We start from the raw sequence: 144,179 nt of genomic DNA, 5'->3' as shown, positions 1-144,179 counted from the left end.
AGCAGAAAGGTAAATGGTGTTTCTGTGCACTTCTCTGGTTTCGGTGTTCCGTTGCCCCAGAAGTGGCTTAGTCATGCTGGCCACATGACCCAGAAAAACTGTCTGCAGACAAACACTGGCTCCCTCGGCCTGTAAAGCGAGATGAGTGCTGCAACCCCAGAGTCGTCTGTGACTGGACTTAACTGTCAGGGGTCCTTTACCTTTACCTTACAGTTCACATCTGTGTCCCCCACCCTCCAAAAAACAGGTGCTCATCTCCTGAAATTTACATCCTGGAGAAAAGCTCTATATTTGCCTTTTTCACAACTTACCCACAATTATATACTCTAGCATCACTTGCTTCTTGAAAAAGGTCTCCATGCAGTTAAAGTAGTTATGCATGTGCCTCGTCCGAGCTAAAAATAGCTGTCATTGTCTTGTAAGTGCCGGTTTCTCATTGCTGCTAAACACAGGTCAGAACCTGAGCTATTCAGATGGTATCTCCTGTAGAAAGTCAGTGATATCTCATTGATTTTTATTTGGTGGCTGGACTGAATGCACAGCAGTTTTCCTATAACCATCCCAAAATGATTGATTCAGGCAACATTTTTTGCCAGATCACTATGTGCTAATTCAATTTGATGTGCACGTCAGGGAATGGAACATACCACGGGGAGCTCTCTTTCAACAGTATACAAAGTACAGCCTTTTTCATTCAATCATGTTTGTGATACAGATCAAATGTGTTCTTCTATGAAGGCTCTCCTGTTGCCTCTCTCTCTAAATGCACTTCAGAGCAAAATGATGGCTTTCCTGGGGCTCCTTTTGTTGTTTCCTGAAAAGTCAGGAAAACAAGTGTCAACACATCCATTGACTTCCAATTCAGTTCCACAAAGCAGCATGAAGGATAAGTTATCAAAGGGGGAGAAATGTTTTATCCACCAACACAAGTCAGCAGTGATAATGATGTTTGCAAAAGCCTCTGGGGCTGCTGGTTTATGTTATCATACCTTTGAATACGATACATATAGAAGGTGCTAGAATTTAGAGTGAGAAACTAACTACAGTATTCAAATAACTTTGGCTGGGGGTTCAACCAGAATTTCTTGTGTGACGCATCTTGTAATTTGTAAGTCAAAATTGACCCTGCAGCAAGATATTTTAATTTAGCAACTGAAATTGCCCTAAAAGCTCTTTTCTTTGGCACAGTAAGGCAGGATCTCTGGGGTTTTTTTAGGGGGCAGGAACTGCCTTTGCCTAAGTTTCCTACCCACTCTACACTTTAAGGAAACAAGACATGGTTTCGAGTTATTAAAAATGGTTACTTTTCAGGATCTCTTGGAGTTGCTGAAACACTTTCCGGTCCAGTGAGAACAAAATATAATTGGCTTTCAAAAACATTCATTTCTGATGATACACTTACCTGTACATCATGTTACTTTCTACCATATCATGGGTTAGCCACTAAAACTGCATTCAGACAGCACTTTATTCTGTTTTCCTGACATCTCTGATGATTTCTTTGTTTTATGTTTACTTTCACACTATGTAAAAGCCACTTTTGGAAATCTAGTGGAAGTTTAGCACCAATTGTTTTGTTAATCGTTCCCAGAAAAAAATCCATTTCCCATCCCGTTAATTTGGAAAATCATGCGAGTTTGTGTTGTGATGTCACGTGATGAAATTTTGGGTGGTATCCTGGCACAGTCCCCCCCCCCCCGTTTAATATTTAGTACAACATGGAGGACTTTCAGTCAAAAAGCCACATTCCATATTCTCCTTTTCTCTGGATCAGCTACCTGCACCACTGCTCTTTATTATATGGTTCCTGCCCCTCCCTTCTTCAATGCTGATCTTCATAGGCCATTTGGACTTGAAGTGATCAACATATGGACTATCATACTGGCTTGCCAGACACACAAAAGCTGTACAACTGCTGGGGAAAGCCAACATCTTTATGTGTCCTAAAACATATTGAGAGATCAAACTATTCCAATCTTAAAGTGTGGGGAAACTGTGCATTTGGAGCACATCCAAGTGGAAATTCTTTTGTGACAAATGCAATAGCAGATGGCAAACAATGACAAAATTTAATTTAAAATAATCAGTCTTGACTGAATCATGAGCACAGTCCAGTGGAAATATATGTAGAACATGATGGGTGATGCTTTAGGATTTGGGATAGAACTGTTTCCAGGCAGAACAACGAAACTCCACAGAACATCTCTAAGTGGTTCTGTGAATGGCTCAAATTTCCCTTTAAGGCAAGTGTAGACAAACTGGCTCTTCAGAGGTTGATAAACAACTCCCACCAGCCCTAGCAAACATGGCCAGTGATCAGGGATGATGGGAGTTGCAGTTCAGCAACTTCTGGGGGGCCAAAGTCCTTTGCATGGAGTGGATCTCACTCCATATTTATTACATAAGCCTCCCCTAACCTGGTGGTCTCCAGACATTTTGGACTACAGCTTCCATGACCATTAGCTAAGATGCTCAGGGCTGATGGGAATGGTAGTCCAAAAGTAATCAGACTAGGGAGAGCAGCCTTACAGAAAGGCAGTGAAGAATGATGCAGTTCTCTGTCTGTACACAGACTTTTGTGCTGTGTACTTTGTCAATCCTTTGAGTTCTTTACTTTTTAAATTTTCTAGTTCAGTGGCAGGGAGAATCCTTTTCATGCACATTTTCCCCGATTCAATCCCTGACATCTTCAGTTAAAACTGGAAAAGACTACAAACTCAAAACCTTGGCAAGTTGCTGCTAGCCAATGAGCAGACAATACTGAGCCAGGTGATCCGGTGGTCAGATGCAGTTTCCTAGATTCCAAATTCCGCACATGGCTGGAGCACACATCTAACCCATTTTTGAAAAGGCTGAACAGCAGCACAGGTTTCCTTTCCCGCAGTCATTATGCACAGATTGGGTTTTAATAAAATGGGCTTCACCCTTAAAGCCAACCCTCACATTGCCCTGGTTGTTAGAATGTCTGGATTACTGTGTTGCAAGACACATACATCCCTAGGTAGCTGGAATTTTGGCCTTGACAATAACACACTGACATGCCCCAATAAAAATACTGTTGAACAAGCTACTCTGTGGAAGAAGTAATATGTAATCATTAGGGAGATGTAAATGTGTTTATTTCTTTGGAGAGCCTTAAATTATTCCCTGAGCAGAGTTGAGTCCTCTTTTAAGATATGCTAATTTGGTCTCTTGAAATAGGAGACAATAAAAAAGTTATAGCATTCCATAAACTTTTTTTTAGCCTTCATTCCACCCCCCCCCCTTATATATACAAGAGACCTGCCCTCTCTTCCTCCCTCCTTATCTTTGGATGAAGGGTGGTATACAAATTTTAATAAGAATAAGAATAGGCTTGAAATGTATGGTGAGATGTGTTAAAATCCAAGCTTTCTTTTCTTTTGATCTAAACATATTTCAGCCACTTTTAGTGACTGATAAAGAGGATTGTGACATTCCATCATGACAATATTCTGTATCCCAAAGTCTATTGAATCATTGTTTGTTACACATCATTAAGAAACTAGTAAGCACTCTATGTAACGATGATGCTAAGTGTAAATTGTCTATGACAGCAGCTGGTGGTATCCTGCTGACAAATGATAATGCCATTTCAACATGTCCTCAGAGCATGGTAATTACTGTTGTATTCGAGAATGTATATAGGCTGACGTTCACCTGATTTGAATACAAAAAAACCCACTTTGGAAAGTTCATGCGAGCTCAGCACAAGGCACATGTGCTGCATAAATGTATTAAAACAAACTGTTTGCAGATATAATTAATTCAGCTCCATCTGACCTCAGGCATTCTCCTGCAACACCAGTGGAAGGACTTTCATGGAATGCTAAATGAGAAATATTTAAAACATTGCACTGAGTCCCTTCATCTTGATGTAATGAAAATACGCAGTGCAACAGATTAGATGGGGCAGAGCTGGAGAGTAGAACAGATTAAGTCTCAGAGTCATATCTTCACTCTTTCTTCACTAATGCCTTGAAATTGAGAGCAAATGGGACTGCATTCTTACACATACAGTGGTACCTCAGGTTACATACGCTTCAGGTTACATACGTTTCAGGTTACAGACTCCTCTAACCCAGAAATAGTACCTCGGGTTAAGAACTTTGCTTCAGGATGAGAACAGAAATTGTGCTCCAGAGGCGTGGCAGCAGCAGGAGGCCCCATTAGCTAAAGTGGTGCTTCAGGTTAAGAACAGTTTCAGGTTAAGAACGGACCTCCGGAACGAATTAAGTACTTAATCTGAGGTACCACTGTACTCTATTATTGGAGGTAATGACTCAAGAAATATAATTGCTAAGGGAAGCCTGGGCATGGGGGTTGTTCTTCCCCTTCAAGGAGCTCCAGGCCTGAAGGTTCCCTGAATATTCAACTACAAAGTAAAATCCAGGCAACAGTGAACCAAACTGCAAGCTTTTTTGGGGTGGGATATAGGGCTCACCTTGCCCACCCTTTTGAACAAATTGCATTGGGTGCTGATTCATTTCTAAGCACAATTCAAAGTGCTAGTGTTGGCCATACATCCCTAAACAGCTGGGTCAGAGCTTTCCAAACTTTTCATGTTGGTGACAAACTTTGTAGACATGTATCATTTCATGACACAGTAATTCAGTTTTACTAGCAAACCGGAGGTTAAACTAACCCATTATAAGAGCGTTCACACGGCACATCTACACACTGGAGACAACCCATTAACACGTCGTGACGCACAGTTTGAGTTAGGTTCTGTTTCTGTTGGGGAAAATCGAGGCACAACGAAAACTAGTGACTTTAAGAAACATGGTTTATTGCACACATATTTACACCTGGTGTCTTCAATGGAGGTGGTGCAGAACATTATAAATGACTGTTTTCATGCTGTTTTTAATGTCATTTTAGCATTTTCAGGATAGGAGTGTATTTTTCATTAGATATTCTGTATTGTTTTCTGGTTACCACTCATGAAGAGTCTCCTGACTCAAGACATTGGGCTCTAATGAAAGTTCTTGTGCACTTTTAAAGTCTGCTTTTCATGTTTTGGCATCTTCTTTCAGTCAGGATGCAAATGCTGTGCATTAAATGCTCTTGAATCACAATAGATGCAGATAGGAAATAGTTGATATTACCCCACAATGATTTTCTAAAGCTGGCAGAAGGAGGACATTCAAACATATTCCTGAGCAACTGTCAGGAAGATTCTTGCTAATTTATTTAATTATTCAGCCATCTATAGTGCTGATCAAATAATGGGCACTTGCATTTGTAATAATTATTCAATGGAGAGCTGCCAAAATTGGCAATGAATGCTGTTGGTAACAAATGGTTTGACCACCTCTAATCATCTGAGATATTTCAGATTGTCATTACAATCTGACAAGGCGTCTGATTGCATCCTGATTCTCATCTTCCCTGTATGATTACCTTACTCTTTTGCTTTTATTATTCCTACGTTTAACCTGTTACACGTTTGGAACTCTACTTCCTTTTCCCTTGCCTGGATGACTTCTGTTACTGAAGCCACCTTAGGGTGTTGATCCATCATTCAGCTTTGAAGGTAGAGTGTGCACATGGGCTCAGGAGGTTTCTGAGTAAATTTATGCACAAACATACATTATTGGTCAGAAACAGAACAGCATGAGGGCATGCCTTATTTCTGAGGAGAGGCCTTTTCGAATAGTGGGTGCTACTATTGTGACGGCCTCCCCTCCAGGTGGCCGCAAGATGGATTTCAAAAGGCCGATCTAGATGTCATCATGATCCCTCTACAAAGGGAAGGCTGAATCACTTGGGATTAAGTCATTAATAGTTTGATTCAGATTATTTAACCACATTTATGAGTTTAAATATCCAGCTCAGATCTTCCGTGTCTAAACATTCACCACCACAATGCATTACAAATAATTCTAATATATTACTTAAATATTATTTTTAAAAGTCAACAATTCATTGACAGACTATATTAACAGCTAAAAATGTCTTAGAAAATACCCCTCTGAATCCATTATATGTATATTAATCTCACTGACTTATAGAGAGAGATTCTTAGTGGCTCCCCCATTTGTGGAAGACTGTTTCCCAGGAGACTCATGAAAGTAGGACTCTTATATACAAGATATTCTTTGGTCTGCTGCTGTGTAAAGCTAAATTGATAGGGTTTGTTTTTTTTTGCAATGCTTATGTTTATTATTATTATACATATTTGTTTTAAATGCATGTAAGTTCTTCCTTCAGGCTTTGGTATTATATATGCCTATACTTATTTACTCTTGAGTAAGCCACACAGAAATCAATAGGGCCAACTCACAGGAAAGTGCGCCAAGGATAGCAGGCTGCTGCAATTACATTTTTATGGTGTTCTGCCATTGCATTGTTGGAAATTCATGTGGAACATCCGCAGCGGAAATAAACTAGATAGATTTGTCATAAAGTGGCTGCAGTGATTACATTAGAGACATTAAAATGGCTTTATGTTCTATCCCCCATATTAATGTTGCACTTGTAAAAATACTTTGATGACCTAGAAGCAGGCAAGTGACATTTTAATATCCAGCATCCTTGTCAAATGCAATTTATAACAATGCCTAGTAAATCCACACTACTCTTCATTGCACAAATCTGATTAACTTGGAAAGAATCAGCAAAATCTTAATATGAATTTTCAAAGCATAATCCTCTCCCCCTCCTTATTGCTGGCAGATACAATCATCTTTTTCATAAGCAGAACAACATCAAAGGTGAGACCCAATATTAATGAATATTGCTACTTGTTCTATGGGATTCTTTTAAAGAAATGAACATTATATTCATTTGGTTATTACATATGCTGCCCATGGTGTCTAGCTGGTGTTAAAAGGCTGTGAAAGTTTTAAAATATGTCTTTGCAAGAGATGCTTCACATGCATATTATGCCTTCTTTGCAAATCAAACCCCATTTGTATATTAACAGGACCATTATGTGCACGTCTACTCTGAAGAAAGCTCCACTCAGGTCAAGTGTCTCCACAAGTGTAACCTAAATGTTTATGGGGAGGCGATGTAACAATCCAAAACTAAAAAAAAGTAAGTTTCATGAGTTTGATTAAAGATAAAAAATATGCTTAATTATGGATCTAAACATGTCCTTATCCCAGGGCAGTTACACTATTGAATTTATACTGCGTGTAATAACGGCTCTGCTTTGGCCTGTCTTCAGAACCCATTAATAGCATCCCCCCCAGTGCAGTTATTACAAGCTTCGTTGCTTCTCCAGGCCTTGCAGGGCTCCAGCCATTTAGTGGGGAAAGACACTGGGCTGGCATGGTGATTGTGCACATGGGCATGCCAGCACTAAGGGAGACCTTGGGGCTATTTAAGCCTTTGATAGTGCCTCTCCAGTTTCTTCCGGCTAGCCCAAGGCATTGATTTAGATGTACAATACTGCCTGCACTGTTGACTTCTTCCTGCAGAAATTAATGTTAATAAATGTGGTCCTAGTTCAACCCGTTCTCTGTCTCTTGAGTCTTATTTTCTGGTTCCAGGTGCAATGCTTATTATGATTGTATTTTGCAGGATTGGTATACCACTTAGCTTTAATGGGACCTCAAACCAGTTTACAAAGAGAATCAAACAATAAAATAATCAGTAAAAGTAGTTAAAATCAACTATTTAAACAATAATTAATATCAGCAAGAAGCAAAAGATGAAAACCAGATTAAAACACAGGTCAGCATCCTACATGCCTTGCTAAGCTTGGCCAAACAGAAGTGTTTTTAGTAGGCAGCATTAAGAATGCAGTGCAGGTGTCTGCTGGATGTCAATAGCCAGGGAGTTTCAAAGTGTGGATGATCCATTTCCTACAAAATCAAAATGAGTGTAATGTGGCACTTATTATAGTACCAGTTCAGCAGGTCGAAACAGTCAAGTGAGCATACAGGGAAGGGCAATCTTGCAACTAAACTTGTCCCAAGCTGCCGAGGGCTTTAAATACTACTAGGAACACCTTGAACTTGGTGTGGTAGCAAATTAGCAACCCATGTAGATCTCCAAGCACCGGTGTTCTAACGCTGCTGGGGTTTCATTCCTTTCCGTAATTGTGCCACAGTATTCTGCACTAACTCAGTCCTGTCTTTAGCATATGCGCCGCCGGGGTACAAAGATCCGCTCAGGGCCCCCAAATTTAGTTTAGCCCCCAAACTAACTTTTATTATGCTATGTCAGACACCACACTTACACCATATCTCTTGTTGTGAATGACAAGCGCTGCCATTGAGTCTGACAAGCGCTGTTGTTGTGAATGACAAGGGCGGCCCTTCTTTGGTAAATGAGCGCACAAAGTCAAAAATCCTTTAGTGAAACAGTAGGTATACATTTTCGTAATACCTAGGTATATATGTATTTTGTTTTTCTAGCTGGATCAAAGTTGTTTATTATTTCATAACAGGTAGATAGTTAAGAGCTTAGGCGGCTTCAGCGGTGGGCGCCTGGTGCCCCATAAAATTCGGTGCCAGGGTGCCCCACACCCCTTGCACCCCCGGGTAAAGATGGCCCTGCACTAACTGCATTTTCTGGACCAAATGCAGCAATACCCTACATAGAGCTCATTGCATGAACTACTGTGACCAAGGCATTCCCAGTCTAAGAATTCCCAGTCATAGCTGTCATACCAGTTGCAGCAGTTTGCAACTTTGCCTTTTGAAATCAACAGTTTAATGTCTAGATGGCCATCTCTCAGGGATGCTGTAGTTGCACCCAGCATCACAGATTCTACACTGAGTAGAAGGTTAGGAGAATTTCAACTCTATGGTTCTATAATCTCTCCTTCCAATCTTTGAGAAAGAGAGAGTGATTGTAGAGGAAGATCTGGAGTGCTTAAGCTCTTACTTATGCTGATTTACTAATAAAAGCACAGACCACTTAAGCAGTGCCTCTACATCCTTATGTATACCATTGCTAGCTTAAAATGTGTATAATGCATCACTGCTTCCTAGTTTCTCATTGCACAGGCCATCCCTTCAGCAGTGCTCATCTCATTAAACAGGAACACAAGGAACAAGTAGTGTCGGCCACTTCAGCATTAGCTAGACACCCTTACTTCAGGCTCAAGGTTAATACCAATAAGTTTCCATTACTGTACCACTTATGAAACAAATCCCAAAGATGTGCTATTGTTGCTCACAATTTGGAAAGCAATTTTAGTGCTGGTATAGTCCAATGGATATATTTGATATTACACAGATAAACACACACAAACAAATATATTTTAAAAATAGCCCTACTGAAGACTAGATGTAAAATAACTACTAACAAAAAACTTTTTTTGTTTTGGAAGAAATATATATTGCAAAGAAACCAATCTTTGCCATTAATAAACCCTATATGCCATTTTCAGGAGCATATATACACAGCTACAGGGAGTTGCCAAGGCAATTTAGATTCTTATCTGCAGCCTGGACCAGAGCTAATTTCATTCAGAGGATAAATGAGAAAGTCTTCTTTTGCCAAATGACAAATTGGAATGATTCATGATTAATGAAGGCTTTTTCCAGTAGAGACCTCCCCTTTAGACATGCTTTATTATCTGTGGAATGGAAGAAAATTTCCTTGAAATACAAAGAGGGCAGAATAACCAGGACACACTTCTACCAAGGAGTCCAGTTCCCCATTTAAGGAAAAGAGGAATAAGCTGAGAAAGCATTATTTGGTTTTGTGGAACTTTACAGCCACGTAAGTGTTATACAAGATCAACTCATGCTAATTGCTTTTCACTAAACACTTACTGCTATGTACCGAAGATGTGCCATTTGAAGACGCTATTCCCTAGTCAACACAAAGCAAATGCTCGCCGGCCCCTGGGAAGTCTCAGTCTGGGAAAATGTGGAGACACAGCTGCCCTAGGCTACTCAAACAGGAATTTTATTATATTTGGTAGAAAATGCTTTCAGACATCATTGGCATGTACCAGTTCCTTGTTTGGTGAGGGGATGGCATAGATTTCATGATGCAGGGAGGAATTAAAAGAAAATCATTGACTTAGTAGGTTGTGAAGTGGTAGAATCATGTTCATGCACATCATTTCTGGCCTCACCTTCTGCACATTGATGAGCATCTTTAGGCGACATAGTGCATTCATTCCAATGCACATACCCTGAATTCAAATGGCCTTTAGCCATCTCCTGATTTTGCCTGCTTCTGCTTTTGCCTGCTTTGGAACTGGACAATTACTGTGGAATAGTGACACTTTGTCCACTCACTTTTTATTGCGAATTAGATGGATGGTGTTGTGAGCACAACATTCTCCCTTCATGTTTTCCTTGCTCAGCCTTTGCCCCCCTCCCCCAGAGCTCAGAAAACCTTAACTTTTCTTTAAAAAACCACACGTAATGGCTTATATTCAACAGTATGTAAGCAGAGTTCCACTTATACAACAAGTCTTCCATTTCCTCTCCTCCCCCCCCCCAACTTGCTCTGGAGGGTCCCCTATTTCCCCAGAGCTTATTTCGAGGGTGTATGCGGAACTGGAGAGGAAGTTCCACTGCACACACAGAAGGTGGTTATGTGAACAGAGCCACAGCAATGGATATAGCCCAATGGAAGAAGCTGGGCGATATCCCAAATGTAGATAAGTCATCACACAGTTGTTCAATTGGTTGTTGGGCAGGCTATGGCCTGTATAGATTGCTCTAGCCCAGGCTTCTCGAACCTGGTGCCATCCAGATACTGTTGGGCTACAACTTCTATCATGTAGACTGTGATAGTTAGCTGCATTCCAAAACATCTGGAAGGCACAAGGTTAAAGGAGGTTGCTCTAACTCTTCCCTTCACTATGGCCGCTCTGTCTCTCTCTTCTCTAGGAATCATCTCTATGCATTTTAATTACTGCATTTGCTTTGTGAGCCAGATAACTTATCTGATTGGGCAGCTATATAAATTCAATTAACAAATGCATAATAATTGAAATCAAATCCTTTTCTTTCCTCTCCTGTATCCCAACTGTAGTGGGGAAGTGATCAGAAGCATAGCAAGGGAGGAGAGTGTATTTAGCCCTGATGCTTACGTGCCATAGTCCCAATGAAAACCACACACCCACGCCAACACACACACACACACACACACACACACACACACACACACACACACACATGTTTCAGGATGTGGAAAGGGGAAAGCCACAGAGCTACAGTCTAGGGGCTACAGTCTAGGGGCCTTGAGGCAGAGCTGCTGTTACACTTGTAGCTTAAAGCAAAACAGCAGTGTTTGAGTGCTGCTAAATGGTCCTCATCTGGAATATTCCTTTGGGGCATAAGAGATCATTGCCGGTGTATCCTTATTGGAATTAATACACATATATTGCCTTTAGATACATAACTATATGGTGATAAGGTGAAACTGGGATAAGGGGCCAATGAAATTATATTCCCCACTGTGCACCAGCATTATCCATTTAGCTGAATGTATGGATAGGGTTTTACCCAACCAACCTTGGCAAATCATCTACAAGAAATAAGCTTTTATTACAGATCCTGACGAAGAACATGGGAGCAGCCATCTTGTCCAAAAAGATACTGTGTAATTGACAATTGCTGTGATACTACAGTGGAATATGCAGCAACTATAGTTCCTTTTTTGTTTTCTATTCATTTACAATGTGATGGAAAATGCCATTTCAAAGATCATAATATCTGATAATGGAATGAAAATAAATGTGCTTGCAACAAAATGATGATTGCCTAGCACTAAGTTATAGATATTAATAATCCCGGAGAGTATGATTAAAAGAAGGAGCAATATTTGCAAGAGCCCAGATAGAAAGATCTATAAAGGTATGTGCAAACATATTCCTGATAAATCAGTCTGCGTTAATGTACTTTATGGTGATATGTGCTGTGTGAATACAGATGAGCTTGGGATGAATAATTAGGATCTAGATTTCAAATATATTGAAGATGGAACACCATTTATTCCATCCTTTGCTGTCTTGTGCACTCTAACTTGGGCGCAAAGCAATGTCTGAGCAAACAACGGTTGTTTTTGTTTACAGTTCACTCATTGGTACTCTGGCCACATTAACTGTGTTATGAATATGGTTGGTTGGAATAGCTGAGCATGAGGATTGTACGTGGAAGAGTGTTGCCCCCATAGTATGAGCACAGCATCTCATACAATTGGATACTGGACTCTACTTTGGGCAACTTTGTATAGAAAGGTGTGATATGAATGAACTAAAATAAGATACATAAAAGAAGCATTTTAGATGTCAGCTATGGCGCTGTGGTTTAAACCACAGAGCCTAGGGCTTGCCAAACAGAAGGTCAGCAGTTCAAATCCCCATGACAGGGTGAGCTCCCGTTGCTCGGTCCCAGCTCCTGCCCACCTAGCAGTTCGAAAGCACGTCAAATTGCAAGTAGATAAATAGGTACCACTCCGGCAGGAAGGTAAACGGCATTTCCGTGCGCTGCTCTGGTTCACCAGAAGCAGCTTAGTCATGCTGGCCATATGACCTGGAAGCTGTCTGTGGACAAATGCCAGCTCTCTCGGCCCATAGAGCAAGATGAGCACCGCAACCCCAGAGTCGTCCAGAAGTAGACCTAATGGTCAGGGGTACCTTTACCTTTACCTTTACCTTTTATCCCTAAGGGGATTTGTGGCTGAATATTGGCAACCAGCTAACAAAGACACTGTAAACATTTGAGCACACTATACATTTGACCACAGTATTAAAAAGATAAAAAGCATCAATTTGTATTCAATTGTATCAGTTTGTATTTGTAGAATATATTCAGACTGTCTCAATTTCAGGAGTGGTTCTTTTGCCTATCTAACAGAAGGGATGGTTGATTATTTCACTGATCACTTACTTAAAGAACAGCAAATTTAAATGAGTGATAATTACATATAAGTATATTTTAAAAGAGACTGAAAGATATATGCATAAGACGAATTTTTCATGCATACCTTTGCATAATGTTATGTCAATTACTTGCTCACACAAGCCTAGACAATCAAAATTACATTTTCAGATAGAAATTGCTCTGAAGGAGAATGGGCTTGGAAGATTTTTGGCTGCCAAGCTATCATCTTTACTCACTTTTCATCTGGAGGCTGAAATTATAGTACATTTATAACCTAGAATGGCCCAAGCCTATATGCAGCTTTAGAACAGTATTTTTGAGGAAACAGAGAGGTATAAAAGCTACTGGGACTGTTTGCATTTCAGGTATGCACTTTGAAGTGTACAATTCCAGAGACATTGGAGATCTCCTGCATAAGTTCAAAATGCCAATATTTCAGTAGGAATGGAATCAAGCTGTACAGAATAATTTGCTTTGTGTTTCTGAAATATTTCAGATGAACAGGGAGGCAGCTATAGTTGCTGGTGACACACAACTATTCAAGATGGTAAATGCAAAATCCAATGCAAATGAGAGTTGCAAGAGGATCTCTTCAAAATGAGTGACTATCAAACAGGGCAATGGGCTTCAGTGTCAAATTGCACAAATTGACGCATTTTGGAACACAAGCACAACATTCCTGATTCTCAACTGGTGACATTAACCCAAGAATTACCTAAATGACCAGGGAGCTGGTATATCTTCCTTAAGAAGCTGTAGACCCTTTCTTTCTTTCTTTCTTTCTTTCTTTCTTTCTTTCTTTCTTTCTTTCTTTCTTTCTTTCTTTTAGTTTTGGGGTAAAAGAAGAGTAAGGAGGTGGAAGAAAGACATTATAGCAATTTACAGTATTGTGAATGGAAATAATTTATACTCCCTTCTCACATATTTCTTCCTGCAATGTGGAGTTATTATTAGGCTATGTCTACTCCACCTATCACTGTCCTTCAGTTGCAGGAGGACTCATAAATCTATATATCTGAAAGCTGAAATTTTCTGTCTCAGGAGGAGCAACCACAGATATAGTTTGTATTCCACAGCACCCCAAATCCATTTTCTGACTCTAGTGCTAATTAATACAGCAGCAAATTTGTTGTTGGCTGTCTTAAGAGACAATGGAGTGTGCCTCTGGAGGTGAAGTCAAACTGCTGCATTAGCAACACAGAAGTGACTTCCCCGGGGTGCAGGCTTGGGCAGTGTGTATGGAAGTCTTGGGCTGCCTCGAAGACAAGGTCCCCCTCTTGGCCTTGCTGATGTGGTCCAAAGGAAACAAGAACACTATGAGTTACTCAACCCTATTTTTGCTGAACAAGAGGACACCACATTCCTGATATAACCATACTCCAACCTCCCATTAGCAGTTTGTCCCATAGAGAGGACAAATGATTGAGCAAATGGTAAAAAGTGAAACTAGAACATGAATCTATATTTATATCCAGTTCTTCCAAATATCTTGGTATATGCTTACTTCAAATGACATCTGACACTGTTCAAGGGTACTTACTCTCAGTTAAGCAATTTGATTTTTTACCATTTCCGTCCATGGTAAAAACAACAACAACAGTTTGTGTGGTTAAAATCAATGTTTCATTGATAGCAAACAAATCATGGTAAAACAGTTTGAGACAGCAGTATCTAAAAATAATGCAACTATTCTGTACCTAAAGCTACCTTTGGTGATGGTCAAGCGCATTCTAGTTTGATACAACCAAAGGACTTGCTAGAACACTGACTTCTCAGTTAGAAGAACTGATTCTGAATTGACAATCTGTCCGCCCCAAAAAGAAGCCAGCATCATCCATGTTTTTAAGTTACAATACCAGTGTTATTTTTCTAGAAAAAGAGGTGCCGGAACTCACCATGAATGTCTCCCTTGTTCTCATAATGGCAATGGCACCCACCTGAGAAATGCTGGAACTAAATTCCAGCTGAAAAAAGCCCTGCATGTTACACTCCTATGACCAACATTAATCACATCCGGAGTAGCTGCCACCACCTTGAGATGGTTCTGTACTTGCAACCATTCATGCAGATCAGAAACCTCACCACATTCACCAGCACCTATTGATGTGTGTTTACATCAGTGTAAATGGGCCATCTTTATATATTTTTACAAACACTTTTGAGAGATTCCTTTGTTTTGCCTACAAAGCTAAGTTGGAAGCACATAAAATAATATGCTTTTATACAATGTCTTAAAATAGGAAGTATATATAATAATAGCTTTATGCAATAGCTTTATGCAGTAATAGCTTTATGCAATAGCTTTATGCAATAGGAAAACGAGGCAAGGTTCTGCAAAACCCTAAAAGGGACCATCTTCTTCTGCTGCGATTTGACTCCAACCCCACTCCCACATTTATGGAAAGAGACCTTTTGATATTAGTCTAGTCACATTCCTGTGCAGATGTTCTTTTGGAATAGAGATAGAGATGTAAAAAGCTAAAAAAAAAAAAAAAAAGGTAAAGGACCCCTGGATGGTTAAGTCCAGTCAAAGCGACTATAGGGTGTGGCGCTCATCTCGCTTTTCAGGCTGAGGGAGCTGATGCTTGTCCACAATAAACATACAAGACGTAACCAGCTGTACTTTTGAATAAATAAGGTATGCCATTCATTGTATCAAATTGTAGATTTAAACATAAGTCTCATAAAGTTCAATGAAAAAAGCTGAAGACCCAGTGGATCAGTTCATTCTCTAGTCAGTTCATGCATAAGGTCCACAGACAGCTTTCTGGGTCATGTGGTCAGCATGGCTAAACCGCTTCTGGTGCAACAGAACACTCTGATGAGTGCCAGAGCGCATGGAAACGCCATTTACCTTCCTGCCACAACGGTACCTATTTATCTACTTGCACTGGTATGCTTTAAAACTGCTAGGTTGGCAAAAGCTGGGACAGAGCAATGGAAGCACACCCCATCATGCAGATTTGAACTGCTGACCCTCTGATTGGCAAGCTCAAGAGGCTCGGTAGTTTGGACTACAGCGCCACCCACCACTCACTCCCTTAGATAGATACCTTTTAGATAGATGTACAGGGTGGGTGGAAGGAGTGGCCTTAGATCACCACACAGACAAGGTATAATCTCCAGAGAGCCTACAGAGCTTTGTTGACATCAGCACCAAGAGCAAGTAATGAAGCAAACTGGATTTGGACTGTGTACTTTCAAAAGGATGGTTCAAAAAAATAACCAAATGCAGACTTGTCAAGAAGAAAGCCACATCAGTCAAAGGTACCAGGAATAACTTTTGAGAAGACATGTCTAGGATTATCTTGCATGTTTGATAAGCGCAGAATGATATTAGGCTATCCGATGGGGTCCTCCCCCTAATTTTCAATTTAAGTTCATGCAGTAGTCTGTTTTTATAAGGTAGAAACTTCAGGAGCAATCAAGTGAAGCAAACTCATAAAATAATACTACCTGGAAACAAACTGAAATAGCAGAGAAACCTTAGGAAGATTTTTGTGCAACTGTTTAATCTTATAACAGCTGCTTCCTAAAGTACCCATTTGAGTTAATGATAACAATGTACTCTTGTGCTTTCAAAAACAAAAAGCCAAAGCCTTCTGGAACAATTGCATACTTTGCCATATTTAAGCAGCACCTACTGGAACCATTATATTTAACTATCTGAAAGTCATTTCAGTCAATACATAATTTTCCTTTCCAAAGAAATGTTCCTTTTTTTAATCTGCCATATGTAAAGTACCGTACAAGGTTTTCAGGTGAATGTTTGCGTCAAAGCATCTATCTCATTCTCAATCCAAAAAGTCAAAAGTTGCAGAAAAAAGCACCAGACCTTTAACTGACGTTCATGCTGACTTGGGTGGAATTTTGCTTTTGCATTATGTTGCTGCTGCAAGAATTGCACTGGCTACCAATTAGCTGCCCAGTTAGGTTCAAGATGCTCATTTTGGTATATAAACCCTATACAGCTTGGAACCAGAACAGCTTAAAAAAAAGTCTCATTGGCTACATTCATAACAGACCAGTACATTCTGTAGGAGAGGGCCTCCTGCAGGTCCCATCCTATCAGGAGGCTCATTCTGCATGATTTCAGGATCAGACCTTCAGTGTGGCAGCACCTACTCTTGAAACTTTCTCTACTAGAATCATAGAATCATAGAATCATAGGATCATAGAGTTGGAAGAGACCACAAGGGCCATCGAGTCCAACCCCCTGCCAAGCAGGAAACACCATCAGAGCACTCCTGACATATGGTTGTCAAGCCCCTGCTTAAAGACCTCCAAAGAAGGAGACTCCACCACACTCCTTGGCAGCAAATTCCACTGTCAAACAGCTCTTACTGTCAGGAAGTTCTTCCTAATGTTTAGGTGGAATCTTCTTTCTTGTAGTTTGGAACCATTGCTCCGTGTCCGCTTCTCTGGAGCAGCAGAAAACAACCTTTCTCCCTCCTCTATGTGACATCCTTTTATATATTTGAACATGGCTATCATATCACCCCTTAACCTCCTCTTCTCCAGGCTAAACATGCCCAGCTCCCTTAGCCGTTCCTCATAAGGCATCGTTTCCAGGCCTTTGACCATTTTGGTTGCCCTCCTCTGGACACGTTCCAGTTTGTCAGTGTCCTTCTTGAACTGTGGTGCCCAGAACTGGACACAGTACTCCAGGTGAGGTCTGACCAGAGCAGAATACAGTGGCACTATTACTTCCCTTGATCTAGATGCTATACTCCTATTGATGCAGCCCAGAATTGCATTGGCTTTTTTAGCTGCCGCATCACACTGTTGGCTCATGTCAAGTTTGTGGTCAAGCAAGACTCCTAGATCCTTTTCACATATACTGCTCTCAAGCCAGGTGTCACCCATCTTGTATTTGTGCCTCTCAGTTTTTTTGCCCAAGTGCAATACTTTACATTTCTCCCTGTGTCCACAATACTATATTTCAGAGAGGCACCTCCTCTGCTGTTAAAGAATGAAATTTATATATGAGTTATATTTCTGAATTGTTACATATTTTTGTTATGGAAAATATTGTGGTGTATGTTGAGCAGTGCTTTTTTCCAGGGCGTACTCAAGGGCACGCAGTAATGGCACCTCTTTCTGTTGTTAAAAAGTGTGGCACTGACTGTAACAACTTCATGGTGAGTATTGGCACCTATTTCACTATTAAATAGCGCAATTCTTGAGGATCCATTTTCTCTTGTTAAATGGCATGCCGCTTTAATTTTCTCATGTCCACAATATTATATTATATCATGAAGAAATCTGAAGCAAATCTCCAAGTGCAGTTCTAATATTTGAAAAAAAAAGAGAGACTTATCTGAGTTGCTTTTGAATTTTGGTGTTGCTAATAAATCATAAGATTTTTTAACACCATTTACAAGCACTTGCCCAGAGTATTATCTCTTTCTTAGGTGACTAGTAAGCAAGCAGGTGGCTAAAAGGATAGCTCATCTGGCTCCAAAAGAGAATGTAAGGAGAAACACTTTTTACCATTTCACTGAAGTGGGATTCTTGTTAATATTACTTATCTATAGTGCATAAAGAGCTACTGATGTACATAGCATTTAGCAGATTAACAGAAGGAAAAGGCAGACCCACAAGGAGATTACAATCTACATTACCAGAAACAAGAAGTGGCAGAGCAGCATCCCATGTAGGTATTTATGCAATGAACACACGTCTGCCGAGACACTTCATGTTCTGTTTTGACCTTCTTGCAGAACACCTTCAGAAGGTCTTGTAGGGGAAAGAGATGCAGTTTTCACACTTCTGGCTGAGATGAGCTGCTGGCAGTCAAAGGAGATAATACAGAGCTTGATGGACAAATAGTTTGATGTGGTATAAGGCAGCTTCCAAAGCTTGTAAGTGATGCAGAAGAATGCTAGTCTTCTCCCCAACTTAGGAGTTTCCCAACAAAGTGCTGGCAAATAAAAGGAGTCAAGAACTGATATTTCCACCCTTTCCAGTAATTTAAGAATCCTAATGCCTTACACAAGACAAGACTGGTTTTGCTTCCTTTTTTTAAATAAATATTTTTATTGGTTTTTAACATACAAAATTATAAAACATACCACACAATTTATCACAAATTCATTTTTATTGGACTTCCATCAGCACCTCTGATAATCCTCCATCTTAATCACTTCTTATTTCCTAACAATATTGCCTTTACATCTCTTAACTTTCGTCTCTCCTTCTCCATTTTTACAATATTTCTAATATTATTCCTCACAGAACTTCTTGCAAACCTACAAACGTCGTCTGTTCATCACAAATAAAGACTGGTTTTGCTTCCTAATGACATTTGTGCAAGACAGCTGAATCCTCACTGGCTATGATTTTTTTTTAATCACTATTACCACAACACTTTCCAACATATTTCCTCAACACACAGGTTTTTTGTTTGTTTTGAACCATGCTTGTTGCACAGAAGAGCCAAATCAAGCTTAATTGTGCAAACTAAATTTGCTCATATGTATGACGCAATCATATCTACAAAATAACGTCAGTCCAGAAGCAGCCTTTGATTTTCAGACTGTGACACAATAAGCACTTTTAAAACTGTGATTCTGATAGCTTATCAGTGCTGAAGAGATAACTTTGACAGTTGGAGGGAATATTTGGAACTCTTTAAGATGAATAGTTCCAGAATTTAGTAACAATAATGAAGAACACAAAATGATAAGCAGATGGCAATACAGATCTAGGATTGGTTTGTTGTATGATTAGTTTAGGCTAATAATAAAAAATAAATAGAAGGACAGATTCTAATTTACAGATTCAAAGGATACCAGGGATAAACTGGTGTGTGGGAGGCAGAAAGGCTTCTGGATCCCTTTTTGAACTGCCTCCACGGAGGCAATTTGCAGAGGGATCTAGCAGTCACTGTCAGAAGACTTTTTCCCTTCAACTTGTTCATTATCCATTACCTGGTAAATAGCCTGACACCCTCTCTTCCTAGTCTGAATAGTAATTTCCTATGTGGCACCATATAAAATGCATCACTGAAGTCCTAAAAAAGACTAGTTCTTCAGTGACAGGAAAGAGAAAGAGAAGTCTGGAGATGCGGTGCAAAATAATGAATCACAGAGGTGGGGGCATATTTTATAAAACTAGACAATGGACACAAGTCAGTACGGTATGATAACTGTATAGGGGAAATAATAAACATTTAAAAACCCATTTATGATACAAATTCACATAACGTGAGAAGGAGAACAATTAGTTAAGAGCAGGCTTGCAGAGTTTGTGATCCACCGAGCCAAATGCCACGTGTCTCTTATATATTAATTTCATGTCAGGTACTTCACAACCATTGTGTTTTTGTGATCCCAGGCAGGCGGCAGAGACAGAGGAAGGCCATAGTTCAGTGGTAGACTAATTACCTTGCATGCATAAGGCCTCTGGTTCAATCCCTTGCATTGCCAGCCTGTCTGAAACCCTGCCAGTCACTGTAACAGTGTAGGAGAACCAATGATCTGACTCAGAACAAGGTAGCTTGCTGTCACATTTATTGAGCCTTCAGAGATGTGTTTATCGTTTTGGCTTGGTGTAACTCCCAGATTGTCTGGACTGCCAGAACTGGAAATATTGAACTAATGCATCCACTGCCTAGGTTTAGAGTTCTCTGGATATTCTCCAAGAAACTTAATTATTAGGTGGCTATATGGCTCACTGAAAAATGGTGTTGAAGAAATTTTTATTCATGGACTGATGTAAAATGTGGTGGTAGGTACCGTGATCCTTTCCATAAAAGACTGATTGTTGTGACCAGTGCTAATTCATAGATCATTAACTGCGGGGAAGATAATTAGCAAGTATTCTGTATCACGGCAAATAGATGGCTAAGGTGATTAATTTTACAGGCGTAACTGTGGTGCTGAAAGAGCAGATTCATTTTTGTTGGCTTGGTTGGTCCATACCTGTTTCTAGAGATTGGAAAACTCTACCTAGTCTGATTTGGAGTTGTGGTTGACTAATACAAGTCCCTTCCCCCCCCCCAAATAAATAAATAAATAAATAAATTATGGGGAGCTCATGCTTTCCCTAAGCTCTGAAATCTGGAAATCCCATTGCACTTCTAATGACATCATTGTGAACATTGTGAGTGTGCCTGGATTAGCCCTCCACGAGCCCTCCAGTTATCCCTCAAGCCTTGTCCACCTGCAGGCTCTCGAGTCCTCTCCTGTAAATCCTCTTTACCCAAACTCATACGACAGTGGTGGAGGCGGTAGTGACTGGCAGGCTTCACGGTGATGCCTCTGCTTGGCCTTAGTCATGGGCTGCTGTCATATAAGTGTTCTCAAGCATCAGAGACTTCTCGGTTTAGAATGCCTGACAAGATGTCCCTCCTGATGACTCTGGTTCTCTGGAAAACAACATTTCCCAGAGTTCCTTGTTGACTTTGGCCTAGTCAGAACCTTACTGACAAATCTGGAATGAGAGAAACTTTCTAATATTTTTGGAATAGAAAATGACCCTACACCTGTGAGGCAAAGTTATAGTGCAAATAAAGGCCACAATTTTATTAGCTAATCTTCTCTGAGGATCTGCTTTATTCTAATGAGGAAATTGGTCAGTGAAATCACCCTGGTTCACCAAGAAGGCATCATGAAGGCATGTTGAGGGGTGCTGCCAATACGGATGACATTGTGATACAGGCTGACAGAACACCCGTCACCCAAAGGAGGCCTCTGAGAATTCACCCAAGCTCCATGTTACTTACTTCTCAGCCCACACTACATGCCTAAACGTTTGTGGCAACTGAAAGCCAATTTACTTAGCCCAATTAAGAATACCAGAGCACTGCATAGAGAGCAGTATGGAAAAGCAAAAAAATGTGCCTCAAGATTACAGGACACACACAAAAAATCCAAGCTCTGTAATATTTCATTTTAAATATTTTAAATACCCAAAAGCCATAATAGGTTTTTTTTCTCCTTGTAGTGCAATCACTCTTCTTCATACTCAAATGTATTATGACTTAAGACTGGGTAATACTTGATTTAAAAAGTTAACTGCAATGTGCTCCACTTGTCAGACCATTGATTAAAAAAGGGCTCCTTGATTTCCCTGCTTTGTACTTTGTGTGTGTACTTTATGCTACTTCCACTTAATTAATGAACAAACCAACTCAACCTCAGAGTGGGGTATGCTTTGATTTTTGTTCCTGTTTCCTCTCAGGCTCAACAATGCCCAGCAGGCCATAGTCAATTCAACAGGGGAGCTGATCCATCACTGTTCAAGAAATAATGGACATTGACTGATGAGCAGGAGATAAATCATTGGAGGGTTGTCTATTTGGACAGCCCTGAGTGACACTGACAGAACCCTGCATGAAAACTAATTTTATAGTGGCCTGTACACTATTGCCTTTTGGAGAGAGCTTGGCACTGCCTGAAAAGCTTGGTCCTCATTGCCTCCTTCAGCAAAGGTGTTCACGTCACAATGGAACCTGCCAAATAATTACCAGTGCAAAGAGAAGAGCAATAATAGCATGGGACTTAGTCTTTCTTTCTTTCTTTCTTTCTTTCTTTCTTTCTTTCTTTCTTTCTTTCTTTCTAGACCACTTCTTAGGCAAAAATGCCTCTCAAAGCAGTTTACAACTGTATAAAATACTAAATTATATAATCCATCAATAAAACCATAAAAGAGAACTGTTAAAATAGCATTAAAAGTCAAGCTCAGGGACAGGTGTATCTTTGTGTACTGACCTACCGTAAGTGAAATGCCACCAAATTTAGTAGCTTTTTTAAAGAGTTGTTGAGGGCATAAGACTAAATGATTTGGGATCCAAATACCTAACAGAGTGCCTTTCCCTATACTAGCCTGCATGTCTTAAGACTGACCTTATTGACGTTCTAAGTATTGCTGAGACTTGTACATTATGTGGAAAAGGGCCTTCTCTGTGGTGGCACTCTCTTCATGGAAATACATTTGGCGGCGCTCTTTTGCTTGCTTGTTTTAGTGCTATTTTTTAAAAAAAAATCATGAAAATTCATCAGCATTTTAGTGCAAATCTGTCCTAATGCTCACATTTTTATATGCCATTTCCCCTAACATAGGCATTTCTGCAAAGCAAAATTCAACAATATAATGCATTTTTATGTTGTCGTTTTTACTAATATATGAATTTTTATGTACATTTTATCTAAATGTATGCATTTTTGTAAACATTACTTGACTGTAAACCGGCATTGCAACATTCACTGAAGTGCAAATTTGGAAGGATGGCTGCGTTTCCATTCGTGTACTGTTTTGGAATGTGTAAATTAGGTAGGTTCTCCTTTGATATGCAAACTGGCTTGCATTTCTCTCCCATCCTTGCTTGAAATCGATAAGAAAAGCACTCAGGGCCCAGAGGCATTTTACAGAAATTAAGATGGTTGTAGCGGTAACCACTTTGCCAAGTGTTTTTCTGATCCAAGCCCTAAAAACAAAGTGTGTGTGTGTGTGTGTGTGTGTGTGTGTGTGTGTGTCTCCAAGAAACCAAAGGGATATAGTGTCAGTCAGCCCATTATGCTGTGTGATGGTGCCAGACCTGATATCAGGTCTGATATCAAGCTAGTACTTACTGACTTCCCTATTTATTTGTTTGTTTATTTCATAAAATTTGTATACTGCTTGATTGTAGAAAAACCTTCAAAACAGTTTACAAAAAAGATTTAAAAAATAGAATGATCACTAAAAAAATTATAACCATAATTTAAAACATACATAAAGTTAAATCCACAATAGACTAAAGCAAATTTGTTGGCACAATGTGTATATGTATATGTATGTATGTATGTATGTATGTGTATTCATTCATTCATTTTATTAATAGGAAAGACTGGAAAATCAAACAATGTAGCAGTTTCACAATCTACAGTTGCATTTTTAATCCTCTCCTTACCTTTTCATGAACCTGCATATTTATATTATGTAACTTTCCATTTTATTTGTGGTTGGTGGACTGTAAATAAATTATATTTGATTCAATTTGAATACACAAGACTGAATGAAAATTAAACCTGGCCTACAAAAAAAACACCCAAACTTTGAAAAATTATCCTTCTTTTAGTAACTCAAGCATTTTAGGCACCCCCGAAGGTTGAAGCTTGGGATCTGTTTCTGAAATCCTTTTGCTCATTTGGCAAAAACTGTAGTAAGCAAAAGCATGGGTGAAAAAGGCATTGTACATTTTCTGTTTTAGATTTTAAACAAAAAAAATCTTTTAGACTTATTTATGCATACATTTAAGTATTTGGTCTACCTATTTATAGGCCACCCGCATGACTACCAAGGCGGCATCTTTTTCAAAGGTGGTGGACAATTTCTCTTAGGAAGAAAGTTTGATTCTTTATATTGCAACCGATGGGAGATGCTGTGAGTTCACTGCATATGCAGGCTCCTGAATACCCCACTGCAATGGAACCACTTGCCTTATACATTCACTTATGAGTGCTCAACTACACAATGAGTGAATGTGTCCAATTCAAAACTCTAAAAATAACCCACCATCTCTGAAATAAGCCAGGGGAAAAAAATCATGCCGCTGAGGCTAAAATATTTATATCCACACAGCATTCCTTCCTGCAGGTTCTGATAGTTGTCACTAGCTTAGATCACTTTCATTTACTTTAATTAAAACAAAACCATGTTTTTGCTCCCAAATGAACTTCATAGTTGTTGACCATAGTCAACTAACAGTAATAAGAAGAAGAGAAAATGCCAAAAAATATGACAGAAATTAAGAACAATAGCGGTTGTAAGGACAATCAAAAGATGCCCAATAAAAGAATTTGGCAAAAGGCCATTAATGGGATAGGAAAGCTGGCTTTCCTTGAGACAGAGTTCTGAAGTTTGAGCACAGCAATTAAAAAGGTCTTGTCCTTGGTCCTAACCAGATGCATTTCAGATAGCAAGCTGACCAATCCTTTCATTCAAACGATTAGAGAAACTTTTTATTTACTCATAGGTAGAATAACTCATCTTAAGAAGCAGAAACATCACCTTGCCAACAAAGGTCCGTATAGTTAAAGCCATGGTTTTCCCACTAGTGATGTATGGAAGTGAGAGTTGGACGATAAAGAAGGCTGATCGCCAAAGAATTGATGCTTTTGAATTATGGTGCTGGAGGAGACTCTTGAGAGTCCCATGGAATCCTGAAGAATTTGGAGCAAATGATTCAGCAGAGGAAACACAGCCCAGAATAACTAAGGAGATAGTACAAGAATACTTGGCTAGTTTAGATGTATTCAAGTCTCCAGGGCCAAATGAACTGCATCCAAGAGTATTAAAAGAACTGGCAGATGTGATCTCAGAACCACTGGCAGTCATCTTTGAGAATTCCTGGAGAACAGGCGAAGTCCCGGCAGACTGGAGGAGGGCAAATGTTGTCCCTATTTTCAAAAAGGGGGAAAGAGAGGACCCAAATAATTACCGCCCAGTCAGTCTGACATCAATACCAGGGAAGATTCTGGAGCAGATCATTAAGCAAACAGTTTGTGAGCACCTAGAAAGGAATACTGTGATCACCAATAGTCAGCATTGATTTCTGAAAAATAAGTCGTGTCAGACTAACCTGATCTCATTTTTTGACAGAATTACAAGCCTGGTAGATGAAGGGAATGCAGTGGATGTAGCCTACCTTGATTTCAGCAAGGCATTTGACAAGTGCCCCATGATATTCTTGTAAAGAAGCTGGTAAAATGCGGTCTTGACTATGCTACCACTCAGTGGATTTGTAACTGGCTGACTGACCGAACCCAAAGGGTGCTCATCAATGGTTCCTCTTCATCCTGGAGAAGAGTGACTAGTGGGGTGCCACAGGGTTCTGTCTTGGGCCCGGTCTTATTCAACATCTTTATCAACGACTTGGATGATGGACTCAAGGGCATCCTGATCAAATTTGTAGATGACACCAAACTGGGAGGGGTGGCTAACACCCCAGAGGACAGGATCACACTTCAAAACGACCTTGACAGATTAGAGAACTGGGCCAAAACAAACAAGATGAATTTTAATAGGGAGAAATGTAAAGTATTGCACTTGGGCAAAAAAAAATGAGAGGCACAAATACAAGATGGGTGACACCTGGCTTGAGAGCAGTACATGTGAAAAGGATCTAGGAGTCTTGGTTGACCACAAACTTGACATAAGCCAACAGTGTGACGCGGCAGCTAAAAAAGCCAATGCAATTCTGGGCTGCATCAATAGGAGTATTGCATCTAGATCAAGGGAAGTAATAGTGCCACTGTATTCTGCTCTGGTCAGACCTCACCTGGAGTACTGTGTCCAGTTCTGGGCACCACAGTTCAAGAAGGACACTGACAAACTGGAACGTGTCCAGAGGAGGGCAACCAAAATGGTCAAAGGCCTGGAAACGATGCCTTATGAAGAACGGCTAAGGGAGCTGGGCATGTTTAGCCTGGAGAAGAGGAGGTTAAGGGGTGATATGATCGCCATGTTCAAATATATAAAAGGATGTCACATAGAGGAGGGAGAAAGGTTGTTTTCTGCTGCTCCAGAGAAGCGGACACGGAGCAATGGTTCCAAACTACAAGAAAAAAGATTCCACCTAAACATTAGGAAGAACTTCCTGACAGTAAGAGCTGTTCGACAGTGGAATTTGCTGCCAAGGTGTGTGGTGGAGTCTCCTTCTTTGGAAGTCTTTAAGCAGAGGCTTGACAACCATATGTCAGGAGTGCTCTGATGGTGTTTCCTGCTTGGCAGGGGGTTGGACTCGATGGCCCTTGTGGTCTCTTCCAACTCTATGATTCTATGATTCTATGACTGCAAGAAGATCAAACCTATCCATTCTGAAGGAAATCAGCCGTGAGTGCTCACTGGAAGGATGGATCGTGAAGTTGAGGCTCCAATACTTTGGCCACCTCATGGGAAGAGAAGACTTCCTGGAAAAGACCCTGATGTTGGGAAAGTTGGAGGGCACAAGGAGAAGGGGACGACAGAGGATGAGATGGTTGGACAGTGTTCTCGAAGCTACCAGCATGAGTTTGACCAAACTGCGGGAGGCAGTGCCTGGCGTGTTCTGGTCCATGGAGTCACGAAGAGTTGGACATGACTAAATGACTAAACAACAACAACAGAATAACTCAATAGTGTTTTCATGTTCAGAAACAGAGCATATTTTGTACCAGATGCTGAGGACAGAAACAGAGTGGTCTTCTTGTGAGTTCCTGAATAACATCTTGCTGTAGAAGCTGAGCTGCAGTCAGTTGAAATCAGAGGGGCATGGCAGTGGCTTTCAGCTGCCCTCCTTTCACCTTTGTTGCTGCTGCTTGTAGAGGAGTAGAGATGAGGCATAAGTGAAGTCAGTGCAGTGCAAATGCACTGGCGGACCCAATCTTGTGCTCATGCCAGTGCATTTATACCATGGTGAACTTGCCACTGCTCACTCCATCCTCTCTACCTCCTGGAAAGCAGCAGTGACACAGGCAATGGAAAGAAAGGTGTGTGACATCGCCCCACTCTCACACCCACTGCTGGCTGCAATGCTATATCCAAATACCTGGGTGTAAGCCCCACTGAATTGTTAATGCTGGACTAGAGAGACCTTCATCTGATCCTCAAGACTGTTCATTTGACCTGGGCATAGATGTTAAAATAAATTGTCATATTGGTTTTGTCCTTTAAGACAATGGGACTTTCCTTAAGTAACATAAATTTAGGATTTTACTACATTTTGTTGATTCAAAACATCTGACTGAAGCAGTTTAACAGCACAATCCCATGCATGCCTACCCAGTAGTAAGTCCCACTGACTTCAATGGGGCTTTCTTCAGCATTAAGTGTGCATAGGATTGCAGTCTGTTAAATGTAGCTGCAGATAACTAAAGCAAAAAATAACAGATAGAAAGTAGGGGCAGTAACTTCATCTACTGAAGGATTTAATACCCATTTTTGTTGCCAGACAGTTCTCTATTGATTTTAGCTCATCAAGTTTGGTGGGCAGTTCCAACCTCTTCCATTGTGAAAGGCCAGCAGACAATTGATATAACACACTAAACATAATTGGGAAGGCTAGAGAGACAGACAGACAGAGAGAGAGAGAGAACTTGATTGTAGAATCAATAAAAATTAATTAAATACAAAGCAATATGCTCATCTTATCTAGTATCCGTTTTTTAAAAAGGATTGCAACCATTTCTGCAGTCCTTAGTCAACCCACCGGCAATCCACTGAGTATTAATCTGCAAAAGTAACTCAGCTGGGTAGCAAAAATGCTTTGAACCAACAGCTTCATGCTTTATAAGCAATGGAAACTGACAGGCACACTACCCTTTAGGTAGAAAACAGACTACATGTTGATGTATTCTCATGTGTTGTAAAGGGTAAATGGACCCCTGACCATTAGGTCCAGTCATGACCGACTCTGGGGTTGCGGCGCTCATCTCGCGTTATTGGCTGAGGCAGCCGGCGTACAGCTTCCGGGTCATGTGGCCAGCATGACTAAACCGCTTCTGGCGAACCAGAGCAGAGCATGGAAATGCCGTTTACCTTCCCATCGGAACGGTATCTATTTATCTACTTGCACTTTGACATGCTTTTGAACTGCTAGGTTGGCAGGAGCAGGGACCGAGGAATGGGAGCTCACCCCGTCGTGGGGATTCGAACTGCTGACCTTCTAATCAGCAAGTCCTAGGCTCTGTGGTTTAACCCACAGCACCACCCATGTTGTATATCTTCTTACATATGAATTTTCTTTATATATCAGTTATTATTATAATCATAGAATTGTAGAGTTGGAAGGGATCCTGCAGATCTAGTCCTGGGGTGGTCAACTCCCAAGAGACTGCAATCTACTCACAGTTAAAAACTGGCAGTGATCTACCCCCTTTTGGGGGGTTCAGGTTAAAGTTGTTGAACTTTTTTGGGGGAGGCAAAGTTGTTGAGTTTCTTTGGGGGTGCCAGTGATCTACCAGTAATCTACCACAGATGTCCAGTGATCTACCGGTAGATCATGATCTACCTATTGGATGTGCCTGATCTAGTCCAAACCCCTGCAATGCAAGAATATGTGGTTGTCCCTTACAAGGATCAAACCTGCAACCTTGGTATTGTCAGCACCATGCTCTAACCCATTCAGCTACCCATGAACTGGAATTTATTAAATTTGTAATGTAAACTGCTCTTCACCCAAAGATCACAGGGTGGTTCACAGCATAAAAATACAAAATGAGAATACGAAATACATAATAAAGCAAAAGCAAACCGGTAACGCCATCCCACAAACACATTTCAAAAGCCATTAAGGGAAAACAAAAGTGGATCTGTGTCAGGTACCAAATGGGTGGGCTCCCTCCATCCTCCCTCAACTGGCTGATAGTAAGAAAGCAAAAGGCGAGACTTGAGAGGGTTGGGTGATATGAGCTAGAAAGTGAAAGACTGGAGGGGGGGGGAGAGAGAGATTTCTGTTTGAATCTAAGGCTGTGGCTATAAACACCCTTTGGGGTGTTAATGCTGTGAACCCCTCCATTGCAAGCTCAAGTTGTATATATGTGTAAATAAACCATATCCTAAAGACACCACAATCTTGACTGTCCCATATTCCAAAGGAGACATGAACCTTGGGTAAGCACCTGGAACCCCTGGAATCTTGCACCCCTCGGAGTTTGGGGTGACGTGTACTACAACAGTAAATTCTCTCTCTCTTCAAAATTTTTTTTTACTTCTCAAGCACAGAACACTAATTTAGAGTTGCTTGTGACATTATGAAATCTAAATCACACTTCCTTGCCTAACTCTGTCTATAGCCTTGGGATTTACAGATAAGAAAGTAATTGAAGCAGAGGGGGTGGGGACTGACTTTTACTTTATTGCAAGAAAGGTTGATTTTGGCTCTCTCCACTAAGGATTTGGGTTGCTTGTATGTTATTACCTGTTGGTTAGATTTTATTTTTTAAAAAAATTATTGGGAATTTTTAGGATTGTTTTGATTTATATGTTGTAATCTGCATTGAGGTTTTTTTTCCTTTGAAAAGTATAATACAATTTACTATTTAAAAAGTATTATCATTTATTATATCATCTATTTATATACTGTTTAATGACTGAAGTTTCTAAGGGGTGAACAGCAAAACTACAAACAATGTAATAAACAATATATAATAACAATATATAAATAGATGGAACATAGAAGCCAGACTTTAGGGTCTTTTATTTTTTTACTGGAGATGGCATTTCCATTTCCCCATCCTTTCTTCTGCTTCTTCTGTGACTATAGACCCAGATTTGAACTTAGCGGTTTTTTTAATATAGTTTGTTTTGAGGTGGAAAGTACAACTAAAGTGTTATAGCAATGATTTCTATTTAGCTGATTTTTTAAAAAAAGTTATCGTTAAAAAGCGGTGCCTTTTCATTACTGTTTGACCTAAAGAATTACACTTGGTGGTTTGTGATTTCCAGATTCTCAAAGCTTACAAATCTCATTGAGCTTTGTAAAGAAAGTCTGGCTTGTGATGGCTGGTGCCCATTGGGATTGGTAGGGTGCAGGAGCTAAGAAAAACTTGCTTGATCTGGCCAGTGGCCCATCTAGTCCAACATCCTGTTCTCACAGTGACCAACCAGATGCCTATAGGAAGCCCACAAGACACAGAGACCAAGAGCAGGTGAAGCCAGAGCCAATCAGTTCTAGTTTCCTCCTGCTCTCTGTTGAGTTCTAGAAGGACAACACTAAGACTAAGGAGGAAGCTAATAGGCAAATCCACTTCCTAGTTGTAAATAAGAAGTTAGGAAGATGGAAATTGGCTAGGGGTAGACTGAGGTTGCTGGGATGTCCCATTTTGCCCAAGGAACAAAACTCCACTGTGACCAGGGCTTTTCCACCCCAGCTGGAGTTCACTGGAGCTCAGCTCCAACACCTCTTAGGTGGGTGCCATTGCCATTCTAAGAGAACAAGGGAGAAGTTTGTGGTGAGCTCTGGCAACTCTTTCTCTAGGAAAATAGCACTGACTGTGACTGACACTATAACATTTCTGCAGTCTCAGGAAGTCCTAAACTTCATGAGGGGCATTGCAAAGGGAGAGCTTTTTGGAAAATGGTGTTTGAAATTAGATCTCGTATATCTGAATCAAACATGCTCCCTACTGTACAACAATGATGGTGATTACAGTGTCTGTTGTTGTTGGTCAAGGTTGCTAGTGGAGGCACCATGGAAATGGTTTATGTAGATCTCCTGGAAATAATGACTATGGACTAGATTCAATTAAGTAGTTGAGCTAACAAGAGCCAAGGGCTACTGCTAGCACAACAGGACTTTCTTCCCCTCCTCAGTGTGGTGCAGTGGTTAAGAGCGTGGAGTCTTGTATTCTGGGGAACCGGGTTTGCGTCTGCGCTCCTCCACATGCAGCTGCTGGGTGACCTTGGGCTAGTCACACTTCTCTGAAGTCTCTCAGCCTCACTCACCTCACAGAGTGTTTGTTGTGGGGGAGGAAGGGAAAGGAGAATGTTAGCTGCTTTGAGACTCCTTAAAGGTCGGGATATCAAATCCAAACTCTTCTTCTTCTCTTCTTCCTCACCCCTATGCACCACCACAGCCTCCCAAGTTGGCTCTGGGGGATCAAGAGAACTCTCAAAACACCACACAGGGAGAGTGTAGTAGGAGAGATTGTTCCGTCAGGCAGCTGTAAATGCTTGCACTGACTGATTGCTTGAGCTAACACAACAATGAACTCCTCCCCTGATTTCTGACATTCAAGGGATAGAATGCATTTTGAATATTTTCTATATTTTGAATATTTTCTATATCAGTCTGCCTCCCAATGCAGGATGTTTCTCAGATCAGTGAAAACCTTTGGGCTAGCTAAGCAGTCAATTTCTCTGCCAATGCAGATAAAAATCAAGTTAAAAATAGATTGGAGAGGAATACAGCCTCACAAGAATAGGTGTATTGTCTAACATATTGAATCCCAAACCACTGAAAAGCTATATACCCATTTGCAAAGCTAATCTAGCATGTGTTCCTGCTCCACAAACCCACTCAAGTTCATGCAGTTGCCCTTCCTGCAATGTCAGCTGATGGATAACCAAACAGGTGCTCCGGCATACTATCCCGTCAATGTTGTTGCCACCCCCAGGTTTACCTTTTTATTTTCAGGCTGGATTAAGCAGCTGCTACCATCTCCTCTGTCCCACAGAGTTTGGAAGAGGCAAGAAGAGATGCAGGCAACAAAACAAAAGTTGTTAATGAACCATGCCGTATTTGCTGGGACTCTCAAGCGGTGCTTCCCACAGGCATCTGGTTGGCCACTGTGGGAACAGAGTTGGAATGGATGGCTATTTGGCCTGATACAGCCCACCTCTTCTTATGCTATGAAGTTTGCAGTTTCTGAAGCTAAACCCCAGGAACTTGCTGCCTAAATGGCCACAAATGTATTGCAGAAGAAGGAATATGGGGTTCTCTCCCTCTCCTCCCAAAGAGTGCCCTCTAAATCTGTTCTGGCAATTCCCCCTCAACCCTCCAGAGCAGAAGTGGGGATGCCTCAGGGTGCATGTAGGGAAAGTCCCTTTGCGCTTATGGAAATCCTTCAGCCAGCTTCCACTCGAGCAACAATTTAGTTGCATATGGCTCATGAACTCTAGATGGGAGTCTCTTACTTGGATGAATTCCCCATACTATCACTATTCATTTAACCTTTCCAGCTCTAATGGCCACAGACTGAACAGCAGAATTACAATCTCTTTCAATTTAGAAACCCAAAGTACAAATCATAGTCAAGTACCTCCAGATGAGTTTTCCAGCCGATGCATGCTATCAGATGAGAAGTATGACTTAACACAGCAATACACTGGTAGGCATTCTTTCTCTTTCAGTCTTTTCCCATCAACGAGCCTTCTCTCTCCCTTCCTCTATTTTCTTCCTCCTTACCATTCTCATCCCCTTTCAATTGCTCACCAAGAACTTTCCATGTAGGTTTGATCCATTCTGCACATAGTTAAAACTATGGAATTTGCTCCTGCAAGAGGCAGTGACGGACACCCACTTGGATGAGTTTAAAAGACGCTCAGACAAATTCATGGAGCAGAGGGCCATCAGTGGCTTCTAGGCACAATGGCTGTCTCCATGATCAGAGGCAATATACTAGTGGTTGAAAAGGAGCTGTAGTGGGGGAGGGACACTCTTGTGCTCAGGTTCTGCTTTTGGGCTTCCCATAGGCATTGTGTTGTCCCCTGTGAGAGCAGGATAGTGGACTAGGTGGAGCTTTGGCCTGATTCATTATGCTCTTCTTATGTTCTTATCCAGCTCACAAAGACATGGCCATACACCTCTGCTTAAAAATGTACTGTTGGGGAGTCATACACTTAAAGCTTTTTTTCCATGCTGAAAAACAGCTAGAAAGTAAAAATGTGTGTGCCATCCACTCTTCTGGATATACTTTTTATTTTTAAAGTACAGTCATACCTTGGATCTCAAACGCCTTGGGTTCCCGAACAAATTGGCTCCCGAAAGATCGAAACCTGGAAGTGAGTGTTCCAGTTTTCAAATGATTTTTGGAAGCCGAACATCCAGCGTGGCTTCTGCAGTTTCCAATTGGCTGCTGGACACTCCTGCAGCCGGAAGCTGCAGCTTGGTTTTCAAACGGTTCCGGGAGTCAAATGGACTCCCAGAATGCATTCTGTTCAAGAACCAAGGTACGGCTGTATAGGCACTGTTTTCAGAAATCTGTCATAGCGGCACAGCATCCATAGATGTCCAGCAATTCTGAACTGGCCAAGAAGTTCTGCGTTTGCTGAGCTTGATTATTTTGACATATTTGGGGGGTTTCCAAAATGTGACCAAAGCAGACCTAATTTTTTATACAACAATACTGAGGTTGAAATGCCTCTGAACGGTGCTCCTCATTGTGAAAATAAACTAAAATAACAAGATAGCTGAAAAGGCATCTGGAATCTGTGTTGATATATCAATTAGAAAAGATTTCCTGCATATTTGAATTTTGGAGAAGTGACTATCACTGGGTGTTACGAACAGTGATAACAAATGGCAAGGTTGTATTTTTATAGCAGAGAAGACTCTTTTCTTTAAGTCTTAATAAGCTTGGCCTATACCAGCTTTTTCTCATATCAGTCCAAGTGTCACATTTGGGTTGGGAGAAGCTTGTTAGCAGTAATTACCAGCAGTAGGTTCTATTATTTGCCAAAGTAATTTTCACTGCTAAGTACCACCAAAACTGCCTCAAGCCTTTAATTCCCCTCCTTCCCTCCCTCTCCTTCCTCTTGCCTTACTTTGCTTCCTTTTAAGTTCGTGCATTTTCCCATGATACTGCTCTCTGTGGTGCAGGGCAGGGCATAGACAAGGCGCTGGGTATCAATGTGATCTTGAGAGATGGGGTCAGGTCCAGCGAAAGCCTTTCACAAACAGACCCTGAACTCTATTAGAGATGCAAATCCACTCTCTGAGTGAGGATTGTTGAGGTAATATAATGGAGCCCAAGGAATGCCACAGCAGCCGCTTTTCAGCATAGGCCTTTTGTCTGCATCTTAGCAAATTTCTGCAGCCTGTTTAAACCGCAGCTATTGTCCTCGTGGCTTCACCGATTTCTCTCCCTGCCACTAGCTCACAATGGCTTGATATGGACATCTTTGTTACCTCCTTTGTACTGTATATCAGAGTAATGTTTCAGCAGATTGAGGCCTAGCAGGAAGAATTAAACCTGTACTACACAGCGCATGATGAATCGTGGGATTTACATATCATTTTAAAGGGTGTCTTTTCTGAAGGTTGTTTCTGAATAGTGTTGTGTCTCCAAGGATGTGGTCTGAGGGTGGAGTGACAGAAAAGGAAGTGATTTAGATGCTCACTGACAGCTTAATACACAAGGTACAGGCAAATAGTGGAAATTCACACATCATCTCCTTCTGCACTTTTCACTGAGAAATGTAGGCCCAGCAGTTTAGGATTTGCATCAGCTAATGCAGGAAGAAAGATGAAACCAGTCTAATTTATGTAGATGGCAGGTTGTTTGAGAGCAGAAGGCATCAGGGCTCAGCACCCTGGCGCCTTTGATCCCACTGCTTTCTACTAAAACGGAAAGTGCTGATTGAGTCAGGTCTTGACATTACACAGGCAACATATTTCCAGGTCTTGACGTGCTGTGCAACACATTCCTGAGAGGAACTGCTGTGCTTGGAGAAGCAGCTTCATGAGGCAAAGGCAGCTGCGGAAGCCTACCAGGAATCATTCTAAGAATTCTAGAAAATTCTTTTTTCAAAAGCAAAACAGCCCAAGCCCCTGAAAGCCAACGATATGTCATTATCTGTCAATCTTCAAGAACGAGAAAAACAGGAAACAGTTGTGTCTATGTACAAATAGGCAGATTGGCCTCCTAAGGCAGTATTCAGCATGATTTCTTGGCTTCAGGATGGTGGACTTAATTTTCAGATGTTTAAATATACAAACATGAACACCACTAAATCTATTTGTGGTGGATACATGAACTGGCAGTGAAAAATGTCAGCACCAGAGAAAATAAAACAACTTTAGCAGAAGTAAAGTAAGAACACAAGTAATCTCTCTTGTGGTTTACTTTCCAAAGCCTTCTCAGGTGCCCACACTTCCTGAAATACCCATGACAGCCTTGGCTGAGATTTCCTGTAAGTGTGGGAAGGCAAGGAGGCTGTCTATTGTGCACCTGACAGCTGGTCATTGCTTTTTTAAAAATGAAGTCTTTAAAATAAAATAAAAAAGTCAAAGGGATTTCCCTTAAAAACAAAACCAGCCAATCCCACGCACTTGGTAGTCAGGCTTCCTGGCTTCTTGCACGAAGGAAGATGTCATGAGAAAACTCCTCCCATGGGACATTTCAAACCAAGAAGCAGAGGCATCTGGAGAGACTGTAGAACTTCAGAGAAGCCACAAGCCACCCTTGATCATCTTCCAACAAAAGAAGCTCAACCCCACACCCACCACCATTCTAAAGAAATTCTAAATCACCCTGCAAATGAGGGGAAATATTGGAAGTCTCTTTCAGGGAGAAAATTTTTGAGAAAGCAGGGCACAGGTTTTGCCACAGTACTACTGCAATCCTACACATATACTGGTACAAACTGGTAGTAAGCCATATTAAAACCACTGGATTTAATTGTAGGTTGAATTGCACAAGCTTGAAATATTACTCCTTGCTTGGTTAGTATCCTTCATTTCTAAAGCGGATTCCTCTACCTTTTTTTCTGGGACAAGAAGATTTATTTAGGGGAACATTCATCGCTTAAAGCATGCACAGTCTTGTCAAACTCTCCATTTGACTTTTCTGTCTTCCCAGCAGTTACATGCAAGTCTGGGTCTTTAATTAGGATTTGAGCAGAAACGTGATTTTCTGCCTGAGTAGCTCTTAAAAATTAATATAGGAGGATTATTTTAAAGAGGTCTAAAGGTGTTAAGTCAATACATATAGTTTTACCAAGTTATTCTCAGGATAGAGATCCAGTATCCCTAGGTTAGCTCACAAAACAATTTGCCTCACTCCTTCCTGCCCTGGAAAGAGAGAGATTTCCACAAATATGTATTTTAGAAGCATTTCTTTCCAATTAAGGAAGGCTAAGGTCCTCCTACGTATAACAATTTCCTAGCTAAGCTTGTCGGAGTTGCAGGATCTTTGTGGTTTAGTACAATGCCATGATATATCCAGAATGCTTGGTAGAAGAAATAACTGATTGATACAACACATCAGAAGTTACATTGAGAAAATACAAATTAATTGGAGGCAGGGGAAAGAGTGAGTCTACATTGCCATCATTAAGAAAAAAATATATCATGGCACTGAACACAGTATGAACAATAAAATCACATTAATACAAAATACATCACAAATCAGTAGGTCAGAATAAGACATCAGCACTGCTAGTTCATTCCTTCACACAGGGAAAGCCTGTGTGAACAAACCTTGATGGAAGGACTGGAAATCAATAGTCAAGCAAAGCCACCTATTTCAAGCTTTTCTCTCCCCATCCCACCACTACTTTAGGGCAGAATCATATGCACATATGAATCAAGAATAACCTCGGGGGGGGGGGGGTTGTTTAATTCTGCATACCTGATGAAACATGGTAGAAGTACACAAATAGGCATGTGTGTAGAAGGGGCTTTCCATCCACATCCTCCCTGTCAGGCTGTTAATTCCGTGGTGGAACTAGTTTGATGCATGTTTTTGTACATGAATGCATGTTCATCAACTTCCTTCCTAGTTTAGTATGACTGGGTTGGCTCAAATATAATGCTAATCTTGGGGTTCAGGTTTTCCACATCACCAGTGCTCCACTTGAATAGCTACTTCCTGGTTTGCGGAAAACCATAGTTTACCATTGCATACAATATAATTTACTCTCCAAAATGCAATTGCAAAACAGGTTCAAACCATGTTTGCATGGAAGTCAAGTGCAAACCCTAGCTTGCTAAAAGTAACAGCAACCATTGTTTCCAATAAAGCAATATGTAACCAAGCAGGGCATATTATGGGAAAACGTAAGGGAAGGATGCATGGGCCTTGTTCCTGTAGCACCACATCATGGTTTGGTGTTAGATGTGAACTAACTTTCTGTTGATCTGTCTTCCGCTTGCGTTATCTTTTAATACTTGCATGGTGAATTGGCTTTTGAATAAAGGAAGTATCACAGGCTGTAGAAGCTTATGCATTCATCGGCTGCATGAGATAAAGTACCCTTTACCATAATAGATAGTCAAATTGGGATGGTCAGGTGAAACTAGGACAGGGCTCCTGCTCCTTTAATACTTGCGTACATGAGGGAATTTTTGCAGGCATAAGTTTGTTGTACAAACTATAAGTCAGGGCTGGGGGACCTTTTGCCCCTGCATATATTGTTGGATTCCAACTCCCCATCAGTCCCAGCTAGCATGGTCAAAGCTCAGGGGTGATGGAACTGTGGAGTCCCAACACATCTGGCAGACCAAAGGTTTCCCAATCCTGTATCAGCTCAGATTTGCTCTTCTATACACTTATAAAAGGCTCAGGATCCCTAGGTTCTTATACATCTGGCTATCCCATGACAACTCCTTATTGCCTCTTCTTAGTGAGTCTTTGAAAAAGTTAACTTTTTAAAACAGTTAGGAGGTGCTATAGTTTATACAGCCTGTAAACTAATTATTGATTCCCCCCTAAAGACACTGAGCTTATTCCAAGGAAAAGAGATAATCCTCTTAATACATTTTGCTATGCAAAATTCTAGGGAACATTTAGATAAACCAATGTTACAAAATAGTCATGCACTGAGAATTAATTTATAGTGCAGAGTGGGATTCAGAATAAGCTCCTGGAATAAGTTTTAACAGAAAGCGAGATTCCATAGTAAATATTTTGTTACCTATATAATATCAAATTCTTATCTTATGCTGGGTTGCTCAAATTAAATACACTGGGGTCTTAAAAAAAAAAAAAGTCAAGGTGATGCTTATTACTTGTAAGCATTGCTTCCTGCTAGATTGCCACCTATCAAATGTCTTGGTACTCGGACGTTTTGGCTCCCGAACGCTGCAAACATGGAAATAAGTGTTTTGGTTTGCAAACACTTTTTGGAAGCCAAACATCTGTTTTGGCTGTTGGCATTGTTTCCAGAGCCAATCAGCCAATCAGAAGCCATGCCTTGGTTTGCAAACGTTTTGGAAGTCAAACAGACTTCTAGAATGGATTCTGTTCAACAACCAACGTATGACTGTTATCTTGCTTAGGATATGTTTTACTATTTTTTTAAAAAGAAACTATTAAAATTAAGGGTTGCAGAATCTCTCTTTGTTATTTATTGGCTCTGTTCTATCTTTATGTTTACATATAATTTTTTTCTTAGATCGTGATTATTGGCAAAAATCTATAATTCTACAGAAAGACTTGTTAGGGGCAGATATATTTCTGTGATTGTCAGTTAGTGGTAAGCAGTTATGAAACCAAAGTTTCAACAAAACAAATTTATTTCTTATCTTTTTATTTTATTTCTTATCTTGTTGTATTATTTTATTTATTATTATCTTTTTCTTCCATATCTTTTTATTATATTCTTATCTTTTTATTTTATCTAAACTTTTCTAAATGCTGAATGTTCTCCGCTCTTTAAAGCAGGAACAGAACTTCTAAATTATAGTCTTAACAACATTGGCTGCAACTCTAATCCCACTCGCCTGGTAGTAAACCCAACTGAATTCAACAGAGTTTATTTCTGAGTAGACATTATTAGGATTGCAGCATGGTTAGGATGCACACACATGTAGGAAAAGGCCCAGTGAACTTCATCCAAATTATTTATAAAAACAGTAAACAACAACAGGCCAAGGAAAGAACCCTGTGGCAATCAACTTGTCAATTTTCTTGAAGTTGATAAGGAGCCATTAGTGATCACTCTTTGGGTTCAGTCAGGCAACCCGCTGCAAATCTACCTAACAGTTACTTTGTCCAGCACACATTTTACCAGTTTCTCCACAATATCACAGAGGATTTTATTAAAACACTGTATTTTAAAATGTCAATATTATTTTGTACCAGAGGTTAAATAATGTTATTGTATAAAACTTAAGACTGGACATTTAAGCATTTTTGATAGTATATTCAGCTTTAATATTGATTGATGATATACATAAATATGAGTATTTTTTTATTTTTTTTAAATGCAATTCATTTTATTCAGTCCTGCCAGTTACTGAATACCAGGCACTAAGGTCAGAGTTCAGATCATGTCTGAATACAGAGTGGTGTTTATCCTCCAAAGCAAAACCTAATCATTGGCATAATCTCATGTACTGTGTATCCATCATGTTAACACTTCTCCAGCATCCTTATCTTGGCAGCCAGGAAAATTGTGTTTATGATATTCTTTCATTACCCAGAAGCAACGGTGTTCAAAGGTGAAAAAGTCCTTGATGAGAATATGGAAACACAATGGGAGGGGCTCAGGTCCAACAGACATCCAGACTGCCAAATTCTTTGCTTAAGTAGCCAAATATCCATCAACAAAACTTCATCACAAGGGAGACACTTGACATTCTAAGCAAACTAGAAAGAGAACCTTGTTTCTAGCTGAGTATGCTTCAAGGTGTGTGTGAATATAGGTTGTTCAATGAAGTACCTAGCAGTGTCTGTGGTGTGCCAGCACTGAGAGAAAATATAACATTGTGTGTTCAATGGGAACTTGGAAAGGGACTTCACAGAGAATGTATGCAAAACAACGAGTGAAGCAAGAATGTTACTCAGGAATGAACAATAAAAACAAATGATGCACTAATGAGTGGAAAACTAAACAGATGCAGGGCTGCCAGAAACAAAGAACAAAAGAAAGAAGAAAGAAAAAACCCTTAAAGTGCACATCCCTATCTATCAAAAAAGCTTACATACAGGATGGGGAACCTGCAGCCCTCCAGATGTTGTTCCCTGACCACTTGCCAAAGTGGTTGAGGCCAATTGAGGAATCTTCTTCTGTGGTGGCTCCCCATTTGTGGAATGCTCTCCCAGGCGCCATCTTTATATCTTTAGGTTCCAGGCAAAAACATTCCTCTTCTCCCAGGTATTTGGCTAATTATGGCCTTTTAAGCTGTGTGTTTGGATGCATTGTTTTTGTTACTATGGTATATATTTTTATATTGTAAACCGCCCTGTGATCCTACAGTGAAAGGCAATATAGAGTTTTTTTAATAATAACAATCCCATTCCTGATTTACACTGTGTAAGAAATGTGATGCACTTCAAGTTGCACAGAGATCTGTCTTGGCTTCTGCTGCATTGTGAATCCTTTTGCTCGGATATGTTGAGAGATAAATGCAAATGGTTGACAAGCTGTTTTGTTTTGCACCTTGACATATAGAAATGTTGCTATGCTATTAGGATCTGTGTTTGTTTTATATTTCCAGTGTTTATAAAGGTAAGGCATATGCTATTTTCTCATTACATGCTTGAATGTCTTTTTGTGCTTCATTCCCTAGCAGAACTTTACACCTTCTAACCACCTATCTGCACCAGTCTTTTAAATTTTAGTGTGCCATTCCAAAAGTTAACATATGTGCAATGTCTCATGGTGTGCGTTCATTTCTTCAACAGATTCTCTTTCTTGCATGTCATTGAATTTTATTGAAAACGACTACTTCCAGCCACCTTCCTTAGCACATCCAACAGTTTCAAAAGACACACATGCTTCATGGATCTAGTTTAGGTGGGGCTGTCAGTAAATCTATAGATGTTCAACTATTAAGATTGGTCACCAATGGTTTTTAAGGTATGAACCTGATACACTTGCATACTTTTGAAACTTGGGCACTGATATTTCTAAACAGAGGTGACTGTTTCCTATATGGAACAGCTAATAGTTTTATGCAGTCCTTATTGGGAGTTGAGGGACACGGGTGGCACTGTGGGTTAAACAACAGAGCCTAGGACTTGCCGATCAGAAGGTCGGTGGTTCGAATCCCTGCAACAGGGTGAGCTCCCATTGCTCGGTCCCAGCCCCTGCCAACCTAGCAGTTCGAAAGCACGTCAAAGTGCAAGTAGATAAATAGGTACTGCTCCGGCGGGATGGTAAACGGTGTTTCCGTGTGCTGCTCTGGTTCGCCAGAAGCGGCTTAGTCATGCTGGCCGCATGACCCGGAAGCTGTACGCCAGCTCCCTCGGCCAATAAAGCGAGATGAGTGCCGCAACCCCAGAGTCAGTCACAACTGGACCTAATGGTCAGGGGTCCCTATTACCTATTTACCTATTGGGAGTTAACACAGATTACCAGGAGGAAAGGGGTGTGTGAGAGAGGCAGTGTTGTGATCAGCACAGTGAAAATGCACCAGTGGAGCCAATCTGGCATTACTGGCAAGGCATTTGCACCACAGTGACCTTACCATCATCTCTCACCTCCCTCCCTCCCTAGTAAGCCACTGTGTAGGAAATAGCTTGGATCCTGTATGTGGGATCCTGTGTGGCAATTCACAAATAGAATCACTATTGCATTCTACAGGAAATCAGTCAGTGTATGATGTGACATTCTCTGCAGACTTTGACATCCTGAGAAGTTCAGGTTTTACATTTCTTTAAGAAAGCCAATTCTGTGATGCCAGACAAAGGTTTCAGTAAGCGAATACATGTTGTCACACAGCTGGCTTAAATGAACCAGACTTGCTTTATGCTCTCTGAAATCTCTTGTCTTGGATTAAATTTCATCAGTTCCTCATGCTCATTCATGCCCAACATTTTTACTCTGGCAATGTGCATCCACAAATGTATTGCTTTAAAGAAAGTGTGACTATGCAAAACGAAAGAAATTGTTTCTTCATATATTTGGAGCCTATGATTATAATCTGTCTCTCGGGAAATCCATGGGAAATATTGCAAAAGGAAGGCAATGGGCTTATGCTGACTTTAAAAAAAAAAAAGGTTAAAGCTACAGGTTACTTACTGCCCCCTGAAAGGTTCTTGTAGTTGCAGGATAGGCAGAAAAAAAGACAATGCCACTTGTCTCATGATGATTATGCAATGCTGGGAAGTACTGTACCTGTTGGATCTCTGTTTCTCAGAGAGCTGCTGAAGGTGTAGGAAACATTATGCTGAACATGGGTTAAAGTACATAATCCAGAGGGAGCACTTTACTGCTTAGAAGAAGCCACAGTTAGCTTATTATGATCATCCATAATAATGTAATAGGTAGCTTTTAACTCTACAATAAAGATATATTTAACACCTAGCCAACTTCCGTCTCAGCTTCACAGTGCTGGTGCCAAACCAATTAGCATCCCGAGCGTTTGGGAAAGAACAATAGCCCAGCAGCCAACATGCCATGGAGCTTTGGAGTATGGTAAATAAATAAGCAGAACTGCTATCATTAGGACTTAAGATGCTTGTAGGATGAAAACCACAGCTATAGCATGCAATTCCGGTTTTCTGTGTTGCAGGAAGGAAGGACACAGAGATTGAAAAGGTCAGCCTAAATGATAGTAACTAATTCAGAAGCAAGATGTTAGTGCGGAAGCTGTAGAAGTAAGGATTAGCCAATACGCAATTCAGGAAGACATTTTCATACACAAAGGGTAGTTGAAATGCAGTATGGCATAAACTGACAAGGTCAGCAATAACCTGTGCTTTAAGGAGGAAGTCGGTGGAATCTTAAAATGCACACTGGCTATATACATTAAATAAAAACCCACTGCCTTTCTTTAGAGGTGACTGCTGGGAAGAGTCTTGTTCCCTTAGTCCTTGTGAGTGGCTCCACAGGGGTTGCCAGCCCTCTTGGTATAGTGGGTACATCTGGAATTTTGAGAAAGCACCATGGGTGCTGGTCACAAAATGGTTGGCATGAGATTATGGCTTGACACAAAATGGCTGCTGCATCAGAGCAGAAAAGGGACAGGACCACAAAATGGTATGGGGATGCCTGCTTTTAGTCTGCCTCCCCATGAATGGGGAAAAGGCATCTAGAATTTCTAGATCAATCAGTGCTGAAGCTGCTTGCAGAGAGAATGGGAGGGTGGGTTTTCAGTCTTGGAATCCTGTGAGATGTTGTTGTGCTAAAAGTAAGAGAGGCTGAACCAGTGCAAACAAACCTGAGCAGGAAGAGCAACTCCCACCTGAAACTGCTGTGTGCAGGATTAAACCCCAATGACCAGCTGGTGGGCAATGGGTTTCAATCTTGCCTTTTGTAGAGATCGACTGTACCCATCAGACCCATCCATCATCCAGCATCACCTGCCCATCAAAGTGGGACAACCTGATTGACTGGTGGGCCTGGTTTCATTTAAAAAAAGCCACACAGGCCAAATTGGAACATTGACCTGTGGGCTCTGGATTCACCACCCCTTTGGAAGGTGGTGCTCATATGGGAGTAGCAACATTTATGCCAGGCCGAGGTATTAAAATAGTTTTGTCTAAAGGAAGTAGACTGGTTATTTGGTACTGGTCCAAACTAATCATCTTTGTGATTGTGCTATTACAGTGGTACCTCAGGTTAAGTACTTAATTCATTCCGGAGGTCCGTTCTTGACCTGAAACTGTTCTTAACCTGAAGCACCACTTTAGCTAATGGGGCCTCCTGCTGCCGCTACGCCGCCAGAGCATGATTTCTGTTCTCATCCTGAAGCAAAGTTCTTAACACGAGGTAATATTTCTGGGTTAGCGGAGTCCGTAACTTGAAGCGTATGTAACCTGAAGTGTATGTAACCCGAGGTACCACTGTATTGTGTCAATGACATGCTACTATTCTTAAGGGACCCATAGCTCTCTCTCTCTCTCCCCTCTCTCCTATGCAGCCAGCTTTTACTTCCAGCGAATGCTGGAAGCAGAGAGACTAACAGACTCCCTCCAGACAGTCACATAATGCAAATCAATAGAATATTCTCCAATCATAGAATCATAGAATCATAGAATCATAGAGTTGGAAGAGACCACAAGGGCCATCGAGTCCAACCCCCTGCCAAGCAGGAAACACCATCAGAGCACTCCTGACATATGGTTGTCAAGCCTCTGCTTAAAGACCTCCAAAGAAGGAGACTCCACCACACTCCTTGGCAGCAAATTCCACTGTCGAACAGCTCTTACTGTCAGGAAGTTCTTTCTAATGTTTAGGTGGAACCTTCTTTCTTGTAGTTTGGAACCATTGCTCCATGTCCGCTTCTCTGGAGCAGCAGAAAACAACCTTTCTCCCTCCTCTATGTGACATCCTTTTATATATTTGAACATGGCTATCATATCACCCCTTAACCTCCTCTTCTCCAGGCTAAACATGCCCAGCTCCCTTTCCTGGGAATGAGAAGTATTGGAGGAAATTGAACAGTTTGGAGGAGTGGCAGGTTTTAGACTAAACAAGAAGAAAACGAAAATGATCGCGAAGAACACGGACCAAAGTGTAATAGAAATAATGCAACAGCAAACAGAGATAGAGGTGGTTAAAAAGGTGAAATATTTAGGAATATGGTTAACCTCTAAGAATATAGACTTATTTAAGAACAACTATGAACCGGTATGGAATGGAATAAGAAAGGACCTGGAGGTGTGGGGAAGAATGAAACTGTCCCTTTGGGGCAGAATATCTACAATTAAGATGAATGTGCTTCCAAGGATGTTATTCTTATTTCAGGCTATCCCCATAATTAAGGGGAACAGGATTTTCAAAGAATGGCAAAGAGCGATTTTAAGATGTATTTGGCAGGGCAAAAAGCCGAGAATTCAATTTAAGTTACTAACAGATGTGAGAGAAAGAGGAGGCTTCGCCCTGCCTGACTTGAAATTATACTATGAGGCATCATGCCTTTGCTGGTTGAAATAATGGATAAAATTAGAAAATAAGGAATTGTTAGACATAGAGGGGTTCGATAACAGATTTGGATGGCATGCGTACTTATGGTGTGAGAAGAAGAAAATCCATAAAGGTTTTGAGAACCACATCTTCCGAGGTCCTTTAATTGAAGTTTGGGATAGGTATAAAAACCTATTAGAACCTAGAGTACCACACTGGTTATCTCCATTAGAAGTTATGAGTGTAAGGAAAATCAATATGAGAGGTAATTGGATCACATATGGCCAATTGTTATTCAAAGAAGGAGGGAAATGGAAAATGAAACCATATGAACAGGTTAAAGAACATGTATATGACTGGTTGCATTACTTTCAAATAAATGAAATGTTTAGGAAAGACATTAAAGAATGCGGTTACGCAGACAAGGATTCAAAATTTCAGACAGAAATAATAAATAATGATTTTAAAATTTTATCCAAAATGTATAAGTTGTTGCTAGAATGGAATTTGAAGGATGAGGAAGTTAAATCCGTAATGATACATTGGGCCAGAGATTTTGGTTATAACATACAATTTGAACACTGGGAAAGATTGTGGAAGGAGAATTTAAAATTTACAGCATGTATGACGTTAAAAGAAAATGTTATGAAAATGTTTTATAGATGGTACATAACACCGGTAAAATTAGCGAAAATGTATAAGACATGTAATAAGTGTTGGAAATGTAAAGATAAAGAAGGCTCTTTTTACCATATGTGGTGGGAATGTAAGAAAGTGAAAGGCTTCTGGGAAATGATATATAATGAATTGAAGAAGATACTAAAATATACATTTATAAAGAAACCAGAGGCCTTTCTGCTAGGAATTTTAGGAAATGAGATAAAGAGAAAGGACAGTAATTTTTTTCAATATGCAGAGACAGCTGCAAGAGTGTTGCTGGCTCAGAAATGGAAACAACAGGAAATACCGACGATGGAAGAATGGAGAATGAAGCTGTTAGACTATGCTGAGTTGGATAAATTGACTGGGAAGATTAGATATCTAAGAGACCAAAAGTTCATCGAGGACTGGGGAAAATTTGTGGAATATCTGGAAAGTATAAGTGAGGGACAGATAACGCTAGAGGGATTTAAAGAAGCACTGTGAAATGTGAGAAGTATTGTTAAAAGGGAATAGAAAAAGAAAGATTCAAATAATGACAATACAAACCTAAGGAATGCGTAACCTAAGTAATGACTATGAACGCTGAAGGAAGTCCAGAAAAGAAATACTTTGTAAAAAATTGGATGTGAAATTATTGTGTGTTTTTGTTTTTGTTGTAAATTAATAAAAAAATATTTTTTTTAAAAAAAGAGGAGGGTCGGGCTGTCCTCTCTAAACCTTGACAAACAGCTCTCCTCTGCATAGTTGGCCCCTTGCTCGTACAGCTCAATTTCTGAGGCTGACTCTTCCACTGCACTTTGGGGGGGGGGGCACGTTCCTGACACTGCATTACTTTCAAATTTTAGGACCAGGAGTTAACAATTTCTAAACTTACTCACGAAGGGCATTTTCTAAACCTATTTGATTTCCTGCAGCATAAGCACTGAAATTCCTTATCACCCTATGGTTTTAGGCCTATTCAGAAGAAATAAGCACCATTGAGTTCAAGTGTGGCTTACTTCCAGATAAGTGGGCCTTATGCTGTAATCCTATGCCCATTTACTTGGTGAGAGTATGACCTTCAAAAGTCTTTTGAATAGCCATTGTCAACTGCTTTACTGGGCTGAATGGAAATATAAGTGATTTGCTCATGGTCACCCAAGTGCACCTGCGGCCACCAAGACTTGTTGTTTGCAGTCTAGTGCAGGGGAAGCCCACCAGGTGTTGCTAGATTCCAACTCAGCCCCACCCAGAATGGTCAATAGATGATGAGAGTTGCAGTGCAGCAATACATGGAAGAAGAAGAAGAGGAAGAGTTTGGATTTGATATCCCGCTTTATCACTACGCGAAGGAGTCTCAAAGCAGCTAACATTCTCCTTTCCCTTTCTCCCCCGCAACAAACACTCTGTGAGGTGAGTGGGGCTGAGAGACTTCAGAGAAGTGTGACTGGCCCAAGGTCACCCAGCAGCTGCATGTGGAGGAGCGGAGACGCGAACCCGGTTCCCCAGATTACGAGACTACAGCTCTTAACCACTACACCACACTGGCCATAAGTTCCCCATCCATTGTATAGTGTTAACTTGATCTGTTGTTGCTGTTAAAGCAGGATGTTTTCACCCTGATAAATCTGAAAAAAGCAAGTGAAAGTCAAATACACCTTCAAGGGCAAATCAGTTCTAAAAACTGAGAGCACGGCCTATTCTGGAAAACCAGATGCCTTTTACTACAAAACCTTGAGCAGATTATCTATGCTAAAATTATTCCACCTGTCAAGGTCAGCATCTGTATGACTGAACTAACGAGATGAAATACTGTGTAGAGTGTTATAACAATGAAGTGAGTGGGACGACCAGATGTGAACTGGCCAAGGTTGAAACACGAGGGTGCATGGGGGACCCACTCAGGGCCAAGGACAACATTTTCTAAGATGCTTGAATCTGCCATGCCTAATGATTCATTTATCAGTTCAAATTCTACAATACTCGAGTTCTTCGAGTTTACTTATTTGAATTACTATAGGTTATTATTAATAGATTGATACCATGTTCCTCCCTGCCCAAAGTAACACAAGGCAGGTGTTACATTTCTTTGCTCTGTGTGTGTGTGTGTGTGTGTGTGTGTGTGTGTGTGCTGTTAAAGGCCAGGATAAAGAGGTGTGTCTTTAGCACATGATGAATGCTATATAAGAAAGGTGACAAATGTGGGGTGTCAGAGAAAATGCTCACAGGCTGCCCCCTCCCTGATTTTCTGAGGGCAGTGGAACTACCAAGAACCACTAAACAACTATGAGGGTCTTTAGGTTCTCTTTTGCAGTTGTCATTACATAAATATCAATGTGATAGAAACAAGAGAAAATCCAGCCTTAAGCAGGGCAAGGGAAGCAGAATATACCCATAGCATCTTTAAATGGCAGGCATAAATTGTTTTCAATGCCTGCATAAGAAATAGGCATATTTACCTAGGGAAGGTGTTTCAGATCCTAGGCACCCCTTGTTAAAAGGATTCTCTCCCATATAATCCCCTGTGTTACAGAATAGGAACTCAGAGGAAAGTCTCTCAAATGAGCCTGAAGTTCTGAGGCAGACTTATCTGGTGGAACATCATTCCTGAGATAGTCTCATTGCAAACCATTTGAGATTTAGAAGTCAGAACCAGCACCTAGAATGGAGCCTAGCAGCAATTAACCAGCAAAGCCAGTAGAGGAGCAGAGCTTTTTAAAAAGCAAAACTTAGTAAAGCAGAGCATTTAAATTCTGTGATTGTAAGCTGTAATGAAAATGAATATAGCTACCCATCTTTCCATCTTTGCTGCTGTGTACCGAGAGAAGGAGGGGTGAGGAGCTCAGCATGGTGACTGATGCTCTTGCCAGTGCCACACTGAACTCCCTTGCACCTTTCCACTTGGTAAGTGACAGCAACTGGTGTGCAATGCTGCCCTGCTGCCCACTGCTGGGTGGGCATAAGGATTCTCTGAAAGACTCTACTGTACACCACAGGGACCCCACGTGATCAGGGATTTCATTAACCAAGCTGGTGGTGTAAATGACTCTTTATTTAATCCTAAGTAGTTCCCAGAATGGGACATACGAGTTAAGCATTGTTGAGCTGCTAAGCAACGGTGCTGCGAAACTGTTTACAACCAGCAGGGATGTGGGCAGAAAAGCCTACTCTGTTATATTTAACTTTGAAGGGGGAAATTACTAAAAATGAAAGGATTTGTTATCTTTCTGACAGCATGGAAACTATTTTTGAAATGCCTGAAATGGGAGAAATTGGCTGCGATAAAGAGCAGGTATAAAAAAATAATAATCGGCTGTGTGTGCGCGTGCGTGTGGAATTTGACTGTTCTCAAGGGCATGTTGGCCCTAACCAGGGACCAAAGCATGATATTTTGACAAACATACCATGGTCCTCTTCCATACTGACAGGCTCATAAGCCATGAAAGAAAGGTTTCTGTTATAATCCTTAAATGGCATTTTCTACACTTTTGAAATTAATTCATGGACCACATTTCCTTCCCTCTACCTTTTTGCCATGTTCATTTAACATAGTGTAACAAGACTTACAAAGGTTCCTATTTTGTATATCAGTCCATAAAGGTATGAACCTGTTGGTGTTTAATTGTTTTTATTTATTGGGAAGAACCAGTTTGCTTGCAAACATTCTATAAACTGACCAAGCCTGCATTCACACAACAGTTTATTCCATTTGTCCGATGATTCCCTGTTATTTTGTGTATTGTGTTTGAGCTTTCCCATTATGTAAAAGCCACTTGCGGTAAACAAATGGAATATAGTGCATGTTGAGCTCTTGTTTCTGTGTTTTATGATTCCAGAAATAATCTGTTCGCAGCTTCCTTAACACAGAAAGTTGCATGAGTTTTGTGCTTCCGTTCCATATGACTTTCTCACCAGCTCACTATTGCTATAAAACTAGAAATGTCCATAGAATAGGCAGCCAGCTCACAGGGAGCAAGCACCCTGACTCTGCCTCCCTTCGCCTCCTTCCTCCAATGCTGCTGGCCATGCTCAGCAAGTTACTTTCATGTAGGAAATCAAACTGCAAAGCCTTATTCCCCTCTGATCTTGCACGGTGTAGAGCCTCACTCTCAATCCTCTGGTTTTGGAGCCTCATCCCCCTCAACAGGACTGCCCTCTCCCCTCCACAACTGTTGAGCAGAGGGGATAATTATAATGGCAGTGCCTCTGTCCTGATTTCTAACCATAATTTCACACTGCAATACCTTCTATAAGGTAAACAACAGCAACCCATCTTCTGGGAAGCTAGCAGAGTAGTTCCACCCTACCCAGCAAGCTACTTCTGTCAACAAGCATGGGTAAGAAATACCTATAACGTCATCTAGCAGGTAAGTTCATTTAAAGTATACAGTGGTACCTTGGGTTCAGAACTTAATTCGTTCTGGAGGTCCATTCTTAACCTGAAACTGTTCTTAACCCAAGGTACCAAGGTACCACTTTAGCTAATGGGGTCTGTAACCCAAGGTACCACTGTAGTTTTCAAAATACTTTTTAGCTAGTTGGGCAGCAACTTCAGCAATAGCTATGTAGGTAAAGTAGTCCAAATATAACTATAAATAACTCTGGACTTAAAGTGAGCCCAAACAAAGATCTGCAGGCACACGATTCCCTTATCTCTATCTCACATAGTTCTTTGAGCCTTTGAATGTATTAAAAATACTTTTCAGAATGTTTCTGAAGTAATTATCTTTCCTGAAGGTTTTCTCACTGTTGATCTCCTGAGGCTTCCTCTGTGGCTATTTTCTTGCATGTCCCCTACCCAGAAATGAATGGTTTCTGCCAGTGGTGTGGTTATGAAATTTTACGTTCTGGATGGAACGTTCTTACAGAAGAAGAAGAGTTTGGATTTGATATCCCGCCTTTCACTCCCCTTCAGGAGTCTCAAAGCGGCTAACATTCTCCTTTCCCTTCCTCCCCCACAACAAACACTCTGTGAGGTAAGTGGGGCTGAGAGACTTCAGAGAAGTGTGACTGGCCCAAGGTCACCCAGCAGCTGCATGTGGAGGAGCGGAGACTCAAACCCGGTTCCCCAGATTACAAGACTACCGCTCTTAACCACTACACCACACTGGCTCAGAACACACTACAGAACACACACACCATAGTTCACAATATGTATTGTACTTCATTTTCTTCAAAATGTGGAAAGTCTGCCCTACTGCCAGCCCTGCTTATGGGGCTCAAAATTCCTAGCCTGACAGTGCCACTGGTTTCTGCCCCTCTGCTATAGGAAATGAATGATGGGTTGGCTGATTTTCAGAGGGAGGCTTCATATTTGTTCAAAGAAACTGTTGCAGTAATTAACCAGTCAGCAACTGTAGCACCACCTGCTGACAAATTATAAGCATTACACCATACAACACATTTAAAGCTGCAAACAAATTTATTTATTTTATTTATAAAAATATTTACCGTATTTTTTGCTCTATAAGACTCACTTTTTCCCTCCTAAAAAGTAAGGGGAAATGTGTGTGCATCTTATGGAGCAAATGCAGGCTGCGCAGCTATCCCAGAAGCCAGAACAGCAAGAGGGATTGCTGCTTTCACTGCCCAGCGATCCCTCTTGCTGTTCTGGCTTCTGAAATTCAGAATATTTTTTTCTTGTTTTCCTCCTCCAAAAACTAGGTGCGTCTTGTGGTCTGGTGCATCTTATAGAGCGAAAAATACGGTATATACCACACACTCATATAAAATATCATGGTGGTATACAACCATATATAAAAACAGAAAACATCATAAAACCAATATAAAATAATCATTAAAATTACTGGCTAATCAAGAAAGATTAAACAGAACAAGGGGTTTTGGATGGCATTGGCCGTCCATCCAGGTCATCTATTGAATTGTGGATCCTGCCAATACCACTACTACTTCCATATAAAATTGTCACACAATTGTCATATAAGGAAGAAACCTTATATGGTCTTCAGCCAACTGTGGTGGTGAGAGAAAACCCTTCTGAACCACAGTCCATAGCAAGAATATTCTTGCCATAGGAAGGGTAAATGGGGATGTTAGCAACAACACTGCTGAAGTCTGTGGCCCTGAATTATAGAGTGCAAGTGAGTGGTAGGGTGGAAGGTTTCCTTCTGGTCCACACCCAAGCCCCACTCCTGACAGGCAGACAGAACCCACGACTGGCTGTGACCAGCCAGGCTCAGGGGTTGGCAAAGGGCTACATTACATTTGTAGGCAAACTAAGGCCCGGGGGCTGGATGCAGCCCAATCGCCTTCTAAATCCAGCCTGCGGATGGTATGGGAATCAGCATGCTTTTACATGAGTAGAATGTGTGCTTTTATTTAAAATGCATCTCTGGGTTATTTGTGGGGCATAGGAATACATTCATCCCCCCCCGAAAAAAATATAGTCTGGCCCCCCCACAGGCTCTGAGGGACAGTGGACCAGCCCCCTGCTGAAAAAGTTTGCTGACCCCTGCTACAACATGGCTACAGTGCCAGTCACAGAGCCTGATTTTTTCCTTCCCTGTTCGCCATGTGGACAGCATAGAGGAAAGCCTACAAAGATGGCAGCAGGTCAGAGCCTCCTGACACTAAGAAAACAGGATTCTTGCTGTGTGGAAGCCAAGAGATTTAATAGGGCTCGAGATTTTTAATAAAACAGGTAAATTAATAACTGAGTTTCTCTTTCTGGGCTTATTTTTTCATATTCACCAGGAAAACAGTTAAGATGAAAAATGTATTGGGCCATAATTCAAGACGGAATTAATTATGCTAGATATTAATGGGCTTAAACACACATAACTGTTTTGGACTATGGACACTGGATTCTTTGTCACCTTATCAGATAAATAATGAACTGCATGCTAAAAGAAAAATTATTTCAATGATCTCTACTACATGTTCGATCCGAGCACTGAAATGCGTTCCCATTTGCGATGTGTTCTGTTTCTGTATAATGCCAGTCACTCCGATTGACTTTTACTAATGTTACCAAGCTTAATGTTGGCAATTAATGAGACAAGGATTCCAAATGCGAATGTTTGAGAATACAAATTGCTATTTTCAGTGAATCACATGAATCACAGTGTTCAACCTTTTCAAACCATGATTAGTGTCTATTTTCATCCTAAATATTGTTGTGGTATTTAAAGCTCTAATATTGCTGTTGCAGTAACATCATAAATCATGCAAGACAAAATAGGAATGAGGCACCGTACAGATATTTACACTGATGACTGAGCGTGACAAGGTAAATATCAGCATCACTTCAGCAAACATTGCTATAAATAGGATTTTTGGTTTCGGTTTTTTAAAGGAAAGTTGGTCCCATCACATCGTTTAAAGAGGATTTCTAAACATTTCTCAGTGCACTGATGGTTTGAATGGGGCATTTCTCTAAGTTTCCTGACATTACAGTGGAGAAAACTATTTCATTATAAACTGGTATTTTGTGCAAAAACAAGTGTTATCTTGAATGGTCAATCCTCTAATAAAAATGTAGCAGAAAAACACCAGTACTGTTGGAAATCAAAAACAGTATTTCTTTCATCTGCTCCCAATCTAAAGACCATTACCAGGAAGTAGATCCCATGGTGATCATTTCTTTTCTTCTAATTGTTAGTTTCCAGTGAAAATACACCCAAACCTGCGATCATTTTCATGCATGATCTCTCTTTGAAAACATAAAAAAAGGTAAAGGAAAAGGACCCCTGACAGTCAAGTCGAGTCACAGACGACTCTGGTGTTGTGGCGCTCATCTCGCTTTACAGGCCAAGGGAGCTGGCGTTTGTCCGCAGACAGTTTTTCCGGTTCATGTGGCCAGCATGACTAAGCCGCTTCTGGCGCAATGGAACACTGAACGAAAGCAGCACACGGAAACGCCATTTGCCTTCCCACTGGAGTGGTACCTATTTATCTGCTTGCACTTTTGGGAAGCGTGTTTTCAAACTGCTAGGTTGGCAGGAGCTGGGACGAGCAACAGGAGCTCACCCCGTCGTGGGGATTCGAATCGCCAACCTTCTGATCGGCAAGCCCAAGAGGCTCAGTGGTTTAGTCCACAGCGCCACCCATGTCCCAAGAGTACCTTTCTTGTAATAAATATTTAGGGAATGATGAGTAAATTAATGTAATAGCACATTTGAAAGATAACAATCCTATTTGGATTTGAAAATATACTGTTCCTTTATTATTTATTTCTAGACCTCTCTCAATTTGATGCTCATGGGGCAGTATACAATGCTGCATAAAATCATATATAGAGTAAGCATACATATCACACAAATCTTTAAAAAATCAAAACCATGTTACTGAAAACACAGCTTATCCAAAATAATATATTATGTCAATGGCTCATTTATACCCTGGCCCTCTGAGCTGCTTGATGTCATCTCATATTACGTTGACTGGAGGCAGGTCTATGCTAGCACTCTAGTTGTTGTGGTTTTTCTTCAATGTTGTACATTAAAGAAGTACAGTGCAATTATTTTCCATATGTAAATAGCCAGCGTTTTTGCTCATTCCATAATCATGTAGCATTTACCATTACTCAGCCAAGAGTTTTTTATTGGGTTACTGTTTTACCCATCTTTGCTGTTTTTAGTATTTTGATGGCTGCTATTTGTTTTATTGATTTTGCTGCTCTATTCTTTTTTATGTTCTGCCCCATGCTCATATCACTCTTGATAAAGAGGGGGCTTTAAATGTTTTTTTTTTTTTTTAATGAGCAAATAAGTTATCGTCATCACTGTGAGAGTACCATGTTTATCTACCTGACCTCTTTGCTTTACTAGAAATATCATAAATAGATAAATAAAAAAATACCAAACTAATTTTAGGCACATTTAGGCAATGGTAGTAAATATCTGCTACTAGCTGTATTTTACTGTTGTGATTCTTTTTTCTTTTGTATGCTGTATTATCTTTTTAAATTATTGTAAGCTACCTAGGACACCTTGTTCAAAGTTAGGGTAGAAATCTTCAACTTTTAATTAACATGATAAGTTAGAGAACCTGAATCTAGTCTTCTTTAAAATATATATATATATTTCAGAGAAAACAATTAAAAGAAAGCTGTGAGCTATTGATTCTATATATTGCATTCCAAATGAAGAAAAGCACATGCTTATGAATAGCCGCTCAGTTGTTATGGGTTATGATGAGATGGATGCATGCGTCTCCAGAGCAAGCCCCATTTAAAGAATGAAAGCTTGTGTAACTTCCTTACGTCTCAGTGGGGATTGCACCAGAGAACTTCTCAGGGACTCCTATTGCTGTAATCCTTTCAGCAATCCGCCAGTAAACTGCTTTGACCTTCCTCGACTTTCTGCTTTGATTCCTGGCAACCTTCTGTTAGGCCTGCACCCCTGGCTCTTTGTTGAACAAATGCAAACATCATTTGGAACACTCATTCCTTTACTATCGGTACCCACGCTTAACCTATTCATCTTCATTCCCCCCCCCATTTCATCCCCATTGGCAGGTTTTTAAAAATATATATTAAAAAGTATTGTTATTCTTATAGGCTTCCCAATTGCTTTAACAGTGTCCAGGGTTTCATTTATATCCCACTGTGCATTGTGTGTGTGTGTCTCCCATTTCATTTTTTAAAAGCCCCAATCTCTATAGAGTAAGGTCACAAGACCTAGTGACTATTGCGTCTGGCAACACAAAAGACATGGTCTGCTTTCATAAAAAAAAATCTGTGCAGCTTTAAGCAGACGGATTTACATAGCCAAATCCCCAGGCAATAGAATTCATCAGCGGCTGGAATTATTAGAAATGAACAAGGGCATGTGTTTATCAGGGGCATTCCACTTCTCTCCCTGCCCCCAGCCCCGCTAATAGTCTGCTTCACTGTCAGTTTAATTCCATCTTCTCGGGATACATCAGGTACGCAGAGCACGGGAATAAATATGACAAAGAGCTGTGTGCAAGTCATTCTTATTCCAATATTTGAACATTTCGTTAAATACATCCGCACTTTTGAATTCATTGCAATTATTCCTGATTTGTAACAACAGAGATGAGAATAAGCATAATGTAAAGGCTCATTTGGGTGAACTACTGCACAAGCTGTAAGGCAATGAGAAACATCATAACCAGGAGGGAATATAATATAATTGCACAATTTCACACAACTGATTCTTAAACCACCCTGCTATATTTTCCTCTTCTTGCAAATTTCAGGTAATGGAAAGAGGCAAGTTGCCATATTCCATACGGGTAGCAATTTCTACCCTGTGCCTTTCGTCTCTGCAAAAGTGTTCAGGTGTATATTCCGAAAGTAATTTCTGTAAATAAATGTAAATGCCCTTGTAATAATTCTACAATAATGCCCTACTTGAACTTCCCTGGCTACTAAAATAGGTACACTTCATGAGATGTTCCATTACCATAATATAACCCCTCCAAAGTGGTTATTCACACTGCATAGTTAAAGCTATGGAATTTGGTACCACAAGATGTATCAATAGCCATCAATTTGGAGGACTTTAATAGAGGAGAAGATAAATTAATGGACAATAAGGCTATCAGTATCAGCTAGTCATCATGCCTATTTTCTACATCCAGTATGCTTCTGAATAGCAGTTGGTGGGGAACACAAGTGGGATTAGTTGTGTTTCACTCAGGTTCTGTTGGTGGGCTTCCCATATGTATCTTATTGGCCACTATGAGAACAGGATCCTGGACTAAATGGGCCTTTGGTCCATTTGATCCAGTAGGGCTCTTTTGTCTGATATTTCCATGAGCTGGATCAGGTGATAGAAAAGCAGACAATTTAAGGTGTCCAATAGGAAATGGGACTGGGGGCCTTTATACAGTTTGAGATCTTTACCCTAATGTAGTGCAAATTATGGATGTAGTGCAAATTATGGATGAATAATTCAGGATATTATTGTTGCATTGTGTTTTATTTTTGCAAACCCCTTTGGGTTGTTGTTTTTTAAATGTAAAGCCATATAGGACTGCTTTGAAGTCATGATAAATAAAAAGTGTGCACAATCATACCTTGGATCTCAAATGCTTTGGCTCCCAAACGAATCAACTCCCAAACGATCAAAACCTGGAAGTGAGTGTTCCAGTTTTCAAATGATTTTCAGAAGCTGAATGTCTGGCACAGTTTCCAATTGGCTGTAGGACGCTCCTGCAGCCAATTGGAAGCCACGCCTTAGTTTTCGAACGGTTCCAGGAGTCAAAGGCATTCTGTTTGAGAACCAAGGTGCGACTGTACTCAGGTGGTGACCAGCAGGCCTACTGTGGCAAAGTATTCCAATGAGGCAAGTTTTACTCCTCAAAAACCATCTTGTTGATTCATCCCATACAACTGAATGTGAGGCACTGGGGACCAGGTATGCTCCTACCTATAAGCCCTTCCATTTCTTTAGCATACTCACCTTGGTATATTTACTTATTTAGACTCTTTACAAGCCACTTTGTGGACTGTGTGGTTATACTGTGGCCAACAAGTTATGAATATGGACAGGGCGGTCTTTAGCATATGTACAGCCAGGGAGAAAAGATCTGCCCAGCGCCCCCAAATTAACTTTATTGAGCTTTTTTTGGGAGGGGGGAAGCCAAAGTAGTTGACTTTTTGGGTGCGGGAATTGTTTACCTGTAACAACGACACAGTGGAAAAAACTGCTTTTGTTTCCTGACTCATCAGGAATATTTGATGCAATGGAGTAACAGAATGATGGAGGAGGGGGACGGGGACTTTTGCTCCATGGCTTTTCACTGCCGCTGATCAAGAGGGACCGGTATACAGGAGGTATACAGTGGTACCTCGGGTTAAGTACTTAATTTGTTCTGGAGGTCTGTTCTTAACCTGAAACTGTTCTTAACCTGAAGCACCACTTTAGCTAATGGGGCCTCCTGCACAATTTCTGTTCTCATCCTGAAGCCAAGTTCTTAACCCGAGGTACTATTTCTGGGTTAGCGGAGTCTGTAACCTGAAGCGTACGTAACCTGAAGCGTATGTAACCCGAGATACCACTGTACATTTGGCGTCCCCCCCACCCAGAATTCAGCGCCCAGGTGGCGCCACCCCTTGCACCCCCGGGTAAAGACGGCCCTGTATATGGATGTAAGTGGTGAAACGAATTCTACAATAAAGATAAAAGCAACATGATGGCAGATATCATTAAAAAACCCAGCAGCGTGAAATAACATTTCATAGAACTAGAAGTGCTGGTATGCACATGGCTTTGGGACATACCCCAAGAGTGTCTGTCAAGCACAATTCAGGTCTTCCCCATTCCTCTGCCAACTTTTCATGTTCAGCAAATTAGGCATTTAACCGTATTAACGTCCGACTTCCATTTAGCATTTAGGTGTTACTCTCCGCAAAACACCATGCAATGGACCTGAATACTGAGCAACGAAAAGGAGCTAAAATACTTTAGTACTAATATACTTTGAACCTTGACCTCTTGGTACTCTTTTTAAAAAATTACCTAGAAGCTCCAACACATGCTTAAATGAAACCACATGTGTTTTTAAGCTATACCTTGTAAAAATCAGTAACATGGGCATGAAGGAATTAGTTAAAAATGACTTGTGGTTTTATCATTTTCCAAACTTCATGACGTCCCTGCACTTTGATTTTGAGAGACCATATGTACTGTAAGAGAGGGGAATTACAAGATGCCGATTAACCCCATTTCTGCCATCATAAAACAGCTCCCCTTTTCATTATTATAAGTGAAGATTACGGGCACAAAAGCATTATCCTGAAATTAAGTTGCCACCTTTCCCCTCCCTTAAAACCTTTGAAAAATCTGAGCTTTTAAAAAGTCACAAGAAGGTCAGAAATTCAACAGGTGCAGGCTTCTGATAATAGCAGCATAATGTAGCAGCATCACCCGCGTGAATTTCTGGATGTCAGAAGAACACTTATGTAAATAACATAGGCACAGAGCTGGCATTGGGAATCTCATGGCCTTTAATACTGTAAAATGTCATTTTTGATTTTTATTAGATCATGACTGTTTTCTGATCTTACCTTAGTGCTGTGGGAGCCTCTGCAAAGGGTCTTAAGCTTTGCTGCTTTAAGGTGATATGGGAGGAATGGGGCTACTTTTGATAAAAGTATAAAGCCCTCCTGGAAACTAGGGTAGCGCTGGTGCAGGAAGGAATCTGGTCAAGGTCATGGATTCCTCTCTTGAGTGACCTGGTACTTCTACCCTACAGTAACAGTGCAAAGGGGAGATCTACTGCAATAGCTCCCATGCCATAGGGACATTGGTGGCTCTGTGGTCTAAACCACTGAGCCTCTTGGGCTTGCCGATCGGAAGGTCGGTGGTTCAAATCTCCGCGACGCTGTGAGCTCCCGTTGCTCTGTCCCAGCTCCTGCCAACCTAGCAGTTTGAAAGCACTCCCAAAGCTCCTCCTCCAACCATCAATTAAAAGTAGAGGGAAGCTGCATTCATATGGCAGTTTATTCCATTTTCTTGACATTTATATCTAGCACAACTTTAGTGCTCATTTACATGTTACTCGTAAACAGATTGTTTCTGGAACCAATAACATAGAAATGAGTGCTAAACTTGTGCTGTATTCCACTATGTTTCTGGAAGTGCCTTTTGCTTCATGTGAAAGCTCATATATAAAACTGAAAATATGTGAGGCCTGTAAGGCCATGGAAGAAGCCAGGTATACCTCACATGGTATACCTCCCATCAGTGGCATAGCGTAGGGGGTGCAGGGGGGGCCGGCCGCACTGGGCGCAACATCTGGGGGTTAGGGTTAGGGATAGGGTTAGGGGGCGCAAATCCAGGGTTAGGGGGTGCAAATTACTTGCCTTGCCCCGGGTGCTGACAACCCACGCTACACCACTGCCTCCCATCCTCATTTCTCTTCTTGAAAATGTGTCTCTTATGTTTCCACAAAAGTTCTCAAAAACAAGGATATGAAAGCATACATAATTATACTTCAACAAATCCTAATGGAAGAGTAAACCAACGTACTTTGTCCCCATAGTGTAAAGTTTTAGATAGGCTGCATTCCTAATGCATACCAAGGCCAGAGCCATTGAAATAAACATTTGGGAAAGCTTTATGCTTGTCCAAGAAACCCTCTTCTACAGATCAGCAAGTTTGGGTCAGGCTGGGTCTTATTACATATTGGAGTGGTAGGGTTGCCAACTGACCTGAAACAAAATGACAGCTGGCCTTGCCTTCTCCTGTGCTTCTAGCAGCAATTTGACTGGCAGAAATTGGCACATGTTTCTTTTTACATCATGGGAAGAAGCATTTATTGCTTTTTAATGTCCCCAGATCAAACTGCTAAAACACACAGGGGTCAGTTAAAAAGGAAAGAAAAGGAAAGGTGGCAACCTTCAAGAGTATTCAAATTCTTAAGAAGATGCTGGAAAACTTCCAAAAGAAAGAAAGCCATTGCCTTGGATTGACATCCATATGTGTCATACCTTGCCCGTAAGAGGCATTAATTCTCACATGTCTGATGTGTGCATTAAAGAGTTTCAAGATATCAAGCCATTAGAACAAAAGCTAAAGTGAGCTCACACTGATGATTTGTGAGATGTGACCCTCAAAGCAGTTGATGTGCAAAGCACATAGGCAGGTATAAACTTATAGTTCTGTCACTTCTCCTGGGGAGAGGAGGCAGCCGATGATATCATGGGGAGTATCTGTTGTTGGCAATTGGGGATTTACTGAACTGCATAGTTCTTTTGATGTGGTCACAAAGGGGCAAGGCAGTTGCTTTTGCTTAGTTTTTACTTTCTACTCTGGTTGCTAGCAGTCGCGGATAATATCCAGACAGCAGGACTCCTGAGAAGACCTACCTTGGTTCTTCTAATAAAGATGTCTTTTGTGAAATTATTTGTGTGCTATTGAGAAGCAAAACAGCAGGGAGTGGGTAGAAAAGGTAAAGGGTAGAAAGGTTGACAAGAAAAGCAGAGGCGGTGGGGCCTAGGCCACGTACACACCATACATTTAAAGGGCTATGGTACCACTTTAAACAGTCGTGGCTTCCTCCAAGGAATTCTGGGAGCAGAGGAAACTGTAGCTCTGTGGGGAAAATAGGGGGTCTCCAAACAACTCTCGTCATCTTTAATGTCTAAAGAGGTGTGACACTGCTCTAAACCTGGAGTTGAAAAAGAGACAGCCAAAGGCATTGTAAACTGAATGCTTTCAGATTTGGACAGGGAGGGCTGCCAGCCAGGTGCAGCATTTGCCCTTGATGCATATTTGGTTCAAAGTTTTGACCTGACTTGTAATTTAAATGAATAATGTATTTCCAGGCTGGTGACTTTAGTCTGGTGTCATGCTGAGAGGTCCATTGTACACCGAATACTGTAGAAAGTGCAAGACTATAGGAGGTAAAAGTCACCAGAGTGGCTGGGGTAACCCAGTCATAGGGGCAGGGTATTTATTATTATTATTATTATTATTATTATTATTATTATTATTATTATTATTTATCCCTACACCCCTGCTCTTAAGGCAACCATGCCTCACAACCCCAGTGACTCAGCTCAACCTGATGCCCGGCTTATCCAAAGGATCCCTTTCTCTCCTGCTAGTATGACTGCTACCCTTATCCTAATACTAGCACCACTTGTTTCATGTGAGCAGGAGACAAGCAACAATCTGTATTGGACAGTACCTGTATGGGAAATTCACCCGGAAGACAAAGTGTATTGAGGAGTTAGTAATATGACACAGAGCCCTTCCTGCCTCTGTTCCTTCCCCCTCCCTCACTCTTGTTTTTTGATGGTGTGAAAATAGTCTTTAATGTCCTGAGATCGTTGGGAGGTGAAGCCCCACACACAGCTGCCTTAATCAGTTGTGGAGGATAATGCTGGGTACCTTCTTTCATGTTGGACATTGTTTTGAGAAAGTGAGGCATTGGGAGCGTGTAGCCAGTCTTGGAAGGGACGCGGGTGGCACTGTGGGTTAAACCACAGAGCCTAGGACTTGCCGATCAGAAGGTCGGCGGTTCGAATCCCTGCGACGGGGTGAGCTCCCGTTGCTCGGTCCCTGCTCCTGCCAACCTAGCAGTTCAAAAGCACGTCAAAGTGCAAGTAGATAAATAGGTACTGCTCCAGCGGGAAGGTAAACGGTGTTTCCGTGCGCTGCTCTGGTTTGCCAGAAGCGGCTTAGTCATGCTGGCCACATGACCCGGAAGCTGTATCCTGGCTCCCTCGGCCAATAAAGCGAGATGAGCGCCGCAACCCCAGAGTCAGTCATGACTGGACCTAATGGTCAGGGGTCCCTTTACCTTTACCTTTAGCCAGTCTTGGAAGCCACACAGGCTATCTATGAAATTGGATGGTTTGGGCAGAGTTTCTTTGAAGCTCGTGCACAGACTGATTGGCCACAGGGCCGTGCAAACTGAGGCTATCTGGGAGAGTCACTTCACCGCTTCTTGAGTGCTTCCAAGAGGCAGATTGAAGTGCTTGCTTGGTATGTATACACTGTTTGCTGTTATAGAATAAATCTTTAAACTTCTCACTCACTTCTGTATTTTGTATTGCTTCTGAATCTCATTTTAAAAGTACCACCTTGGCAAGACAGTACCTTCTACCAAAGACACTGGGGAGTCCAATATACCTGAAAGAATTGTTGCTGGATTGATCTCAGTTTTACATCTAAGGAAACTGTAAAGTTTCTGTGTATACAGGGTGGCTGCTTTAAAATCCACTTTCTTTGTTCTTGACTCAAGTTCTCTGTCATCATTCACAATATCAGAAAAGAAAAACAATCCTTTTATGTGACTCCACTATTCTTTCCAACTGCCAGCCTGAAATTTAACTGCCACTTTGATCCAACTGTATACCTACCTACTTTTGGGGTACCCTGTATTCTAAGGCAATTTTTCCGTTGCTTGGGTTGTATAGCACTTACTGGGTGATTTTCACCAAAGACTGCTATTGAGCTAGTTCAGGACTTCAAGACCTTCGTGGCAATTATGGAACTGTTGCAAATGTTTCTTGGGCCAACGCATCAAACAAACACATATCTTTGATGTCGCCTTTGCCCTGAGTAATGTGAGGCACGAATGGAAGGTGTGTGTGTGTGTGTGTGTGTGCATGCAGTGCACTACTGTGTAATGCTCTGATCACCATATGGTAAAATTTGAATGGGTGGCAGCAATTCACCCCTGCAGGATCTGTCAAACATATCACACCTATGCTCAGAGAACTGCACTGCCTGCTTATTTGTTCAAGGCATTACTGCTGATATATAAAGCCTTCAGAGTTTGGAACCAGTTTGCTTAACAGATTGCCTTAGCCCCTTTCACTTTGTACTTGAACTTTAACAAGTCCATTCCAGATTTGCAAGGAGTCATTTCTTTAGTATGGCAGCACCTGTGCATTGGAATGCCCTGCCCATTCGCATTAAGCAGGCACTTTTACTAATCTGTTTTAAAAACCAGATTAAAATTTCTATGTTTTGGCAAGCCTAGCCAGACACATGGTTTCATTATATTTGTTTTAAACATTTTATTGAGCTTGTCTTTGTTTTAATGAAGGTTTTACATGTATTTGTTTTTAATCGATTCATGGGTTTTAGTCATGCTTTCTATATAATTTAACTTTGATAAATTTTGAGCTAGCGGTTTATAAATTGTCTAACTAAAAATAAAATTATTCTACCAGTATGGAATTAAGCCTCATACAATGTGAAATAATGTGTATACAGCAATGAATGATGGAGCTCCTACTTTAGACATAAGTGCTAGATCAAAGCACATCAGTTTTAGAAAGCCGAGTCACTTGAATGGCAGAGCCAAGGCAACAGGTCCTTGGCTAATTCTCTTTATATCGGCAGCATGGTTGAGGTCTGGTTTTCATAACGGATCTGACAAACACTTGGGAAATACACTGTAAAACAAAATGACTTGTACTTTTGCTAAGCAGGTGGATTTTAAAACCTTGCAGTTTAACAGATGTCTCCCACCCCTTGATGTCATAATGCTCACTATAATTCAGTTCTGTTAAAGGACATCAGATGATTCGCATTAACCTGTACAAGAACTGCAGTAAACAGAAAATTAGGCTTTTTCTTCTTCCATATAGCACACTGTTTGTCTGTTTCCAAAATATAGTTGTCTGAACGGATAGATAGATCCCTGTGAGATTTTTGTTTTTAAATTCCATACGTGTATTGTTTGTGGGATGGGTGGCAGCATCATGCATTGTGAAGTTCTCATCACAACTAATTCTGAAGTGTTTTACTGCATTGCATATTTAGCATAGGAACAAATGAATACTCTGGTACTTGATAGATCAGTGGTGGCCAAACTTGGCCATCCAGCTGTTTTGGGACTACAACTCCCATCATACCTACCTAACAGGACCAGTGGTCAGGGATGATGGGAACTGTAGTCCCAAAACAGCTGGTGGGCCAAGTTTGGCCACCACTGTGGTAGATGATCAAATGGAGGGGTGTGTGAGGGAAATAAGATCATTCAGCTCCTTTTGACAGTAAAGTAAGTAAAAGGGACCAGAGGAAGCTCCTACAGCTCAGAGTTGTAGTAGGCTTCTACCAACCCCAATGGCTGACCTTTTGTTAAAAGTGCCATTGACAGTTGTGTTTGTCATGCATCTGCCAATCAAGTTTTATGGTTCTGTGTCCTATTTTGTATGCAATTTGGGGAGTTGTCATTGTTTTTTAGAAGGGGGGGCTTGCAACAAGAAATGAAGTCTTAAGTGCCATCGGCTATATACCAGAATGTCAGTCAGTCAAACCAGTCAACCAAATTATTGTGGCCTTGAGGAAATGCTGAGCTCATATGAACCTGTGTAGTTCAGTAGCTGTTTGAAACCACTAAGACTAACTCTCAATAATCCTCATAAAGTAATGCCTTTAAAGAACCAGGTGAAGGTTAAAGCAACTCATGACAAGAGTAAAATAGGGAACAATGGATAGGAAACAGCATTCAGATGTTGCTGCTCTCTCTGTGTGTTTTACGTCTGCCAGAGCCTCTGTTTGTCCAGACACTATAAGGAGAGGCCAAAGGTAAGCTGTGGCTCCCACTTTCAAGTGAGACAGCTGCCAGATATCTCAATTTTTCAAGAGCTGACCTAAAGACAGTGTGAATAGAGCAACTGATTAGGAACATTCACAGGTATGACATAAGTGGCATGGAAGAAAGACATCTTTACACATCCCACAGCCGAACTTGCCGCCACAGAATGAGGTAAACACTACTGTTATATTACAACCTACCTCAGATCTGCTGTGCATCGCAAAGGGAAGCAGCAATGCTAGAAAGAGCACTCTGGCTGCTGAATTGAGAGGAGCTCCCCTGATGCAGCACAACTAGATAAGTATGCTTCTGGTTTCAATGTTGGGATTCGTTTTTTTAAAATCTCCTCAGCTCAGAACATGATAACCACCCCTTAAGTGCAAGACACGAGCGAACAGAACAGGGCAAGCCCAAGGGTTCAGGGTGCCCAAAATCCCTGATTTTGTTATGATTTTGTAAAATCTCAATAAATATTTATTAAAAAACAAAACAAAACAGGGTGCCAAAAATCCTGGCAGACTGGAGGAGGGCAAATGTTGTCCCTATTTTCAAAAAGGGGAAAGGAGAGGACCCAAATAATTACTGCCCAGTCAGTCTGACATCAATTCCAGGGAAGATTCTGGAGCAGATCATTAAGCAAACAGTCTGTGAGCACCTAGAAAGGAATGCTGTGATCACCAATAGTCAGCATGGATTTCTGAAAAATAAGTCATGTCAGACTAACCTGATCTCGTTTTTTGACAGAATTACAAGCCTGGTAGATGAAGGGAATGCAGTGGATGTAGCCTACCTTGATTTCAGCAAGGCATTTGACAAGGTGCCCCATGATATTCTTGTAAAGAAGCTGGTAAAATGCGGTCTTGACTATGCTACCACTCAGTGGATTTGTAACTGGCTGACTGACCGAGCCCAAAGGGTGCTCATCAATGGTTCCTCTTCATCCTGGAGAAGAGTGACTAGTGGGGTGCCACAGGGTTCTGTCTTGGGCCCAGTCTTATTCAACATCTTTATCAACGACTTGGATGATGGACTCAAGGGCATCCTGATCAAATTTGCAGATGACACCAAACTGGGAGGGGTGGCTAACACCCCAGAGGACAGGATCACACTTCAAAATGACCTTGACAGATTAGAGAACTGGGCCAAAACAAACAAGATGAATTTTAACAGGGAGAAATGTAAAGTATTGCACTTGGGCAAAAAAAATGAGAGGCACAAATACAAGATGGGTGACACCTGGCTTGAGAGCAGTACATGTGAAAAGGATCCAGGAGTCTTGGTTGACCACAAACTTGACATGAGCCAACAGTGCGATGCGGCAGCTAAAAAAGCCAATGCAATTCTGGGCTGCATCAATAGGAGTATTGCATCTAGATCAAGGGAAGTAATAGTGCCACTGTATTCTGCTCTGGTCAGACCTCACCTGGAGTACTGTGTCCAGTTCTGGGCACCACAGTTCAAGAAGGACACTGACAAACTGGAACGTGTCCAGAGGAGGGCAACCAAAATGGTCAAAGGCCTGGAAACGATGCCTTATGAGGAACGGCTAAGGGAGCTGGGCATGTTTAGCCTGGAGAAGAGGAGGTTAAGGGGTGATATGATAGCCATGTTCAAATATATAAAAGGATGTCACATAGAGGAGGGAGAAAGGTTGTTTTCTGCTGCTCCAGAGAAGCGGACACGGAGCAATGGATCCAAACTACAAGAAAGAAGATTCCACCTAAACATTAGAAAGAACTTCCTGACAGTAAGAGCTGTTCGACAGTGGAATTTGCTGCCAAGGAGTGTGGTGGAGTCTCCTTCTTTGGAGGTCTTTAAGCAGAGGCTTGACAACCATATGTCAGGAGTGCTCTGATGGTGTTTCCTGCTTGGCAGGGGGTTGGACTCGATGGCCCTTGTGGTCTCTTCCAACTCTATGATTCTATGATTCTATGATAATACCCATGGGGGTACAAGTATTACAATAATAAGTAAAATGATTGGCAATGTGCTGCTTCGGTGGTACTTCAAAATGTGCCACCCAAGATGGGACACTTTACCAGAATAGTTCCCATCTTTAGTTTCATCCATTCATGTAATAATATCGCCAGAAATTATAACAAGTAAATAATATAGAAGGGAAACTCTTTTAAGCATATAAATTAAATGCTAAATGAATAAAAATAGAAAAAAGATCCCATAGAAACATTCACTTTTCTGGTAAAGGTAAAGGTAAAGGTACCCCTGCCCGTACGGGCCAGTCTTGACAGACTCTGGGGTTGTGCGCCCATCTCACTTAAGAGGCCAGGGGCCAGCGCTGTCCGGAGACACTTCCGGGTCACGTGGCCAGCGTGACATCGCTGCTCTGGCGAGCCAGAGCCGCACACGGAAACGCCGTTTACCTTCCCGCTGGTAAGCGGTCCCTATTTATCTACTTGCACCCGGAGGTGCTTTCGAACTGCTAGGTTGGCAGGCGCTGGGACCGAGCAGCGGGAGCGCACCCCGCCGCAGGGATTCGAACCGCCGACCTTTCGATCGGCAAGCCCTAGGCGCTGAGGCTTTAAACCACAGCGCCACCTGCGTCCCACTTTTCTGGTACACAAACACAAATTAAGTCATTCTGGAGTGATCATAACTAGTTTTCTCTCCATGCACAAAGCTTTTGAACATGTAGGGCTCCCCTACATGACCTGTTTATTATTTATCCTGATTTGCTTGCACAAAGCATATATGGAGGTTAAGCTATACTTTATTGAGTATACATTCTAGAGGACAATGAGCAGTCATCCTGCATTCACCCTGATTTGCTTCTGTGATTGATGGTTATTTGCCTTTCCATTAATTATTCATTCACCTCACACTTTATAGTGCATCTCCCCATCACTTTCCTTACTGCAAAAGGGCAATTTTGGTTAAAAAGTGGATTTGTTGTGCCAGGGGGGCCAAGCATTTTAATCCACATTCCTTGTAGAAACTTAAACTTCCAATATGCACTACAATCCTTCCTGCAAAATAGGGGACAGTAGTGGCACTTGCTTGGGCATTAGGTAAGGAAAATGGCAGAAATCCAGGCAACAAGATGAGCAGCTGTAGCTATGAGACAGTGTTAAGTCAGCCCCGCACCTGAAACTCTTTCCCAAAGTTGACAAAATAGCCTCCAATTTCACCTCCCATGAATGGGATGCCAAATTGGACTGGAGATAATTTCAGCTCAGCTCTTGCAGCTTTAAGAAATGTGTTGAATCCCAGTAACACTCATTTTAGAAGACAAAGAACTGCACACGAATGCACTATAAAAACCATTCATTAACCTTTTGCTGTTAATTTTATTATGAATCTCCTTTTACCCCCCCTTAACAAAAAGCAACAATATATCCCTCTGTGTGTGATGCTCGCACTTTACCAACTAAATGTTAATCCATACATCCTCTGTAATGATACCATGTGTTGCCTCTGAGCAAATACAAGTTTTATTGGGGCTATTATTATTAGCAAATCCTTAGTCCTCTAGGACAGCAATATTATAATAACTTTTTCTACACATGGGAAAACTGAGGAAATTACCATAACAGTCATTTTGTAAGGCATTAAAACCAATCTTTTCCAGAGGTGTTAGATGATGAATGGAAAAATTCAGCATTCAACAGCAGTGTCATTGGGCATACCTTCATGTTTGTCATTATTGAAGGCAGATAAGCAAAGAAAGAACAGATTGTTGCTTATTAGTAGCCAATATGTTTCAGCAAGACAGCTAAGCCTGTGTCTCATTACTTTGTATCATTTTAAAGGACTTTTTTCTTTGTCTTTTCAGAGAATATATCTGTACTGATAATACATTAATTTTTTCAGATTATATTTTGCCGGGATATAATTTTCAAACCACTTATTTTTGAGGAAGTCAGACTAATAGCTGTGGGACTATTCTGCCTTCAATAAATTTATGGCATACCCACCAAGATTTGCAGTAGGATACAATTCTACAGCTTGTATAAAGATACAACCCTAATGGGACCAACTTAAACATGTCTGTGACTGAGCTCACTTTACAAAGGTTAGTCCTTGTTAGGCTGGGACAACATAGTCAGCACAGAATGAAGCTCTAACATGCAGCAGTGAAACACACTGAGCTGGAATTACTTGTATTAAACTTTGGACTCTCCTTCATTGGAGATTTTTAAGCAGTGGCTGGGTAGTCATCTGTCAAGCAGCCTTTAGTTGTAATTCTTGCATTGCAGAGGGGTTGGACTAGATTACCATCAGGACCACTTCCAACTTTACTTTTTTTTATTATTCTGTGGGTTGACAGTCTTCCGTTGCCAAGCTTGAGGCTGGACTAAATATTGTAGTTCTGGGACAAAAACAGAGACTGCTGCATGATGATGTTGCCGCTCTGGGTGGTCAAGCATGGGAGATCACTGGATTTGGAAATCCAAGAGTTCAGGTATTCCTTACAAGAGAAATTGTCCCTTTTGGAGTGCCAAATTATTGTGACAAGTGAAGCTGGAGCTGCCAGTACCTCATGAAACCATTCAGAAAAGAGAGGGAATTGATTAAAACAGAACAGAGAAAGGGAAGTACTAGAGGGATGGAGGTGAATTGATCAAGCATGCCCATAGAAATGATTTCCTTCAAAACAAAAACTAGGAGTTTTTCTTTCTTACTTTTTATGTTTCCATGCCTCCAGGAGACTACTGTATTTGAACAATCCTTGTGAACATTTTGCTCCCTCCCCCAAGATTTAGATGCAGATTTAAAATGGATCACTTCAAGTCCTGCCATAATTGGTTATTGCAGTTAGTGATTTACTTGCTACTATTTTTTTAAAAAAAGAAAACTTTTTGGGGTAGTGATAATGTCGGGTAGTCTTTGGTGGATTAAAATTTATCTCCAGGAGATATAGAGTCTGACCCTTAATTGACTCATCACTGGGACTGCAAAGTGCTCTAAGAGTTGAAAATGAGAAAACAGTTTTTAGGGCTCTAGAATGTGTTAAGACCTCAGGTGTGAACAGATTGCAGTAAGGCAATTCTCACCATATATTCTCTCTCTGCCAAAATAGCTCTAAGAAATTATCTCTTTAACAGGAGATCAGAGCTTCAATGGGATGTTTTAAAATGGTTTCACCTTGTTTTTGTTTGTCTCTGAACTAATCCAGTAACAGGGCCATCATCTTAGATGTCGCATAACCCTTCATCACTGATTTTGTTAAATAGAAACTATGTATGTGCTTATTCAGATAATGATACTGAGGAATCCGAAAACTGCTTCTCTATCACTCTGTTACAAGCTTGATTATAGTGGGAAGGTATTAGTTATTGTTATTAACAATGATTGAGCTTTCATAGCTAACACCTGGAGGCTATAAACAGCAGATGAGATTCTTATCTTAGAATTCCATGAGGATATATTTCCAACAGCTTGGTTTTGCACCAGCAAATACCAAGAATCACCTTTGTGATCTAGCCTAAATGCACATATAAATGTACAAGCTAGAAGTTAAGTCTAAATTTCCATTGGATTTCTGACCCCCTAGACAGATATTTCCTTAATGAGTAGAGTCTTGGCATCACTGTAGAACAATGACATCATCACACTCCATGGGCAATTTGAGCCTTTGCTTCAAGCATGTTAGAAAAGTGAGACAGAAACCACCCTAGATTTGAGTAGGCCCCTGGAAGTTCACCATGGCCATACATTTGAAGCATATACTCCAAATAATCCTGGGAACTGTAGTTTTGTTAAGGGTGATGGAAATGTTAGCTCTGTAAACTATAGTTCCAAAGATTCTGTGTGTGATTTCTGTATGCTTTAAATCAGGGGTCAGCAAACTTTTTCAGCAAGGGGCTGGTCCACTGTCCCTCAGACCTTGTGGGGGGCTGAACTATATGTTGCCATGATTATGACCCACATTTTTGGCAAAAATCCTTATTGGGACCAACCCTAACATTGCCCAAATGTGTTTTTTTTTTTGGGGGGGGGGGTTTCCCCTCATACACCCACGCCGCTTCATTTGCGTTTTACACATTGACAGTTATTATTTCTCTCTTAAGCGGGCTGAGGTAAGTGCACCATTCCTGTCAGCCCTGTAGAGCGTGTGCGCATGTGTGGGTGAAGGGGAAAGCCATTGGCCATGCTAAGTCAGGCCAGTGGCGCCCAAGCAAAAAAGGTTATTTTCCCCGTGTGAGGGAAGACGAGGTGGTGGTGGCTATTTATCTTTCCATGACTCACACCATGTAGTTAATGAGTGGCCTCCCCAGCAGAGTGCAGAACTGCTTCGGAGTGCAGCTGCCCAGGCGCTCCCCGCTTCCTTTGGCAGGGAGCACCGCCACCACAGACACCATCGGGCATCACTCCCGAGGCGCCTCTGAGCCCCTGCTGCCGCAACTGCCCTTCCTGAGGTCAGTCACCAGCAGCTCCATGGTGGGAATCCAAACTGTGGCTTCTTTTCCCTCTTCCCCACCCCCTACCCTGGAAGAAAAGATTGCTGCACGCACAATCATTGTGTTAAGTCCCATTAAAATCAATGATGCAAGGCAATCATAGCTAACTTAAGTCCTATCGATTTCAGTAGGAGTTTGGCTGGATAAAAGCCAGAGTGTGCGTGTGTCAATTATGCCTAATTATTGAAGAATGTTGGGAGCTGGAAAAACAAATAAATGTTTTATACCTACACATGTGTAAATGAAAAAGCTTTACATCCATGGTTTTATCATTGCTCATTCTAATAGTATGTGTAAGAATGGGAAATAAGAAATAAACTCACTTGGGCATCTATTTCCCTACACTTTCATATACTTAAAAAAAATTTTTTTTTTGCCCAGATGCTATTTTGGCATTGTTCTTTCCTAGTTGGGATCCTGAATCTATTTCTTCCCTATTAGTTCCATCTAAACCTAAGCAGCTGCTCCATAGGAAGCAGTTTATGGATTGCAGTCTTAATAAGTAATGCTAGAAGTCCAAGGGAAAAATAAACCAAGTAATGAAAACATTGATTTGGGAACTTGTTAGAAGCAAAAGCACTTGGAAAGGAGGATCATAAGCACTAACAAAAGCGCTGGCACAAAATAAAAGTTTTTAAAGGCACCGTCCTCTGTTCGGAGGTGAGTCTACAGAAGACATCCAAATGAGCAGGATGGTGATCGAATCTGAGGTCCTTTGCAGTGAGCATGATGCTTCTTTTAAGAAGAAAGTCGTTCTTTGCCAAATTGTTTGCCTTCCTCTGCCAGGAAAATTTTTAAACAGCATCTTTTTGATATCCTGCTTTTTAGTCCCCATATAGAATACTTCACTGCTTATGTACTTCCTGACTGATACAGGATGCTATTTCACACAGCAGTAAAGAAAGTGATATCCTCTGTTATACGTGCATAACTAGCATTAATAAAATAAGGAGTATGTAATAATAACCAGAGCCATATGAAATATGTACTTCATGAACCTAAATTAAACGGGAAGAATGACTAAATATGAAAGGTCAGGACTTAAAATGGAACTTAATCTCCTGTGTTTCATATGCCCCTCCCCTCCAAACAAATTAAATTTTAATGGTTTTTGGAAGCTCTGACTACTTCCTACCCAGAAATATGTCCTCCAACCTTCTGTGTGAGTGGTGCATTAAACACTGGGGAAGTGAAACCAGCTTCATGGGCCTTTACATCATACCTTTGTGTTGTCCAACTGTTGTCAATGTGTTATGCTATTTAAACAAAGCTATGGAATAAACAGGGACCTCTTATAGGGTACTCAGAAGGCAGCGAGTGAGAAATGATCAGTGGCTGTAACATGTGAGAGGGGCTTACAATGTAGATATTACCTGCCTCATACTCATAACCTGGCTGTGGCCTTTGTGTAGGCATCTGACTCCACCGCTGTGAGAACAGGATGCCGGACTAGATAAGCATTTGGCCTTCTCCTGAAGGGCTTTTCTTGTGTCCTTATGAGTGCCGAGTGCATGATTTCCAAGTTAGCAGATTATCAGTGTTGTCTGGTTGCAAGTGGACATGTGCTCTTGTACTCCTATTCATCATAGGAAAGATAGGAGAGAAGGGACAACTGAACCACAATACTTTATGACAAATTGTCATAAAGAGTGTTTCTGCCTAAGGGAAAAGAAGAGCTAAGTGGTAACATCATAATTATAGAAGACATTAGACACTAACATTTCTGTGCAAAATAATAACTGCATGCAACATCAGTGCAAATGGAATCAAGGCCTTCTGGGCCTTCATGGTTCTCAATACGCCTTATTGGAAAGATCCTCGGTTGTGGTTATCTGAGAGACAGACTGTGTTCATGCTTCAAAATTGTACCATAACATTATTATCATGAATATTCAGAGGGAAGCCAATCATTGACAGAGTTTAGGAATCTTGGCATTTCATTTGGGAGTCTGTGTCCAGTGAAGTCCTACACCACAAGTGGAAATGAGTAGCAGACTGACAGAATGAATGTTCCAGCTTCCAGTTTGCTTGTATTGGATAAAGCAGTGTTTGCTAACCTGGTGCCCTCCAAGCTACATCTGGACTACTTCTCCCACTAGGCCCCAGCCAGCTGGTGGGCAGCAGGATGGTGAAGGTTGGGTTAAAGGCTTGTCAAATAATATATCACATGTGCAATATTCCTTTTGCATATACTAGGTTAAAGTGTGCATAAATATTAGTATAAATAAAGAATAATAATATAAATACATATTAGTGAAAAAAACATACCAAAAGGCATTATATTAAGGAAAATTGCTTCCCAAAAGCTGTACATTAGTCAAAACCGCATACAAAAATATGTTTATTAAAATAATATTTCACTAAAATGCTGAATAATTTTCACAATATTTTTTAAATCAAAAATTGCTGCAGAAATGTGAAGTGAATTGAAGATGTGAAAAATTAGAAACTTGGAGAACTAAAATTGACAGATTTGTCTATCGCTACCTGACAAGGCTAGTGACTGAACCTGAGATCTTATGTGTGAAAGACACACAACACTGATTTTCATCCCCTCCATTCATACCCAATCTGCCTGATACAAACTCAACAGAAGACTTTCGTTCTGTTCTGTTCAGGTGCCTCCATGAAGTATATATGAAAACCAAACTAATGGTGTTAATTAGTTTGCCAATGTTAGGTTGTTTGTGTTATTATCGACACTGCTTTGTGAATGGTCACTGGAACTATTTTGCATACATTTAAGCTTTAACACAATTATCACCATCTGTATTATTCTCACCATTCGTTTCCTTCTGACCTCACTGCTAACGTTGCTTTTTCTCTTCCTACACCCACCTGCCAACTGAGGATAATACATTGTGCATCCAATTAAGTGGCCTCTGGTCCACAAAAGTTTATGTGCCAAAACAAATTTGTTAGTCTTTTAAGGCGCCACAAAGTTTGCTGCAGCAGACTAAGTAGCTAGACTTATGGAAAGAAATGACATTTGTCACTTTAGATGAAAACGTTTGGCTTCAACAATTTCATGTTAAAAATGTAAAGGTGCTATAGTCCAGCCATCATTTAATCCATGTTGTAGAAAGGTGCCTTTTGGGTTGGCTTGTCAGGTTAAGGCAGGGCTTGAAAGAAGAAGCATAGCTAAGTAGTACATACTGTCTGATGTGGTTGCTATATATGATTGTATGGGGGCTATGGTCTCCTTTCAGTCTTTGCCATAACGTAAGTACATAAGAAGAGCCTGCTGAATCAGGCCAATGGCCCATCTAGCCCAGCATCTTGTTCCCACAGTGGCCAACCAGATGCCTGTGGGAAGCCAAGCAGGACATAAACACAATAGCACTCTACCTATTTATGATTCTGAGCAACTGGTATTCAGAGGCACCCAACCTCTGACAGTGGAGGTAAAGTGTAACCATTGTGGCTAGTAGGATAAGACAAACCCATCTTTCATGGTCGAAAATTAAAAAAAAAAAATCCTTCCAGTAGAACCTTAGAGACCAACTAAGTTTGTTATTGGTATGAGTTTTCATGTGCATGCACACTTCTTCAGATACCATCTTCCATGGATTTTTCTTATTCTTTAATCTAGTGATTCCCAATTGGTGGTCCATGGACCCCAGGGGGTCCACATAACCCACCCAGGGGATCTGTGGCACCATTCACAAAACAAAAACTACCATAGAGATACCAAAGTTTTCAAAAGTAGGGGGTCCACTATCTTGGCTTTTGAAAAACAGGGGTTTTTCAGTACTTAGCTAATTAGGAACCACTGCTTTAAACCACTGAACCTCATTGGACTCATTTCTGGAATATGTATCTGTCAGGGGCTCAGGAGCAGAGGCACAGGGGAGAGAGGGAATGGAGAGCGAAGGGGAAGAATCTGAGGGCAGCGTAGGGGAGTATGAGAGTGGCCCGAGAGATTCCATGAGCTTCTCCAGCGAATCAGAAGATTCCCAGAGGGGGGCGCCGACGGCCAGGGCAAGGGGGGTCCCAGGGGGGACACACCAGAAGCAAGGGGCCAGCGGGGACTCCCAAAGCAGCAGCGAGAGATCAGGACCAGCTCCTCCACCAGAGTGGGGGGGGGGGAAGAGTCCCATGTATCAGGACCAGCTTCTCCTCCAGCAGGGAGAGAAGATGAATCAGGGCTGGCCACGCCTCTATCGCAGAGTGAGGGAACGGAGGGGAAGTCAGGTCCAGCTAGCCTCTCCGAAGGGGGAAGCAGTGACAGGAGCAGTGTAACGGTCAGAAGGAAGGTTGCCGGCTGGGCGCGCACGCCAAGTTCGAATGTACAGGCGCGCGGGACAGCAGGAAGCACGGATTGGGAGCCAGGTCCTAAAGCCCGCCGGAGGGAGGGGGAAGACTCAGGGGACTCAGCGTCAGAAGAGTCTAGAAAGGGCAAGACCCCAGCGGTCTAGGGTTTAAGACGTAGGGCTGCACGCCGCGGCTTTGAAATCGAAACTGCATTTCAATAAAGACTTTTGTATATAACAGCGGACTGGCGTTGGTCCTTTGTGAGCTGGGACCTCGGGCAACTCTGACAGTATCCAAATCCCTGTTATCTCCACGTTTTTTATTTAAAGGATCAAGTAGCTGCTGTTGTGAAAACCATCTGCCTGAGAGTTTGGAGAACTGCTGACAGAGTAGACCAGGGCAGTCATCATGAGGTTTTCCAGATGCTGACAGACTACAACTCCCATCATTCCTGACCTCTGGCCACACTGCCAAGGGGTGAGGTCTGACACCATTCAGAAGGCACCATGTTGACTGCCTTGGAGTAGACAATGGTGAGCTATATAGAGACAGAGTCTGATATAAACATAAGGCCTCTGTCCTATTGATTGTTTAAGAGATCTACCACTGATCATAATCCTGGCGGAGCTTATGACTCATTGAATGACCTTGAGCAAATCGTTTGCCCTCTTTGTGCCTCAGTCAAGTGTTCAACAACAACCTCTTTACCCTTATCAAATACTTCATCTGTGATGAGCTTAACTGGATAAATAAATTACATGATAAAAATAGGCAGCAGGTTTTTTGGGCGGGGGGGCTGTTGTGTGCCTTTGAAAGGGTCACATGCCCCTCTGCCTTTTCTGAACTTGGCTATTTGGGTTTTTTTTTAAAAAAAATTGGCCTAAGACTGGGTTGCTTTCAGGGTTGCTGCTAAATAAATTACACATAGCCACGGGGTTAATGTTATGTATTGCTGAAAAATGAGATGCCTGGATTTTATTTCTAGATTGGAGTTGACTAGCATTAAAAGGCTTTCGCTAGGTTATGTGCTGCATGAACTCTGTCCAAAAAGCAATGCTGGCAAAAGAGGGAAAGGCTGGAGAGGTTAGCGATGACGTGGGGAGTATGTGCTCAATAACAAGTTGAAATGCTGGAACCTTATTCATCCAAACAGTCTGGGAATTTCCAGAACAAAAAAGTAGGACACCTCTATGTATGATGCTATTTCAGCAGGGCTATGCACTGCATTCAGCCAACCCACAAATCAGGCCTATCTGAAGAGAGTGGAGCATCAGTTGAGTTAGGTTCAGACAGCCACAGATTGCTATGGGTCAGGTTGGATGGTCCAGAATAATCTGGACTGACTGGGGATGGGGCAGCAGGAGAGTTGGGCATCAGGCAAAAGTAGCTCAGAAAGGAAGAGAAGGGATACAGGTTCAAAGAGCAGCCCTGATACGATACGATATGATATCTTTATTGTCCTTGTCCCTTGCGGAACAATGAAATTGAAAAACTACATAAAACTACATAAAAACTACATAAAACTACCACAAAACTACATAAAACTACCACAAAACTACATAAAACTACATAAAACATTCAAAAACCCCCAAAAAACTCTAAAACCCCATTTTAAAATACACTATACTACAGAGACCCCTTATGCTGCGTTTAGAACCAGAATTGCATTAGCGTAGAAACTGTTTTTCAGGTGGCGAGTCCTGGCCTTTATAACCCTATACCTTCTTCCAGAAGGCAGAAGCTGAAAGAGATCATTCCCGGGGTGCGTACTATCATGTGCTGTCGCTTTCTTATGGCACCTGGCAGTATAGATTTGATCTAAGGTGGGAAGAGTGCACCCAATAATTCTCTCTGCAGTCTTTACAACACTGGATAGCATTGTTTTTTCCCTGGCCGTGCAGCTCCCAAACCACACGCACAGACCATAAGTTAGTACGCTCTCCACAGTGCAATGGTAGAATGCCATCAACAGGTCCTTTGAGAGATTGTTTTTCCGGAGGATTCTCAGAAAATATAACCTCTGCTGTGCTCTCTTCACCAGGTCTTTGCTGTTCTCTCCCCAGGTTAGGTCGTCTCTCAACTCCATTCCCAGAAATCGAAACACTGAGACCTGTTCCACGCACTTCCCCTCAATAATAAGTGGCTGAATATTCAATTTACATTTCCTAAAGTCCACAATGATCTCTTTTGTTTTCTTTAAGTTAAGCAGTAAGTTGTTTTTCCTGCACCACTCCCCCAACTGCTCAACTTCCTTCCTATAGGCCGTCTCCCCCTCTCCAGCCGTAATTAAACCAACCACCATTGTATCATCTGCGAAAGCTCTTTCTCAAATAACCCAGGTGCCTTTTTTTTTTTTTTTTTAGTTTTAAGGAGCACCACAGGGCCTTCAAATTTAAAGAGCAATGTTTACAAAGGTCTATGCTGCACTTTGAAGCATCACAACAGAGGATTTGAAGTTCTGACAGGGGCTTCAGAGCACAGTATCACCTGACACTACTTTGACATTAGGTCAAAGTTATCGAAATTGGTCACAAGGGGAGGGGACTTTAAGATCCATCCCATTAGCTAGAAACATTCTCCACCCCTGCATTAGAAGAACTTGCAATGAAATAACTTGTATCTGAGTTGGCTTATTTCCTCTTCCCTCTCCCATTTCATTTCCCCTTTTTGACATGTCTTTTTATGTTATAGCCTGAGAGCAGGACTCTCTTATCAAGGACATTTGTTAGCCATTCTGAGAGCCTTTTGGGAGGAAAAAAGCAGGGAAACAGTGTTTTAAATAAGTAAATAAACTGCATTGCTCAAGTGTCATACAGTGCAGCTTTACTGAGTGATTTTGGGGCATGCCCAAATTTGACCCACAGAAGATATGAAAGAGTTCTCAGAAGCATATTATGACATATTTGTTGAACACTTCAAGAGCAAAATTGTTCACATATGTCTAGTTTCTTTCAAGCCTAGTTTCAGCAGGGGGAGGGAAGGAGACGGGTCCTTGAGGACTCTGTGGGTGCCACACTAGAGATGTTGCCATAACAGGTTGTTGCTGCTGCTGCTGTTTTAATGATGAGACATTTTTGCCTTTCTGTGTACAGTATCCCTGTCAGTTACCCTGGAAACATCATTGAAGACCATCTTGTAAAAAATAAAAATAAAAAGAAGCTTCAGTGGAGGCCTCTTGAATGTATCACCATAAAATGCTTTGGGAATTGACTTATATCAACCCTAATAGACATGATCACTCACACCCCACACTTGTGTAAAATTGTGCTCATTGAAACCTCTTTGGCATACGAGATCATTGTCACCAGGTGAGTTAATAGATACAATATAAATCACTGGTGTACCAGTTTGGATAGTATGATTGGAGACGTAATAGGCATATACATACAAATTAGGAATTATTATTTTATAGCAGTGACTTCTAATGATTACACCAGACAAGCAGCCCTTTAAAAAGCCTTCCAATATCACCTTGTAATCATAGCCCTTTGGATGTGTGTTTTGAACTTGCTAAATTTGGACTGCTGATCACTTAGTAGGGCGACTTTCCACTTAATAGAATATAGGTTTAGAACTCTGCAGCATAATGAGCCTGGTTATGAGACTGAACTCTGTGGTGTGTGGTGTAGTGGTTAAGAGCGGTAGTCTCGTAATCTCGGGAACCGGGTTCGCATCTCCGCTCCTCCACATGCAGCTGCTGGGTGACCTTGGGCCAGTCACACTTCTTTGAAGTCTCTCAGCCCCACTCACCTCACAGAGTGTTTGTTGTGGGGGAGGAAGGGAAAGGAGAATGTTAGCCGCTTTGAGACTCCTTAAAGGGAGTGAAAAGCGGGATATCAAATCCAAACTCCTCCTCCTCTTCTTCTTCTTCTTCTTCTTCTTCTTCTTCTTCTTCTTCTTCTTCTTCTTTTGAAGTGAGGGGTTCTTGGGCACCCCTTTAAGAATACACTGCTCAGTGCAGTGTTTACACAATCTTTCCATCCCAATACCTCTGTATAGCTCAGCCCTTTAACCCATGCCGTCGCTTGGTGGCTTACGGAATACTTTTCAGATGTATAAAAGGGTTGACAGAGATTGATGCCATTGAGAGAAATATACTTTGTGCAAAAATGGGTAATCAGTTTTTCAGCCAAGAAAGCGGACCAAGGGGCCTTTTATGTACAAAGAGAATTCTCTCTAATGAACTCCACAAACCTTTGCTCTAACAATGCACTACCTGCTGCTTTTGGCTGTTTGTGAAGGCTGCAGAATTGCTCTATTTCTTCATATGTAATACAACAGATCGCTTTGGAAAAAGGTTGACCTTACAGTGGGTGTCTGCTATAGACTGCCAAGCCAGACTGAAGTCTTGGATGATGCCTTACTAGAGCAGATTACCAAACATTCAAAAAGGAGAGAAATAGTAATCATGGGGGACTTCAACTTCCCCAATATCTGTTGGGAAGTCTGACAAATTCCTCCATTGCCTCACTGCCAATTTCATTTCCCAGTAGGTGGAAGAACCAACAAGGGGATCTTCTATCTTGGACCTGGTCCTCACCAATAGGGAAAAACTGATTGATGAAGTGGAAGTGCTCAGAAACTTGGGAGAAAATGGTCATGTTCTCCTGGGTTTCAGGATACAGGAGCACGGGAAAGCTGAGTGTAGTCAGACACACACTCTGAACTTTAAGAAGGCTAATTTTGAAAAGCTGAAGGAGCTAATGTTTGTGATCCCATGGTCAGAAATACTCAATGAGAAGGGAGTCCAAGAAGGATGGGAGTTTCTAAAAGGAGAAATATTGAAGGCCCAAATGCAGACAATACCAACAAGAAAGAAGAGTGGGAAGCGTCTAAGGAAACCGGTGTGGCTGCATAAGGAGCTTACAGATGAGCTGAGAGTTAAGAAGTGCATGTAGAAGAAAGGGGAAATCACAAAAGAGGAGTATACATGAATAGGCAACAGTTACAGGGGGAAAGTCAGGCTGGCTAAAGCTCAGAATGAGCTCACGCTTGTAAGAAAGGTTAAAAATAATAAAAAGGTTTATTCGGCTATGTCTGAAGTAAGAGGAAGAACAAACAAGCGGTAGGTCCTCTGCATGGGGAACATGGAGAAATGCTGTTGGGTGACAGAGAAAAGGAGGAGCTACTCAGCACCTACTTTGCCTCTGTCTTCACCCAAAAGGAAAGTGATGCCCAACCTGGTGATAACAGAATAAATGATGTAAGGAGGGAGATGCAGCCCAAGATAGGAAAAGAGGTGGTAGGGGAACAACTAAGTACTTTAAATGAATTCAAATCTCCAGGGCCTGATGAGCTGCATCCAAGGGTACTAAAGAAGCTTGCAGATGTAATTTCAGACCCTTTGTCTATTATTTTTGAGAATTCTTGGAGAACAGGTGAGGTCCCTACAGACTAGAGGCGGGCAAATATTGCTCCCATCTTCAAATAGGAGGAAAAGGAAGACCCAGGTAACTACCAACCGGTGAGCTTGTCATTGATTCCCAGGAAGGTCCTAGAACAGATAATTCAACAATTGGTCTGTGAACATTTAGAAAAGGATGCTGTGATTACTAAGACCCAGCATGGGTTCCTTAAAAAAAAAAAAAGTCATGCCAGACCAATCTGATTTCCTTTTTTGATGGAATTACAAACCTGAGGGATCAGGGAAATGCTGTGGACATAGTGTATTGACAAAGTCTCCCGTGATATTCTCATGAGGAATCTGGTAAAATGTAGGTTGAACGAGAAAACTGTTAGGTGGATTTGTAGCTGGTTGACTGACCAAACCCAAAGAGTACTCATTAATGGTTCCTTGTCATCCTGGAAAAAAAGTGACAAGTGGGGTGCCATAGGGTTCTGTCCAGGGCCTGTTGTTGTTCAACGTCTTAATAAATGACTTGGAAGAAGGAATAGAGGGGATGCTCATCAAATTTGCATATGACCCCAAACTGGGAGGGGTAGCAGAAGCCAGAATCAGAATTCAAAATGACTTAACAGATTGGAGAACTGGGCAGAAGCTAACAAAATAAATTTCAATAGGAACAAATGTAAGGTTCTGCACTTAGGCAAAAAGAACCAGATGCACAAATACAGGATGGGGGACACCTTTCTTACTAGTAGTACATGTGAAAATGATCTAGGGGTCTTGATGGATCACAAGCTTAACATGAGTCAACACTGTGATGCAGCAGCAAAGAAAAGCTAATGCTATTCTAGGCTGTATCAACAGTATAGTGCCCAGATCAAGGGAAGTAATAGTACCACTCTCTTCTGCCTTAGTCAGACCACACTTGGAATACTGTGTCCAATTCTGGGCACCACCATTTAAGAAGGATGTTGACAAGCTGAAGCATGTGCAGAGGAGGGTAACCAAGATGATCGAGGGTCTGGAAACTAAGCCTTATGTGGAGTGCTTGAAGGAGCTGAGTATGCCTGGAAAAGAAGAGACTGAAAGGAGTTATGATAGCCATGTTCAAATATCTTAAGGGCTGTCACTTGGAGGAAAGGACTCGAACCAATGGCTTCAAGTTGCAAGAAAGGAGATTCCAACTAAACATTCAGAAAAACTTTCTGACAGTAAGAGCTATTCAGCAGTGGAACAGGTTTCCACGAGAGGTGGCAGACTCTCATTCCTTGGAGGTTTTTAAACAGAGGTTGGATGGTCATCTGTCAGGGATGCTTCAGCTGAGATTCCAGCATTGCAGGGGGTTGGACTAGATGATCACTGGGGTCCATTCCATCTCTTAAGACTCTATGATTCAATAAAATAAGCACACTCCTGGATTTTTAAAAATCTTCCTTCTTAGTGTCCTTTCAGCAGCAACTAGGAATTGGTCTTTTGTTCATTTTAATGGGAACTGCTCGGCTCTGTGCAGTGAAACTGAACCAGAAAGTTTTGTGGATTCTTTTTCAAAAACAACAGCACAAAAACTATGCAACTACGATTGACAGTCAGGGTGTCAAACTCAACATGCCTATTGTTGTTCCTAACGTTTATCCTATTGGTACATAATACCCAGTGCAATATTTTTTCCTCCTCCGGGAATAGGTTTGTTCGCCCCCCCCCCCAAAAAAAAGCATTCAGATGCTCTTGTCTTTCTTGATGACACATTTGAAAGGATGCTGACTTGATCAATGCTCTGTCAGTACACTGGTGCCAGTAGAGCTGAGAAGCCTGCCTTAAAAGACTCCAAAAGATAAGCAAATATTGATGAATAAATGTCTATCCACTCCAAGCCCAGTTTAAGGGAGGTGATGGGGGGGGGGCAGAACTGCCCCAGGGGGCAAGTTATAGGGGCAGCAAACAACATCCAGTCTTCTCCCTTTCTCATGTATTCTGCTGCTGAAGCGATGCAGAAGCATGCCCTTTGGAAATGGGCTTCTTTACAAGGTTTGTTCTCTGCTCAGAGGAAGAGGAACCAGCTAACTAGGAAATTAAGTCATGGGGGAGGGGTGACTTTCATGTAAGTTTTCAACTCTCAGTGGAAAAGGCATTGCTTTTTTCTGCATGTTTTGCAGAGAGAAGCAGATGTTTGTCAGCCATTGGGCCTGGTGGCTGAGGGGGTGTCAGATTACCCTATTAAACAAATGGGGTGGCTGGCTGAGTGGTATGTGGCCACATTATCAAGGAAGGAAGTGCTGTTGATGTGTAAACCATTGGTAGAAGAGCCCTGCACCACAATGTAGTTATGCAGGAGGATTTTTATTTTTTTTTAAGCTACAAGTAAAAAAACCACTGGGCCACATGCTTGTTTAACATGATAAGCAGGCACCTTTGCATCTTCTGACATTGTGTCTTCACAGGCCACTTCAATTCATGCCTATGTACCTTCAATAGCCAGGATATCTGCCTATTTACTTAACAAAGGGATATCTACTTAACAGAAGAAATAGAATGGTGATTACTCATATAATGAAAGCATAATGAAGATGTCTAAATGTGAGCACAAAAACAATGTGAGCACAATGTGAGCACAATGTGAGCACAATGTAAGCACAAAAACAAAAAAAATGTGAGCACAAAAACAAAAACAAAAACAGCACAAAAACAACGTATAGTTCATAGTGCAGGAAAAAATGGACTGGGGAAAAAATTTACATTTGCATGTATAATAGTAGAAGTGAGGAGAATTGGGGCTACATGTAGGATGACAAATTGAGGATTCACAGCATTGCCAATAGTTAGGGATAGGAGTTGTAGCAACTTTTTGAGAACCACCCCTGCCCTAGAAAGAGCAAACCAAATAAGTGTGTTATGCATTAAATTCAGCTCAGCAGGCCAACATTCGGCCATCTTGGGTCTTGGACCAGGATTTCCAGTGGGCTAATTGCTATAAACACATCACAAAGGAATAGTTCAAGACCCATATTAAATCAACTTGTATACATAAGGGGAAGTAGCAAACCTCAAGGCACAGACGAGAATACTTACTTAGTCCTATGATTCACAAGATTCTAGCTCATATCATATATCTGTGGTTAGTGAGCAAAAATCGTTTGGAACTTTTATAAAAGCCTTACAGTTATGCCAAAAAATACAGTATTTCCTGATTTCTTTATTATTGTAAACCTAGCGAATTTATATATCCTCATGAATACTATAAACATCCAATATCTAACTGGTGTCTATGAAAGTGCTTTCCATCAATTTTTGACTTCTTAAGAAATTTTGTAATCTACGGATGCTTTATAATGACTTTTTAAACTCAGTGACCTCATTCAAAGGTCATAGTAAACCATAGTTAATATTTTTACTGTAGATGTTATTGTTATTGTTATTATTATTGTTGTTGTTGTTATTAATTTAATCTGTATACCGCCCTTCATCTGAAGGTCCCTGGGCAGTTCACAAAAGAATACATCTGTGCCAGTATAGGTCATTTTGCTCCTTCCTACTAGTGAACTGAAGAAATAAACCATGTTCTCTGGTTTACTGCAAATGGGAATTGTGGTTTGTCTCATTCCAAACAAACCATGATGTGTAGCCAGGATTTCTTCCAGTTCATGAGTTGTTTGAAAGAAACAAACTGTAATCCCTGGTCCAGACACAATGCTAAACCAGGAATCATGCTTTATTTCTTCTCTGCACTAGTGATATGGAATAAAGAGGTTCAGATCAGTATGTTCACAGTAAACCACTAACTATAGTTTACCAAAGGTGTAGAGAACCTTAGGCCTAGGGAATAAATTGTGGCCCTCCAGGCCTCTGTAAACAGTCCTTGGGACTCTGTAAGCCACACAAATCTACCCAGGACACACCCTTCACCAGCCAGCCCTGCTTTGTGACTTCAGCACTTTCTTGTACTGAAAAAGGTTCTCAACCTCTGGTTTTCTGTGGTATGTATACTGGGGCCAACACTAACAAAATGGGTTGGGTGGCATGATGCTGCTGCTAAAATATACGAATGTCCTCCCGTGTTATTCTGCTTACATGAGTTGTCAGCTGCTAAATACAAAATCGTAGGGCAGTTCTCAACACGCTAACTCAGAAGTGAGGCCCTTTGATTTCAATGAGCCATACTCCTAACTCTGCGTAACATGGCAGTCTTACGCGTAACATGTGAATTGCCCTCTCAGCTATCATCAAGATATTGCTAGAAGTCACAAAGCTTCTGCCAATTAAATTTCAATTTCCTCACCCGTGTTTCTGCAAAGGAAGTGGTATTTTTAGTTTAATTACATCTGCCAAGAGTACAGGAGAAAGCTCCGCTTTCCATTACCCAGGTTTTCTTTTTGCCTTTTTATGCATTGTAGCTGCCTTTACCAGTTAATTGAATTCTAAAGCCTATTGGCTGACAGCCTGTGGTCAAACCCTAATGGCAAAATAAGAATTCTCAGGTTAGGTTTCCTCCTCTCTGTAGTAGCAGAATCTGCTAAAGGGCTATCCAACCCACATGCCATAATCAGATGGCCTGAAGGAAGTGGGATGGGATATGTTGCAATTATCCTTGCCTTAAAATAATAATAAGATGTTTTTGAACTCCATAGAGTAGTCACACACATCATATACAATTATAGATAAAAAAATAAAGTATGTCTGGGGAAAAGACATAGCCTAGCGGTAGGTCACATATTTGATAATGTACTATGGTTTGCCATGTGAACCATAACGTTTTCATGAAGAAGCGTTTAGATTCAACCTCAGTGATCTTCTACCCTTCAGAATATCAGCTGACGGGAAAGCCTGAGATGCTTGAAAGTAACTGACAGCCTGAGAACATAATACTAAAATAGATGGACCAATAGCTCACAATGCAACACAAAGCTATGGTTAACCAAGGTGTCTCTGTGTGATTATTTTCTTGTTGATCTTTCATTAGGAAGTCATTCATCGGTTGAATTTGGAAGTGTCCTGTAGAAAAGGCTTCATTTGGAGTTTGTTCATTGCTGTTCAGAGTGTCTGTTTGGCTTTTGCCTAAGTGGAGGGGTGTGTGTGTGTGTGTGTGTGTGTGTGTGGAAAGGTCTATAGTCATAGAAGGAAAAATCCTTGCAATTGCTTATTGAGTGCTATTTTGCTTTGACACATCCAAGGGTCATGCACGCAGCCTTCCAATCACTCTGGGTCAAGTCTCATTTCTGTTTTGGTAAAACATACCGAGTGTGACTTTGCTGCACGTTGCAGCCTGTCCCACACCTCTCCGCTTTGTCAGCCATCTAAATTAAAGAGCAAACACCTCAAATGTTTAAAGAATGTTTTTTTGCTGTGTATTATATTTCCACAGTACAGCTCAAAAGCCTGTGGCGAGTTCCTGTTTTGTATTAAAATGGAAGGAATAAAGGCTTCTGAGCAGTACTGGTAACAACGTGGAGCAAAAGTGATGGCTAAGCAGAATTGGTCATTGCTTCACAGTGGAGAAAAAGGGCCTCTCCCTTGCCCTGATAAAGCGTTCCATAGATGCCCTGTCTTCTTGCAAATTGCAACATTTCGGGTTTGAGAAGGATGGGGCTTCCCAGTAGGTCTATGCAGATCAGCTTGCATCCTGAGCAGGATAGCACTGGCTTTCCCGCTTCTCCCCACCCCACACTCAAGTAATGATGGGAGGGAGATAATGAGAGGAGGAATGGGCAGCTTGTTCCCGTTTGGGAGACTAATGAGGCTCTTCATCTGGTCTCATTATAAATGTGCCACCTCTGGCACTGGTCTTTGGTTCAGCTCCTGGTTACATCAGCAGCAATTTCCAGGCACACTGATGCATTACAAACATCCTCAGAAGCCAAATCTCTCTCTTTTGCCCCTACTTTTGTTATATTATCCAAGACCTTCTACTTTTCATTGCCACCTCCCTCCCCCAAAGGAGCACCATTTTCGCTAGAAAGTAATTAGACTATTAATTAGAGTCTCTCCAAAGAAGGGCAGCTCTGCCTGCGTGTTGTCTGTGTCTCTCTCTCTCTTTGTTCCAGGCATGTTCCATGAGATTAATTCCTGTTTACACAGATTATACAAGAAGTGAATATCTTCAGATAAGGAAGAGGGAGGGGAGATGCCAGCCGGCAGCAAAAGAGAAGCAGTGCGGGGACTTCATTATTTTTGTCTGGTGGACATTTTAAACATAACTATCTAAAAGTTGCCCTTCTTTCTTTCTTTCTTTCTTTCTTTCTTTCTTTCTTTCTTTCTTTCTTATTTCTTTCTTTTTAAAAAATACATACTAATCATGGCACTAGATCTGCCAGTTCCACTTTCTCTCAATCTGTCATTTGTCCAGTCTTAAGTCAAGACATTTTCCACTACAAATTGTGATTTTTTTTAAAAAAAAAAAAGTATGTAGGAAAATTCATATTCATTTTTGTACCTATTTTGTAAATGGCTTTGCTAAATATGCACATATTTGCAAGCAATTGTCCCTTTAATTGATTTTTTTTAACATTACTTTTACTAGTATACGTGCAGACTTTTCCATGATATATGCATTTTTGTATCTATTGTTTTGGTCAAAGAAGCATATAGCAAAATTCACAAATTTTGAAGGATACCTGTGTTTGGTTTGTGTATTGGTTATGGAAGTGCAAACCAGGTAGGTTCAAATGCAAACCCAATAAATTTGTCCACAATTCTTACTAGTCAAAGAATAAAATAATAATAATAATCAGGGGACAGAGTGAAAACTATTACATGGTTATCGTTTTTGAAATGATCATGCTCATATCGGTGCTTAATATTAAACTTAGGCAGTTACTAGAGTAACAAATCACTAGTTTTAAGCATGAAGCACTGCAATTTTATATACATATATCTCAGAGTAAATCTCATTGAACCCTAAGGGGTTTTCTTCTGATTAGACTTGTATAGAATTGCACTGTTAAAATAATCTTTGAAATTGTCTGCAGTGTGTTGGGTAAATTGTCACAGAAACTAAATAGACTGTGTTAATATTTTCCATTTGTATACTTCTTCATTTTAAAGCACCATTGTTATTAGAAAGTGACCAGATCATTCTAATCATGCATCATAATTGCCAGAAACCAGACTTCCTTCTAGGCCAGTGGTCTGTCTGGAACAAGAGATTACCCCAGGAAACTCAAAAGAAAGTCAATATGGTGATGGTCAATCCATTTTTTTTTTTGATCCCCTGCATTATTTAATTAGCAGTATATTGCGTTCAAATGTCTTTTGTGTGTGCGTGCATATAATGGCCAATGAGTGTGCCAAGCTGAAACTGGATTCCTTGAGGATCTTCTAATCAGTTTATCTAATGATTAGATTCTAATCTATTTTGAAACCACCTTTCTTTGTAGACATTGCCATATGCTGTGACAATTACTTCCACAAACTATTTCTGTCTTCCATGAAGTATTACATTTCTTTATTCTCTAGTCTCTCTTCCTATTCCCTCTGTCTGTACAGTTAATCATTTAAGAAACTTCCATCAAGTGCTGCTTCAAATACCCTAGATTCTCAAGCTACAAAATATTCCCTTTCTAAAACCCCATAGAGCCACTGCCTGTCAGTGAAGACAGTACTGAGGCAGATAGGACATTGGTCTGCCTCAGTATATCTAATTGCTATATAATTCATCTCTGTGTGAGAGAACTCTGTATTCACACAATTCAGTAGAATTGCTGTTTGTTTCAGTTGTTTTTCAGCCCCCTTCAAGCTTGGTATTGCTGTATCCTGATAGCAAAATCTAGCATTTTTCAGTTTACTCCCATTAAAGGTAAAGGTAAAGGTACCCCTGCCCGTACGGGCCAGTCTTGACAGACTCTGGGGTTGTGCGCCCATCTCACTTAAGAGGCCAGGGGCCAGCGCTGTCCGGAGACACTTCCGGGTCACGTGGCCAGCGTGACATCGCTGCTCTGGCGAGCCAGAGCCGCACACGGAAACGCCGTTTACCTTCCCGCTGGTAAGCGGTCCCTATTTATCTACTTGCACCCGGGGGTGCTTTCGAACTGCTAGGTTGGCAGGCGCTGGGACCGAGCAGCGAGAGCGCACCCCGCCGCAGGGATTCGAACCGCCGACCTTTCGATCGGCAAGCCCTAGGCGCTGAGGCTTTAACCCACAGCGCCACCTGCGTCCCTTACTCCCATTAATGTGCAACTAATAGTGGGATGATGCTACTTTATGATGCTCTCTGTATATCACCATGAAACATATCTTCAATGAATGTACCTCAACAAGTGAGCTGCAAATTCCAATAAGCAATGCAATAATGTGCTGGTAACAACAGGCCACAAATTATTCAACTGGGGCGACTCCTCACATCACTATACTGAAGCTCACTACTCAGACCTCTTCAGTATGGAGCCTTCACCCTTTCCCTATCAGCAGATACCACATTACCCTGTAAGTCCTGGCCTGAGATGGAAGTATTTCCAGAAGTCATATAATGACATTGCAACATAAGACTCTGAACTAATAGTCTTCATTTAAATAATAGTTTGTAGTTAAATGACAAGACTTAGTTCAGGGATGGAGAAGCTATGGCCCTACAGGCACTGTTGAACCACATCATATCATCATCTCCAACAATCAGCTGGATTTATGGGAGATGGAGTCCAACAGCAACTGGAGGACCACAAGTTCCCTCTCCCTGGCTATAGTGATCTGGCTAACTTTAATATTCAGTAGCTCTGGCTATTGCCAGGGCAAAGCCTGTGCTTTATAGGAGCTTTCCTAGGTCCTGAAGATTTGCTTCTCACTCCTGTGAACCAGTTATCTGCCACTGCTGCACTGCTGCTTCCTAGAGGACCAAACCTAGAGAAATTTCTAAATAAGCAAAACAGTGTTGTTCTGTTTCCACCCCCACCCCCCACTTTCTTATGCAGTTGCTATAAAATAATAGCATCAGCCATCAACCTTGGCTCAAACTCCTCAAGGACTCCAGTTTTTGCTTGGCACACTCATCAGCCTCTGTTTGCTGTTCCACTAGCCAAGCCATCACACTGGCACATTAGTAATTAATGGGAGATTACAGATCCCAGGGACAGGAAATGCTAAAGTGGCTGATGGTCCCTAATCTTTAAACTTTTGTACTATTACCTTCTTCCTGCTTAGTAAAGGAAAATTTAGACGTCAAGCACATCCTCTGCTTTTAAAAAAGTAATGGGGATGTTGGCTTATTTTTAACTCCTGCCTCCCCTTAAATCTAGTTCTGTGCAAAGCAGTCTCATTTATTCCTGAATTCTGTGCAATGATCCTGTTCACCAGAACCACAATTCTCCAGGTTTAAAGAGAGCCTCTCTTAAAGATGCTGAGACAGATGTTTTGGCAGGTGTGAGCTTTCATTATTTCCACTCCGTCTACATCTGTATTAATCCAGGAAGTAAAAATGCTTATTTGCCCACCTATTTCAAAATCAGCTTTATTGGTTTGTTTGTTTGTTTTTTTATTTGCATTTATAGATCATTTACTGTTGGAAGAACTCGAAGCAGTTTACAATAGGTAAAAATACATTATATATATGTGTGTGTGTGTGTGTGTGTGTGTGTGTATGAAATAAGTACAATAAAACACATGAAATTATTTTCATAATAGAACAAATGCATAAACAATATCCATATTATAAACAATATAAAAATAAATAAAATCAGAGAATTAGGAGGCAGCATAATGTAAAATTCAACCAACATAACACACATTATTCACATTAGCACCCAATCTCAGTCACTATCCATTCCATGCTACCACAACAGTCATTCACTATCTCAGACATTCTATTAGTGAAATGCTCAGAAATAAACCACTCACACACAGCAATATTACCAACGTACAAAGGATTGCTGTTAAGCATACATATGTAAGATACTTTCCCCATCTCTGAGGCATGAATGCAAAAGATTAGTGAACAAATAAGAGGACCAGTGGAGCAACCAATGATGCTGATCATCCTCTTCTCAGAAAACCACCAAGGAACCCTGGGACTATATCTAGAGTTTTCGAGGGATGTCATAATAATGGTTAGGATGTACAGGGTAGATGTGCCAAAGCACAGGTCACTTTACTTGATATAGAGATGTCGCCATCATTGTGACAAAGATTGTGAAGCAGGGTAAGGGAGCTTCAAGGATGTCAATAATAATAATTTATTATTTATACCCCGACCATCTGGCTGGGTTTCCCCAGCTGCTCTGGGTGGCTTCCAACAAAATATTAAAATACAATAGTCCTTCAGATATTAAAAGCTTCCCTAAACAGGGCTGCCTTCAGATGTCTCACTGGGCTATGAGCCTCTGCAGGTACTTGATAACATTGACCTTGACAGCTGAGGCCCTAAGTATTCTGAGTGGATGGCTACCAGGGGTAAGTATTTTCTGTTGTGGCCCTCTGGGTATGTCATTCCTACTTGTATATATGTGGTGCCTTTAAAAAAATACATTAAAATTGTCGATCGGTGCAATGACTATATGGAATTTCAGAGTTACAATAAAAGTGTTTGTGTTATATAGTTGTATATTATATACCTTTATACCATGGCACTTTCTGGTGCCTTCTTCAACACACTTTTGATGCCAGCTGAACAGGGAAAGCTTTTGATGGCATTTAATTCTTGCTGGTCTTTGTATATCTATTGCTGCTGGTGGTCTGGCCTGTATTAGATTGGTGCATGTTCCCTGCATTAAAAAGCAAAAAACAAAACCCAAGAATTTTATTTAAGTTACCTTGGCCATTAATATCTCAGGGAAGTGGGATTGGGATATAGATTTTTAAATACATAAAACAAATGACCTCTGAATAATAGAGCTTTTCAAAGCACAATGGTAGGAGGACACCATAATATCCAGATATGTACTTTGTCTAAATCATGACACTTGGTGAAATATTGACAATGTTTTCCCCTTCTACAAGCACATAGCACAGAAGCTCTTCCCACAAGGGCACAGATGTTTGGGACTTCCTTTCGGAAATTGGCATTTGCACTGGGGTCATGTTCATGCAACAGTACATCATCACACAATGACAAGTTATAGGAAGAAACTAAATACTATATGAGCAACTGATGAGAGGGAAAAATCCAACAAGCTTTGGGTGGGCCAAGCTGAGCTTCAATTAGAACCAAATGTTGTGACATTTTCCCATCCTGTAATAAACTATACCTTTCACAGTTAACCTCATAGCTGGCAATCACTACTCTGAAGCACTTATAAATAAGTGAGAAGAGATTATCCCCATCTCAGGCTACAAAATACTCGGGTTTTTATTGAGTTTCATCCTGGAAAGGTGATGATCCAAATCTCATGTCATCAAACCCAAAGAAAATTATTTGGCTGAACCTGGATCTTTTGTCTCCAGATGGTTAAGGTGTTTTGTCTGGAGCATTAATAGACGTGATGAAGTGCAGGAGATCTGTGATAAGAGATTTCTGCAGTTGTTTTTCTTAAGTCCATAGCTATAGGATCCACAAATTGTATTGGGGCTGCAGCACTGGGGGAGAAGTTTCAGATCTTGCCCATAGATACCTCTGTTTCCACCCACAGCATTCAAGCCCAGTGATCTCACTGTCTTTTTCGTGTGTGTGCACGCGCACACACACACAAATGCAGGCACACAACACATGGATCCCTATTGCATTGCTGGGTTGGGAAGAGAAGTTTATTGTGTGGACAGGCGAGACCCCCCCCCCCAACCCCAGGCTGGCTCCCTTGTGGAAAAGAGACACATGACACTGTGTTATGGGATTAAAATTGGCCACAACTTTATGTAGGGAGACCTTGGCTTAGGCCTTGGGTGTTTATCCCTCCCAGTCCCCAGCTGGGGATCTGGGGAACATCAGGGTTATCCAGATGGAGTGGGGATTGAACTGGCTCTGGAGAACGTCTATTCAAGCAGAGAGCCCACCCCCCAATTCGCCACAACACAGGGGAGACCATTAACAACGTCACCGCCTATGTCCAATGACTCCCCTCAGAACAACCCCTTTAATGGGGAACCTTGGGATCGTGGGGGGGGCATGGGTCACTGCTTCATGCCCCCCCCCATTTTAGGAAAGAGAGACTAAAGGATTCCACCCAAGGCCTGAAACTGCCAAAGTTGTGACATTTTGCTATAGAGAAGGCAAAACCTGCCAATGCAGGAAAATTCTTGTGAAGAAGTTAACCTGCAAAAGAAAACTTAACTGAGGGAGGGTGGGGTGGGAGGAGCTCTGGAGCCGACTATGATCTCCCAGGTAAGTTCCATGCTGTATTGTGTGGGTAGGGAAGTCCCACCCCCTACCTGGTCAACTCAGCTGGCAACGCCTCCCCCACCGGGATTGGTTGACTGTCCAAGGTTGGGCAGGAACCTCCAGGTATCCAGCCTGGGGGGGGGGGGGATGCCAGGCAATACTGCTGGGAGCCGTGTAGGATCAGGGTGCTGCGTGTGACCACACAAAGTACGCCCCCCATTTGATGTGGGGAGTGGTGATACTGCACCCAGCCCAGTGCTGCAGTGGGGAGGACAGTTGCTATCTCTGCAGGGAGAGTGTTTTTCCTACCATCGCGTAACTGGGTTAGGAAGAAAATAACCCTTCCTCCCAGCCCTGTAACAGAAAGAGAGAGGCTGGTGGGCCATTGAGAATGGCTTGGTTCAGCCTGATCTGCTTTGCAGACTGCAGCTTCACCACTCAGAGTTTTCTAAGCTTTCTCCAAAATCACCATTCTCTTTCCTTACAATTACATATTGATTATACTTGGCCAACATGACAAAATAGACAGCACACAAAGCCTTTAACATACTAAATGCATATTGATGCCTAGGTCTGAAAAACTGGCCATTATTACATTAGGGCTTTAAAAAGGTAAAACCACATAAACTACATTCCAGACAATGGGACGACACCAGGAAATGTCAAATATTATACCAACTTGCATATTACTTTGACAGTTTCCCATGCAGAAAATTAGGAAAGACTCAAAGAACAGCTGCTGAAAGCCTCCTTTCTTTCTTCCTTTCCTGACTGCATTATCTTTTGTGTGCCTCTGACATTCTATGTGATAAGAATGTTCCCCCCAACTGTATTGCACAACTGGATTATGCGATCGAACAAATGTAGTGTTTGCTTTGTATTTCTGTGCATAGGAAGCAGGGTACACATGGCATACTACTTCTGATGAAAAACAGAACCAGAAGCTCATGGGATATATCAGGGTCTCCTAGTTATTTATCTTAAAAACAGCAACACTACCACAGTATAAGTTGAGCATTTTTTTGCCAGCTTGGAGCTCATATCAGACTTCACCATTTAAAAAAACCCAGTCTGGTAATTATTTTCTAGAAATCCTTCACTTTCCCCTAAGCTCCAATCTACCTTAACAACAGCAGCAACCACATTCCAATTGCCTTGGTGTGATGAATGTTATTTACACTTCGGTTTGCAGCTTTTTGTACGAGCTCATAAGAGAATAAATCCACACTTCCATGGAGGGCTGTGCATGAGGAAGTCTGTGGCTGTTAAGCAAAGGTGTTAGACACATATGGGAATGTATTAGTAAGGGTCACACCTACATTTCTAAGATTTCCAAGTGACTATGAGAATGTGTGTAACAGAGAGAAAGAGACCAGGACAGTGAAGAAAGATTAATTGCATGTGATTTTGCAGCAGGGAGGGGATTTTTAGTGCAACAAATGTGCAGTAGTTACATGGGATTCAGTTTTCTCTTATGGAAGCTCTTCCCTTGGATATCTGCCTAGCTGTAATAGGACTTGTTGTGACAATCCTATTGTTTCTTCCACTGAGCAGAGCCACTATATTTCTTTCTTTCTTTAGTATTGCGAAGAATGTGGCTGTATGCATTGCATTAACACATATTAACATCACTTATGTTAAGCAACACAGCTTTTGAATTCTTCCTAATGATCCTTAGCAGACTGACATGGGAGATGAAACCAAGTACGTACTCCACATGAAGTGAATATTCCCTTTATCGAGTCTACGGCCATACTACCCTGAACACACCCGATCTTGTCTGATCTCGGAAGCTAAGCAGGGTCAGGCCTGGTTAGTACTTGGATGGGAGAATATTCCCTTTATCGAAAAGACACTTGCCATGAACTCTTCAGTCTTTGCCTTGAGACAGCGACTGGACTTGATGCCCAGGAAGATGTAACAGTGGGAAATGCATCATTAGCTGCCTTCGGTAACAGTTTGCATGTCTCCCTCTGAATCCTGCAGCCAAGCTGGTGCCAAATGTATTGCTTTGCTTTCTTTTGGACCACATCAGTGAGACCAAGAGGGGGGACTTGTTGTCTGGGCAGTCCAGGACCTCCATGCATACTGCCCAGGCTTGCACCCCAGAGAGGTCAGTTTGGTGCTGCTAATGCAGCAAAAGCAACACAGGTGGCAACAGCTGAGTTAAAGATCTCTCCAGCCAAAGCAAGTGCTGTGATTCTACAGCAGTTTGACTTCCAGAGGTACACTCCGTTGTCTCCATTCCAACAATACAGTTGTATTATTGTATAATACAGTTGTACAATACAATAGTTGTACAGTACAATATTGTACAATACAGTTGTGGAATTGTTCCATGTCTCTAGATAAGCCCTTGATCATCATGCATTTTATATATGAAGATAGCTGCTGTAACACTGTTGTCAAACAGGAGATATAGAACTGACACTTTGATGAAGTGAAATCTGCAATATGCAGCATATTAATACAGTACTGAACACATTCGAGCTAGGCTATTTACAATCTGGCTGTTTCTCTGACTCATTCTAAACTAACTATAGGGATAGAATTGGCAAAGTAAACACCTTGGAATTGGTTCATTCATAGCTGGCATAAATATGTGATAGTCAAGACACTCACACAATATCTCACTTTAATGCCTTGGCCTTGCTTCTTGTTCCATAGAGATAATCCATAAGTGAAGCTTAAACCTGAAGCTTTGATTAAAACAGATGTGAGTTAAAGACGCTTAGCGCCGTTGTGGGATTGTCTGAGAAAACCTGGCCATGCAGTTTCCACTGAACTCATCAAGGCTTGTTGGAACAAAACCTGTGTGATCTTTCGAACATATATGGGAAACAGAATTTTCCAACGGAAGTGGTATAGCTAAAAGTACAACACTGCTAAAGCCAACAGGTAGACGCCCTTGTCAAATGGTAACTGACTGATTGTGGGAGGAAATGAAAAGGATAGCCCACCCAGAGAGGGAGAGCTTTCACTTTTAGGATTTGTCCCTCATCTTGACTTAGCTTCTATAAATGGAAAAGGACTTATACAACTAGCAATAGGTGTTTCAAATGCAATGGATCTTTGTTGTTGTTTAGTCATTTAGTCGTGTCCGACTCTTCGTGACCCCATGGACCAGAGAACGCCAGGCACTCCTGTCCTCCACTGCCCCCCGCAGCTTGGTCAGACTCATGCTGGTAACCTCGAAAACACTATCCAACCATCTCGTCCTCTGTCGCCCCCTTCTCCTTGTGCCCTCCATCTTTCCCAACATCAGGGTCTTCTCCAGGGAGTCTTCTCTTCTCATGAGGTGGCCAAAGTACTGGAGCCTCAGCTTCACAATCTGTCCTTCCAGTGAGCACTAAGGGCTGATTTCCTTCAGAATGGAGAGGTTTGATCTTCTTGCAGTCCATGGGACACTCAAGAGTCTCCTCCAGCACCATAATTCAAAAGCATCAATTCTTCGGCGATCAGCCTTCTTTATGGTCCAGCTCTCACTTCCATACATCACTACTGGGAAAACCATAGCTTTAACTATACGGACCTTTGTTGGCAAGGTGATGTCTCTACTTCTCATATATATGTTGTTATTTGTGCAAAACATTGGAACATCTAGGTTGCATTCACTTGGCATAAACCAATGTGCTTTTTGAAGGTTCATGGTGAGGACACCAATTCCTTCTTGCTACTCACCAACCTCTGTTTGCAGTTGTTGAGTCCTTTGTCCTACTATGTTTGTATTTAACATTCAGCTGTCTGCATAGCGTGTTCTCCCTAACAGTGTGTTGCGGTTGGGGGAACAGGCCACCCTGCCGTTACTGGGCAGATTTGGTGAGGAACCCAAGCCTTTAAGTGGTTAAAATTGGGTTGCTGGGGAGTTTTGATTGTTGCCAATTTGGAGGAGGGGTCAGAGTCTTTAAATACAGGGGCCAGACGTTGGACGTCCTCTTGGCCGTTTTGCACCGGATCACCCGCCCTCCCTCCCTTTAATAGGGTGGTTTTTTCTTGATCGCTTGACCTTGCTATGCCTGTCATGGGGTCGTCCACCTTGGAGCAGGGGCCTGGTAGGAATTTTGCCATCTGGCTGATTGGCTGGTGCCATTTGGTTTTTGCCTACTGTGTAGCAAATCGTCACAACTTGTAAGGCTGGCGGTTAGGCATTGGTTAAATTGGTGCTTGGAGGGGTAAGTGCCTACCCCTCCAAATGATGCGGAAAGGGAATTCCGTTAAAGGAATCCAGGGGCTTGCCATTATTTTCGTCCTTGTCCCTGGCATTGGACTTGGGCCATGCAAGCCCCACAGGAACATGAGGGTGAGAAGTGAGGGACTGATGCCCAGCTTCATTTTCTCACCCAATACTTGTTTCCCACGATGGCTTCTGTTGGTGTCCAGAAGGCCAGCTCTGTCCCTGAGGGCAAGGACAGATAGTCATAACCAATGCCTAAGCAACCACTCACATTTTTTGTATTTTGAATAAAGTTGTGGCCAAAATTATGCCAAAAACCTTAAACAAAAATTGATGTGTGAAGTGTGAATTTTTTTGGGGGGTGGCATTGTGGGATTCAACACGCAACTTTATTGGAGGGAAACAAGTTAACCATGAAATGTACAAGAAATATAGCAGCAACTTGCCATGCAACAACATGGACTGGAAAATATCAATAGGAGAAATGAAGGACAGGAAATCAACATGAATGAGCCAAGAGACTACATAAATGCTGTTGTTTAGTCATTTAGTTGTGTCTGACTCTTCGTGACCGCATGGACCAGAGCATGCCAGGCACTTCTGTCTTCCACTGCCTCCCGCAGTCTGCTCAAACTCATGCTGGTAGCTTCGAGAACACTGTCCAAAGAGAACACTATTCGAGAACACTACATAAATAGGTCCACATAAATGACCTGAGAAATTGGAAATGTTTCTTATATTCTTTATTTGATGAGGGAGCTTGGACGAATATAAAAGCTCCTTGCTCATTCATCAAAATTCATATCCTTCACATTTTGTCATTCTACCATTCAAAGTCTCATATCTCCAGCCATTTTATAAAGTATTGTATCAGCACACATTTTTCAAATGTGAGGGAGAATTCTCAGGCCTTATCTGTAGTACAGCTGAAATACACAAAAACTGCAACCTGAGACAATACCCAGAATGTACTAACTTAGAATACAGAAGATATATGCTAGTGGTAAACAAGGATAATTGTGACCCTACTGCAGTTTAGGTTGACTTTACTCAAGGCTGCATGTGACCCTGAAAGAGGCTTCATTCATTGTGTAGACCATATGCACTGTGTTGCACAGACTTGCTACATAATCTATTTCCATGCAGTGTTTGACTTATTGATCTGCTGGGATGCCAATATTCAGCACAAGGCTTGTTGGTGGAATGAAGTAATCAGCCTTCATGAACATTGATCCGTAACACTCAGTATGGGCAAATAGCTCTGTGAAATAGGAAATGAGCTTGTGACCATGAAATTATGATCAGAAATATTTTGATCTGCCACCTTTTGAAACAGTATAGATCGGTACTACAATCCGTTTTCTGTGGAAATAGAAGATCAGTAGCACTGTGCGAGTTTGGACATTTTGAAGATGGTCAGAAAGAAAAATACAGCCAACTTAACTCAGCTTAAGTATATAAACATGTGAGGCTGGCTTATATTGAATAAGCTCATGGAACCACTGAGCTCAGTATGGTTTGCTCTGACTACCAGGGGTGAGCAAACTTTTTCAGCAGGGGGCCGGTCCATTGTCCCTCAGACCTTGTGGGGGGCCAGACTATATTTTGAAAGAAAAAAATGAATGAATTTCTATGCCCCACAAATAACCCAGAGATGCATTTTAAATAAAAGGACACATTCTACTCATGTAAAAACACACTGATTCCCAGACTGTCCACAGGCTGTATTTAGAAGGCAGTTGGGCCAGATCCTGCCCCCGGGCCTTAGTTTGCCTACCCATGCACTAGACGGTGGCTGTCAAGGGTCTCAGGCAGATGACTATGACCAGAGATACTTTTACTAGAGATAGCAGTGATTGAACCTGAGACCCTCCACATGCAAAGCATGAGCTGTGAGATATGAGTTATCACTTAAAAGGGATGACCCAGCACAAAATTCCAATTTCAATCCATTGCAGCACATTGCTTTAATTTCTAAAGCTGCACCCATTCTTCTCTACTGTATATTGCCTATTTTGCTGGGGGTGGGATGCTGAGTTATTAACCTCACATACACCAAAGCTCTGCATCATTGTTCAAGTACTGTTCAGTTTCTTCAAACTCCATGAGGGACTTTAGAGCTTTTAACTGAAGGCTGAATGTGGAAATTTATGCATGCACAATGTGCACTATATCCGTGAGCAAAGGCTCTTCTCCCATGCTGTGCTTTTCTGCTTCTGTACTCAGGTTTATAGATTGAACAGTAAATGCTGTTCTGTCCTACAATTAAATAAAAGTTGAGGTATTTTACAATTTCATGCCCACCTTCGTCTTCCACCGTTCCAGGAAGACAATGACCCTACTTCTTACATATGCCAGATATTATCAGGAGACTGTAAGTATGAATAACTTTAGTCCTCCATGGCAAGCACCTCTACTCTGGTTCTCCCAGCCATCGTAAAGCCCATGCTAATTCTTCATCTCCCCAGGTGACACCTCTATTCTCCTAAAAGACTTTCACTCTCAGATTACATACGAGCTAAATTGGTTTAGGTGATCCGTGATCTCTTTAGTGTCGGTCATCTTTTACAGTGCCAGGGAGGCAGTGCATATTGTAATTAGACCAACGCTGCAGTGGCTGTTTGCCAGCAATGTACTCATGCTACACTTAACAAGGACGACTGCAGTACCTCTTCCTGAAATATTTATTCTTTGATGGCCAAGAACTTAATTCTAAAAGGATTACTGTAATTCTTCTGGTTTCATAGGGTTTGCCTTGCTGTATTTAAAAACAGCTTTAGAAGAAGTTATCCTCCAACGTTTTTGATATAAGAACTCCATGATAAATCCATTAGCACATTGCTAATCCCGCAATGAGTCCATTTACAAACATTGTTATGGCCTGTGGTCAAACAAATAAAACGAAGGCCTATCATTTTCAGACTGTTGCAGTAGTACCCTCTCTGAAATCATATGTTAATCTGTAAGTGGCAGTAACATTATGGCATGCCGCAACATTTTTGTAAAGTTTATTTCTATCTGCCCCATGTTTTGGAGAAGGCAGCAGACTCGCCAATAGTATATAGTCCATTGTGTGTTGTTGACTCATTGTTTTCCATACATAATACTATTCTATGTTGGGAGTCAGAGGCAGATGACATAGAGCAATCAAGGTGCCAGATGACTATTTGTTCAGATTACATCAGTAGTGGCCAGCAGTGGAAAAAGCAAGCAAAGATCTTGAATTTCAGTTAGGATGAGGACAGAGTATTTATTTTTAATCTGAGAGTTTTGACTGCTGATTCAATTTCAGTTGGTAGCTCATTCAATTTTAGCCCTCCCTCTTTTTTAGTAAATTTGACTGCAATCCTCCATCCATTTCCCTAGGAATAAGTTCCATGAAACTAGCTATTTATTTTAAGCATCACTTTTTACAAAACAGAGAAGTCCCAAAGTGACTCAATTTAAAAAAGGGGGGGGGAATCCAGTACCCTGAAAAGTTCACCTGCAGAAGTCAAAGACAACATAGGAAAACCCTTCCCTACCTATCAACAGGGTGAACGCCAATTGCTATCAGAAAAAGAATGAAACCAACACAGTATCTGTGCCCATATGCTTGGAAGAACAAGAACATTGTTGCCTATTGACAAAAATATGTCAGTATTGGTATCAGGTGAACCTCCCTGGGGAGAGCATTCCACAAATATAGGACATTTGGCAGGGAAGATTGGGGCAGGAGGAATCAACTTCAAAATGATTCAGGCAATTGTGCTCCATTGTCAGAATTTAGAGAGATAATCTGAAGTGACACATGTACTAAGATTAACCTCAAAATGACCTCAAAATGATCAAGGAGGATCTTCTCCATTGTCTGACACGGCTTCTTGGTTCATTTTGGACCCATTTGGGGGGCCTTCTATGACTCCAAATTTCTCTTTAGCACAGGTCAATAACAGCTTTTTATTTCACCCACTGGGTAAAATCACTGAAAAGCAGGAGCAGGCAAATTTCTGACAATGCAATTACTTAGAATGGTACCTGCACATTTTGCTTCATAACTCATTCCATATGAGCTGGAGACTCTGTTATTTTACCCCTGAACTATGGCCCTTCCCCTTCTGTTTCTTAATTGTCAAGTGTCTTGAGTATTGTCACTAGTGTGATAGATAGATACCCTCTGTGTCATCACTGAGTAACCTTAAACTGGTGTGTCAAAGGTGTGTTGTGTTTCAAAAACTTGTAGTCAACTTGAAGTTTTTCAATAAGTAACCTAAAACTCAGAAAATGTCAGATACAGAAGAGATCAATTCATCTTTAATAAGCTAACGGAAGTGAAGGTCAGACGAAAGCAAGAGGAAAGGTTGAACAACATACATGCGAGATAAACAGTCTGAAAAGTTTTGCTTCACCTAAGAAGTTTACCTGCAAGTGGTATAACCCAATGCTTGTTAAAAGGGAGTCTTCGGGTTCTTCCTTTACCATGAAGAGAAAAATGACAGGAACTGATGCTGCAGCTCCTCTGCCCCTCAGCGTGGTCCATGCTTCCACAATGCTGGTGTGAAAAGGCACGGATGGAGAATCCTCCAGATGTTGTTAGATGTCAACTTCCACCAGTTCTAGCTGGCATCATCAATGATCAGGGATGATTGGAGTTGCTGTCCGCTGATATTTGGAGGATATCATGGGCTAGATTTACTCCCCCCAGCAGATATCATTCCTGCCCTTCCTTAAAATCCTTGAAAAGAAGATCCATAGCATAGCATGTTTGCCAGTTTGTTCTGTTTCCTAACTTATTCTTACAAAACAGCTGTCCCTATATGTAAAAGTAGTATGACTTCTTTCCAGCAGAATGTCATTTCCTTTAGTAAAAGCAATACTTCCATTATGGTTAAAAAGAAAATCTGCTAAAACCAAAGAGGACAATTGGCATCCTTTTAAGTTTACGATAGCGAATTCCTTTTCATGAAGATCTCAAGAGTAACAAGAACAGTGTTGGTGGGCTCCAGAAGTTGTTCACCTTCTTGTGTTGGCTAGAAGTTTCCTTTATATCACTGCTAGGTTTGTAGTCCATAAAACATATTGGAAGTCCTGAAGTTCACTGAGCCTGACAAATGCCCTGTCTCTGCTTTATGTGAATCAAGTAATTTAATTGTAGGGTCAGATTGAAACCTCACTACTTAACCATTTGTGGATTGAGTCTATTAATTTATATACACTAATTGGTTCTTTAATTGCTTTATATTTTGAATTGAAGTTTACCCTTCGTACTTGCTCCTCTTATTTAATTTATACTGCTGGTTAATTGATAAGCTCAAAAAAAGTTTTAAAAGCAGATACCTGGAAACTTATTCTCATATACAAAGTAGTGATCATTTGATGAAATAATTTAAGCATTGGAGAACATGCTATACAACTCTCGCCACACTTCATAATTCTGTGGTGTAAGAGTGTTAACAATGATCCACTCCAAACAACATAAAAGTTTGTTTACAGAAGCTGAAGGACTGAGGAAAGTTGATAATTTAACATTGAATTTCCGTGGATAAGGATTTAAACATTAACAGAGAAATCATGATAATCTATTGACTCGCTTAATAACCTTGAGAAATTCACTTCTTTTGTTCTGTTTCTATAAATAATAATAAGAAGAATTGTAATTCCATAATATAAATGCAATAGCAAAGTTTACTTAACTTTCCTATCACATATAATCAACCGAAATGCTTAAAAGATGAATATGTCAAGACATTGTTTGATAGAATTATGGCCTCGTTTCTAGGCAGAGCTATTGTCAGATCAAAATTGTTGGAAGATTCAGGAGAGATAAAAGAAGTTCTTCTTCATGCAGTGCATATTTAAATTAAATTATTTAAATTATGGTGTTCGCTCCCACAAGAAGCAGTGATGGCCATCAGCGGAGATGACTTTAAATGAGAATTAGACCAATTCATGGAGGAGGGAGCTATCAATGGCTACCAGCCATAATGGCGATTCTCTGCTTTTACACTTGGAGGCACTAATTGTTCTGAATACCAGCTAAGGGAAATCACATGAGGGGAGAGGGCTCTTCTGCTTGAAATCTCCTTGCAGGCTTCCCACCGGCATCTGGCTGGCCATTGTGAGAACAGGATGCAGGACAAGATGGGCCATTGGCCTGATTCCAACCGGCTCTTTATAAATGAATGCAATCCCACACATACTATCCAGAGCTCCCTGTAGGGAAAAGTGAAGCAAAAGTTTTAAATGCAGTCTATATTTCTTTGTTATAGAATTCCACATGAATTTTAAGATATTGCATGTTTTTAGTCATGAGAAACCCTACTAATTTAATGCAATCCTTCTGGGTGGCTGGGTGCTTAGAATTGCATAGCGTAATACATCAGAGACACTGGCTAATGTAGCCTACGGGATATTTTAAAGTTGCTTGCAAGCCACATGGTAAATAACATGGGTCTCTACCAATCAAGATATATTACAGTGGTGACAAGAGGTAAACCTTCCAATTACTTTGTGATGCTGGTTCACACCCTCCTTCCCTCTGAACTCCACAGAATTTTGGTTGAACATGTTAGGGTATCCTGTAATATATCACAAAGTAATTCAAAGTTAATGCATGCCACCACAGTGGGTGATTAAGTATATGAAATAAACCTTTGCTTGGCAAGCTTTTTTAATGGGAATTTTCACATTATAAATACATTGTGGTTAGCAACACACTCTGTTGGATGTTTGTGTAATAAATAACCCATTCACTGGAAATGAATGCACTTTATGTTACAAAAAGAAATAATTTTCCTTGCTGTAAAATATTTGTAATCACTCACATACCTACACTATTTCCAATACTGGGTGGGTCACTTTTATTATCGAATCTCAAAGCCACCCAAGTCAAGGCTCTGGGGGTAGGTGGTCTTTTCAGGGCTGAGAATGGCTAAAGAGCATATAAATAGCACCAAGGTCAAGGTCAAGGTCAAATAGGGACTGATCTGCAGAAGAATTAAACAGACCAACTGGACAAACGCCATCCCAGCTTTCCCCCCTTCCTCTTTGTTGGGCATTACTAACAATGTCTAGCAGTATGGAAACCTGTTGATCAGGAATCGGAAGTTTGTGGCTTTCCATAAGATGTTGAACTCCATCAGTCCCAGGCAACATGGCCAGTGATCAGAGATGAAATATCTGAAGGCCCACAGCTTTACTATTCTTGATGTAGATGAAGGTGTTAGGCTATACAGGTAGAAACAGCTCACAAAACCATATGTTTATTTCTATGGGACATAGAAAACAGGCTGCAATAATCATCAGTAACACTGCTGGGGGTTGGCTACTTGGGGCAGGAGGCAAATTTATCTTTCAACGCAATGGTTTCCTAGAATATATACCTTGAAGTACAAAGGTTGCATTCACCACAAAGTAAATTGCTACATTTGAAACACTATCAGAACACCACAAAATAAAAAAAATCAGAGTGTTTGCCTCTTCCATGGAAGATAGGAAAAGAGATTGCTGCCAATTCAATTGGCTCCAAACAGTTGCTCAATGACCATTGCCCGTGCTCAGGAAACAATGGAGCAAATTGGCACATGTACCTGCTCCCAAGTAGAGGTAGAGAGATGACCTCCACCAAAATATGGCTTCTCACCATAAGCCAGATACACCGAAACAGCCTCCCCCCTTTGCTATTTTACCTGTATGTGTGGGATGAGATCATAAAGGTTTGATCCTTTCATGAACTCTCCTCTACCTGCATTGGGGCTGTGCAAATTTGTTTGAAAGTGTGATGTATGGTGTGTGCACATGTGTGTGCAAAGGAGTGGGGTGCCTGTACATCCACTTTTGGGCTATACTCACTTTTTTCACCACACCCACTACTGGTGTTGTTGTTGTTTAGTTGTTTAGTGATGCCCGACTCTTCATGACCCCATGGACCTGAGCATGCCAGCCACTCCTGTCTGCCACTGCCTCCCACTACTGGTATGTGCTCTCAAAAGGATCCAGTAAAAACTGGTGATTGAAGTATGCACCTTCCATTTTAGGGTCTAACAAATGTTACCCCCAAACACATTTTAGAGGGGAGAAATGTATTACAAATAATTACGCATTTGCTGTAAAATGTTTTCCCCTCAAAAAAATATATGAATAGATGTCATTTTTTTCTCAAATGAGTCAAACTCTGTGTAGTCTTTGAAAGGGAAAACCACAATGATTCCTGTGTGGCTTGGTATTTTGAGTAATGCAGAGTAAGCATGCAGTTTTATCAGGGCATAGATGCAATCTGAGGTGATTCAGTGGGGAAACAACATAAAAAATGTTGGAGCTGAATCTGAGATATGAATGCAGGGGGTAGGGAATGCCACATTTAGCTTGCATTTAGCTTTATGTTTTTCCTATTAAAAATAAGTTTATGGAAAGTAGTTGATGAGAGAAGCATTTATGTTCCAACAAAATATAACTCGATATCAACATTTCTAAAGCCAGATACTTTATGGATGAAACACATCAAGATCTAATATTAAAAATTCCTACTGATTTAGCAGCCTTAGTGGTCTCAAAGTTTTTTATTCTCTATTTCCTAAAGCAATTTACTTCTTCTCCTGCTTCACATGCCTCACAGTGTCAAATGGCCCATTTCTACCATAAGTACATGCAAACTGAAGCCCATTCCAAGCCATTGGAAAGATATCAATAACATGCAGGCGTTATCATATACATATTGTTATGAATTGGTGGGTGCAAAGCACCCTAAATTTTGGATCAAACTAATGTTAGAATTTAATTAAGGCTTAGAGTGTAAAAGCTGTGCTAGACCCATGTGTGGTATTTGAGATGTGTGCTAGACACTTCTAACCCTCTGGAATCAACATGGTTAAGCGAAGATGGTGCTTCCTGTGATGTGTCAAGAGCTAATTAAGTCAGAAGCAGCTTCCTGCATGAGCTGATAGCTGGGGATGGGGGCTGATGAGTAATTAGGGTGAAAAAAAGATCAAGGGTTTATCTCATTTGCAGATGAGTGGGCCCCTCCTTCCCTTAACTGAGAGTTAGTTTAAATGACAATGCCAGAGTTTTGGGGTAGTAGTTAGCAGTTATGCAACTGAGTGAGTAAACAGCAGACTGGAAAGAGAGTCGAGGAGCAATGTTTGAGATCAATAGCTGTGGCCTTCTTAAAACCAAGTCTGCTATGGCTATGGGAGAAGGCAGAACTTCTTGGGGTGTGGCTGCTGTGAACTGCTCCATTGTAGACAGGTTGTATATATGTGTAAATAAACCATGTATCCCAAAGACACCACTGTCTCTGCTGTGTCCCATTTTCCAAAAGGAAGCACAAGCCCTGGGTAGGCACCTGCAACCCCTGGAATCAGGGCCGTCTTTAGCAGATGTGGCGCTGGGGTGCAAATATCCGCCCAGTGCCCCCAAATTACCATGGATAGTGTTGGGGTGGCCATAGCTGCACACTGCCAGCCATCGGAGGGGACAACTCTCCCCCATGCTGCTGCGGAAAAGCAATCCCCGCAGAGGCTTGGAAGTGAAGTTGCACCCCTCCCAAGCCTCCTTGGGAGTAGAGTGCAGCTTCCCTCCTAAGCCTCCTTGGGAGGAGAGTGATCCCCGCAGAGGCTTGGGAGGGAACCTGTGCTCCCGCCAGCCATATGGTTGGTGGGGCGCAGCTTCCCTCCTAAGCCTCTGTGGGGATTGCTCTCCTCCCAAGGAGGCTTGGGAGGGAAGCTGCATGCCCGCCAGCTTTATGGCTGGTGAGCGCAGCTGGCAGGCATGCAGGGAAAGGGGAGGCCACTGGCAAAGCTGCACAGCTCCCCCACTTGTGTGGGGACACACCACTAAGCCCCATGGGAAAGACGGCTCTGCCTGGAATCTTGCACCATTTGGCTATGCTAGTGGTGTGTAACAAGTTATTATGTTTATTAGAGCCATGCACCAGATTCAGCTGAATCCCAACTTCTGAATTGAATTGAGCCGATTTGGGGGAATCTGGTGTTGGGCCCTGGAAGTCATCCAGAGTGATCTGGGGATGTCAAGAGGTAGGGTGTTGGGTGGGAAGGTTGTGGTCTCTGCAGATAAGGTGCTTGCAAAGCAGACCCCAGCAGGATTGAAACTTCTTGTTCTCGGGAGGAGGAGGGGGGGGGGAAGAGGTGCAGTGACTGCTTCTCTCTGTCCCAACTATCTATCTATCTATTTATCTGTTTGTCTAAAGCCTTTTAAAATACTGGTTGCATTCTCTTTAGCTTGGTGTTCTTGCTTTTGTGTATTATTCTACCTTTGCTGTTTTAATCTTTTGACTCTTACTGGATTGCTCTAAGGCAATTTTCTTGATTGCAAGAAAAATGAGAATGTGTACATACCGGCTATATGTTGTTGCTGTTGTTGTTGTTCTATTAAATTTTGATCCTGCCCTTCCTCCCAGAGGAGCCCAGGATGGCAGAGTCATAAAACAATATAATGAAAAACGAAATAAAAACATGTTTAGAACATTTGAAAACATTAAAAACACCTAAAAACTATCTATTATGTAGATAGACAGACAGACAGAAGCTGAAGGACGGAATTCAGATTTTATAAATAAATACCTTGGTCAGCTGAGTTATTTGGTAAACATGTACTACCATAACAAACGATATCCTTATGGCATCACTCAAATTGCTTTGCTGTCCCTGCCTCATCTGCAACAGCTGACTGATCTTTCAAGTGCTATGAGGAGACTGAAAATCCTGGCGCAGAGGTGCCCTGGGATCAGCTTTTCTCAATCAGATTTCTTTTTTACAGGCCCACAAGGACATCAACGCTGACTGTGCTAGAGGAAATGAAAATGGCATGAAAGCGAAGGACTGTCAGTGTCACCAAGCTTTCACAGATAGTAGGCGCCTCCACGTTGTTTGTTCGTTGCTTTGGAGGGCTTCCCTCCTGCCACAACTATCACAGTAGTCTCAATGCTCCAGCAACACTGTGACAATAGGTAACAGAGAGGGTAGGACAGCTCTTGCCAAAAGGGGCCTTTGGAACTGCCTGGTCACCCTTCAAACAAACAAAGCATTGTGTGATCACATTTAAGAAGTATGCAGCCTTTTTTCATAAGGAAGAAAGTATTCTGAAACAGAAAAATATCGCTGTAGGAGAGGATAAGGCTTGCTCAAGCTGTCCACCCCTTTTCCTTTTCAGGTGCCCAACTAGACATGCCATTCATGTCTTAAGCCCATGCGTGTCTAATTTTTTTTACAAAAAATATTGTATGCTTGTAAAACATGGACCATTTATAAACACCATCTCCAACTGCTCAAAAGATTTCATCAACGGTGTCTCTGAAAATTTTTACACATCTCTTGGGAAGACGGGTGATCTAATGCCAGTGTCCTGGAAGAGCAAAGATCACCAGTATCAAAGCGATGATTCTTCAACACCAACTTTGTTGGACTGGTCATGTTGTGCAGATGCCAAATTATCGTCTTCCAAAGCAACTACTCTATTCTGAACTTAAAAATGGAAAGCGTAATGCTGGTGGTCAGAAAAGAGGTTTAAAGACTCTCTCAAGGCAAATCTAAAAAAAATGTAGTATGAACACTGACAACTGGGAAACACTGGCCTGCAAATGCTCTAATTGCAGAACAGCCTTTACCAAAGGTGTCATGTGATTTGAAGACACTCAAGCTCAGGACGAAAGGGAGTGATGTGCTAAGAGGAAGGAATGCTTGGCAAATCCTCACCATGATCAACTCCCGCCTGGAAACCTATGTCCCCACTGTGGACAGAGGAGGGCAACCAAAATGGTCAAAGGCCTGGAAACGATGCCTTATGAGGAATGGCTAAGGGAGCTGGGCATGTTTAGCCTGGAGAAGAGGAGGTTAAGGGGTGATATGATAGCCATGTTCAAATATATAAAAGGATGTCACATAGAGGAGGGAGAAAGGTTGTTTTCTGCTGCTCCAGAGAAGCGGACACGGAGCAATGGATCCAAACTACAAGAAAGAAGATTCTACCTAAACATTAGGAAGAACTTCCTGACAGTAAGAGCTGTTCGACAGTGGAATTTGCTGCCAAGGAGTGTGGTGGAGTCTCCTTCTTTGGAGGTCTTTAAGCAGAGGCTTGACAACCATATGTCAGGAGTGCTCTGATGGTGTTTCCTGCTTGGCAGGGGGTTGGACTCGATGGCCCTTGTGGTCTCTTCCAACTCTATGATTCTATGATTCTATGAAGGACGTGTGGAACCAGAATTGGCCTCCACAGTCACTTACAGACCCACTGTTAAAACTGTGTTTATGGAAGACAATCTTACTCGGCTACGAGTGATCGCCGAAGTAGAAGCTTGGAGTGGAAAGGGAGGGAAGGCCAGAACAGGACCTTGGCATAGGGAGAAAGGACATTAACCATGTTTCACAAACAGAAAGGCTCCTTCTCAGTGCCAGACCAAGATATTTTGGCACCTGAGGTGAACCACAAAATGGTCCCTACAAATGCCATGCAACCCAACAAGAAAAATCGCTCAAAAGAGTTGGAGATTTATCCAGAACAGTGTGGAAGGTGATATAGAGGGCGGTAGAGCGAGGTGGAATCAGTAAGCATGGCCTTCTCCCTGTGGTTTGTGTGGCCTGTCTCTTTAAGAGGCATGCCTAGTCTGTAATTGAACCCCCCCCCTTAGGTGGGTGTGGTTCCCTTCATAGCTCGGTGAGTCCTAGCTCCTATGCTGAGATGTTGATCTGTTGCTCACAAATACAGCTATCAAAGTTCTCCTGATTCCTACTGCTTCCTGGTATAAGGGCTGACCTGTTGCAGGATTTGCTCACACAGTGAATACCCTTCCCAAACCACACCGGACACTACATTCCCTTTTCACCTGTGCAAGTATCCACTTCACTGAGTTTCACTATGTGAGATTCTGGACCCAACCAAATCTTGTGGTCTATACACATCCTAATCAGTCATATCCAGTTGGTCCACATTCTTAACACATTTAACAAATGTGAGATTGCACAAAATTGCCATCAGTGAACTGGACATATTCTCTGAAACAGGTCTAGCATAAGGGAATATTTCTATATTAGGGAAACAATCCCTTTCATTCTTAACACAAAATGCACAAATGCACTTAATTCAACTACACCACTCATTACAATTCTAAATTAAATCATTGATACCTTTTTAATGAACAACTAATGCCTTGCTAATCTGAAAAATATCCAGTACACAGAGGCAGCTCTAGGGAACACAACATAATGCCCTAAAGAACATTTCCCTGTGCCATTCCTGACTATGCATAATACTTGCACTGGAATAAGAGGCATTTAAGAAACAAACAAAACATGGAAGTTTCCTGCAGCATAGGCAAGCGCTGCTCATGAAAACAATGGGATATAGCAGAAAAGAGGATGAGAAGATTGAAGGCAACCCTCATGAGTACATTAATGCACTACAAATCTACCCCAAGATGTTTAAAAGGTATCATTTAACATTCATGCTTCACACCACATTACCTTTTGTAGTTATATGTTTATAAGTGGGCATGTTGGGTACTAGTGTTCTTGTGTGGGTTACCACTGATCTCATTATCTTTCTTCTTGACCAGAGACAATAGCAAAGCATAAAAAATACATAACTTAATGTACAAACAGTCTCATTGCGGTGAGAGCTATTGAATCTCTGACAGGAGCAGCCAGCCAGGTGGCATGGAGACACTATGCCTGCTTCCCAGAAGGTAGGCTTCGTTGAAGGGAACCAACCCAGCAAGTTGTTTACTAGCAGGGGAAGGGCTGAGGTAGCAGGGACGTCAGCATTGTGCAAACATGCTGGTGGAGGCAATCCAGAGCTACTGCTGGTGCATTTTCCCCCTGCAAACTTCCCTGCCCCTTGCCCCTTCCCTCTCCCTCCCAGTAAGCAACAGTAACCCAACTTCCAGGAATAGCTTCTGGGTCACACTCATAATTACTTGAAGCTCTAGCCTCATTGGCCCTTTTGAGACATTCACTGAAGAGGGAGAGGAGAAAGCCAGGTCACAACCAAAGTCTCCACTGTCCTTCTTCACACATAGGAGCCAACTCCTGGGGCTGAGGTGGCTTCACCCCCCTAAAATATTTGAGGGGGCTGCCCCCCTGAGTTGATGGGCATTGTCATTCAAATGGTGTTCATGCACTGCATCATGTGATCAGTTATGCTGGGCAGGGTTTACCTGCTCCCCCCAATATTTTATTCAAGTTGACACCCCTGTCTTCACATGGTTGTCTCATTCAGGGGGGAGCCAATGTGGTGTTCGCCAGATGTTGTTGAACTCTAACTCCCATTATCCCTGGCCTTGCTGGCTGGTGCTGACGGGAGTTTGGTGGGCACCACATTGGCTACCCCGATATAAAATGTAATTGGATCCTATCCATTTGCAAGTTGTATGTGTGTGTATAGCCTCAACAGAGTACAATAATTATTATTTTTAACAACGAGAAGAAGAAACAACTGAGAAGTTTTTCACTACCTAAGATAAGGTAATACATTTGCTCTGTCTGAACATTAACAATAAATTATGAAATGCAAAAGCTTGCTTTTGTTAATAATTAGGCAGAAAGCCTCATACAGTGAAACCTCAACTAGGCTTCAGGTCACGTTGTTTCTGTTGCTCTTCTCAGAGAAAAGCTTCTGTCTCAGCCAGACTGGAATCTCCAGCCCTTAAACTTTAAAGTTCAGTAGGAAACAAACTGGAAGGCTGAAATCTATTGGGTTTGTGTGGGAATCAGGAGAGGTGGATTTAAATGGAGAGGATGAAGTATTCTGCTAACTGCTGGGAATGTCAGAGAAGGAGATGGCAAAGAGTTGGCTTTTCCTATAAGCGCCTCTGTTCTTGTGGAAGAATGGATTTTGGCAGCGGGGCAGTGGGCATTTTTCTAAAAAAAAAAATTGAATTGCTTAACATTGTATTATATGCATTCCTACCTATTGGCTACACAGCTTTCAGCTGTATGAGTGGCTGTGCAACACTGGCACATAGCATCTGGCATGGCTATACTGTTTTCCTTCGGCTTTAATAATGACTGACAGTTTCAAACAGTCTTTGGCTGCTGCAGTTTTACAGTTGATTTCCTCAAATTGTTGCGAGCAAATGTCAAAAGTTCATTTCAAACATAACTTCATGTATTCTTTCCCCACATGTTATAGACGCATACACAACATATCACATTCTGGAACCATAATGAACTAGGTCTGGTTATGCACATGATCCACAGCAAGCCTTAGACTCAGAAGCCACCCCATCCTTCGGTGAGGTTAATAGATGAGAAAAAGTTTGTTTATTGGTAGTAACAACCTTAGTTAGTATACAATTTTTACCAAAAGCAGATCCTGATTTGATATTCGAATTTGTTTAACCAGAGGGTTGCATAAACTTCAGCTTCCTGTATTTGGATCAAACAGGAAATTGTAGTTCATTATGAACTGCAAACTCCTAATGTCCTCCTTTTTGTTGGGAATTCCATTCCACCCTTGCTGCAGATATGTGGGATTGTTACATGTCACATGTCTGTTTACATTCCAGCACAGATTGCTGGAGTCCCGTGAGCGGAACATCCACTCTGTATTGCTTTTGTTTTTCTCTCTCTTGGAGAAGAATGAGAAAGAGAGAAGCCATGTTTTCTTTGTCCTGATTTATGTTCAATAAATGTAGTCTAGTATCCATGCCTCGAGCCAGATCTGTTGTGTGTTTACTCTGCTGAGTAAGGTGTATTTATGCATGCACAGCAGCGTGAGTGGTGGACGCACGTCAGAGGAGGATGACAGATGGATCTCCACAGTGGCAAGACTGAGAAGGGAGACACTCCAGCTGGGGCCAAGCCAGCTGTCTTTCCATCCCATGGTTCTGACACTTTTAGGTTTGACGGTGGAGGAACTATGAATGGAAGCTGAAGTTCCATGCCCATAATGACAACTCATGGCTTGTCCTAACATCTGAATCAGGCCTCACATCAACTATTTCTTGAGGAAACACTCATGAATTGCATTGGAACTACATTTATATGGGTTAAGCAAAATTAATAAGGTTTTTTCTTATCAAGTGTTATTTATACAAAGACTTAAATTGCTAATATTTTATTTCTTGTAGAGCAGGCAGATGCGGCTGGGCTACCACTCCCATCATCCTGAACAGTGACCATACTGACTGGGACTGATAGCATTTGGAGTCTAACAATATATGGAGGATGACATTCCCCACCAGACATCTATCGTGGATTCAGAGGCATTTATTAAGAATAAATGTTTTCTTTGAGGCTAGTAATTTCATTAGGATCCATAAAAGTTCTTTTCTTCCTGAGATCTTTCATTGGCTCACAGCTCCTGATTTGGCTTCACTATAACATCTCTGGGTGGTGCTCAGCTTGATCTGTAAGCTTTTCTATGGTTCCGCTAATATGTTTGAGAGTAAACTACTGTCGGCTCCTTATTAATCCCAAATTCCACTTGAATCAGCAAAGAGAGGCCAGTCTCCCTTTCTTGTCAAATATTGTCTCAATGAATCTCAATGAATCTGAGCTGTATTTGGCTGGTCTGCACTGTCTAAAGATCTTAATGGAGCATTCGGTTTATGTGGTTTTCGTTGGCTTAAGAGGGTAGCAAATAGGCCAAGATATTTGTGGCTCTTAAGTCCTACTAAACAGGCAATTCTGGGTGGCTTCTCAAAATGTTCTGCTGGAAAGCTGCCTCCTCTAATGGCCACAGCCCTTTTGATCCTGACAGATTTACATGGCTGACATATTATTAAGTCCCTAAACCTCACCTGATTAAGTGAAAATGGGAGCCCATGTCTTTCCAATAGCCAAGCAACAAAATAAAATATCCTGTTCTGCCTTGTCACACCCATTTCCAATAAAAGTTCCTTTATTGTTCTGCCTGGAGGAAGAAAGTGTGATTTTGATTACTGAAATAAACAAATAAAATGATTTGAGAAAACGAATGAGATCTTGGCCTCAGTTTATCTGGCGGACAACAGAATAGTCCAATCCAGCAGACTATTCCCAATATTAACCAGTATACCAAACCATACATTTCTCTATTTGTCTAAATAGTTCCGTTCCCTTAGCCTGTTTTTGTCTGCCGCCAATCCCATGACACAACAATTCTGTACGTCTCTATTTTAGCTGGAATGTTCTACTTCAAACTTTGTCAGTCTGGACAATCCTGGCTCACTTTCACATACAATGCCGGTGCCAGGCAAATTTATTAGCTACAAGTTTATGAAACAATGTTTAGTTGACAGGAGATCAATTTAGTGGAGAATGTTCCAGCCTCCTTCCACACACATTTGAATCAACCCTTCTCCCCTGCCCCCGCAGGTCAGGGCACTGAGGTTCCCTTTAGACATTCTCCATGAGCAATAGCAGCACGTGGAAGAAATTGCATGGGGAAAGCCTATGGGATTTGTTCATGTGGTTGGGTTTCTTTAAGCATTCTCCTAACCACACCACAGTTGTCCTTGGATAAGTGGCCACCCACATTTCTGAAGCGTCTAAATGGTATCTTGGTTTATCAGATATAGTACAGTGCACCTGACAGTAGGATCAGGTTGAAGGATAATTGGAAGCATTAAAGGTAAAGGTAAAAGTACCCTTTACTGTTAGGTCCAGTCACGGACGATTCTGGGGTTGTGCGCTCATCTTGCTCTATAGGCTGAGGGAACTGGCATTTGTCCGCAGACAGCTTCCAGGTCATGTGGCCAGCATGACTAAGCCGCTTCTGGCAAACCAGCGCAGCACACGGAAACACCGTTTACCTTCCCGACAGAGTGGTACCTATTTATTTACTTGCACTTTGATGTACTTTCGAACTGCTAAGTGGGCAGGAGCTGGGACCAAACAACGGGAGCTCACCCCATCGTGGGGATTTGAACCGGTGACCTTCTGATTGGCAAGCCCAGGCTCTGTGGTTTAGACCACAGTGCCACCCATGTCCCTCTTAAATGGAAGCATTAAGAAAGTACAAATTACAAATAAGAGCCTATTGGTTTGGACCAATAAAAGGAACTATGATTTCAAACAACTCAATGTGATATTTACTTGCACAAGATGTGGTGATGAGCACTATAAGTTAATGATTTTTTTTAAAGGGTTAGACCAATTCCTAGAGGAAGGATAGGTCTGTCAACACCTATTAGTGGAATATTCAAGTTCAGAGGCAGTATAGCTTGACACTAGATGTTGGGGCTCAGCACCAGGAAAAAACACTGCATTCATGTCCTTCACTGTCCCTTCATTCATTCCTCCTTGTAAGCTTTCCAAAGGAATCTGGTTGGCCACAGGTTGCTATACCTCTGGTATGATCCTGCTGTATGTAATAACTTCTGTTTATGTGTTGCTGTTTTTATAAGAGAATGTAACAAATCTGGAGGACCTGTTGTGTTGGGGCAGCCATGGAAACAGTGAACTAGAGCCAGACTTGGACTGCAAGCCTAACCACACCTAGAAGTAAGTCCTAGTTGTTTCACCGAGGCTTAGTCCCAGGTAATTGGGGTTAGGAGCCTTAGCCATGCTTACCATATCTGAAAGCCAACGTAAGTACCACTGGGTCTCCTTTAAGCATGACCAAGTCTGGATCCAACCCAGTGAAAGAACAAAGTGAGTAAGCATAGAATTTAAAATGCATTCCCACTGCCTCTCTGTTCAGAGTCCATGGATAGGAATATCTGATAGGCCATCTGGAATGGCTTGTGGTCTGAACCCTGCTAAGAGAGAATCATCACTTTGTTCTGCTCCCTTCGACTGCTTTCCCTGACCTCATCTTTTTAGTCTAAATCCCACCCTTGAGATTCAATGCTGCAATCACCCCCAAATCCTAAGCCCTGGCTTCCTGTTCTGGTCAAAGGGTGTTTGGCAGCCATCAACTAAACATTCTTCCAGAAAGTCTTTGCATTGCACTTGCTAACAGGTCGATTGTTGCAAAAGGAAGCACTGGGGATGTTTTATATTGTCCAGTGGTGCATTGGGCCAGCTGGGAAAGGAAGGGATGTTGCACTCCAAGGAATCAAGTCATAATTTGGTTCTCTACACCATACACAATGTCAGACAGGTTTGTGATAATGTTGTTCAGGATCAAGAGGTTATCTATTTTGAAGTACCTATTAGCTAGCTTGAGACAAATGGGTTAAGCTCTTCCCCTCCACCTGCTTCCCACATCATAGAGTTCTCCTGGCAACACCTCATGGAAAATACATGGGTATATCACAGCCGAGGAAAAGAAAACCAGTTCTAATAATAGGCAAAAGTTATTTCTCATAGAGGACCCCTGAAGGAATAACCAGAGATTGCAGGTAGCTGGAATCACTTGGCCTTTAGCCTCACATTTCACAACACACCTGCAGTTCACAATATTCCCCCAGTAAAGCTCTGCCTGTTGTGTGTTATTGCTTAAATAGTATGCCTCCTGAGTCGCAGCCTGATTTTGAGGTTCTGCTGCTATTAGCAATCTCTCTGTCAAGAGTAGCAAGGGGGGGGGGAGCAGAAAATGTTGACAGTAAACCATTCTATCTCCCTCCCCCCAAAAAAGCTAAAGTCAGAAAGCAGCATAAATGCTGCATATTGCTGGTTCTCTCTTATTTATACATGCTCAACATTTAAATTTGAAAAAAATGTTCCCGAACAAGCTTTTCTGTGCATTTACAATTCATGTGTGTGTGAATGCATTATGTTACTGTTTCAAACATTTGGCTTCCCGACTTAACATGATGAAAGCTTTTCAAAGGTCACAAACTTGTACATACTTCCCTGGGAATATGTATCATGAGGTGGCATCCAACTAATGTGTCTTTTCAGGGCAAATACTTATGCTTGCACAACAGAACTTCATGTACCCCTATCCTTCCCCTGCATGTGACCTGCACTCCCTCCAGACTTGCTTGGAAGGGTTGGGGGATCCCTAGAACAAATTTAGGGGTACACATGGAACTCAATAGGGCTTAGTTTTAAGTAGACATACATAGATAAAGAAGAAGAAGATAAGAGACCCCTGGATGGTTAAGTCCAGTCAAAGGCAACTATGGAGTGCGGTGCTCATCTCGCTTTCAGGCTGAGGAGGATGCGGGTGGCATTGTGGTCTAAACCACTGAGCCTCTTGGGCTTGCTGATCAGAAGGTTAGAAGTTTGAATCCACCTGATGGGGTGAGCTCCCATTGCTCTGTCCCAGCTTCTGCCACCCTAGCAGTTCAAAAGCATGCCAGTGCAAGTAGATAAATAGGTACCACTGTGGTGGGAAGGTAAACAGCATTTCCGTGTGCTCTGGTTTCCATCATAGTGTTCCATTGTGCCAGAAGTGGTTTAGTCATGCTGGCCACATGACCTGGAAAGCTGTCTGTGAACTGGATTGAACTGTTAGCAATAAAATACAAACTTAGAAAATATAGAAAATATTGCCTCTTTTCTTTCTCACCACCACCCTAGGGCAAAGCTTTAACAAGCAAACCAGAGATACAATTGTTTTAAGAACCAGGCTCTGATCCCATGACTGAGAAGCAAGCAAGCTATCTTTCCTCCTAGCAAGCCCCATGGCAAAGCACCATGGGTCTGTTTGCGTAGCAGCTAATGGACAGACCTCACAGTAGGTTTTTGATAGCTGCATAGGAATTGGTGATGGGCACTGTTGTTGCAACTGTTTCTTCCTTTCTTCCCAAACAAAACATACTCCCCCCACATAAATTATGGATGGGTTCCTCTTGGCATTACTAAATTTCCAACCCTGACTGAACATGGCCTCCATTTAAGGCTGGTGTATCATGGGGCCAAGAATGACAGTTCACAGTTGTTTCAACTATGCATGAACACCTAAGGTGGCCAGTTACACATTGCCCAAAAGAAAGAGCATTTGCATCACCAAAAAAAGAGAACAGTTTGCACAAAATTTGCAAAGGTTAACACATCAAGAAATAACTGATCTAATTCAAATAAAAATGCAGTGTACACAAGACCATAGTGGGGAAGACCCAGGGTGACTGGCATGCCTGCTAGGTCTGCTGACCAGGTACTGCTCATTATTGGTGGAGAACCTCAAGGCTCCAGCTCTCTTGTTCTACTGTTCTCTGTCTGTAAAAAAGACTTAGAGTGGACAGCTCTCAACTCGGCAGTCCCTTCAGACAGAGGACGTGGATAGACTGCATGACAACTCATGCAACCCATGAATGGATCACTTTCAGACAAAAATTATATATGGACAAACTTAGAATGTATTAATCAAAACCAGAGGGCCCCATGAATCAACGTACACTTGAGAGAAACAATAAGTTTATCTACTTACTCATATACTACATAGCTATGTGACCCTAGTTATATTTTATTGTCATTTGGTAACTGTTACTTTCCTCAGCTTTTAAAAATGTTCTTTTAATGTATTTCTTTCTTTCTTTTTTCTTATCGACTTTAACTCACTGTAATACTCTCAATAAAATATAAATAAAAAGCAGAGGACTGTCCTTTGATGACCCTTTAAAATATTAAAACCCTCCGAAAAATAGAGCAGGTGGCCACCCTGTGACCACTAGTACAAATGCAGGGCAAAAAATGTAAGATGCTGACATGTGTTGTCATCTTTTAGCTCATTGTCAATTTTAATTGTTTTTTTTAAATGTTTTTAAATACCTACTTTTACCCGTTGTTTATTAATAATTTTAAGGTTTTTGTAAGCCACTTAGAGGTTTTATTACAATCAAGTGGTATATAAATGTTAAATAAAATAAAAATAAACAAAGCCCTGGCCATTGTCCATGCTGGCTGTGATGGGTGGGATTTGGAGTCCCACAACATCTTGAGGGCCACAGTTTCCCCATCTCTGGCCTAACTGTCCAAGGATGGGACTAAACACACTTGCAATGAGGACCTTAAACCGTTTTTGACAAATGTGCCACAGAACATGACAGTGGCCACCCCGGACCTGAGACCATTATCATCTATCTGCTGGTAACCTTGCAAACGTGTGAAGCAATGTAACACTCTTCCACTGTGTGCTGACAGTGACATGCACACAAAGAAATGTGTCTTTGTATTTACGGAGAAATGTCTTTTGTCCTCACTAATCAAACCCAGTCTCCTGCTGCATAGTACCTCTCTTTGAAACACCTGCATCTTCTTTTGCTTGTTATATTCCCCCAGCATGCCATGTTAACATTGCCAGCAGAAACGCAGACTTCAGAAGCAGCTGCACCAATTACCTCCTCAAGGCTGAAGGAGGTGACATTTGCGACACTCTTTTGGATGAGTGATGGACCTACCGGAGAGCCTACAAATGAAAGTGCCGGGTTTTCATTACAGCTGCTTTTTGCACGTGTGGGCTTTCTGGCTTTTAAGGGGGTGGGGAGTGCGACAGAAAAAGACAATCTTCTTGATCCTTTTCTAATTTTTTTAAAAAATCTATTTCAGATCCTCTGCACATCAGGCTCAGCTTATCATTAATTCTGTACAGTGGTTCCTCGGGTTACATACGCTTTAGGTTATATACGCTTCAGATTACAGACTCCACTAACCAAGAAATATTACCTTGGGTTAAGAACTTTGCCTCAGGATGAGAACAGAAATCGTGCAGTGGCAGCGCAGTGGCAGTGGGAGGCCCCATTAGCTAAAGTGGTGTTTCAGATTAAGAACAGTTTCAGATTAAGAACGGACCTCCGGAACGAATTAAGTTCTGAACCCGAGGTACCACTGTACTCAGAGTCATGCAGACTGGCTTCAAATAAATGGTTGGATTATCACTCTGAGTTTGAATTGAGAAAGTGGGTAATTTGGGGAGCAGGTCCAAACATAAGCCTGACTTAAAATCAAGAGCACCAGGATGGCTTGCTGGGACTCCCACCCACCCATACGAAAACTTACTGTTTCCCAATGGTCTTGCCAAGGGTCAGATGTATTATGTGTCCATAGCCCTGCTGTGTTCACAGCAATTGACATTCCCTAGTTCCGAAGCCCACAAGGAAACAAATCCCTTTTAAGTGGCTGTTGGCTCAGTGGTAGAACATCTGCTTTGCATGCAGAATGTCACAGGTCCAATTCCTGACATGTCCAGGCAAGGTCTGGGAGGAACTCCTGCCTGAAACCTTAGAGAGCTGCTGCCATTCATTGCAACATGATACTCTTCAAATGTTCTTGGACTGCAACTCCCATAATTCCTGGTAATTGGTTTTGAAGGCTTGGCCAACTGTAATCCAAGAACATTTTGAGGCCACCATGCTGGCTATCCCTGCTGTAGACGATACTGTGCTAGATGGACTGATAATCTGATGTGGCATAAGGCACTTCCCACCCTTTGAAGGTATTGGACATGGCTAACTCATGGCTAACAAGGAGAAGGGGATGTCAGAGGATGAGATGGTTGGACAGTGTTCTTGAAGCTACTAACATGAGTTTGACCAAACTGTTGGAGGCAGTGGAAGACAAGAGTGCCTGGCGTGCTCTGGTCCATGGGGTCACGAAGAGTCAGACAACAACAACAACAAACTCGGCTTTATTTATTTCAGTGTATCTTCTCTGAATAGGACTTAGCGGAACACAGCCCTAAGTAAATTGGCAAATAAATAAACAAATGCATTTCAGATATAGAAATAGCCTGCAGGTCATTCTTCAGCCCTACCAAAGAAACTATATGCGGATTAACTCTTTTAAAAATACTGTATTTTTCGGTCTATAAGACGCATCAGACCACAAAACGCACCTAGTTTTTGGAGGCGGAAAACAAGGAAAAAAATATTCTGAATCTCAGAAGCCAGAACAGCAAAAGGGATCACTGGGCAGTGAAAGCAGCAATCCCTCTTGCTGTTCTGGCTTCTGTGATAGCTGCGCAGCATGCATTCACTCCATAAGACGCACACACATTTCCCCTTACTTTTTAGGAGGGAAAAAGTGAGTCTTATAGAGCAAAAAATACAGTAATTGTCCATGTGCACTCCTGCCTTTCTCCTGCACTCCATCCTGTCCCCCCCCCACAAACAGCTGTGCACACCTGGAACACATTTTGGTTCGCATCGCTGACAGTTCATGTACAAAGATCAAGTACCCTTTCTTGATGCTTACAGGACTGTTCCAGCATGCAAGCGGTTGTTCGTGTTTTCCAGCCAGATCCTCGTTTTCTTATTGACCCACTAGTTTGGAAGGAAGCAAAATAAATTGAGCCTTCAAGTGCTGATTTTTGAGATGTATTAGGTAAATGGCTGTGAGTGAAACGTTCAGAAAGAAACCAATTTGCAGCCCCAAAAGTAATCACAGTTGCTAGCAACCTAATCCCACTTATCCTGAGATCCTCAGTGCTTTCTGCAGCTGGCTTTGAAGTCAATTAGACTAGGTGGGGAGAACCAGCACCCCCCCCCCCGAAAAAAGACTAGTGAATCATCACATCATGGCCTGGCATGCTGGCCATTGTGAATTCAGCATTTGGTAAGCTTATAATTTACTCTACTCTTATTACTGAAAATAGGAAATGCTAAGGGGAAAGCAGGGAATATAACTCGCAAGCACTATTACAGAAGCTGTTTATGAGACCCAGTGTGGTTTAGTGGCTTGAACATTGGACTGTGTGGCTCTTCCTTTGTGGAACTCCCTCCTAGCTGGTCCCATATCTCTATAGTTTTAGGCAGTTAGTTAAGACACAGTTTGGGGATGGGTATTTGGAGAAAAACCTGGTTACTGTGTTACTACTGCTATTGGTGTTATTTAGCGAGGCACAAGCTATACTATACTGCTGCATGACACCCCAATCTCTGAGCGGTGCAAAGTTCCAGGGGTTCCAGGCGCTTACCTAGGGTTTGTGTTTCTTTAGAAATGAGGCACAGCAAAGACTGTGGTGTCTTTAGGATATATGGTTTATTTACACATAAATACAACCTGAGCCTATGATGGAGGGGTTCACAGCATTCACACTCCAATAGGGTCTTCTTTCTCCCGTAGCTTCAGCCCTGAATTCCAACAGAAATCAAGCATTGCCCTGTCTCTCTAGTTTCCCAGCCTGCTAATTCCTGCTTCTAGCTCACATCACTCAACTCTCAACTCTTGCTTTTGTCTTTCTAACTAAAGAGGATTCTAACTAAACATTCTGTTAGTAAGAGCTGTTTGAAAGAGGAATGGACTCTCTCAGTAGGTTCTGGAGTCTTCTTCATTGGGGTGTTTAAGCAGAGATTGGATGGCCATCTGTCCTGCATGCTTTTGTTGAGATTCTTACCTTGCAGGAATTGGTTGGACTAGATGACTCTGGGGGACCCTTCATGCTCTACAGTTCTCTGATTCTATGAACTACCATCCTGTTGATGGAGTGTGGCCCATCCATTTGCTCTCTGATGATGAGCACTTCCTTTGTTCCCTTAACGGCCCATTTGTTGTTGTTTAGTCATTTAGTCGTGTCCAACTCTTCGTGACCCCATGGACCAGAGCACGGGCCATTACCTAGGCTATTACTTCACCAGGAAGCCAACCTCGCTATTCCAGGAATTAGAAGGGGGCCCAGGCACACAGCCTACCTTCCCCTACCTGCCAAACTCATAACAATATATTTAAAGCAGTATCATACCACTTTAAACAGACACTGGCTCTCCCCAAGAATCATGGGAACTGAAGTTTGGTAAGGTTGCTGAGAGTCATTAGGAGACCCCTATTCCCATCTCAGGGGACGCAGGTGGCGCTGTGGGTAAAACCTCAGCGCCTAGGACTTGCCGATCGTTAGGTCGGCGGTTCGAATCCCCGCGGCGGGGTGCGCTCCCGTTGCTCGGTCCCAGCGCCTGCCAACCTAGCAGTTCGAAAGCACCCCCGGGTGCAAGTAGATAAATAGGGACCGCTTACTAGCGGGAAGGTAAACGGCATTTCCGTGTGCTGCGCTGGCTCGCCAGATGCAGTTTGTCATGCTGGCCACATGACCCGGAAGTGTCTGAGGACAGCGCTGGCCCCAGCCTCTTAAGCGAGATGGGCGTGCAACCCCAGAGTCGGACACGACTGGCCCGTACGGGCAGGGGTACCTTTACCTTTTTTATTCCCGTCACAGAGCTGCAAATCTCAGAGTTCCCTGGGAAGAGCTCCAGGTACAGCATCACCAATGTCTGGAGGGCAGCTCTACCCTCTGTAGCCAATGACTCTTTCCTTCCCTATAATTTTCTTTCTTCCATCCCTTGGGCACATTTTTACCTTCTCATAAATGACTATGCTCCCATCCCTCTGCTTCTTGTTTACTCCATGTCCTTTGTCTCTATGTGCTTTGACCTATGTATTTAAAAAAGAAAAGAAAATCTGGCCTTTTCACCCTATAATAATATTTCTCTATAATTCTGAAGCTCACGCCCGAAGTTGCAGGCATCCTCTTCCTTCTGGGTTCATAGTAACATGAAAACTGTGTCAAGAATGCCTGTCAAGCTCAGGCTCCTTAGGGACCCGTGAATCAAGGGAGATGTGTCTTGTTTTACCAAATTGAAGAGAGAGGTTCACTCAGCGAGCTCAAGATCTGTATAGGATTGCCACCTGTTCATAATTTTTAAGGGCTGGTCAGATAGGAAGTTGTGACCATAATAGACAGGTTGTCAGAGGTTGCCTGCAGTTTTGCTGAATTAAGTTATATCTCATAAGAATAACAAACTATGGTGAGGATCACATGTAGGCAGAGGCACATGTCCAGAAAAACTTGAGTCAGTCTCATGTTCCATTTCAGAAATACATTGGAAAGAAAAGGGACTTCTGAAGTTAGCAAGAATAAACAAAAAGCCCACTGAAAATGCCTTAAAATTAATAAGGATATGGAGTTTTTTAAGGGATAATCATTCATAGTGTTGTTTTTCACGTCCTCACATCAAATTGTTTATTTTATGTAAGAAGATTTATCTTAATCAGAAAAAAAATCATGAAGTAGTTTACATGAAATAATAGAAGATATTCATATAAAACACTCATAAAATAAATAGACACTGAAAATAATAAAATTATCAAAATATAGATAAAATCAACAATATTATCCACGAACAGCCTTGGAAGGGGGAATCACATGTCCCTGCCCTCATTTCTGCTATAACCAGGGTAACTGAAGACAAGATCCAAACAGATGTAGCACTTTCACATTCCATTATTTCAGTGGGTTTTAATCACATACCTAGTTCAGTCTCTTTCCCACTGAATTCATTGGGATTTTGAGGGGCTTAATTTTGTCAATAAGCCCCTTATTCTTGAGTTTTCAACTAAAAATATCCACATTTCTTGTAAGAAATATTGATGCTTCACTGAGTGATTAAATCCATGCAAGTAATTAAACAGGAGCTATTTTGGGAGGAGTTGTTTTCAAAACAAGTATTCCACACACATATTTTTTAACCCTTCGTATTGGAAGATAAATATTCACATTTCTTGTTGGAATGAACTTGTCCAGTGCAAAGGGCAAACTATTAAAGAAATCAAGCCAGGGTCAAGGCATATAAACAGTGACTTGGAAGTCAGAGAGCAAGGAAGTCAAGTAGACCTGAAGGTGATGGATGACACCTCTAGGTACTTGTCCTCTGGTTACTCTTGGAAGAATAAGTTTATTTCACAGTTGTCAAAGATGAAGCTTCAGTTTAAGGAGCTCATGCTAATCAGGCTATGATTGACATTCTCCTTGGATCGTCTCAAGTACAGAAACTTCACAGAAATTTAAAGCAAAAGTGAGAAGGAATTTAAATTTCCCTGCTTCTTCCATAACAGCACCAACCTTATATAGTTGTTCACATCCACTGAAGAACAATAAGTGCTAATGGCAGGGAAGGTTCCAAGCGGGCAAACCACATTCACCTCTGAACAGGAAGAGAAAGATGGAAAGAAAGGAGTGTGTGGTTTTCTCTGGCTACTGCCGATGGTTCTACTATTGCTACTGTCACAACCATCTCTTCTGTTTAACAGGCTGGTGAAAAAAATACGTACTCACACAAAAACAGAGCTGAGCCAAACTTACACAAGGCAGCATTCAACTAGCACAACAGCTTTTAGCTGTGTAATGTAACTTCCCTGTCATCTCATCTTACCTGTGTGCTCCCATGCACTCCCTAAATCTGTTCTGGAGGGGTGGTGGAACCCCTGGAGCAGTTTAAGAGGTCATGTGGGGTGCACAGAGACAGGAGAGGACAAGGACATCGCATTGTACAGCTATAGCATAACTGTTCAGTTGAATACTATCCTCACCTTCCTTTCTGATAAAGTGTTTGACCTTTTTTCATGCTCTCCTCCCCAGAAACTGAAGGACACTTGCATAATTTTCCCTGGCTATTTCCTAATATTCATTTTTTGGCAGCTGCCATCTTTGTTCCAGAATGCCCTGTGAATGCTCTTACGTCTGTTGCATTGTGGAGGATGCAAAATGGCAGCCAGGCTACTGACACAATTGTTGCTGATGGTGCCCTAGGGTTCAGGAGAAAGAAGCTGTGCTGCCGACTCTGCCAATGGTGAGCCCTGCATCCAATAAATTCTTGGAGAAATTTGGAGAATTGGTTACCTCATTTTCTCTGCTCTGCCCACAACTGGGATGGAGAATTTCAAAAGGTCCTTTGTACACAGCTCTATAAACAAACAAACATCCAAAATAAACATGGAATTTTGATATAGCATTGCATTTCTGACACATCTAAAAAACATTCTGGTGGCCACAGTGAAACATAACATGCAGACAAAAAGTTGGAAAACAGATCAACCACTAGAGATGTCTCCCTGTCACAAGTAATAAACAGGATGTCTTATTCAGCCATGCCTCCTCCAGTGACCAACAGGAATTTGGAGAAAGGGTGAAAGCATTCACAACACGATGACCAAGTTCCACATGGCAAGTCCTTCTCAATGCGGTGGCCTAGATAGGGATCGGTTGACACAGGGAGTTTATTTTCAGTGGCAATCCCACGACTATTTCAACATGCACTATAACCCACAGAAAGCCACACTGAAATTTATTCCTTCTGCTTTTTCACATTGCTACTGGAGATGGATGAATATGACAGTTTTGGTTTCTCTGTTCTCATTGTTCCAATCAGTTCTTCACAAAGACATATCTGTTTGTGATTTTTGTAAAAAGTTTTCATGAACATCTCATCTGCATTTCAGTGCATATTTCTCCTAATTATACATATTATTTGCATGTAGGTTTGCCTACCGTACTGTCTAATCTGCATATTTTTGCAAGAAATTTCCCCAGATACAATGCATTTCTTTTTTACCCTCATTTTGCACACATTACTTTTTTGCGCTGCGTCTCTAATTGCTATCATCTGTAAACCACTGAGCCTTGGACTTGCCGATTTGAATCCCCATGATGGGGTGAGCTCCCGTCGCTCGGTCCAAGATCCTGCCCACCTAGCAGTTCGAAAGCACGTCAAAGTGCAAGTAGATAAATAGGTACCACTCCGGCAGGAAGGTAAACGGCGTTTGCATGAGCTGCTCTGGTTTCACCAGAAGCGGCTTAGTCATGCTGGCCACATGACCCAGAAAAATGTCTGCGGACAAACGTCGGCTCCCTCGGCCAGTAAAGTGAGATGAGTGTTGCAACCCCAGAGTCATTTGCGACTGGACTTAACTGTCAGGGGTCCTTTACCTTTACCTTTACCTTTTTAATTTAGCACCAAGCCTACCTTTTTACAATTCTTTCAATAGAAAAAGATAGAGATGAGGGGTGGGTGGAGATAACCCGTTAGTTAGGTTATAACCAATGAGAGTAAGGTAGCAACAGAAAAGTAGGGTAAGGCTGTTCTCTATTGTGTGTGCAAAGTTTCCCCTTTGCCAAAATGAATTGGGAGGCACTGTTCATTTGGACCTCCATGCATGCTTCAGAGCCCTGTAGAGATTTGGGTCATGGCAATTATCATTTGTTGGTCTTGCTCTTTCTGTTTTACTGGTATGGAGTAAAAATATCATTACATACATATTTCTCCCTCTATAGTTCCCCAGAGCTGGGACTAGAATGGTCATGTAAAACATAAAGCAATGGTTCTGCAAATTATGCAGGATATTGAGACCCTCATGGGTGTGAGTTTAATCCTTGTAACATTTTCCAGAATCCCAACAGTTCTAAATCTACTGGCTTCTGTGGCCACACAATAACCGCTATCTGCGTGTCAACAACAGTATTGTTGCTATATTGAGCTGTACTACTTAATCCACTGTGTAAAGAAACAATGGACAGCTGTGAGTCTATAAAACCTTAATGGCTTTTCCTTCTGAAAACAAGACCTGGTGAGTGAATTTTCCCAAGGTTCCTTTCAGGTCCCAGGACTTGTGTGAATATCAAACTTTTGGTATGTGGCTGTTGATGGCTCAGAGAGATGAGCTGACACAGTGGCAGGAAAGCATGTGTTGCAGTTCACCCTTATACCACAGACCAAAGCATTATGCAGATACAATGGCTGAAAGCCCAATAGGTCATACCTTTATCACTATATTTTACTGCACACTTTCTGGACATTTTGTTTACTTTTATCTACATGGTCAGTGCCATCTCCAAACTGGAAGGGGGTTCTGCAAAATGCCTCCTAGTGGGCCGCTTCTTATTGGGCTCCAATGGGTTTACTGGGTAGCACCAGCAGAAATGCTTTGATGAGTATTGAGTGGCTTGGTCTGGGATCCAGCATTTAGATTTCCCGCAATACCCAAATATAGCATTGTTCCTGGGCATTGTGGGAAATTTAAATGGCGGCTCCTGAATTCAACTACCTGACCGTTATCAGAGCACCATAAAAATGGTTTAAAAGCAATCTCCTGCTTATTCCTGGCTATGAATTGCTTCATCATTTTTAGAATACGATTAATCATTTCTAGAATATGATGGCTTTGCTTCAATCTCTTGAGGATATAGAGATTCACAGTTCAGGGAGAAAAAAACTCTATGTAACTCCTGTGTTTGAATTTGCTATATGAAAGATACCAACAAATGGCCCCTGTCAGCTGAAGGTATATGCATTTATAAAAACAATTATCTTTCCTATTTCAGGTCAGTGCAATTCCTCAAGACAACCATAAATATAAAAGCAATAATAAAAATGATAATTATATAAAAAGCCCCCAAACAGATAAATATATAAAATTACCAATAGTTCAGCATCAGAAAGGGAGAAGGGGGTCACACTTTTCAGAGTTAAGTTTTGTGGAATAGCCACCTGCTCAGTGGTCAACTGAGAGGGGTGCAAAGGAAGGTGTTCTGAAATTTAGGTGCCACAACAAAAAAGGCCATGTTTTCTATGACCACACACCCTATCTCAAACAGCAGATTGACACCAATCAGGCCTTCAACCTGCAGAAGCAGCTTCATGTGGGAGGATAGTATAATGACAGCAAATTATTATTATTATTTATTGAATTTAAATACTGCCTTATACCCAGAGGTCTTAGAGTAGTTCACAGAACAAAATCAAAATATAATCAAAATAAAAGTAACAACCCAATAACCCCCCCCACCATTCATTGATAGTAAACTAGATTAACTATGCATAACATCCTATGAATGTAAGCGTAGAAGTAACTTCCACTGAATTCAATAGAACTTACTCCCATATAAATGGATATAGAAATCAGCCTGAGGAGTAAGACATATTGAACTCAGAGGCAATTTCTTCTGAGTAGACATCCCTAGGACTGCATGGTTAATTTGTTTATTCTCAGTAAATTTTCTAGGAAAATGTTTTGTCCTTCCTACATTCTACAATAATAGCTAATAATTTACTATACGTGAAACCTTTAAATGAAGCAGCTTATTGAGCACATTGCTAGCAGTTATAGCGCCATCACTATCCATAGATTTTATCATCCAGTTGCACCAAATTTAAAGTACAGTGGTACCTCGGGTTACATATGCTTCAGGTTACATACGCTTCAGGTTACATACTCCGCTAACCCAGAAATAGTGCTTCAGGTTAAGAACTTTGCTTCAGGATGAGAACAGAAATCGTGCTCCGGCGGCGCAGCAGCAGCGGGAGGCCCCATTAGCTAAAGTGGAGCTTCAGGTGAAGAACAGTTTCAGGTTAAGAACGGACCTCCGGAATGAATGTAAAACACATATAGTCTGGTGGTTTTAAGGAAGCATGTGAACACACATCACTGTATACATAAAGATTCAGAGATCAATAATGAAAAAATGTGATTTAAAGAGTCAACTTTGTTTTCATACCCTTATGCACTTCCTTCTGTCTAATTTAACACACTGGGTCAAATTTGCCAAATGCAAGGCACAGAAATGTATCCACAAGAATGCACAAATTGAGACCCCCCCCTTCACAGATCTGTTCTGTTCCATTGGTTTTATTTTCCCTTCCAGTCATACTTTGGATTCCACAGTAGGGATTCCTCCCACCTTTTTTTTTTTTTTTACACAAAAATGTACCAAACTTCGTTGGTGGTGGACTCTATAACTAAGGAAATGAGAGATGAAATCGTGCCAGTCTCGAAAATAGCTACTTCATTAAAACCTGGCTTTTTTCTCATGCCTACAGCTGGGGATGGAGAATTAGGTCTTTCGGCTTAATAAACATGCCCAGGTCATTTCTATTAACGTTTGGCAGATTCCATTTTCCCCAAAAAATGCATTGCTAACACGCGTTCTACGACCATTATCCAGACTTTAATCACTTTAGAGACTGCTTGCTGCTCATTCCTCTGCCTTCTGAATTTCATTTCCCGCATGCCACCAAGTTATAAAAGACATGGCACGAAACTCCTAGCCACAAATTTGTGACCACTCTTCCAACAACATCTGGTACCACGCAGCAAAAGCCTGCTCTCCCATTTGCATATGCAACTGCCAAATGTGCTGCCTTTGCCAATGAGTCTCCAGTTACCAATGATGATGCTTCACATTTCCTTGCATAGGCCAGCCCACTCCTGGCTCACAGTTAACGCTTCCCTGGGAAAGCTGCATTTCTTACCTGGCATTTTATGATTCCTGCTGTGAACTGCAATCTGCAGCGGTGCTGTTCATTTATTTCATTTTTATTTTCCTTCCCAGTAACTGATGAAATCCCACGGGCTTTGCATACACAGGCCTTTCATTAGCCCATTGCAGATTCCCTTTCATTTCAGGCCAAAAGAGGTGTCCGCGTAAAAGCTGTTCTCGGTTCCTTGGCGGTGGGCCAACAGCAACTATTGTTTTCTACCTATGGTGCAGATAATAATAAAGGTCCACACAGTCAGGCAAAGCATGCAGAGTCAGAGCTATTGATAGCCCAGAGCAGCTGTATAAAGACAATAGACCATTCAGTGCCAACAATAAAGCTCAATGGGTCACTGATGAGTGGGCAGGGCTGCCCTGCAGCATTTTGCTGCCTGAGGTATAGGACAAGATGGTCTCCCCACCTCCATATTATGTAAACAACCTGATGGGGCTGGCATTTGAATCTTACTGCAGTACCGGTGAAGGAACAACATGCTGTTCCACATCTCAGGGCATCAGGCTTAGCAGGTGCAAGGCTGGCCATGTGGCACACATAGCACTTTTGAGATTTTGAGGGTGTGCGTTTGTTGGGGAGAGGAGAGAGGGGAGTTCCATTATGTACAACCCTACAACTGTGTCCTTAACTTATGGCAAAGCTGTGTACAGGCAGTGTATATTTCTGTAAAAAATAACCAAATATATAAAGCTGCAGTTGTGATGGGGGGGGGGAGCTCCTAACTTCTGAATGTGGTTTGGCAAATCCACAGCTAAATCAGCTCATGACGCTGCAGGTGGAAGTTGCCAAAGGCTATGGCTAAGAGTTGTGCTTGTTGGCTGTTATCTTTATCCTGTATATTGGAAGTCAGGATGAATCCCTAAAGCTGGGCACAAAAATGTTGTGTAAAATTCATTCATGCAGCCTATCTGAAGTCTAAGAATTCCTGAGAGGACTGCAGACAAATTGACACACATTATCTTAGAAAGAGCATTGGGAGAATTATTTTCCCTTTCACTTTATCACCTTTGGTTTTTGGTTTTATCCAGAAATTTCTGGAGGTAAAAGATGGCTTTAATAACCATGCACAGATTTATTTACATTTTCCATTCCTCACAACTACCTAGTTGTGATTTATTGCAGGTTCAAAACACTGAAGTCATACTCACTAACAGCCCAGCTATATTTCATACTAAAATTTACATATAATACTCAGCACTTCAGGCTGCCAGAACCAGTGTGGACACACAATTTGCTGAAGCAACAAGGTCAGTTGGGTTCATTTTTCTCTTTTTCGCTGAAAGGGAAAAATATATATGAAAGCACTGCCTCCTTTTGGATAACACTATTTCTCCCCTTGGTGACTGTATCTGACAGTTAAGCAATGTAAAAATAAACAGCATAACATGGATTTTGACACTGTGTATGTATTATAGCGGCACACACACACACACACACACACACACTCACATAAATATACCAAAGTTGCCACACCTCCCTCTCTCTCTCTCTCTCTCTCTCTCTCTCTGCATATGAACTAGGAAAAAAGTGAAATGCTAATTAAAATGTGTTATTCGTGTATTTTTAGGTTACGTGAGATCAAGTCATTGTCACTCTTCTGCTAAACTAAGATTATCAAGGCTTAATGAGAGATTGATTTCAGCCATGGCTCAGCTTGGAACATGTTTCCAAGGTGAAGACCAAGTCCTCTAACATGTGAAATAGTCTGGTTATCTAGTTATGGACAGGACCTGGTGTGTGGTGATGATGATGATGATGGTGGTGGTGATGATGATGATGATTTCAGTGCCTGTCCTTTGAGCTTCTCAAAGTTGTATGGTTAGTAACAATAACTAGCTAAAGGAGCTTTTAAGTTTGAAGAATGGCAACTTTGGATCCAAAAGATGAAAAATGAACACAGCTTTAGTTCATATATCCAAATGGAGACTACATCATAATGTACATATTATTTTGAATATAAAATATATTGCAACTCCTGATAAAGCATATGGAGGATGACCATAGGCCTTGGAATTCCACTTTAACTTCACCCCTGGAGATGCACACTTTTCTCTCCTGAATCATATGGATGCCAACAAAAGCAATAAATATAACTCACTTTCTTGATTTCTTACCTATTTTATCTAACTTTAATAATGTTGGTGAATGAGAATCATGTAACTCATATCTCACACTTTGAATATCCGGTTTGTTATCGACAGCAGGTCCAATTTCATTCAATGACAGATAATCACTATTAAAAGCTAAACAATAATTCCCATGCCTTCTGATAAAGCAATAGCTCTTCAGAAGTAAAGCAAAATTACAAGTGGTTATATATATATTTCCTGTCCATGCACACATACACACAAACACACACACACATCTCCTGATATTCTGGCAGAAAAACAACAACATGCCTTTCAGCTATGTAATTTCCTACTTAAATAACATTTTAAAGGCTTCATGGAGACCACTGTCCAACATACACTTTTCTGGGAATCAGTCCCGTTGAATTCAATAAGGCTTACTTTTGACTGCACGGAGACATGTAGGATTGCACTGTGAACAACATTTCCATATTTAGCAGGGATACTATATTTGCATAAACCCCCTGTAGGTCAGTAATACTCAGAACAAATACAGGAAAAAGGTACACTCTATTTCCACAAACAAGTCCCTTCTGACTCTTAACCCTCTTGGATGTATCAAGCTTCTCCCACCTATATTTCCCAGCACCCCCAAGAAAGAAATGATCTAATGCTCAGGGGACCTTTATATAATACATTACATTGTTTTGCTTCCATTGAGAAAGTTTCAACTGACTAGAAATCTTACATTTACTCTCCCTTAACTTCAATGAAAAGCTCATTGATATTGGATATACTAGCGAGTTAATCACAGCGAGGCAGCTGAGCAATGGATGACCCTCATGTCAGAGTCTTAATATGCAAAATATACCATTTCTTTTCAAACAGGAACCCGATTCCCTTTGTCCTGTGGTCCATTAGAGAGCTGATGTCATGAAAATGGCTGGAAGGAAGACTAATACTAACAGGGCTGTTTATTTAATTAGTAACAAGGGTAAAATCCTTCTAATACAGCTGATCAGAGGTCAGCTTGAAAGGTCTGTACTAGAGCATTGTCAAACTTCAGTGGCTAAGGCTTAATAATAATCTCTAGACTTCAATTTCCTACTAATAAAGGGTAATATAATGTCGCGTAAGCCCTCTTATTTGTTCAGATCGTCTTAACCACTGAGGAGCTAATATGCAACAACTGAACAAACAGTGACCACACAGGCTTCATATTTAGCAGCACACATGACCTTCGATGAAAGAAATCATCCATCAGGCCCCAAATCAAAGGTGGGAAGCACTGAAATTCACATTCTAACACACACACACACACATACACTTGCCCAAACATCACTGAAAAACTAAGAAATATCTGCTAAGGCTACATTCCGATGTGGGGTTTGTTGTGTTATTTTTACTGGTTATAATGCTAGCACTTCTGCCCCCAATTTGCAATGTACCTTTTACACTACAATGCCTGTCGCATTATGGGACCGTGGGTTATGGATCGATACACTGCCATGTCACGGTAAATTTGAAATGGTGGGAAAGAGCTGTAAGCAAGGATAGCACCCCAAATTTTGTCATGTGAAATTACAACATAAAACTCCCACAAATTTCTGAGTTAACAGGGTTGCAAATGGATATTTCGGGAAACAGTTTACATGGAAATAAGCACTGAACTTTGGCTAGACTCCACCACACTTCCAGAAGTGGCCTTTACGTCATGTGAAAGATTGCATCAAATGCAGAAATCAACAGGTAAGGAAACATCAGGAAGATGGAATAAAGTGCTGTCTGAATGCAGCCTGCATTGTTTCAGGACAATGAATGCAGAAAACACATTTCTATGTATGGGTAGGAAGTTCCTACTGTAAAAAGTGACCAAAAAGGACAGAAGAAGGGACAAGCTATTGGTTTCAGATTTGGTAACATGCCATTTTTTCAGTCTCAGCACAGCATTCCCACTCCCCTTTCACACACAACAATGGTTAGTCTCATAGACCCAGAAGATGCTTCCAAGGTTATTTAGTCCAACCCCCAAGATGGCCATCAAGCATCTGCTTAAGAACTTCCAACAAAATAAAATTTACGACCGTCTGAAGCTGTCTATTCCAGGGTTGAACAACTTGTACAATCAGGGAGTTCTTTCTAATGTTCAGCTGAAATTCATTTCTTGAAATTTGAACCTGATGGTTTGCATCCTATCCTCTGGAGCAAAAAAAAAAAACAATTGTGCTCCATCATCTGTGTGACAGCACTCCAAGATGGCTGCCATATTGCCTTTCCCACAGGCTATGCATATACAAATCCTCTAACCTTTCCTCGTGGGACTTGGTTCCCAGGCTCTTTGCCATCTTTGTCAACCTCCCCTGAACACATTTCAGTTTGTTATCCTTCTTAAACTGTGTCCTGAACTGAGGTCTGATCAAAGTATGAGCTAGACACTGTATTTCTGTGGATGAAGCCTAACATTGCACCAGACCTTTCCATGGGCACATCACACTACTGACTCATGCTTAGCTTGTGGTCTACTAAAGATCCTAGATAATACTAGTTGTACTACCTTGCTACCATAAAGCTACAGTTATTTACTGTAGCAATCCCTGATCTGCATGTGTCACCCTATAAGATGTCACATTACATGCATTCATAGTTGCTAATGGCTTTTTGGCATGGGAGTTGAACTCCTATATCTGCATATACTGAAGATCCATACTTCTTTAAAAAAAGAATACCAATGTATCAATCGTTTTCCTTCAGATTAAATCATGGCCATGGATTTCATGAGACTGCCAGCTTTGGTAGTTGATGGTTTTACAGTCAACTTTGCTTGAAAGGCACCTGCCTCACCTTCTGTTTACCTTCTGTTCCCCCTGGAGACTGCTTTCATTGGTAGTTCCCACTGGACAGACTAACATTCCAAATCACTACTTTAATCCACTTAGTGAAAAGGAACTGGGGGTCAAGGAATCAATACCAAAGACTCAGATTGTGCCCCTTGAGGCATTTAAACTATGGAAATAAGAATCCAGGAAAACAACCAGTAGTTTTACACACTTCAGAGTCGAATTGCTAAGCTATTGAATTCTACTAAATAAGGTTACACTGATAGTCTGGGCAGGATATTGAAGATATTGTAAAATGTGTTACACACCATAATATGCTGTAGGCAGGATTGACACAGTCTAACATGATGAGCAAGGTAATGAGCAAACAATTACAACTAGTTCCCTGTCACTGGGAACATGGAACATGTAAATCCTAAATAACCTTAGCTCAGTGTACCTGAAGGAGTGTCTCCACCCTCATTGTGCAGTGAGGTCCAGCTCTGAGAGGTCCAGCTGAGGTCCAGTTCCAAAAGCCTTCTGGTGGTTCCCTCACTGCAAGAAGTGAGATTACAGGGAACCAGGCAGAGGGCCTTCTTGGTAGTGGTGCCCATCCTGTGGAACACCCTCCCGTCAAGGAAATAAACAGCTACCTGACTTTTAGAAAACATCTGAAGGCAACCCTGTATTGGGAAATTGTGAATGTCTAATATATTATTTTTTTTATGTGCTGCAAGCTGCCCAGAGTGGGTGGGATATAAATAATAAAATTATTATTATTATTATTCATTGAATTTGCAAGCAAAAGATTACAGGATAAATAAGATTCAGAGTGAGGTTAAAAAAACCACAGTATAATTTGTTTCATCCTCCAAGAAGGCCAGGTTGTGTACATGATTTTTATTCTTACAAGGACTTACTTAGGAAGGGTAGGCTGAGAGAAGTGAGCAGGGATTTGAACCCAGGTTTCTTTAATCAAAGCCAACCCTTTAACTCTGTAATGAGCAACCTTTTACTCTGACATCATGAAAATATTTAGGGGCAAAATACATGAGAAATATGTGATTAGTAGTCTCAAATTTGTATTTGTAGTTTGAATGAAGTCAGTGGGGAGGGGGGAGCTCACATTTTACTGGAGCAGTGCTGCAGAGGTAAGGCAGTATTTAACCGTTTTCCCAATACCATCTTCCTAATGTAAAGTTTATTTGATGCTCATGTTAATCCAATGAGGGAGAAAAAGCTTCTCCGGGACTGTTGGCAGCTTGTAAGGGATAATTTAGATAAGGGAAATGGCAAATGCAAAGGTTTTAATGGCCACCCACGCATCACTGCTCTGGTCAAAACTGGAGTGTCCTGCAGCAGTATCAAAGTAAAAATAAGAAAGCCATGATTTCTAATTCTGGATCTGTAGTGTAATCTGGCCATTTTACTTTATGGACATCAGAATAACAATTGGCCGGATAATTCTACAAAATGGGAAATAGTTTTTTAGGAAATTATGCTGATATTCTAGACATCAGGGTCACATATGGAAATTCAGGCCAGTTCAACACCTCTCTGATCAGTTATTGTGGCATGTCTCCAAAGTCCCAAGGAACACATGTGGACCAGGTGGAGAAGCTAAATGCTAGGCTGAATTATATTTAGCTAAATACGTAATGCTATCATTCAAATTTACAATGCCTTTTCCTCACATCAAGATACTGAAATATGCGCAACGGAAATATTCGCAACTTAAGAAAAGCCCTGTTAATGCAAAAACAAACAAACCACCCAATCTAGGGGTGTTTACTGAATATTTGAGCTTCTGAAGTACCAGATAAGTTTTTCAGGTCATAACTTATTGGAATCTGATATTGATCTGGATAAATATTTATAGAACTTCACAAGCTAAGAAGAGGGATTTCTGCTACACTTCTGTCTCTTTGCACTAAATTAAGCAATGCCATTTCCCCCCAAAGGTTGCTCAATTTTTAATTTTTAATTTTAAAAATGTTTTTATTCCGAGAGCTGTACATAAAGGTAAAGGTAAAGGTACCCCTGCCCATACGGGCCAGTCTTGACAGACTCTGGGGTTGTGCGCCCATCTCACTTAAGAGGCCAGGTGCCAGCGCTGTCCGGAGACACTTCCGGGTCACGTGGCCAGCGTGACATCGCTGCTCTGGCCAGAGCCAGAGCCAGAGCCAGAGCCAGAGCCGCAAACGGAAACGCCGTTTACCTTCCCGCTGGTAAGCGGTCCCTATTTATCTACTTGCACCCGGAGGTGCTTTCGAACTGCTAGGTTGGCAGGCGCTGGGACCGAGCAGCGGGAGCGCACCCCGCCGCAGAGAGCTGTACATACATAGCAGTAATTATTCAATAGTGAAATAGCATTTTTTCTGAAATGAAATGATGCAAATACTTTTTAAAACTGGGATTTACTAAGAATAATAAAAACATTATACTGGGCTGGATCCAGATATGTACTTCCATGAACAGAAGGGCTGCTTCAGAAGTATGTAGGCTAACTTCTGGTCCAGCAGAAGAATGGGGAGTAACTTTTGCCAATTCCCCAGTCAGATTCCTGTGCTCCCCAGAAAGCTGTTCTGCCATTCCTCCACTGGAGAATCCCATGGCCAGAACACTGCTCAGCAACTCAGCGAAACGTCTTGGACAGGCCCCAGTCTCTCCAAAAGTGAGTGAAAGCAAATCCTTCTGAAGAATTAATATTTTGAAGGATATAATCAATTCATTAGAAATTAACACTTTGACAAGTGGATACCAATCAGACACCAATACTGTCTGGAAATGGCATCTTACTACACCTTTCCAGTGCTATCATTTTTTTATATATATAATTTTTTATTAAATTTTGACATAAATATATTTCACAAACATACAAAAGACAAAATGAAAAAGAAAAAACAGAAAAAGAGAAAAAAACAAACAAACAAAACATGAAATACATACAACTTTGATGACATTGATCGACTTTGATCGATCCAGTGCTATCATTTTATACATGTAGACTTTCTTAGATATGATCATCTGTCCTCCTCCCTTTGTCAAGTCCTTGAACGGTTTCAATTCCTGTTTGATAACATCTCTTGTTTTCTCTCTTCTCAGTCTTCCAAAAGAGAAGTGTAGCAAGATGGAATCACCATCAATTTCATTGCCCCCAGACTGACCTCATTATTGATAAATTACTTCACTAGTTGGCAGGTGGAATTCCCCTCTAGAAGATAAATACTCAGCTTGTCACTGGAGAGTGATGCTACAGTCAGCAATGTCTGAATGAAAAAGACACACAGCTCAATTTTACACAGCTCTAAACTCCTCTCGATGCTAGCCTCCTGCTTCCTGTAATCTGCATTAGAATATATTCTACTTCAGGACTGCAGAACTGAAATCACTCTGAAGGCCACTTAAACATTTTTATTAACTCAGGAGTCCAAACACTACTATGGTAAGTGCAGAACTGCGTTTTTGTTACACATTTCACTTGGTATTTGATTTTTAAATTCATCTTCTGTTAACCCCCTGTTTAAACTCCTCTCTTTCTCTTCACCATCATGAGTCATTCTGTCTGCCTTTCTCTGTTAACTCTGCTCCCCCCCACTTGCCCACTGTATAGATTTCTCCAGTCCTCAGGTGTCCACTGAAAAAGTGTGAAGCTCCCAGCTGCAAGAAGGATGGAGCACATGTTCAGCTGAACATGCTTCTGAACCAACTTCACACCTTTTCATTCACCGTGGGCAGGTGGGGGGGCAGAGTGTGCAAGGACAGAATACAAAGAATAAAAGAATAAAAAGGGTATTCCTGGATGCCTAGAGCCAGGTTTTGGCAAGTACTTTTGGTGAGAGAGCCCCAGCAAAGATTTAAAATCACAAAACATGCAGCAAAGTAAAGTGTGGAAATATAGGCTGTTAGACCTATAAAATATCCACTTCTAAGTTCCTTCCAAGGTATCCTACTTCTCTTAGCATAGACAGAGACGATATGTTTGGTACATTAAAAATGGTTAACTTACAAACTCTTCAAGGGTCAGTTTCATATGCTTTTCCATACAGCAGCAAGAACAGACAGGCAGTGCAACTTAGTTTCAAAATGGTAAAAATTTCTAAATTATTTGTATAGAAACACAAAGATGGCTTGCTTAAAGCCACACAGTCTAATCTTGGAGCATTCAGTTTAGACCTCCTTACTGGTAGGGTTCACATGGTAGAAGAGGAGAGAGCAAAGAATTTGATAACCCTCCCAAGGTGAAGGTGTGTCACCTAGCTAAGCCTGGCAGGAGAGCTTTTGCTATGGTCTTAACCCATTCATGCATTAATTAAGCATGTTGGTTACATGAGGCTGGATATATCCCACAGCTTTCACTCTCACCACAATTCATTCACTGAGACTGTATTCCTAACAAGTAAATCCCACTGAGACTTCAGATGAAGCATGCTTAGGATCATATTGTGAGAGTGCATTTAGATGCAGGTGAGCCAGGCAGAAGCTGCCACAGGAGTTGAAATTCCAACTCCTCCATGTGCCTGTAAAGCTAGGGAGAGGGGGAGTAATGCAGAAATTATCACTCCCTGGGCCAACTTTAGATAGACGTGGTCAGGCATTGGTGTTTGCACAACCAAGGTGGGTAAGGGACACAAACGATACATATCTGAAATTTTCCCTGGTAGGAAAGAATCCCTACGCATGAGTCCAGAATCTGTTAATGGGTCTTACACTCTGCAGGCCTCCCTCAGTTTTTCCAGCCTGCTGTGAATAGGAATTAGCTGGATGAACCAATTTATCCAGAATATGCCTCAGAATTGTTAGAATCATATAGCAAATGACCTCCAACACAAGGAGAGGGACTACATATATTGGTTGTCAGCAGAAAATGGCACGAGGGTAATATATGCTGACCTAGCAGTGTAATGAGGGTAGTCATTACCATAAATAAGTATGAAAGAGACATTTGTTCAACACTATATCATGAACAAATGTTGAATTAGTTTATCGGGGAAGTTGTTACACAGAGTAACTTACTGGCTGGCTGAATGTGGCCAGAATCAGAAATGTCAAGAATGATTCAATGAATCTGAATTTGTGAAGTTTATTTAGGGGTGAATGCCATGTCAGTGGAGTCTACTTTGTGATGCAAGCTAGGGTTAAAACACTAACCCAGGTAAGGAGTAAACGCCACCCACATCTTGTTTATGTCAAATGCATGCAGCATTAGCATGCCATGCATCTACATCCAGGCCCATGCATCACTGGAGTGCTAATGTGGAACCAGCACACATAATAAAAGCATTTAAATGAGAGTGGCATAGAATATGCACCCAGGTAAGTGATTTCACTGTGACCTATAGCACCTTTAAATCAGACCTGAAAGAGAGGTAATACAGAGAGGTTGTTGGTTTTTGAAAACCTATTTAAACAGATACTATGAAGCTCACTCAAAAACATGTACCATTTGTTGCTGTTTGTGCAACAGACAGTTCATTTGTTACCACAGTTCTGCACGGCTCCAGTAACATCTCAATGGAGAAACCATATAGACTGGTAGGGTGAAGGCAGGGAGGTCAACAGTAGATGGAGCTACAGGCAATGCCAGGCAGAGCCAACTAGTTCTGCTTCTATCCCCACTGTTGAGTTCTAAAAAGAATGAGACTGGAGGAGGCTGACAGCCACTGCCACCTGCTAGACTCATTGTGAGGAGATATGAAGGCAGGGCTGGCAGTGATCCATTTGCCCTAATGGACCAGCATCCACTGATGAAGAAAGAATAGTTCCCTCCCATTAGGAATGGGCAAATATGTACATTTTAGTTTCTCCCATTTTTCCAGTCTTAAATTCAATTTTCCACATTTCCATATCAGTTTGGATTTTTCAATATAAAAATGATCAGCATTTTAGTGTGAATTTCTCACAATATACACATTTTTGTATGCATTTTTGCCAAATGTACAATTTTTCCCTAATATAATGCATTTTTGTAAGGTATTTTCACTAATATGTGCATTTATATGCACATTTCACTCAAGTATATGCAGTTTTGTACACATTATTTGGCTGGATAACCCATTGCAAAGTTCAGAGAAGTGCAAATTTCAAAGACTTGTGTTTTGGGGTTTTTTAGTTCACATGTTGTTTCAGAAAATGAACCTGTGACTGGAGGACATGAACCACCAGTGTATCCCCATCAATGACAGCACCTTGTGCAAGAAGGCTCTCAGCTTGCAAAGGAGTTCTGAGTTCCAAGTCAACTTCAAACGTTGCTTCAGTTTGAAGAACATTGGCACCAGTGGTGAAGCTGCATCCATGGACCAGGAGGCTGCCCAAGAGTATCATGACCAGCTGAAGAGACAAAAGTGCCAGCTGCTCATTACCGTATTCCTCTGCAAGACACCACCAGCTCCACCAAGTGAAGCTGACTCACAGCCGAGCACTTGACGGTACTGGTCTGCACCAATTGTTGTTTGCAAATCATCCTCCAGCAATGAGGGAGACTGAGTGGCAGCATTGCCACTATTCCTGTCCATCTGGTAGAGTTGCTGGTTTATACACGGAGTTTTCTAGGGTTTCCAGAGATTTAGAGGATATTTGCAGGCTTTTCCAGTGGGTGTTCCAGTTATATGTGATTTCATATATGCATGCGGTGCCTCAGAACATAACCCTGCATAAATGGAGGTCTTGCCTGTATTGCTTCACTGCAAGCCAATATGCACATAAAAAGCATAAATGAGATTCACTTGAATAGTGGGGTCTGCACAACAGGGGACCACAGGGGCTCAAATCTGAATAAACCATGCTCTATAAACCACTGGACTCTATAAACTAGCCATTCTGCAGAGAGCTCCCGGTGCAGACTCTTTGGACATAAAAAGGTATTGAATATTACTTTATTCAAAGCGCTGAATGAGAGCTTACCATCAAAATTTATAACCGGGCATAAAATAGCAACAAGGTGGCAATGCATTCCAGATCCAGCCAACACCCATCCCCATAGCAGCCTGTGAGACGTAGAACAGAAAATAGTATTGTGGAGCCAGCAGAGGTGCCCGCCAAACAGTCAATAAAAGACAGATGCGACTACTGGAAAAATAAATCGCTGAGCTGGGCTTGTGACAGAAGGAGCAATTAAAACCTTTCCTCTTTTAATCAAAGAGTGTTTTGCCAAGGAGAAAGGAAACCAGCCCTTCAAGCTCTGCAGAGCAGACCTTGGAGCAGTCTCGTTAAAGATCAACATTCCCTGAGAACTCTGCACTGTGGCCTGGCCGCCATGCCATTCTTCTCTGTGTAAAGAGATTTGCTGGACGTTAAGCTTGTCACAACTGCCTGGCGTTGCCAACATGTTGCTCTCAGTCTCCCCAGACATTCCCAAGCTTCCTTTCTCCAGTAATTACCCAGCAGCGGAGTGAGCTACGGCAAGCACCATAAGTTACAGCTAATCACTCTTAAGTGCTGGAAGCAGAGCCATATTTTGTGTGTGCAAAGAACGGCAATCATACACGGGAAGCAGATGGCTGCCTCGTGTTTTGTGTTAGAGCACTTTGCAAAGCATGTTATGGAGTGATGGATTTATGGTCATGGGTGGCTATATTGACACTGATTTTTACTGGGTAAAGGATTGTATGGCAAGAACTGAAGAGAGGCAGGTTGCTGAAGTCCACCATAGTTTTGAGCATGAAGGCCTACTTCTAAGAAGGCATAATAAGTCATCGACCAGATAATATATATTACATACATTCAATGTCTCGCCATCCTCTGTCTGCTTTGCTTCCCAAGCCAAACTCTGTTGTTGCTAATACAGTATTATGAACAAGGAGGATTTGCAACAAAATGTTACAGTAGGTTTTTCCCAGAGCATGCTGATACATTCTGCTTCCCCAACCCTACAGTGGTCCCATTTTGGCTCGGCTTCTGTCAGCACCTGAATATGCTGTTAGCAGGAGTGTTGCTGTGTTCCCTTTAACAGGTCTCTTATCTTCATTTAATTACGTGAGATTCAGATACGGTTGGAATTTCAGGAACACCTGACTGTGCAGTGTGTGTGTGTTACACACACACACACACACACACACACACACACTTTCTGTTCACTTTGTTGTTTCTAGAAGGTGTTTGCCACAAGAATCTTGTAACCTAATCAATGCAGCCGCGCCTGTCTTGACTGGTTTCATCTTACTGAAAAGCACCAGCTCTGGCTAAGTAAATATCTTTTTTAAAAAAATATAATATTTATTGAGGTTTTAAACACATAAACACAAACCCACATACAAACATACACAAACAAACAAACAAGTATAATTTCAATCCTTTCTTTCTTAAACCTTATTTCCCCGACCTCCTCACACCTCCCCCTTCTGTATTATAACTTCATTTTTGTCCATTCAGCAAATACTTATTTAAAATCTTGTATCTATTTAATCTGGAAAGAAAAACCACTTTTGAATTAATTTTAAACCTTATTCCTAAAGTCGACCCAAATCTCCCTTCCGCGATTTTCCCACCTTCCATAAAGGTTACACAGAATAAACATATGTATAAGATCTGAACAAATTATATTTAAACACCCTTTGGATTCCCAAGTCCCCCCCCCCCTCCCCGGTTGTGGTCTATAAAACCAATGTCAGTACAGCTATTCTAGCCTGTGTCCCAAACGCCTGAGGCATTTAGCTCTCTCTTAGTCTCTCTCTGCCGGTCTTCTTGACAGTCCTTTATTTTCAGCACCAAATCTCGAGGAAGCCTTATCACCATAGTATTCTTTTTTCTTGCCAGCAGGCCTCTGTATTTAGAAGTGGAGCTCAAATTCTGTTTCTTAAGTCTTTTAGATCTATATGGCCCTAAAGCTCCAATTTCCATCTTCGATAAATTTATCCTGCCAGGCCTCTGGTCAGCCTTGATCTTCTGCAACCTTGTGGCTTCTCCTTCAATTTCCAACAAGTCCTCATGTGGCTCTTGGGATTTTTCAAAGTTCGTTTCCTCAGCTGTAGCAGCCTCTGTTTCACCTTCCAAAACTTCTGGTTCGGAAACAAAAACTTGTATCAATTCAGTTCCTGTTCCCATAAGATTGTTGACAGTATTGTTCAATGCTGTTGTTGTTGTTGCTAAGATACCGCTTTGATCATGAAGCTTTCCCAGGAGATAAAAAGTCCTATTCAGTTCTTCCAGTATTTTCCCACTGAGAGCCATTTCTTACAGTATCCCAAAAGTCCCCTCTAGGGGGACCCTGTTTACTTAGTATCTTTCCACTTACTTCCAAAAGTTCAAATGTAGCTTATTTTCCTTTACTCCTGATAAATTGTATCCAATTTTAAAAAGGATCTAGCCAGCAGAGTCACCAAAAACAACGTTTCCTTTTATTCCCAACTTTGACAGCTAGTTTGACAGCT

The sequence above is a fragment of the Podarcis cretensis genome (assembly GCF_951804945.1).
Source record: "Podarcis cretensis genome assembly, chromosome: 4".
NCBI classification, from domain to species: domain Eukaryota; kingdom Metazoa; phylum Chordata; class Lepidosauria; order Squamata; family Lacertidae; genus Podarcis; species Podarcis cretensis.
Note: the sequence above shows the minus strand (reverse complement) of the source record.